The 102,464-nt window shown below is 40.0% G+C and overlaps 4 protein-coding genes across 4 annotated transcripts; 2 read left to right on the top strand and 2 right to left on the bottom strand.

Moving 5' to 3' along the window:
• Positions 1-6,635: 6,635 nt before the first annotated feature.
• LOC106084406 (glutamate receptor ionotropic, kainate 2) lies at positions 6,636-34,229 on the bottom strand. The gene is made up of 14 exons (XM_059365117.1): positions 33,861-34,229; positions 33,657-33,803; positions 28,310-28,372; positions 24,965-25,168; positions 24,681-24,892; positions 18,928-19,116; positions 18,704-18,856; positions 18,145-18,386; positions 17,885-18,074; positions 12,584-12,942; positions 11,968-12,166; positions 11,595-11,823; positions 7,506-7,774; positions 6,636-7,447 (listed from the first exon to the last, which is right to left on the bottom strand). The coding sequence occupies exons 1-14, from the start codon at positions 33,934-33,936 to the stop codon at positions 6,767-6,769; spliced, it is 3,213 nt and encodes a 1,070-aa protein (XP_059221100.1). The 5' UTR covers positions 33,937-34,229; the 3' UTR covers positions 6,636-6,766.
• A 104-nt stretch (positions 34,230-34,333) lies between these two features.
• Positions 34,334-38,390, bottom strand: LOC106084407 (cilia- and flagella-associated protein 299-like). The gene is given in 3 exon segments (XM_013248073.2): positions 34,334-34,739; positions 34,741-34,925; positions 37,974-38,390. Coding segments are annotated over 3 exon segments (690 nt in total). The 5' UTR covers positions 38,292-38,390; the 3' UTR covers positions 34,334-34,552.
• A 3,678-nt stretch (positions 38,391-42,068) lies between these two features.
• Positions 42,069-58,783, top strand: LOC106084405 (glutamate receptor ionotropic, kainate 2). The gene is made up of 13 exons (XM_013248071.2): positions 42,069-42,461; positions 44,927-45,079; positions 45,154-45,216; positions 45,283-45,492; positions 49,968-50,185; positions 50,248-50,397; positions 50,576-50,758; positions 50,822-51,093; positions 51,160-51,337; positions 52,633-52,856; positions 57,427-57,564; positions 57,640-58,336; positions 58,397-58,783. Exons 1-13 carry the CDS (start codon positions 42,359-42,361, stop codon positions 58,700-58,702), a joined length of 2,895 nt encoding a protein of 964 aa, XP_013103525.2. The 5' UTR covers positions 42,069-42,358; the 3' UTR covers positions 58,703-58,783.
• Positions 58,784-70,919: 12,136 nt separating this feature from the next.
• Positions 70,920-88,664, top strand: LOC106084377 (glutamate receptor ionotropic, kainate 2). Its single transcript, XM_059365735.1, has 12 exons — positions 70,920-71,082; positions 71,156-71,308; positions 71,710-71,772; positions 77,636-77,845; positions 77,911-78,122; positions 80,682-80,999; positions 81,062-81,535; positions 82,236-82,459; positions 82,514-82,639; positions 82,711-83,141; positions 88,127-88,386; positions 88,452-88,664. The coding sequence occupies exons 1-12, from the start codon at positions 70,998-71,000 to the stop codon at positions 88,662-88,664; spliced, it is 2,769 nt and encodes a 922-aa protein (XP_059221718.1). The 5' UTR covers positions 70,920-70,997.
• Positions 88,665-102,464: the final 13,800 nt, after the last annotated feature.

Here is a 102,464-nt window from a genome sequence, read left to right as displayed (position 1 = left end):
CGTATCTCATAACCGTCTTCCAGCTCTTATCCTCCAGCATCCTCTGGACTACTGTCTCAGACGATGGCGTCGCCAATGGCTGTTTCCAATTTCCAGTGTCTTTTAATCCAGCGTTTGCAATGATAGAATGTATGTTCCACATTGTCTACAATTTTTAGCTCCTCATAAATGCACCTGCTAGAGGTGCCCATTTGCCCATTCTATGCAGGTATTTCCGTAAGTAAACCAGGCCTGTCAACATCTGCATCACGTAATAGTTGACATCGCCGTGCTTCCTATCTCTCCGCATCCCTACATGGGGTATTAGTCGTCGCGTCCACCTAGCCTGATTCTCATTCAACCACCTTTGTTGCCAAAATTGCAAATTTTGTCCATGAGCATTCTGCTAAGGAACAGGGGCAAACTTCTCACATATCAATGACTGCAGCCCGATTCAAGTTAAAGCTCAATGATAAGGGGCCTCCTTTTTACAGCCGAGTGCGAACGGTGGGCCGCATTGCGACACCGCATTGGAGAGAAGTTTTACATGGCATAGTACCTCACAAATGTTGCCAGCATTGGAAGGGGAAAACCACCGCTGAAAAATTTTTTGATGGTCTCTCCAGGATTCGAATTTCCGATTCGTATGATCCGTTTTATCCGTTTGAATCTCAATCTGGATGTTGTATTTCGCGTAGTAGAGCTTGACGCGCTCCATGACTCCATTCCGTCTATTACAAGTACTGCGGACTCCGCCATTATCCGGTAGGATGAAATGACCCTAAGAGCCGCCATCCTCTGCACCGGCAGCAGGGATTTAGCTTGGCATGCTATCTGCAGTGTCTGGCCCCATATTTCGCTCCAATAGAGGAGGATGCTATTGCATGTCTCCATTAAAAGTCTGTGCTTGCTTGGGAGAGGCCACCTATGTTTACCATCAGTCGACTGAGTTGTGCCGTTATCCTCGCGACCTTTGTTGTCGCGCGCCGGATTTGCTCTGCATAGCTTTTTATCCAGTTGGATCCTAGATTTTTCACCGATATCTTGTTCTTCACCAGTTTGCCGTCTATGCTCGGGAGAGGCCACCTATTTTTACCATCAGTCGACTGAGTTGCGCGTGCTGGATTTACTCTGCGTAGGTCAGCTTTGTATCCAGTTGGTTTCCTAGATTTTTCTCCGATCTCTTGTTCTTCACCAGTATGTCGTCTATGCTCGGGACAGGCCACCTATGTTTGCCATCAATTGACTGAGTTGCGCCATTATCCTCTCTAACTTAGTTGTCGCGTGCTGGATTTGCTCTGCATAGGTCAGCTTTGTTTCCAGTTGGATCCCTAGATTTTTCACCGATCTCTTGTTCTTAACTAGTATGTCATCTATGCGCATATCCCCTTCCAAGGGTGTGTTTTTTCTCGTAAGGAGTAGCAACTCCGTTTCTGCATCGCAAGTTGCAAGCCGTGAGAGTACAGCCAGTACTTTGACCTAAGCATCAACTGGCTTAGTTTGCGCTCTGCACCTTCAGTGTCTCATGCCGTGGTGACTGTAGCGATGCCGTCAGCATATCCTACTAGAAAGGTTCCGTCTGGCATTTCTGTGAGTTGTATGGAGCCTTGCGCCGGCCCTGATGAGTGAGTTACTTTGCCATGCAAAAACTTCTCCCGAAACAGGTGTCGCAATAAAAAGGAGGCCCTTTATCATTGAGCTTACACTTGAATCGGACAGCACCCATTGATCTGTGAGAAGTTTGTCCCTGTTACTTCATGGGCAAATTTGCATTTTACCCTGTTGGGCAAGTCACTTCTCATTATTCTCGTCAGATACGCAGGTATATTTAAGTCCTCTCTGAGTGCTTGAAGGACGTCAAACCACCATCTGAGGCCATTAAATATGATTTTCACATCCAGTGTGGCTAAAAAGGACAATCGTCCTAGAGTAGTAGTTCCCTTGCATAGTCGTTTCCACTATCTTCACCATAAGTCCGAGAGCCCCTGCCTGGAATCCATGCTGTCTCATTGAGCATCTATCTCCCTCAATGACAAGGTCCTGGAGACGCGGTTTTATAAGTTGCTCCAAAATAAGTTTTATAAGTTGCTCCAAAATACAATCAGTGTAGGTCGGTTGGAATTGTAAATGGGCCAAATCGGTCCATGTTTTGATATAGCTGCCATATGAACCGATCTTGGGTCTTGACTTCTTGAGCTTCTAGAAGGCGCAATTCTTATCCGATTTGGCTGTAACTTTGCATGTGGTGTTTTCGTATCACTTTCAACATTTGTGCTAAGCATGGTTCAAAACGGCACATAACCTGATACAGCTGCCATATAAACCGATCTTGGGTCTTGACTTCTTGAGCTTTTAGAGGGCGCAATTCTTATCCGATTTGGCTATAATTTTGGACATGGTGTTTTGGTATCACTTCCAACATTTGTGCGAAGGATCGTCCAAATCGGTCCATAACCTGGTATAGGTGCCATTTAAACCGATCTTGGATCTTAACTTATTGAGCCGCTAGAGGGCGCAATTCTCATCCGAATTGGTTAAAATTTTGCATGATGTGTTTTGACATGACTTCCTAAAACTGTGATGAGTATGGCGCAAATTGGTACATAACCTGATATAGCTGCCATATAAACTGATCTCATCCGATTTAGCACAAATTTTGTACAACGGCTTCTCCCATGGCCTTCAACATACGTGTGCAATATGGTCTGAATCGATCTATAGCTTGATACAGCTCCCATATAAACCGATCTCCCGATTTTGCTTCTTGAGCCCCGAATCGTACTATAACCTGATATAGCTCCTCCTCCTTTTCCTTCTCCTTCGTCGTTATTCATTATTTTTTGTTTGCCTAAAAAGAGATACTGCGCAAAGAACTCGACAGATGCGATCCATGGTGGAGGGTATATAAGATTCGGCTCGGTCGAACTTAGCATGCTTTTACTTGTTTTGACTTAGTCTCTTTTCGAAGAATGCTTTTTCTTTTCTGCCCACGAATCCTCTCCACCTGCGTACATATATGCTATGACCAAATCCTCCTCAAATGAAGGGATTACGTAGTTGATGTTCACAACTCCGTCTCATCTCTATTGTGATACCTGGGTAGTTTGATGTTGGAGAGTGGGTCCGTATTTTTTCAGTAATCGTATCTGTCATGGCGACTCCTAAGGCCATCTTCCCCTTCTGTTCAGTGGATCATGTTTGGAGTTTTCAAAGTGGGGGCTAACTCGTTCGTACCGATGTTCTTGAAAGTTTAAAGCCTTTTTCGGAGGTTTGGAAGTGTTCTGCTGTTCTGCGGCGAACTGATACTCCCAGTAGCTATAACAGACATGGTACTAATTAACCCTTTAGGAACAACCTGCATTGCGGCTAGAATAATTCTAATCGATCATTATGCAAGTGGCTCTAAGTGTATTATAAAAACTTCAAAGAAACCAACAATAATTGTAATGAAAGAAAATTTGTAGAAATTTGTGTAACATAAAAACCATGTAACTATTTTGTGTACTATGAAACAAAAGAAATGATAGAAAAACATCCTATACAAAAAAAATTATGGCCTTTAGCCTATAAAGGTATTACTTAAGATTTAGCCAACTAACTACTCCACAACTTAGAGGGAGCTGCAGTGTCCTTCCCATTCATTCTCATAATGAACCATTTTTTGAATTACCTTAAACAATTCCATGACAATCCCTATGTATCCTAGCCATTCCATTTTCAGTGTGGGTTGTTACTTTTTATGTTTTTCGGGGGATTTTGGAACATTACAATTATTGAAATCGTCAATGTGTACCTTATTAAATGTAACATATAATGAATAGTGAGCAAAAAAATAAGAAAAAAATTGAATAACTTCTAATTTTAAATACTTACATATTTATGTAATGATTGATGACCTGATTAATTCTCTACTTCAGAGTTTTAATTATGTGAAAAAAAAAATTACTCGTACGTCGAAACTCATTCAATGGAAATCTTAAACAATAAAATATGGCTCATGAAGGACAAGAAAACAAAAAGAAGCAAAAAAACAAAAAATACGATGTATGATTATTCGATATCCACATACAAAAATCACATATTTAAGGACTTACAAGCATTTTAAGTTTGAAACCAAACCATACATGTTTAAGGAGTTACCTTAAATCGATATAACAATCTAAAAACGAAAGGAGTTTTTACCAACTACTTCCCGGCACGGGATAGCTGTGAGCACCACACAGGCTGATATATTGAGGTCCGATCTGTGTGGTGTTCATTGCTGTTACCAGAAGCTTAGCTGCGAGCTATCGGGCGCGTCAAAAGGTTGCGGATAGTGAAATGCACCATACGAAGTAGCTTCAATGGTAGTCGCGGACAATCATAGGTATCGAGCGAAGAGTCTCAGTGAGAGGCTGGGCGGCACCCGCTCTTGCTTGCTTGATGCTCGATATGACAAGGCTGGTTATGAGCGCCTTTAAATAGCCTGTTCCCGTCGTGATCGGTCTTTTGGACCGGAACGATCTTGCTCATCTACAGGATCTTGACTAGGATCGCCATCTCCATATGGAAATGTGGCTACAACAATAACTAACTACCTCCACCGATGTAAAAACTTTTCCCCAAAGAATGTTCTCATTTCGGCCCGCCGTTCAAACTCGGCTATAAAAAGGGGTCCCTTACAATTGAGCTAAAACTTGAATCGGATAGCACTCATTAATATGTGATAAGTTTGCCCTTAATGCAATGTTCGTTGGATAATTTGAAGTTTAACCTCAACAGAGATAACAATTTTTATGGTTCAGATCCTAAATCTAAATACGAAATTATGTATTTGAGGACTTACAAGCATTTTAAGTTTGAATTAAAATTTATTTAAATTTAGATGAGTTTATTAATTTTGATGCAATTTAGAGGGAAAGATAACTTTTGATTCGCTTTCCCTTGAGGAAGAGTAGTTTTAATACCCTTTCCTTTGAGGAAGAGCAGTTTTAATACCCTATCCCTTGAGGGAAGGTAGTTTTAACACCCTTCTCATTGGGAAGGGGAATTTTAATACCCTTCTCCTTGGGAAGGGTACTTTAAATGCTCCTCTCTTTGGGGGAGGGTACTTTTAATATCCTTCTCCTAGGAGAAGGGTACTTTTAATGCCCTTTTCCTTGGGAAAGGGTACTTTTAATACCCGTTCCCTTGGGGATGGGTAGTTTCAATACCCTTCACCTGGGGGAAGGGTACTTTTAAAGTACCCTTTTCCAAGGAAAGGGGTACTTTTAATACCCTTTGGTTTGGGAAGATAACTTTTAGTACCCTTTCCCTTGAGGAAGGGTAGTTTTGATACCCTTCTTCTTGAGGAAGGCTACTTTTAACATCCTTATCCTTGGTGACGGGTACTTTTAATACCCTTCCCCGTGAGGAAGGGTACTTTAAGTACTTTTCTCCTAGGGGGAGGGTACTTTTAATATCCTTATTCTAGGGGAAGGATATTTTTAATACCCTTCTTCTTGGGGAAGGGTGCTTTTAATACCCTTCTCCGTGGGGAAGGGTACTTGTAATACTCCTTTACCTTTAATCCCAAAGGAAAGGGTAGTTTTAATACCATTACCCTTGGGAAAGGGTACTTTAAATAATCTTCTCCTTGAGGTGGGTACTTTCAATATCCTTCTCATAGGAGATGGTAGTTTTAATACTCTTCTCCATGAGGAAGGGTACTTTTAACACCCTTTTCCATGGGAAAGGGTAGTTTAAATATTCTTCTCCGTGGGGAATGGTACTTTAAATACTCTTTTCCTTGGGGCATGGTACTATTAATATCCTTCTCCTAAAGGAAGGGTACTTTTACTTCCTTTCTCTTTGGAGAATACCGTTTCCTTTGAGGAAGGGTAGTTTTAACACCCTTCTCCTTGGGGAAGGGTACTTTTAATACCCTTCTCCGTGTAGAAGGGTACTTTAAATGCTGTTCTCCTTGGGGGAGGCTATTTTTAATATCCTTCTACTAGGGGAAGGGTAATTTTAAATACGCCTCTGTTTGGGAAGGATTATTTTAACATCCTTTTGTTTGGGAAGGGTACTTTTAATACCCTTTTGTTTGGGAAAGGGTATTTTTAATACCCCTCTCCGTAAGGAAGGGTACTTTTTATACCTTTCTCCATGGGAAAGGGTACTTTAAATACTCTTTTCCTCGTTAAATATGCTTATCCTAAGGGCAGGGTAGTTTTAATACCCTTTCCCTTGAGGAAGGGTAGTTTTAACACCCGTCTCCTTGGTGAAGGGTACTTTTAATACCCTTCTCCGTGGGAAATTGTACTTTAAGTACACATCTCCTAGGGGGAGGGTACTTTTAATATCCTTTTCCTAGGAGAAAGGTACTTTTAATACCCTTTTCTTTGGGAAAGGGTAGGTTTAATACCTTTTTCCTTGGGAAAGGGTAGTTTTAATACTTTTTTCCTTGGGAAAGGTAGTTTAAATTCCCTTTCCTTTGAGGAAGGGTACTTTTAATACCTTTCCCTTGGGGACGGATACTTTAAATACGCCTGTGTTTGGGAAGGGTTCTTTTAATACCCTTTTGTTTGGGAAGGGTACTTTTAATACTCTTTTGGTTTGGAAGTGGTTATCGATATTTAACTGAAGTCTCTAGAAATCCGAATACTGCAATCTGTTGATTTGTTTACGAGTTGAAATAAAATCAAGTTATTTTTATTGTAAAATGTTTAATTGATCTATCTTTGGGTTAGAATACGAGGTTCTTGAGAAACTTCTGTGATTGGACGAAAACCAATTGAATTATTGTAACTTCTGCTGCTTTTGTCGTTTAAACATTCAAATGACTTTTCGAGCTTATTTTGCTATCACGCTTACGATCCTTGCGATGGCGATGATGATGAGTTTTATTTTCCTTTGGTTCCTCTTGGCTCTCAGGATCGCCAGGCTCATCGTCTTGTTCCACAGCTGGATGGTTATGATGGTGATGATGATGGTGTCGGTGATGCTGATGTTGATGTGGCTCCTCTTCTTCTCTTGGCTCTTCTGATTCTGGTTCTTCCGGTTGCTTGACTTTTTCCTTTTTCATTTTGATTTGCACTGCCTTATCGACTTTGGGTACCTCCAAAGTATGCATAGTCTTTAAAGGTCTAGGCGTAGGAGGTGGTGGAGATATGTGTATAATTTGTTGATTTTGTGCCTCTTCTAGTTCCTTATCAATTTTATCCGATTTTATGGATTTCATGGAAAATATTGAACCAATTTTCTTCAATTTTTCATGTACCGAGGAACGCACTGTCTCGGGTATGGAGCTTTTTATGGATTTCATGCTTTGTGAGATAGAAAGTCCTCCCGATTTAGAAGATGAAGATGACGATGACGAAGATGAGGAGGAGGATGAAGATGACTTGGAAGTGTCAGAATCGGCTGAACTGGCATGCACTGGCTTGGTGGCTATCCAAAATTTCAGGGCAAACAGAGTTTCCACTTTGAGAGCTTCCTTTAGAGAGAGCTGCAATAAAAAAAAACTTCGTATGATAGAGTTTACATGGCTGCATTTGCTGACAAACCTTTTCATCTACCGCCACTGACTTGACATTCCACAAAAACTCCACTAGCCCTATGGAATAGGCACATACTAAACCCATTCCCAAAACCAAGAAAACACCACCCACACTTTCTATATCCAGCTCGGCAGTATCACTAGAGGCCGCCTCACCCTTGGCACATTTACCGCCACCATGCATTTCCATCCACCATTTTCGCTTTAGCTCGGTTAAGGTACCAGCTTCGCCTAGTTTCAGTACGGCACCGCTGATCTGCTTACGATAGGGGGAATCTGAAAGAAAGAGAAGGTATTATTGGGGAAGGATAGTTTTAATACCCTTTTTGTTGGTGAAGGGCACTTTTAATACCATTTCCCTTGGGAAAGGGTAAAATTACCCTTTCGCTTACAGAAGGGTAATTTTTATACCCTATTCCATGGGGAAATGTGATTTTTATACACTTCCCCTTGAGGAAGGTTACTTTTAATAACCTTTCCTTTAGGGAAGGGAAATTTTAATAGGCTTTCCTTAGGGAGGGGTACTTTTAATACCCTTAAAAACTTTTGCATTAGGAAATGGTACTTTTATTACCCTTTCCCTTGGGGAAAGGTACTTTTAATAACCCTTCCTTTGGGGAAGATTATTTAAACCACCCTTTCCCTTTGGGAAGGATAGTTTTAAAACCCTTTCCTTTGAAGGGGGGTACTAAAACTACATACCCTTAAACTACCCCTTCTCTTGGGAAAGGGTACTAAAACTATCCATTCCCTGGGGAAAATGTGCTAAAACTACCTACTCTTAAACTATTCTTTCCCATGGGAAAGGGGACTTAAACTGCTTTGGGGAATGGTACTTTTATTACCCTTTCCCATGGGGAAAGGTACTTTTATTACCCTTTCCTTTGGGGAAGGGTACTAAAACTACCCTTTCCCTTGAGATTTTCCCTTGGGAAAGCTCACTACAACTACCCTTTCTCTCGGGACAGTGTACTAAAATCATCCTTTCACTTGTGAAAGAGTACTAAAACTACCATTTTTCTTGAGAAAAAGTACTAAAACTACCTTGTCTCTTGGGAAAGGGTACTAAACCTATCCTTTCTTTTGGGAAGGGTTCTAAAACTACCCTTTCTCTTGGGAGAGGGTAATAAAGCTACCCTTTCTCTTGGGAAAGCGTACTAAAACTAATTTTTTTCTTGGGAAAGTGTACTAAAACTACCCTTTCTCTTGGAAAAAAGGGTACTAAAAGTATGCTTTCCCTTGGGAAAGCGTACTAAAACAACCCTCTCCCTTGGGAAATGATAATAAATCCACCCTTTCCCGTCGGAAGGGGTAATAAATTGACCCTTTTCCATGGGAAAGGGTACTAGACCTACCCTTTCCCTTGGGAAAGGGCAATAAATCCACCCTTTCCCTTGAAAAAGGCACTTGGACTAGCCTTTCCCTTGAGAAAATATTAGTATCTACGCTAAAACCCCCTTTCCTTTGGAAAAGGGTATTACAACTAACCTGTTTCTTGGAAAAAAGTACTAAATCTACCTTGTCTCTTAGGAAAGGGAGCTAAAGCTACCCTTTCTCTTAGGAAAGGGAGCTAAAGCTACCCTTTCTCTTAGGAAAGGGAGCTAAAGCTACCCTTTCTCTTAGGAAAGGGAGCTAAAGCTACCCTTTCTCTTGGGAAAGATATTAAAACTACCCTTTTTCTTGGTAAAAGTACTAAAACTACCTTGTCTCTTGGGAAAGGGTACTAAAGCTACCTTTTTTCTTGGGAAAGGGTAATACAACTTCCCTTTCCCTTAGGTAAGCGTACTAAAACTAATTTTTCTCTTGGGACAGTGTACTAAAACCATTCTTTCACTTGGGAAAGGGTATTAAACCACCCCTTTTCTACCCTAAAACTCCCTTTCCTTTGGGAAAGGGTATTACAACTACCCTTTTTCTTGGAAAAAAATACTAAATCTACCTTGTCTCTTGGGAAAGGGAGCTAAAGCTACCCTTTCTCTTGGGAAAGGTACTAAAACTACCCTTTTTCTTGGGAAAGTGTACTAAAACTACCTTGTCTCTTGGGAAAGGGAGCTAAAACTACCCTTTCTCTTGGGAAAGGGTGATAAAACTTCCATTTCCTTTAGGAAAGCGTACTTAAACTAATTTTTCTCTTAGAACAGTGTACTAAAATCATTCTTTCACTTGGGAAAGGTTACTAAAGCTACCTTTTTTCTTGGGAAAGGGTAATAAAACTTCCCTTTCCCTTAGGTAAGCGTACTAAAACTAGTTTTTCTCTTGGGACAGTGTATTAAAACCATTCTTTCACTTGGGAAAGGGTATTAAACCACCCCTTTTCTACCCTAAAACTCCCTTTCCTTTGGGAAAGGGTATTACAACTACCCTTTTTCTTGGAAAAAAGTACTAAATCTACCTTGTCTCTTGGGAAAGGGAGCTAAAGCTACCCTTTCTCTTGGGAAAGGTACTAAAACTACCATTTTTCTTGGGAAAAGTACTAAAACTACCTTGTCTCTTGGGAAAGGGTACTAAAACTACCCTTTCTCTTGGGAAAGGGTGATAAAACTTCCCTTTCCTTTAGGAAAGCGTACTAAAACTAATTTTTCTCTTGGAATAGTGTACTAAAATCATTCTTTCACTTGGGAAAGGGTACTAAAGCTACCTTTTTTCTTGGGAAAGGGTAATAAAACTTCCCTTTCCCTTAGGTAAGCGTACTAAAACTAGTTTTTCTCTTGGGACAGTGTATTAAAACCATTCTTTCACTTGGGAAAGGGTATTAAACCACCCCTTTTCTACCCTAAAACTCCCATTCCTTTGGGAAAGGGTATTACAACTACCCTTTTTCGTGGAAAAAAATACTAAATCTACCTTGTCTCTTGCGAAAGGGAGCTAAAGCTACCCTTTCTCTTGGGAAAGGTACTAAAACTACCCTTTTTCTTTTGAAAAGTACAAAAACTACCTTGTCTCTTGGGAAAGGGTACTAAAACTACCCTTTCTCTTGGGAAAGGGTGATAAAACTTCCCTTTCCTTTAGGAAAGCGTACTAAGACTAATTTTTCTCTTGGAACAGTGTACTAAAATCATTCTTTCACTTGGGAAAGGGTACTAAACCACCCTTTTTCTTGGGAAAAAGTACTAAAACTACCTTGTCTCTTGGGAAAGGGTACTAAACCTATACTTTCTCTTGGGAAGGGTACTAAAACTACCCTTTCTCTTGGGAGAGGGTAATAAAGCTACCCTTTCTCTTGGGAAAGTGTACTAAATCGACTCTTTCTCTTGGGAAAGTGTACTAAAACTATCCTTTCCCTTGCGAAAAGGTACTAAAACAACCCTCTGCCTTGGGGAATGATAATAAATTCACCCTTTCCCTTCGGAAGGGGTAGTAAATTGAACCATTCCCTTGGGAAAGAGTACTAGACCAACCCTTTCCATTGGGAAAGGGTACTAGACCTACCTTTCCCATTGGGAAATGGTAATAAATCCATCCTTACCTTGGGAAAAGGCACTTGGTCTACCCTTTCCCTTGAGAAATGGTATTAAAACTACCTACCTTAAAACTCCCTTTCCCTTGGGAAAGGGTTCTTAAACTAAATCCACCCTTTCCATTCGGAAAGGGTACTACAACTACCCTTTTTCTTTGGAAAAAGTACTAAAACTACCGTGTCTCTTGGAAAAGGGTACTAAAGTTACCCTTTTTCTTGGGAAGTGATACTAAAACTACCATTTATCTTAGGAAAGAATACTAAAACTACCCTTTTTCTTGGGAAAGGGTACTAAAACTACCCTTACCCTTGGGAAAGTGTACTGTTATATCCTTTACTTTGAAGAAGGGTAATTTTATTCCCTTTCCTTTAAGGAAGGGTACTTTTAATACCCTTTCCCTTAGGAAAGGAAAGTAACCTTTCCTTTACCTTCGGAAAGGGTAGTTTAAATAATCGTACCCTTGGGGAAGGCCTTCAAAAATATTTGCAAAATTTGCAAGTTGTGCCTGACCGGTTTATATCCGTAGCGAGCAAAGTCTAGATCGGACTTCATTTGATTATAACTGGAATATGGAGCGATTTCAAGATATTATTGTCTACTTTTGGGGTATTAAAAACATTCTTCGCTTCATAACTTACTGAATGGCATTGCTATGCCATAGGTCTTGTAATCCAACCATCCACCGATTTGAGTTAATTCACAATTTCTTTCCACTATATACTCCAACGATGTAGACTCCATTAGATAGGCGTACAAACGCTTGCCCTTGAGTACACGCTCAACTCCTTCATCATTGCTTTTGGTGAAGACAGACATATCGGATTCCATGGCAGCCCACATGCGTTGATATGTGGTGAAATTTGATTCCTGGAAAAAGGTGAAAATGTTTTCCCATTAAAAAAAGTTCTCGAAAGGGATTTCCAAGAGGAGAGTATGCTGCTGAGTCATATTACCAGTTTGGAATACCCGCTTCCTTGTTCTTGGATTACCCTTACATCCCCTTTTACTTACTCTGAAAAAATTCATAGTACTGCCACCGGTTACCGCACCATATTTGATCTTATTCTGAGCTGCCAAATCCTCAGCACTTTTGATGGACGAACCCATGCGAGACATGGTTAAGAAAGCTGCCAAATTGGCGGTATAGGAGTTTAACATCATCAAGGCAAAGAACCACCAAATACCAGTAACCAAGCGTGTGGAGGATGCTCTGAGTAAGATAGAGATAGAAGATAATATTGGAGGTTATTTTGAACAAGAAATGGAGAACTTTGTAGGGGAAAAAGTTATCAAAAAACTGCAAACTGGATCTAAATAAATTTTCCCTCTAAAATACCATTTGACAACAACGGGAAGACTTCTCTCACAGCAACAATTTCTCTCCGATTAAAGTTTGATCTCTTACTTACTTAGGTGGCCATTATAGAACTTCTGTTCCACTAGCCTAACGCTCTGCGCTCCTTCTCCAATCTCGTACACCCTGTTTCGAGATGTCGTTCTCCACTTGGCATTGTCATCTAAGTTTTGGTCTTCCCCTTTTGCATATTCCATTATGGTTGCCTTCAAAAGTCTTCTTAGCTGGAGCTCCTGACAATATGCCTTAGCCAACGCAACCTCTTATACTTACTTTGGCAATATATCACATCCTTGACCCATTATAGAGCCCATGGTCAACCATGTCGTATTGGTTATGGTCCACAGATTTTCATATTCCTCGGGTTCTTTGCAGGGATGGGGATTCTCCCAATCCTCTGGGGCCATGCGAGCCAACACGAAAAGTAACAATGATACTCCCAAATATCCAGTGGCCATATAGACCCAGACATCTTTGGAAAATGGCAAAAGAAATGAAAAGAGATTGGGCGGTTGAACTTCAGGTTTCATAAACAAAATGCTTATGCCCAAAGTCATGAAGGGTGGTGTGAAATCCACTGCTTTACGACGAGATGAAGTCATGGTTAGATCACAAATGCCTAAATCAGCATTCTGGAAAATAAAAAATAAAGGAAAAGGTTAAAAAAATAGATATCGTGGGGGAAGGAAACTGCACACTATAGGGTATAGACCGAAATTTTTGCATACCTCCTCAAATTGGCTATAGGAGCACACAACTGAGGTCCTATCTGGTGAAAAAGTATTTTAATATGGGTCTTAAATGAAAATCATTTGATATTAGGCCACGAATGTGCAAACACATATAAGAGTAGACCTGATCAGGATTTATGAGGTCTTGATCATCATTGGCGAATGTGCTACACATGTGCAAATAAATAAAATATGGATCTGGAAAGAATTTAGGGGATTTCGAATACTAAACTACGTCCGGTGCTATGGATCCTCATCTTACTTTAATTTACTAAAACCTCAGATATCAGAGTTGTGCCTAAAGGTTGAAGCGAAATTGTATTTGTTAAAAACATTTTTGGAGTCAAGCTATCTGGGGAAACGCCCCATCTTAAAAGCGCCCGCAAGCGGGTATGCTTACCGATAGGAACAATTTTGATATCAAATAGAAGATACTTCGAAGTAGAATGCGAATCTGATATAAAATTTTGGTCTCAAGTGTCTGGGGGCCGCCCCAAACCACCTCCTCCAAAATCGCCATGTAGGCCGATTGGCACAAAAAAGGACTTAATTGGACGAACCCTTCCCCTTACCTTAATATAAAAAACACACCAGATTTTGGATATAGGTACAACCACCGATTTATGTGACATATTTCAAGTAGCCCAAAATCAGAATGGGGTTTAGCTATCTGATGGAACGCCCCACTCAATATCCCAAATCAAAGAGGATGCTAGCCGATGGGGACAATATGGGTAGCAAATGAAAGGTATTTGGTACTAAAGGGTGATTTTTTTGAGGTTAGGATTTTCATGCATTAGTATTTGACAGATCACGTGGGATTTCAGACATGGTGTCAAAGAGAAAGATGCTCAGTATGCTTTGACATTTCATCATGAATAGACTAACTAATGAGCAACGCTTGCAAATATTTGAATTTTATTACCAAAATCAGTGTTCGGTTCGAAATGTGTTCATTCACCGTTCAGCGATGAGGCTCATTTCTGGTTGAATGGCTACGTAAATAAGCAAAATTGCCGCATTTGGAGTGAAGAGCAACCAGAAGCCGTTCAAGAACTGCCCATGCATCCCGAAAAATGCACTGTTTGGAGTGGTTTGTACGCTGGTGGAATCATTGGACCGTATTTTTTCAAAGATGCTGTTGGACGCAACGTTACGGTGAATGAACACATTTCGAACCGAACACTGATTTTGGTAATAAAATTCAATGATTTGCAAGCGTTGCTCGTTAGTAAGTCTATTCATGATGAAATGTCAAAGCATACTGAGCATCTTTCTCTTTGACACCATGTCTGAAATCCCACGTGATCTGTCAAATACTAATGCATGAAAATCCTAACCTCAAAAAAATCACCCTTTAATATACGAATCGCATATAAAACTGTGGTTGCAAATGTTTTGGGAATTGTCGCACTAAAAACTATTCCCTTAAATGGACTTGTGGCAGATCGGGATAATATAAGATCCAACAAGTAAAAGCGTGCTAAGTTCGGCAGGGCCGAATCTCATATACCCTCCACCATGGATCGCATTTGTCGAGTTCTTTTCCCGGCATCTCTTCTTAGGCAAAAAAGGATATAAGAAAAGATTTGCTCTGCTATTACAGCGATATCAAGATATAGTCCGGTTCGGACCACAATTAAATTATATGTTGGAGACCTGTGTAAAATTTCAGGCAGTTCGAATAAGAATTGCGCCCATTGGGGGCTCAAGAAGTAAAATAGAGAGAACGATTTATATGGGAGCTTTATCGGGCAATAGACCGATTCAGACCATAATAAACACGTTTGTTGATGGTCATGAGAGGATCCGTCGTACAAAATTTCAGGCATATCGGATAATAATTGCGACCTCTAGGGATCAAGAAGTCAAGATCCCAGATCGGTTTATATGACAGCTATATCAGGTTATGGACCGATTTGAACGTTATTTGACACAGTTGTTGAAAGCAAGAATAAAAAACGTCATGCAAAATTTCAGCCAAATCGGATAGGAATTGGGCCCTCTAAATGCTCAAGAAGTCAAATCCCCCGATCTGTTTATATGACAGCTATATCAGGTTATGGACCGATTTGAACCATACGTGGCACATCGTGCAAAATTTCATTTCAATCGGATAAGAATTGCGCACTCTAGAAGCTCAAGAAGTCAAGACCCAAGATCGGTTTATATGTCAGCTATATCAGGTTATAGACCGATTTGAACCATACTTGGCACAGTTGTTGGATATCATAACAAAACACGTCTTACCAAAATTCATTCAAATCGGATAAGAATTGCGCCCTCCAGAGGCTCAAGAAGTCAAGACCCAAGATCGGTTTATATGACAGCTATATCAAAACATGGACCGATATGGCCCATTTACAATACCAACCGACCTACACTAATAAGAAGTATATGTGCAAAATTTCAAGCGGCTAGCTTTACTCCTTCGGAAGTTAGCGTGCTTTCGGCAGACAGACGGACGGACGGACAGATGGATGGACAGACGGACGGACATGGCTAGATCGACATAAAATGTCACGACTATCAAGAATATATACACTTTATGGGGTCTCAGACGAATATTTCGAGTAGTTACAAACAGAATGACGAAATTAGTATACCCCCATCCAATGGTGGAGGGTATAAAAATAGCTCAAAAGCTATTTGGGGGAACGCCCCATCCTTTAACCCACTCAAGCGGGCATGCTTACCGATTGGGACAATATGGGTATCAAATGAGAGGTATATGGAAGTAGAGCACGAATTTGATACACAATTTTTTAAATAAATGCTTAGCGGCCAACAACCCCACATAAAATTACAAATGAAAATTAGGCCGTTCGGGTCAAAATGGGGCGGGCTTCCCCTTAACTTCATTTCCAAAACGCCATATATCGGATATGCGTGCAACGATTTAAGCGAAATTTGTTTGCAATATTATGGCAAGCCACAAACTCTAATTTGTACAAAAAAAAAATGGGGTTATGCAAACTTGGGGGAACGCCCACCCCTAGACCCACCCAAACAGACATGTTAACCTATTGGGATAATATGGGTATCAAATCAAAGGTATTTGGAAGTAGAGTACGAATTTGATATAAAAATTTGAAAATAAATTCCCGGTGGCCACCAACTCCATACAAAATTACAAATGAACCCTAGACCGTTTCGGTCAAAATGTGACCAAAAATGGGACGGGCTTTCCCCTTTACCTAATTTTCCAAACGCCAGGTATCTGATATGTGTGCAACGATTTAAGCGAAAATTTTTTGCAATATTGTAGTAGGCCACAAACTCAAATTTGTTAGAAAATTGGGGTCATGCAAATCTGGGGGAACGCACTAACCTAGACCCACCCAAACAGACATTTTTACCAATTGGACCAATATGGGTATAAAATCAAAAGTTTTTGGATGTAGACTACGAATCTGATGTAAAAATTTGGGCGTAAGTGCCTGGGGGCCATCAATGCCAAAAAAAAAACTTTCCTTATACGATATTTAGACCAATCCAGTCAATCTTGGTCTCAAATGAGGCGGACGATCCCCCTTAGCTAAAATTTCAAAAATGCCTGACCTTCCAGACGGTGGATTTAAGCAAAATTTCATTTGTAATCTTATGGTATGCCAAAAAAACCGATATTGAAAAAATACTGGGTTCAAATAACCTGGGGGAGCGCCCCACCCCAAAAGCCATCCTAACGAACAGGTTAACCGATTGGGACAATATGGGTATCAAATGAAAGGTATTTGGAAATAGAGCTCGATTCTTTCCTTTCCTTATTGAATATTTAGACCGATCCAGATAATCTGGGTCTCAAATGAGGCGGACGCTCCCCCTTAGCTAAACAATCAAAAATGCCTGACCTTCAAGACGGTGGATTTAAGCAAAATTTCATTTGTAATCTTATGGTATGCCAAAAAAAAACGGATATTGAGAAAAAACTGGGTTCAAATAACCTGGGGGAGCGCCCCATCCCAAAAGCCATCCTAACGAACAGGTTAACTGATTGGGACAATATGGGTATCAAATGAAAGGTATTTGAAAATAGAGCTCGATTCTTTCCTTTCCTTATTGAATATTTAGACCGATCCAGATAATCTGGTTCTCAAATGAGGCGGACGCTCCCCCTTAGCTAAAATTTCATAAATGCCTGACCTCCAAGACGGTGGATTTAAGCAAAATTTCATTTGTAATCTTATGGTATGCCAAAAAAAAACGGATATTGAGAAAAAACTGGGTTCAAATAACCTGGGGGAGCGCCCCACCCCAAAAGCCATCCTAACGAACAGGTTAACTGATTGGGACAATATGGGTATCAAATGAAAGGTATTTGGAAATAGAGTTCGATTCTCATATTGTTTCCAAGTGCCTTGGAGGTCTTCACAACTCTGTTATCAATATTTCGGTAGATGCACATTTCCTCCAAACGGAGGCCACTGTAGTGCAGAGTTTAGCATGTCCGCCTACGACGCTGGACGCTTGGGTTCAATTCCGGGCGAGAACATGAGAAAAAATTTTCAGCGGTGGTTATTCCCTCCCAATGGTGGGGCCATTTGTGAGTGACTATGCCATGCTAAAACTTCTCCCCAAAGAGGTGTTGCGTTGCGGCACGCCATTCGGACTTGGCTATAAAAAGGAGGCCCTTACCATTGAGCTTAAAATTTTAATCGGACCGCACTCAGTCATATGTGAGAAGTTTGCCCCAGTTCTTTAGTGGAATGTTCATGAGTAAATTTGCATAGCACGGAAATGTGGATGGATCAATGAAGGTCTTTGGGAGTAAAATATGAATCTAATATTCAAATTTGGGGTTATAGGTGCAGTTTCGCCTATTATCTTGTTTTCTGTTACTTACTCCATCAAGTAGCTGTTTGACAAGACCATCCCATGTTTGGGTTTTCTTATTGAAACTGCCATAACGACCATCGGGAGCCAAACGAAATTCATATTTGAAATTTAAAAGTCTGGCAATGGCATCGATTAGGTCCATAGAATAGCCTTCATAGCGTGCATTGCCTTCCAATATTTCATTATTTTCGGGTTGCCTATGGAATGGAAGAGAGAGAGAGAGAGTTATTGTTATGCTCAAATTTTTGAGATTAAAAGTCACAAAACCTCATCATTAGAAATGGTGCTCCCAAACGTGATGTGATTATAAACGTCTTATTTTGTAATTTGGCTCCTACACGCTTATCACTGTCATCATCTGCCCCTAGGGGGGTAAATCCATTCACCGGATCCCAACTGGATAAATCCAGTAAACCTGTTGGTGTTATTTCCAGACAGCGTAAAGTGAAAAAGTTTCTTTCACCATACTGATTGAAGTCAATGCGACCCGTAAAGGCTTCGTCAGAACGCTGCAGGGAAAATGGTTGGAAAATTAAAAAAAAGTGAAAAGTGAAAATTTAAAAAGATTTTCTTTGAAAAATTTAATTTTTTTGGGATTTTAAGCAGCATATTTTTAGTTGTAAGTTGAACAATAACCAGCTTAAAATTTCAAAGAGTTATCCAGAAAGTTCCATAGAACTTTCTAAAAATTTTAATTTTCTAAAAATTTTTAGAAAAATTAAATTTTTGGAAAAAGTCATGAAAATTAAATTTCGCGATTTTTTTAAAATAAAATTTGTAAGAAATTTTTTTTAAGTTCTTTCTTTCATCTCTTCAATCCCCTTACCGCTTTTATGAATTCCAATATTTTACGCCCCTGAGGCCAAGGACGATTTCTGCGACATGTTATCTCTGGAGCATTCAGCTCTTCAACTATCTCTAACTCAGCCAGACCTTTGACAAACAGCCATACAGCATCGCTGACTAAGACCATATGGGTCTTGAAGATATAGACAAAAGTGTTAATCGGGTCAGGAGGTTTGGTTTTGTTTTTTTGTTAAATTTTGTTACCTTTATTTGTGTTGGATCGACTCGATAAAAATTGCCAGCACGCTTCTCTATCTCTTCCCAGTCACGTACTAAATTTTTCAACTGAAAATCGGTGGGATCCATTAATCGAATGGTAGTGATGTTGGAACCAACTGTGTACATTTCTTGCAAGTCCAGGGTGTGCGTATCCAAAGTGGGTATAAAAATGCTCTGTATTTAAAAAAAAAAAGTTAATATGAAGAAGATCTCAAAGAATAAGATAGTTTTAGGGGCATAATTTTTGTGTTTAACTTCGCTCGAGAGAGGGGAAAATTAAAGAAAAAATAAAACTTTTTATACCCAACGCTGAAGGTTAAGTTTGAAGATGGGCTATATCAGACTATATCTTGTTATAGTTCCCATATAGACCGAACCGCCGATTTTGGGTCTTAGGCCGATAAAAGCCACATTTATTATCCGATTTAGCTGAAATTTGGGACATTGAGTTGTGTTAGGCCCTTCGACATCCTTCTTCAATTTGGCCCAGATCGCTCCAGATTTGGATATAGCTGCCATATAGGCCGATCCGCCGATTTAGGGTTTGGGGCTCATAAAAGGCGCATTTATTGTCCGATGTCGCCGAAATTTGGGATAGTGAGTTAAGTTAAGCCCCTCGACATACTTCTGCAATATGGCACAGATCGGTCCAGATTTGGATATAGCTGCCATATAGACCGATCTCTCGATTTAAGGTCGCCGAAATTTGGGATAATGTGTTGTTTTAGGCCCTTCAACCTTCTTCTTCAATAAGCATATGGTATGCATTTTTCACCAGATTTTGATGAAAGGTGGTTTACATATATACCCGAGGTGGTAGGTATCCAAAGTTCGGCCCGGTCGAACTTAACGCCTTTCTACTTGTTTTCCGAAATGGCATAGTGCCTCACAAATGTTGCCAGCATTAGGAGGGGATAACCACCGATGAAAATTCTTTTTCTGATGGTCACGCCATTCGTTGAATCCTTGATCCCAATCTAGGTTGAATCCATGCCCTGCTATGCGGTGCATCTCTACTTGCTGAAATGGGTGAGACTCTTCGCTCAGAATTGAGTCTTCCAAAAACTGAGGAATTCTATTGGACCGATTTACAATACTTGTGTTGTGGCTCCAGAAGCCCTCGTGCCACTAGCCTACTTTTGTCGCTAATCATGTAGGCAACATCGCATGGCAACCCGGCTGATATTGCGCGACGAGGAATCTACGTTTAAAGTTATGACAAATCTCGAGGCGAAGAAAGTTCCTGTAAATCTTAATCAAATTGCTCCTACTGCGGACACTTTGACACATTTTTTATACCCTCCACCATAAGATGGGGGGTATACTAATTTCGTCATTCTGTTTGTAACTACTCGAAATATTCGTCTGAGACCCCATAAAGTATATATATTCTTGATCGTCGTGAAATTTTATGTCGATCTAGCCATGTCCGTCCGTCTGTCCGTCCGTCCGTCCGTCCGTCCGTCTGTCTGTCGAAAGCACGCTAACTTCCGAAGGAGTAAAGCTAGCCGCTTGAAATTTTGCACAAATACTTCTTATTAGTGTAGGTCGGTTGGTATTGTAAATGGGCTATATCGGTCCATGTTTTGACATAGCTGCCATATAAACCGATCTTGGGTCTTGACTCCTTGAGCCTCTAGAGTGCGCAATTCTTATCCGATTGGAATGAAATTTTGCACGACGTGTTTTGTTATAATATCCAACAACTGTGCCAAGTATGGTTCAAATCGGTTCATAACCTGATATAGCTGCCATATAAACCGATCTTGGGTCTTGACTTCTTGAGCCTCTAGCGTGCGCAATTCTTATCCAATCAGAATAAAATTTTGCATGACGTGTTTTGTTATGATATCCAACAACTGTGCCAAGTATGGTTCAAATCGGTTCATAACCTGATATAGCTGCCATATAAACCGATCTTGGGTCTTGACTTCTTGAGCCTCTAGAAGGCGCAGTTCTTATGCGATTGGAATGAAATTTTGCACGACGTGTTTTGTTATGATATCCAACAACTGTGCCAAGTATGGTTCAAATCGGTCCATAACCTGATATAGCTGCCATATAAACCGATCTTGGGTCTTGACTTCTTAAGCCTCTAGAGGGCAAAATTCTTATCCGATTTGAATGAGTTTTAGCACGAAGTATTTCGCCATGATATCCAACAACTGTGCCAAATATGGTTCAAATCGGTTTATAACCTGATATAGCGGTCATATAAACAGATCTGGGGACTTGACTTCTTGAGCTTATAGAGGGCGCAATTCCTATCCGATTTGGGTGAAATTTCGCAAGACGTTTTTTATTGTTACTTTCAACAACTATGTCAAATAAAGTACAAGTCGGTTCATAATCTGATATAGCTGCCATATAAACCGATCTGGGATCTTGACTTCTTGAGCCTCTAGAGGTCGCAATTATCATACGATTTGCCTGAAATTTTGTACGACGGATTCTCTTATGACCATTAACATACGTGTTTGTTATGGTCTGAAACGGTCTATAGCCCGATACAGCTCCCATATAAATCGATCTCTCTATTTTACTTCTTGAGCCCACAAAGGGCGCAATTCTTATTCGAATTCTCCAACATATAATTTAAATGCGGTCCAAACCGGACCATATCTTGATATCGCTCTAATAGCAGAGCAAATCTTTTCTTTTATCCTCTTTTTTACCTAAGAAGAGATGCCGGAAAAAGAACTCGACAAATGCGATCCATGGTGGAGGGTATATAAGATTCGGCCCGGCCGAACTTAGCACGCTTTTACTTGTTTTTGATTTATCCAGAGCCTTAAGAGTGTTTGCATATGTATTTCGATTCTTTCATCGGATACACCACCTTAAAGCTACGCAGACGTTCTCATCATAGAGCTTAGAGAAAGGTGAAATTAACTTTGTGAAAAGACGTCTTGTGATTTTATGCCAACTTAGCCATTTTACGATATATGTTGTCTTAGAGAACGATTCGCAAATCTCTCGAATGAGCCCTTTTTGAATTTTTACCTATTCATAGATTCTAAAGGATATATGTGAATGAATGGAAGATTCGCTCGTTCTCCTACTCTTACCTATGACGAAATATTCCACAAAATGCCACCCTGTTTCGCACGATTCCCAAAATTGTACCTGGAGTTCATTCAAGGTCCATGGAGAAAACTTTTTAAAGTTTAGATTAATGAGACCAGATTTTTGGATCCCTCGGTTAAACAATCACGTTAAGACCGTGATCCATAATTGCGTGCATGTATTTGTTGCGGGCGAAAACTTACGACCAAATTATGGCCGCACTTCCCGCTGAGAGGACCACACTGTCTCGCCTTTTTATATGCACTGGAGTCGATTTCGCAGGGCCCTTTGAAGTTAAATCAACCGACTGCTTTCTGACAGCGTTTACCCAATTTTTCTCCCGCAGAGGGTGTCCCTCTAGGATATTTTTCGATAATGGAACCTCTTTTGTTCCAATGTCCTTGGTAAGGACCAAGCCCAATTTATATCGTTGATCGACATATGGGAGGCAGGTGCAAAGAGTTTAAAGACTCATCTAAGAAAGTGTCTCATGCCCAGAGATTTACCCTCGAGGAGTTCACAACTATATTAGCCAGGATGGAAGCTTGCCTAAACTCTAGGCCACTGAGTTCAATGAGTGACAATCCCAATTACCTGGCCTTTTAACCCCAGGACACTTTTAATAGGCTCAGCTCTGCTTTCCATACTGGAACCTGATTTTAATGCTCTTTTGTTTGTAATGCTTTCCTCTCCCCTTTTTCCAGAATTGCTGACTCCTAATAAACTGTGCCGTGCCCTATATTCAACCATTAACCCTGCAGCAATCGATGCTACATATGATCTGAAGAGGCTGCAGTGAACCCACCTACTTTATATGTCTTTTTATACCCACCACCGAAGGATGGGGGTATATTCATTTTGTCATTCCGTTTGCAACACATCGAAATATCCATTTCCGACCCTATAAAGTATATATATTCTTGATCAGCGTAAAAATCTAACACGATCTAGACATGTCCGTCCGTCTGTCTGTTGAAATCACGCTACAGTCTGTAAAAATAGAGATATTGAGCTGAAATTTTGCACAGGTTCTTTTTTCGTCCATAAGCACGTTAAGTTCGAAGATGGGCAATATCGGACTATATCTTCATATAGCCCCCATATTGACCGATCCGCCGATTTAGGGTCTTAGGCCCATAAAAGCCACATTTATTATCCGATTTTGCTGAAATTTGGAACCGTGAGTTGAGTTAGGCCCCTCGACAACCTTCGTAAATTTGGTTCAGATCGGTTCAGATTTGGATATAGCTGCCATATAGACCGATCCTCCGATTTAGGGTCTTAGGCCCATAAAAGGCACATTTATTATCCGATTTTGATGAAATTCGGGACAGTAAGTTGTGTTAGGCCCCTCAATATCCTTCGTCAATTTGGTTCAGATCGGTCCAGATTTGGATATAGCTGCCATATAGACAGATCCTCCGATTTAGTGTCTTAGGCCCATAAAATCCACATTTACTCTCCGATTTTGCTGAATTTTGGGACAGTGAGTTGTGTTAGGCCCTTCGACACCCTTCGTCAATTTGGCTCTGATCGGTTCAGATTGGGTATAGCTGCCATATAGACCGATCCTCCGATTTAGGGTCTTAGGCCCACATTTATTATCCGATTTTGATGAAATTCGGGACAGTGAGTTGTGTTACGCCCCTCAATATCCTTCGTCAATTTGGTTCAGATCGGTCCAGATTTGGATATAGCTGCCATATAGACCGATCCTCCGATTTAGGGTCTTAGGCCCATAAAAGCCACATTTATTATCCGATTTTGCTGATATTTGGGACAGTGAGTTGTGTTAGGCCCTTCGACACCCTTCGTCAATTTGGCCCAGATCCGTTCAGATTTGGATATAGCTGACATATAGACCGATCCTCCGATTTAGGGTCTTAGGCCCATAAAAGCCACATTTATTATCCGATTTTGCTGAAATTTGGGACAGGGAGTTGTATTAGTTAGAGTTGTGTTCTTCGTCAATTTGGCTCAGATCGGTTCAGAGTTGGATATAGCTGCCATATAGACCGATCCTCAGATTTAGGGTCTTAGGCCCATGAAAGCCACGTTTATTATCCGATTTTGCTGAAATTTGGGACAGTAAATTGTGTTAGGCCCTTTGATATCCCTCATCAATTTGGTGCAGATCGAACCAATTTTGGATATAGCTGCCATATAGACCGATCTCTCGATTTCAGGTTTTGGGCCCATAAAATGCTCATTTATTGTCCGATGTCGCCGGAATTTGGAACAGTGAGTTACATTAAGCCCCTCGACATAATCCTGCAATATGGCGCAGATCGGTTAAGATTTGGATATAGCTGTCATATAGACCGATCTCTCTTTTTAAGGTTTTGGGCCCATAAAAGGTGCATTTATTATCCGATGTCGCCGAAATTCAGGTATACAATTTTGACCGGATTTTGATGAAAGGTGGTTTACGTATATTCCCGAGGTGGTGGGCATCCAAAGTTCGGCCCGGCCGAACTTAACGCCTTTTTACTTGTTTTGACTATGCCTTGAAATGAAACCTCGATTCCACCCCCACATCAGCACCCTAAGGTAATATTTATCCCCGCTAAATTTTAAACTTGAAACCCCATTATTAATTGGCATATTATTTCCCAATCCCATTTGGTCATTATTTTTATTTTTAATTCCTGCATTTTCAAGTACCATCTTACCTGATATTCTCCCAACATATTCAATTCATTGGCTTGCCTCAAAACACTCATCACCTTGTCCAGTGAACAGTGTAAAATCATACAGTTATCGCTTGAGGTCTTGATGCCTTTTAAAAAAGGACGATAATCTGGATCTTCGGGTAATTGCATAACTGTGGTAGGATTACTGGTGGGCTCACCGATTTGTAAAATGTCCTGAAGTTGTTGTAATTCTGCAACGATAGGAAACATAAGATTGAAATAATCAGGTTTCACAAAAAAATACGGCTTTTTGGGTACTTTACCTTTTTCACCTTCATAAACGAGTGTAAAGGAACGCCAACCAAAACTTTGTACCGTCTCCGCCAGACCACGTGAGAAAAGCACATTATATGGATGTAAATTTAAGGACATGCTTCGTTGGGGTTTTTCATCTAGGGCTTCGCTGGGTGACCAATCAAAGGTGATATGTGGTATATCCAGGGTGTGACATATTGAGGCCACTATGTCTAAGGAATGAATGGTAGAATTAGACAGTTAAACTCAGAATTAGGGACATAGTTTATTAAGATCCATTATTATAGATCCTGGTCACTATTGTGGGAAATAATCAAAGTAAAAAGGCATTAACGGGCCGAACTTTGGGTTCCCATCAACTCACCAACGTTTCGACAAAATCCGGTGAAAATGAAACCTTCCGATCTGGGTCAAACACATTTTATGAGTGAAAGACCTAAAATCGGGGGATCTGTATATATGGCAGCTATGTCTCAATATATATACAGTTCCCCCTAAAATCGGGGGATCTGTATATATGGCAGCTATGTCTCAATAAGTTCCGATCTGCTCCATACTCCGCACGAATGACGAAGGGCCTAACACAGCTCAAATTGTCAAATCAGCATAATTGGGTAATAAAAGCGGCTACTATGGGCCATAGATCATAAATGGGAGATCGGTCTAAATGGTACCCCCATTTAGACCCCTTCAAGATATTGTCCGATCTGGACTAGGTTCTATACTGGACAACTCACTATGTCAAGTTTCTGCGAAAACGTTTAATAAATGCCCTTTTCTATGGGCCGAAGATCTTAAATCGGAAGATCGGTCTGTATGGGGGCTATATCAAGATATAGTCCGATGTAGCCCGTCTGAGCAAAGTTTCAGCTCATTATCTTTTTAAGACTATAGCGTGGAGAAAAAGCAAGTAAAAAGGCATTAACGGGCCGAACTTTGGGTTCCCAACAATTGGGTAATAAAAGCGGCTACTATGGGCCATAGATCATAAATGAGAGATCGGTCTAAATGGTACCCCCATTTAGACCCCATTCAAGATATTGTCCGATCTAGACCAGGTTCGATACTGGACAACTCACAACGTCAGGTTTCTGTGAAAACTGGTAATAAATGCGCCCTCTATGGGCCTATATTAAGATATAGACACATGTAGCCCGTCTGAGCAAAGTTTCAGCTCATTATCTTTTTAAGACTATAGCGTGGAGAAAAAGCAAGTAAAAAGGCATTAACGGGCCGAACTTTGGGTTCCCAACAATTGGGTAATAAAAGCGGCTACTATGGGCCATAGATCATAAATGAGAGATCGGTCTAAATGGTACCCCCATTTAGAACCCCTTCAAGATATTGTCCGATCTAGACCAGGTTCGATACTGGACAACTCACAATGTCAGGTTTCTGTGAAAACTGGTAATAAATGCGCCTTCTATGGGCCCAAGACCTTAAATCGGAAGATCGGTCTGTATAGGGGCTATATCAGGATATAGTCCGATGTAGCCCGTCTGAGCAAAGTTTCAGCTCAATATCTTTTTAAAGACTATAGCGTGGTTTCAACATATGGAATGACAGACGGACATGGCTAGGTAGTCTTAGAATTTTACGAGGGTTGTAACGACATGTTTTCCATTATTGCTGGGGTAAGGTTTGGCGGGATTTTTTATACCCACCACCGAAGGATGGGGGTTTATTCATTTTGTCATTCCGTTTGCCACACATCGAAATATCCATTTCCGACCCTATAAAGTATATATATTCTTGATCGTCGTAAAAATCTAAGACGATCTGGCCATGTCCGTCCGTCTGTCTGTTGAAATCACTCTACAGTCTTTAAAAATAGAGATATTGAGCTGAAACTTTGCGCAGATTCTTTTTTAGTTCATAAGCAGGTTAAGTTCGAAGATGGACAGACAGATCCGCCGAGTTAGGGTCTAAGGCCCACAAAGGCCATATTTATTATTCGATTTCGCTGAAATTTGGGACAGTGAGTTGTGTTAGGCCCTTCGACAACCTTCTTCAATTTGGACCAGATCGGTTCAGATTTGGATATAGCTGCCATATAGAACGATCTCTCGATTTAAGGTTTTGGGCTCATAAAAGGCCATTTATTGTCCGTTTTCTCCGAAATTTGGGTTAAGTTAAGCCCCTCGACATACTTCTGCAATTTGGCTTAGATCGGTCCAGATTTGGATATAGCTGCCATATATAGAGATCCCTCTATTTAAGGTTATGGGGTCATAAAAGGTGCATTTATTGTCCGATTTCGCCGAAATTTGGGACATGGAGTTTTGTTAGGCTTTTCGATATGGTTGCGTCGTATATGGTTCAGATCGGTTTATTTTTAGATATAGCTACTTAAAAGACCTATATTATGTTATACACAATTGAAAAATTACTTGACTTATTAGTATTTGGTCTAAATCGGAACATATTTCGATATATCTGTTATGGCGCATAAGGTATGCATTATTCACCGCATTTTGACGAAAGGTGGTTTACATATATACCTGAGCTTGTGGTATCCAAAGTTCGGCCCGGCCGAACTTAACGCCTTTTTACTTGTTTGTAAACATTTATAAAAGAGAAAACACGGAGGGTCTTTACTTTTGCTCGTTTCTGACGAGCAAGAAGTGTGAGACGAGTTTTTACTTTACGTCGGCACGACGACGCGATCGCTTTAGCGAGAGAAGAGTATTCACTCTACGCCTGCCCGACGACGCTATCGCTTTAGCGAGAATAGTGAGACGAGTATCCACCCTTAGCCTGCACGACGACGTGATCGTTTTAGCGAAGAGAGTATCCACTCTACGCCTGCACGACGAAGTGCTCACTTTAGCGAGAAGAGAAAAGTATTCACTCTACGCCTGTCCGACGACGCGATCGCTTTAGTGAGAAGAGTGAGACGAGTATCCGCGCCACGTTTGCTCGACTACGCAATCTTTTTGGCGAGAAGAGAGTGTATTCACCCTACGCCCAAACGACGACACAATCTCTTAAGTTCTGCCTACACGACCAGAATTTTTAGCCAAGGAGATATACCACAGAGCCTCTAGCGCTGACCCAACTTTAGTATATAACATACGAGCTCAAAATCCAATTAACTCCAATATATCGAAATCTGTTTTATCTTGGCGAGAGCCTCTGGGAACTAAGTCTTTAGCTTGCGGGCTCCCCCTTTATAGCCTTTAGTTGCCCCCACTTTATAAAGTCGGAAATCGTTTTTTTCGATATGTGGCAAATGGAATGACAATATACCCCCGTCCTTCGGTGGTGGGTATAAAATTTGGTGGCCAGGTTTAACATTATGCCGTTTCACTTATTGCCAAATATGTTTGATATTTCTTTCTGCTGTTACTTACCAGAGCCGCTTCCTTGCATGGGTCCAAATATGGCTATAACATTTTGAGATATCAGATTACAAGCTGAAATAATGAAGATATTGGGTTAGATGACAAAATATCAAAAAAAAAGAAATTTATGAATGATTTTTGTTTTGCTGTAAAATAAAGCTCACAAGGATCACCTTAATTAGTAAAGAGATTTTGAAGTCAAGCCCATAAGTCATGCTCATAAAGAAACCCCGTTGTGGTCGTCCCAGCTATCAAAGGTTCGAAAGATTCGCGGAAAGCTTTCAGAGTAAGTAACCAAAGCGAAGTCTGGCGGTCTTACAAGAGTAGGCTTAAAGAGTACACAGCTGGAGCAAAGAGGCAATCCTGGATTCAATTTTGTGGATTTCAAGAAAATACCAAATCAAACATTTTGGAAAGGGCAAGAAAGGCAATTCTTGCCCTATGCACCTGCAAGAGAGCCATTGGAAAAAGACATGACACTACGTGTCATGTATTGGGTATATACTGCAATTGTCAGACCTTTAATTCTATATGGTGTTGTAGTCTGGTGTACGGCGCTTCAAAAATCCATCTACTGTTCAATACTTAGCCGGATCCAAAGGATGGCTTGTTTGTGCATCACAGCCGCACTGAGGATGAGACCATCTGATGCACTAAATTAAATGCTACACCTAATGCCAAAGGACATTGTGGCTAGACAAATGGCTGCAACCACTGCCTAAGCCGGTTTTTGATAAAAAGTAATGTAACGCTCTTCCAGATAGAACCAATTGGATCTACAATAATAGATGTTACATAGACTTTCGTACGGATTATGGGGCCAAACTAGAAGACCAGGTGTGTTGTGGTGTGTACTCTAAAAAACTTGGACTGATCATATCAAAAAGATTCCCGATCACTGTCGTGTATATCAAGCCGAGATCCTTGGCTTGGCTAAGTGCTAGGTTAGGTTAGGTTGAAAAGAGGGTGCAGATATTAATCCGCCCCCTGCCATGTTTTTTTTTAATTCAAAAACCGTCCTCGACTGTTGCAGATCTCTTAACGAGATGGCTGAACAGTTCAAAATACACCTGTTGTGGGTGCTGGGCCACATAGATAATCCAGGGAATTCTAAAACGGACGAGCTTGCGAAACTAGGAACTACCTTACACATTCCAGGGGAACTGAAAGCTGTGGAAGGTTGCCAGCAACGAATTTTGCAGAAGCTGTGAGGACATCGAAAAAGAAGAGGCTATAGAACACCTTCAGTGTGTGTGTCCCGCTCTAGCAGTCAGAAGGAGTTCCAATTTAGGTTCTCATTTAGCGGATGTGAACAAGTTCTTGAGCTTTTTAAATGGATCTGGATGGTTCAATGGTAGGAACTAGATCTTAAGGTATCACAATGGACGAAAACGTCTACGTGAGTCTCATGGCAGACTGCCACTTATACCTAACCTAACCTAGGCAGTTAAAACTGTGTAGAGTGTAACGACAAGTGTATCTGTGGTTGTTGGGCACAGACATTTTTTTTTGGCGGTGGCAAAAAAATGAAAACGGCAATGGGACTTGTTTTCAATTGATCTTTATTTACGATAGCAGTTCTTAGTTCCAAACTTGTGCTAGAGTATCCGGGACGTGCTTGGAACCTAAGGGCTGTGGCTGGCTAACTGGCTCCTGTGTCTGCGGGACAAGGGCTGAATGCAGGCTAAGCTAATCACCAAGACGTGTCTCACTTAATAACGTGAAGGTGGGACTTACTGCTGTCAGGAAAGTGCGGTCAATTGCTCAGTGGTTTCTGTGAAGTGCATTAGCAGAACGCTGCCATGAACGCTGCACTAGGTCATCGGAAAGCAGAAGTAGGCGTTCACCAGGAAAGGCTCAGTGACTTCTATGTTTGAGGGATAATGGCAGAACGCTTGCTAAGCTAATCACCAAGACCTGGCTTACTCGCAGCGTGAAGGTGGCACTAGATCAACGGGACCCGGGGGTAGGCGGCTGTAACTTGCCACAAATATTGGCAGCCATAATAAAACTCCCTGCGGAATATTTACGCTGGCTGAGAATTTTTGCACTTTAAAGTTGTCAAATCGGGAGATCGACTTACATGGGAGTTATATCTAAACATGGACTGATTTGGAGACTTGCAAATTTCGAGGGGCTGGCTTTATTCCTTCGAAAGTCAGCGTGCTTTCGACAGACGGACGGACAGCGCTTTTTCATTTCATAGCCTTCACCATAGGATGGGGGTATACTAATTCCTTCATTCCATTTGTAACACATCGAAATATTGATTTGAGACCGAAAAAAATGTATTCTTGATCGTCTTGACATTCATAGCCTATTTAGCTATGTCCGTCTATCGAAAGCACGCTTCCTTTTGAAGGAATAAAGCTAGATGCTTGAAATTTTGTTCGTTACTATCAGTGTAGGTCGTTTGGAATTGTAAATGGGCTATATCGGTCCATGTTTTGATATAGCCGCCATGTAAACCAATCCTGGATCTTAACTTCTGGAGCCGCTAGAGAGTGCAACTCTTATCTGGTTTGGCTGGAATTTGGCCCAACGACGTCTATTATGACCATAAACATACGTGCCATATATGGTCTAAATCGATCCATAAACTGATATAGCTCCCATATAAACCAATCTCACATCTTGAGTTTTTGAGCCGCTAGAGGGTGCAACTCTTAACCGGTTTGGCTGAAATTTTGCCCAACGACGTCTATTATGACCTTAAACATACGTGCCATATATGGTCTCAATCAGCCCATAACCTGATATAGCTCCCACATTATCCGATCTCACATCTTGACTATTTGAGCCGCTAGAGGGCTCAAGTATTATACGATTTGGCTGAAATTTTGTACAATGACTTCTACTATTACTTTAAACATACGTGCAAAATATGGTCTAAATTGATCCATGACCTGATATAGCTCCCATATAAACCGATCTCAGATCTTTACTTCTTGAGCCGCTAGAGGGCGTAAATAGTATCCGATATAGCTGAAATTTTGCACGAAGTGTTTTGTTTTGACTTCCAATAACTATGCCAAATATGGTCTTAATCGGGGCATAGCCTGATATAGCGCCCATATAAACCCATCTTACGTTTATACTTCTTGTGCCTCTAGAGGGCGTTGTTGTTATCCTTTAGCTCCCATATAAACCGATCTCCTAAATTTACTTCTTGAAACCCTATAGGGCTCAATTCTTATCAGATTTAGCTGAAATTTTACACAATGACTTCTATTATGATCCTCAACAATCGAACCAAGTATGGTCCACATCGGTTCAAGACCTGATATAGCTCCCATATAAACCGATATAACGATTGCACTTCTTGAGCCGTTGGGGGGCTCTAATATTAACCGATTTGTCTGAAATTTTGCATGAAGTGTTATGTTTTAACTTGCAACAGCTATGCCAAATATGGTCTTAATCGCTGCATAAACTGATAAAGCGCCCTTATGAACCTATTTTCCGATTATACTGCTTGAGCCTCTAGAGGGCGTATATGGTCTTAATCGGTGCATAACCTGGTATAACGCCCATATAAACCTATATTCCGATTATACTTCTTGAGCCTCTGAGAAGGCGTTGTTGTTATCCTTTAGGTCCCATATAAACCGATCTCCTAAATTTACTTCTTGAGACCCTATAGGGCTCAATTCTTATCAGATTTAGCTGAAATTTTGCACAATGACTTCTACTATGATCCTCAACAACCAAACCAAGTATGGTCCACATCGGTTCAGGACCTGATATAACTGGCAGTTATAGCTTCCATATAAACCGATATAGCGATTGTACTTCTTGAGCCCCTAGAGGGAGAGAGTTCCTGTGTGATTTGACTGAAATTTTGCACAACGACTTTTCCTAAGACCTTCAACATAAGTAACAAATATGGTTTGAGTCTGTTCATAACCGGTTATAGCTCCCAGATAAACTGATCTCAGATCTTGACTTCTTGAGCCGCTAGAGGGCGCAAATTGTATCCGATTTAGCTTTCAATCACTATACCAAGTATGGTCTAAATCGGTTCATAACCTGATATAGCTCCCATATGAACCGATCTCTCGATTATAGATCTTAAGCCTCTAGAGGGCGCATTTTTTTATCCGATTTGACTGGAATTTTGTAGAACAACTTCTACTATGACCTTAAATATTCTTGCCAAATATGTTCTCAATCGGTAGAAAATTTTATTCAGCTTCCATATAAACAGATATAGCGATTGTACTTTTTGAGCCCCTAGAGGGCGCAGTTTTTGCCTGATTTGACTGAAATTTTGCACAACGACTTTTCCTATGACCTTTAACATAAGTAACAAATATGGTTTGAAATGGTTCTTTACCTGTTACAGCTCCCATATAAACCGATCTCAGATCTTGACTTCCTGAGCCGCTAGAGGCCGCAAATTATATCCGATATAGCTGAAATTTTGCATAAGGTGTTTGGTTTTGACTTCCAACAACTGCGGTTCAAAACCTGATATAGCTCCCATATAAACCGATCTCTCGATTATAGTTCTTGAGCCTCTAGAGGGCGCAATTTTTATCCGATTTGACTGAAGTTTTGTACGATGACTTCTATTATGACTTTAAACATACGTGCCAAATATGGTCGGAATTGGTATACAACTTAATTTAGCTTCCATGTATTTCTTGAGCCCCTAGAGGGCACAGTTCTTGTCTGATTTGACCGCTAGAGGGCGAAAATAGTATCCGATTTAGCTGAAATTCTGCATGAAATGTCTTGTCTTGGCTTTCAACAACTATGCCAAGTATGGTCTAAAACGTTTCATAACCTGATATAGCTCCCAAATAAACCGACCTCCCGATTACACCTCTAGAGGGCGCAATTATTATCCGATTTGACTGAAGTTTTGTACGACGACTTCTATTATGACTTTAAACATACGTGCCAAATATGGTCGAAATTGGTATAAAACCAGATATAGTTCCCATATAAACCGTTATCCCGATTGTATTTCTTTAGCCCCTAGAGGGCACAGTTCTTGTCCGTTTTGACTGAAATTTTGCACAACGACTTATTCTAAGACCTTAGATAAACATGCCATATATGGTCTGAATCGGTCCATTACCTGCTATAGCACCCATATAAACCGATTTGGGATCTTGACTTGTTGAACCGCTAGAGGGCGCAAGTTATGCACGAAGCATTGACTTCCAATAACTATGCCATGTATGGTCTAAATCGGTTCATAACCTGATATAGCTACCATTTTACTTCTTGGGCCTCTAGAGGGCTAAAATTTTCTCTTAATTTATTATATTATATGTCCCTGGATCTTTTCAATCGAACTTTAACTTATTTTGACCATATCACAGCAACACAATTTCCTTGAACTTACCGGCTTTTTCCATTGTAAAACTATCTTCGGCACTGGCATAGACCACCACAGGTTCCAATTCAAAGCTACGCTCATTGATATTCGACCTATCAATGGCAGAGCGAAAGGCAATTTCCAATTCATCCTTGGGGGACTCCAAAATTATGCCTTACGGGGAGGAAAAAGAGTTACAAGGAAATACTTTCAAAGTTCTAACATGCTTACCAACATTAAAATTTGGTTTGGCCTTGACCGATATAAATAATAAAAAACATAAGGGAACACGAAATAACGAAATCATTTTCTAGACAGCTTGCTTTTTATAAGATTTTATTCAATTTTTAATGGATTTTTTCTTGTATTTCCCTTTAAATTATAGATTTTCTTCATCTTTTTCAAAAAATTTCACCGATGATGTAAAACTATTGAAAAAATTTTCTTCTTCTTTGCACCACATGCAGACAATCGCAGCGTTGTATATAGAATTTGGGATATGTTGCCTCGGCTAAGGCCTAAATTTAAATGATTTTTGTGCTGCAATCATGTTTTTGTCTTGATCAAAATTAATTGGCAAAAATGCACTTGCGGCGATTGCATTCGAACGACCATAAGTATCAAAGCATAAGGCAAATCAACAACACCAAAAGGAAAAAGAAATCAAAACAAACACAATCGAGAAACAATGACCCAGAATCTCCTAAATGGCGGTGACACTCTTATTCAGACCCTTTGTTGTGATCAGCATATTCTAAACATAGGTGGCGGGACCCCACCAACAAAGTCTGTTCATGTTTGGATGGAAGCCAAAAAAAAAATCCAACGTCTCCACCACACCCCAACCCACTAGCATGTAAACAAAAACATCTTATTGGGAAACTAAAAAAAAAGAAAACATCTGCCTGCCTTGATGGATGCTCTCAAATCTTCTTGCGCATCACATGGTCATAGAAGGTAACCAGTCCATAACGCTGCGAGTACTGCATACTCTTGCCCACATTCTCACTACACAATTTCTTGTCATCCATACAGATTTTCTTGCGATCACCCTTGTGCATGAAGATTAGACCATTCTTGAGATCATGCAGTACTATGTAATTTCTGTTTCTTGAGCCAATCGTAGTAACTTAAATCGCTGCGTTTAGGCTTCAATTTGATACGTTCCCCAAATACTGCAGACCAGTCGGTGCATCCTTCAGCTTGCTGATTTGCCAAATGGAGACTATCTTCATAGTCTATGTAGCCGGAAACCATGAAACCATTTTTAAGGCGATGTTCAAGAAAAATTATGGTCTGGGAAAGTGGAAGAAGAAGAACATCAATTATAAGAAGAAATGTTAACTATAGGGTAGCGGTATGAAGGAAGGGTAGCTTTAATACCTTTTATCTTGGGGAAGGGTAATTTTAATACCCTTTCCCTTGGGTAAGAGTAGTTTTAATACCCTATCCCTTAAGTAAGGGTGGTTTTAATACGTTTTCGCTTGGGTAAGGGTAGTTTTGTAACCCTTTCCCTTGGGGAAGGGTAGTTTTATTACCCATTTCCATTTCTCTTGGGGAAGGGTAGATTTAAAACCGTTTCCTTTGGGAAAGGGTAGTTAAATACCTTTTCTCTTAAGATAGAATAGTTTTCATACTCTTTGCATTGGGGAAAGGTATTTATAATACCCTTTCCCTTGGGAAAGGGTACTTTTAATACTCTTTAACTTGGTAAAGGGCAGTATTTACCCTTTTCCTTGGGGGAAAGGGTATACTTCCCTTGGGGAAGGGAAGTTTTCATACCCCTTTTCTTGGGGAAGGTTAGTTTTAATATTCTTTACCTTAGGGAAGGGTAGTTTTAATACACTTTCTCTTGGGGAAGAGTAGTTTTAATACCCTTTCCCTTAAGGAAGGGTAGTTTTAATACCCTCTCCCTTGGAGAAGGGTACTTTTAATACCCTTTCCCTTGAGGAAGGGTAGTTTAAGTTCCCATTACCTTGGGATAGTGTAGTTTTAATACCCTTTAACTTGAGGAAGGGTATTATTTATACCCTTTCCCTTGGGGAAGGGCACTTTTAAAACCTTTTGTCTTGGGGAACGGTAGTTTTAATACCCCTTCTCTTGCGGAAGGGTAATTTTAATACTCTCTCTCTTTGAGAAGGGTAGTTTTAATGCCCTTTCCTTTGAGGAAGGGTAGTTTCAATTCCCTTTCCCTTGGGGAAGGGTAGTTTTAATACCCTTTCTCTTGGTGAAGGGTAGTTTTAATACCTTTTCCCTTGGGGAAGGGTAGTTTTAATACCCTTTCCCTTAGGTAAGGGTAGTTTTAATACCCCATCCCTAAAGTAAGGGTGGTTTTAAAACGTTTTTGCTTGGGTAAGGGTAGTTTTGATACCCTTTTCCTTGGGCAAGGGGAATTTGATTACCCATTTCCTTGAGGAAGGGTACTTTTAAATCCATTTCCCTTGGGGAAGGGTAGATTTAAAACCCTTTCCATTGGGAAAGGGTAGTTAAATACCCTTTCTCTTAGGAAAGAGTAGTTTTAATACCCTTTGCCTTGGGATAGGGTATTTATAATACCCCTTCGCTTGGGATAGGGTAGTTTTAATTCTCTTTAACTTGGGAAAGGGTAGTATTTATACCCTTTCCCTTGGGGAAGGATAATTTTAAACTCTTTCTTTAGAGGAAGAGAAGTTTTCATACCCCTTCCCTTGGGGAAGGGTAGTTTAAATTCCCTTTGCATTGGGGAAGGATAGTTTTAATACCCTTTCTTTTGCGGAAGGGTTGTTTTAATACCCTCTCCCTTGGAGAAGGGTACTTTTAATACCCTTTCCCTTCAGGAAGTGTAATTTTAATTCCCTTTCCCTTGGGATAGTGTAGTTTTAATACCCTTTAACTTGGGGAAGGGTAGTATTTATACCCTTTCCCTTGGGGAATGGTAGTTATAAAACCCTTTCCCTTGGGAAGGGTAGTTTTAATACCCTTGGTGTTGGGGAACGGTAGTTTTAATACCCCTTCTCTTGCGGAAGGGTAGTTTTAATTCCCTCTCCCTTTGAGAAGGGTAGTTTAAATGCCCCCTTCCTCGGAGAAGGATAGTTTTAATACCCTTTCCCTTGAGGCGGGGTAGTTTTAATTCCCTTTCCCTTGGGGAATGGTAGTTTAAATACTCTTTCCCTTGGGGAAGGGTACTTTTAAAACCCATTCCCTTGAGCAAGGGTATTTATAATACCCTTTCCCTTGAGGAAGGGTATTTATAATACCCTTTCCCTTGGGATAGGGTAGTTGTAATATCCTTTGAATTGGGGAAGGGTAGTATTTATACCCTTTCCCTTGGGGAAGGATAGTTTTTATACATTTTTCCTTGGGAGAGGGTAGTTTTTATACCCTTTAATACTCTTTATCTTGGGAAAGGGTAGTTTTAATACCATTTCCATTGGGCAAGGATAGTTTTAATGGCCTTTCTTTTGCGGAAGGGTAGTTTTAATGCACCTTTTCTTGCGGAAGGGTAGTTTTAATATCCTTTCTCTTGGAGAAGCGTACTTTTAAAACCCTTTCCTTTGGGGAAGGGTATTTATATTACCGATTCTCTTGGGATATGGTAGTTTTAATACCCTTTATATTAGGGAAGGGTAGTATTAATACCCTTTCCCTTGGAAAAGGGTAGTTTTTATATCCTTTCCCTTGGGGAGGGGTACTTTTAAAACCCTTTCCCTTGGGGAAGTATAATTTTAATATCCTTTCCCTTGGAGAAGAGTATTTATAAAACCCTTCCCCTTGGGGAAGGGTATTTATAATACCATTTTCCTTGGGATAGTGTACTTTTAATATCCTTTCCCTTGGAGAAGAGTATTTATAAAACCCTTCCCCTTGGGGAAAGGTATTTATAATACCCTTTTCCTTGGGATAGTGTACTTTTAATACCCTTTGCCTTGGAATAAGGTAGTTTTAAGAACCTTTAACTTGAGAAGGGTAGTAGTTATACCCTTTCCCTTGGGGACGGATATTTTTTATATCCTTTTCCTTGCGGAAGGGTAGTTTTTATACGCTTTACCTTGGGGATGGCTAGTTTTAATTCCCTTTGCCTTGGGTAATGATAGTTTTAATACCTTTTCCCTTGGGGAAGGGTAGTTTTAGCACCCTTTCTCTTGGGGAAGTATAATTTAAATACCCTTTCCCTTGAGGAAGTGTACTTTTGGATTTTTAAAACCCTTTCCCTTAAGAAGGGTATTTTTAATATCTTTTCTCTTGGGAAAGTGCGCTTTTATTACTCTTTCCCTTGGGGAAGGGTAGTTTTTGTACCATTTCCCTTGGGAAAGGGTAGTTTTATTAGTTTTGTTACCATTACAGGAAACCAAAAATATTTCTTACCGATATCATTTTCTGCACATTCGGCCGTTCGCGTGCTGCCATTTCGATAAGAACAGCATCTGTCGATTTCATGCCATCGCTAAAAATTTTAGGCGCCTTTTTAATGGGCCACAATGATTCCTCCACCGCAGCCTTATGTTGCTGAAATTCTTCACGGCTATAAATTTCTGTTTTTGAGCGGTAACCCATATCTACCAGCATACGGCAGACGCGTATGTTGCGTATAAATCGCTGATCGTCCAAAGTTATGAAGGTATCCAAATAATCCTCATATGTTGGGCAATCCAGCAGGAACATATCCTGATTTATGGTGTTCATGATGGCGATTGGGGATAGAAATAGAATGCAGCAGGAGAGGATTGAAATGAAAAAATAAAGGTAATCAAATAAAAATTAGAATGTGTCAAAAGGAATGTCAAAATGAGGTAAAGAATAAAAAAAAAAATAATGTGAAACAAGGGATTATAGAGTGTTGAAGAATTTATACCAAAAACAATATGATGAATAAAATCAATTAATGAAATCCAGTGATCACAAATTAACCTTACTTTTGCTCTACGAGGTTTAGTTAAGGAGATATGGCCATTTTAAGTTTTCTTAGGGAGAATTAATTTTTTGGCCGATTTTCATAATTTTTTGAATTTTTGGAAGTGATCAAGAATTGACCTTACTTTTGCTCTACAAGGCTTAGTTATGGAGATATGGCCGTTTAAGTTTTCTTAGGAAAAAACTAAATTTTTGGCCGATATTCATAAATTTTTCGAATTTTTGGAAGTGATCACGAATTAACCTTACTTTTGCTCTACGATGCTTAGTTAAGGAGATATGGCCATTTCAAGTTTTCTTATGCAAAAATTAATTTTTTGGTCGATTTTCATAAATTTTTCGAATTTTTGGAAGTGATCACGAATTATCCTTACTTTTGCTCTACGATGCTTAATTAAGGAGATATGGCCATTTTAAGTTTTCTTAGGGAAAAAAAAAATTTGGCGGATTTTCATAATTTTTCGAATTTTTGGAGTGATCACGAATTAACCTCACTTTTGCTCTACGATGCTTAGTTAAGGAGATATGGCTATTTCAAGTTTTCCTAGGAAAAAAAATTAATTTTTTAGCCGATTTTCCTTAATTTTTGGAATTTTGGAAGTGATCACGAATTGACCTTACTTTGGCTCTACGATGCTTAGTTAAGGAGATATGGCCATTTCAAGTTTTTCCAAGAAAAAATTAATTTTTTGATCGATTTTCATCAAGTTTTCGAATTTTTGGAAGTGATCACGAATTAACCTTGCTTTTGCTCTACGATGCTTAGTTAAGGAGATATGGCCATTTTATGTTTTCTTAGGGAAAAATAAATTTTTTGGCCGATTTTCATAAATTTTTCGAATTAACCTTACTTTTGCTCTTCGATGCTTAGTTCAGTTATGTTATGGAGATATGGCCGTTTAAGTTTTCTTAGGAAAAAATTAATTTTTTGGCCGATTTTAATAAATTTTTCGAATTTTCGGAAGTGATCACAAATTAACCTTACTTTTGCTCTACGATGCTTAGTTAAGGAGATATGGCCATTTTAAGTTTTCTTAGGGAGAATTTAATTTTTTGGCCGATTTTCATAATTTTTTGAATTTTTGGAAGTTATCAAGAATTGACCTTACTTTTGCTCTACAAGGCTTAGTTATGGAGATATGGCCGTTTAAATTTTTTTTAGGGAAAAATTAATTTTTTGGCCGATTTTAATTAATTTTTCGAATTTTTGGAAGTGATCACGAATAAACCTTACTTTTGCTCTACGATGCTTAGTTAAGGAGATATGGCCATTTTAGGGAAAAATATTTTTTTTGGCCGATTTTCATAAATTTTTCGAAGTTTTAGAAGTGATCACGAATTAACCTTGCTTTTGCTCTATGATGCTTAGTTAAGGAGATATGGCCATTTTAAGTTTTCTTAGGGAAAAATAAATTTTTTGGTGGATTTTCATAAATTTTTCGAATTTTTGAAAGTGATCACGAATTAACCTTACTTTTGCTCTACGATGCTTAGTTAAGGAGATATGGCCATTTCAAGTTTTCTTGTGCAAAAATTAATTTTTTGGTCGATTTTCATAAATTTTTCGAATTTTTGGAAGTGATCACGAATTATCCTTACTTTTGCTCTACGATGCTTAGTTAAGGAGATATGGCCATTTTAAGTTTTCTTAGGGAAAAAAAAATTTGGGGGATTTTCATAATTTTTCGAATTTTTGGAGTGATCACGAATTAACCTTACTTTTGCTCTTCGATGCTTAGTTCAGGAGATATGGCCATTTTAAGTTTTCCTAGGAAAAAAAATTAATTTTTTAGCCGATTTTCCCTAATTTTTGGAATTTTGGAAGTGATCACGAATTGATCTTACTTTGGCTCTACGATGCTTAGTTAAGGAGATATGGCCATTTCAAGTTTTCCCAGGAAAAAATTAATTTTTTGATCGATTTTCATCAAGTTTTCGAGTTTTTGGAAGTGATCACGAATTAATCTTACTTTTGCTCTACGATGCTTAGTTAAGGAGATATGGCCATTTTATGTTTTCTTAGGGAAAAATAAATTTTTTGGCCGATTTTCATAAATTTTTCGAATTTTTGGAAGTGATCACGAATTAACCTTACTTTTGCTCTCCGATGCTTAGTTAGGGAGATATGGCCATTTTAAGTTTTCTTGGGGAAAAATTAATTTTTTAGCCGATTTTCATCAATTTTTCGAATTTTTGGAAGTGATCACGAATTAACCTTACTTTTGCTCTAGGGGCTTAGTTAAGGAGATATAGCCATTTTAAGTTTTCCTTGGGAAAAATTAATTTTTTGCATTTTTTGAAACTTTTTATCTGAAAAACTTTGAATGGCCATTTCCCGATGTATTTGACCACTAATTTTACCCCTGCCATTAATGAGTAGTCATTCATGCATACTTTATTTGTTTATACAACGAACATTTTATGATTGTTTTTCAATCAATGTTCCGTAAAATCGTTTACACATGTTTTACGATGTTGAGATGAGATGATGAGAGTGTTGATACTTAGTCCAATTAGCCAAAACTGTTGAAATAAAATTTCAAACTAAACCAAACAAACTAATGGGAAGACAAGCAAGAAAAGACCACATGGGGGCAAGGACGAACTTTTGATATGCTACAATAGGGTATAATATTTGCAGATTTTTTACGGAGCTAAAAGAGCCAAATTTTGTGAAGATAAAAAACGACAGACAGATAATCAAACAAATAAACTGACAGACAGATAGACAGACATAGCGACAGAGGTGAACAGACATATGGACAGACAGACAGACATAACTAAATCGAATTTGCCACCAAGTATATCACAACATGGATTGGAATCGACTATGTTATGATTGATCCAATATTTTAAAGTGTGATCGTAATGAGGTGGCAACAACTATTTGGGTCATTATAAAGTGCCTGTCGTGTGTTGCAAATCAACTAACAAAGCTACTATCCTTATCTGGCCTTAGTACATTATGGTGGATATAAAACCAAAGTTTATGGATTTTTCTTTCATGATTCGTTGCTTGTATTTTGCACATCGATGAAGCGCCACACTAAAGTGTGTCTATGGATGTAATTTGCTTCCTCCAAAAAATGTTTTCTGCTTTTTCACCGGCTTTTGCAATAAACGAAGTTTTTTTTAAAATACACAAAATTCTTACATATAGCCCACACAGCAATCTATGAATGAAAAATAAAAACATGTGGTCTCCTATGGTCCATATATTGCTTCTGAGGGTGAGTACGTAGAAGAAAAACACAAGTTTTCTAAAACATGAAAACAAAGCGACATATTTTTAAAATTTTCCAATTTTTGTTTGCTGTTATGAATGCCATCCATGTCTCTGATCATTGACTATTCATAACTAGTACTCATCTAGACAGACAGACACACTCACCAAACCCCAAGCACTTTAGCATTTTTCGAGCTAAGAATTTATGACGAAAAGTTCAGAAGAACAAGAAAAAGTAGAGAAAACAAAAATAAAAATGGAAAAATTTTTGTTTTTAATGGACAAAGTAGGAGGAAAATATGCGGAAAATACTTTGAACACAAATCAGTTGCCTCGATATACGCGACAAGTCTGGACGGTCTCTTATTCGTTAGTCAAATACGAAGCGACAACAGTGCGATTTGTTAACAAAAAAAAATATATAAAAAGAGAGAAAAGCCAAATGAAATGGAAAATTCATATCTCCTAAGAGCAATGGAAAAATATTTGTGAAAAAAAAAAATATTTTTGAAAATCTTTTATTTTTACGTAATTAATTTAGACTTTTACATCTGGAAACTAAAGCCATGATTTTTTGTTAATACGAAAAAAATATGAATAATTCGTCACGACAATGTCATCTAACATAATTTGGTTCTATTTGTGTCTGCTATTAATTTTCAATGTTATATATATAACACATGAGTTGGGAGAAACGAGAACGACAGTGAAAGTGGGTAAGACCAATGTCCCGAGAAATTAAAGAGCTTTGAAAAAATATCAAAAATAGGTTAAAAATTCAAAGAAAAGAGATGTAAAGACCTTTAAATTAAATTTTCATCGGAACAATGAGAATTTTAACAATAAAAAGGCTTCAAGTTCGCCCTGGCCGAACTTTGGATACCCACCACCTCGGGTATATATGCAAACCACCTTTCGTCAGAATCCCGCTAAAAATGCATACCTTATGCCCCTATAGCAGCTATATCGAATATGTTCCGATTTAGACCAAATATTAATTTTGGCGAAATTGGACAATAAGTGCGCCTTTTATGGTCCCAAAACCTTAAATCGAGAGATCGAGGTATATGGCAGCTATATCCAAATCTTGACCGATCTAAGCCAAAATGAAGAAGAATATCGACAAATACTAATTTCAGCGAAATCAGACGATGAATGCGCCTTTTATAGTCCCAAAACTTCAAATCGAGAGATCGGTCTTTATTGCAGCTATATCCAAATCTTGACCGATCTAAGCCAAAATGAAGAAGAATGTCGAAGGGCCCAACACAACTCACTGTCCCAAATTTTGGCAAAATCGGGAAATAAATGCGCCTTTTATGGCCCCAAAACCTTGAAACAAGAGATCGGTCTATATGGCAGCTATATCCAAATCCGGACCGATCTGGGCCAAATTGAAGAAGGATGTTGAAGGGCCTAACACAACTCAAGGTCCCTAATTTTGGCAAAATCGGGCAATAAATGCGCCTTTTATGGGCGCAAGACCTTAAATCGAGAGATTGGTCTATATGACAGCTATATCCAAATCTAAACGGATCTAGACCAAATTGAAGAAGGATGCCGAAGGGTCTAACACAACTCACTGTCCCAAATTTTGGAAAATTCGGACAATAAATGCGCCTTTTATGGGCCCAAAACCTTAAATCGAGAGATTGGTCTATATGACAGCTATATCCAAATCTAAACGGATCTAGACCAAATTGAAGAAGGATGCCGAAGGGTCTAACACAACTCACTGTCCCAAACTTTGGAAAATTCGGACAATAAATGCAACTTTTATGGGCTTAAGACCCTAAATCGGCGGATCGGTCTATATGACAGCTATATCCAAATCTGAACCGATCTAGGCCTAATTGAAGATAGATGCAGAGTGGCATAACGAAACTTACTGTCTCAAATTTCAGCAAAATCGGATAAAAAATGTGGCTTTTATGGGCTTAAGACCCTAAATCGGCGGATCGGTCTATATGACAGCTATATCCAAATCTGAACCGATCTGAGCCAAATTGCAGAAAGATGTCGAGTGGCCTAACACAACTCACTGTCCCAAATTTTTGGCAAAATTGGATAATATGTGTGGCTTTTATGGGCCTAAGACCCTAAATTGGCTGATCGGTCTACATGACAGCTGAATCCAAATCTGGACCGATCTGGGCCAAATTGAAGAAGTGTGTCGAAGAGCCCAACGCAACTTACCGTCCCAAATTTCAGCAAAATCGTATAGTAAATGTCGCTTTTATGGGCTTAAGACCCTAAATCGGCGGATCGGTCTATATGGGGGCTATAGCAAAATATAGTCCGATATAGCCCATCTTCGAACTTAAAGTCGTTGTAAGTTCAATGACTCATGAACCGTTAGAGATATACTTGACATATCCGAATGATTATACCCTACACCACCACTGTGGTAAAGGGTTTTGTGGGCCCAAAACCTTAAATCGAGAGATCGGGTTATATGGCAGCTATATCCACATCTGGACCGATCTTGGCCAAATTGAAGAAGGGTGTCGAAGGGCCTCGCTGTCCCAAATTTCGGTGAAATTGGGCAATAAATGTTCCTTTTATAGGCCCAACTCTAAGAAGGAGAAGAGCTAGACCCATTGATAAGTATACCGATCAACTCAGAACCACTTTCAGAATCGATTTAGCCAAATCCGTCGGTGAGTCCATGTATTCTTGTAATCAAGGTACAGGTCGTATTTGTTGTCCAATCTTCACGAAATTTTACATATGTCACTTTTATGGCCGTAGTAACTTAAATTTTCCACCGATCTGAACAAAATTTGGCACGGAGTGGTTTTTTGATGAACTTAACATATCTGCAAGATTTCATCAAAATCGGTTCAGATTTAGATATAGCTCCCATATATATGTATCGCCCGATTTGCACTTGAATGGCCGTAGTAGCTACAGTTTTCAGCCGATCTGCACAAAATTTGGCACAGATGGTTTTGTTTTAGATCTTAACATCTGTTAGATTTCATCAAAATCGGTTCAGATTTGGATATAGCTTCCATATATATGTATCGACCGATCTCCACTTAAATATGGTGGTGAAGATATTTGATGGGGCGGTTCAACCGCAAACGAATAAGTTCTAAAGGGTTCACCTAGACACCGCATTGAAGTTCATCATGAATTTTTACTGATCTTGATTAACTTCTTTATCCTCTTTCCTTAGGTGCCCTTTTCTTCAGCGGCGAAGATGCCCAAGAATTGGCCTTTGACGAAGCCATTCGCCAATTGAATAATCAAAAATTATTCGAACTACAATTCGAAACAATTAAACGATATGTCCCAAATGACGATGATAGCTATGTGCTGCAGCAATTAAGTAAGTTGAGAATGTAATTTAAAACTTTACAAATTTGATTTAAGGTAACAAATATTTTTTTTTGTATTTTTTAGCCTGTGAATTATTGGCCGAGGAGGTAATTGCTTTATTTGGACCATCATCAAAGACCACTTCTGGTAAGCTAATATACTGTGTTGTTTGAGTTGTTTTGATATTTTATAAAGAAAAAAATTATTTTCCAGATATTGTGGCTTTAATTGCCAATAATGCTGGCATACCTCATATACAATATGATTGGAATATCGAAATCGATTTGGAGCAACGTAAACTCAATCATCAAATGTCTGTTAGTGTAGCACCTTCATTACAGACCATGTCGCGCGCTTATATGGATATTATACGTAAAGATTTTAAATGGAAAAAATTTATGCTGCTCTATGAGACGCCACAAGGTGAGTTCAGTTTGGAGGGATAACAATACGAAAATCAATGGGGAAATGGAGAAAAAAATGGACATTAAAAGGCGCATTTATTAGCCGATTCGCTGAATATATTCCGATTTTTTGAACAGACAGTGGCGGATCGAGAACACCGCCCTGTAGATGTTTGCATGTCCGCCTATGACGTCGAACGCCAGGGTTCACATCCCGGCGGGAATCTTAGAAACATTTTCGGAGGTGGTTATCTCCTTACTAATGCTGGCTATATTTGGGTGGTATGCTGCCATGTTAAAACTGCTCTTTCAAGTGGTGTCACTATGCGGCACACCATTCGGACTAGGCGTAACAAAAGAGGCTCCTTATCATTGAGCTCAAAGTTTGCCCCCTGTTCCTTAATGGAATGTTCATGGGTAGACACGGGTATTTACCCGGTAAATTGGGTATTTACCCGGTAAATTGGTTAAATACCCGAGTATTTACCCATTTATACCCAAAAGCTGGGTATTTATAATTCTGCAGATATCTTGGGTATAAAAACAATCTTCAAAAAATGTTTGACGATTTCGTGTTCTTTGTATATAAACCTGACCCTCTGATCTCATAAAATCGGATTTTAGTTATATATATAGTCGCTATATAGACCGATCTCCAGACTTTAAGTCTTGAGGCAATAAATTTGTAATTTTCATCCGATTTCGATGAAATATGGCACAGTGAGTTCTGGTAGACTCCTATTCATTTCTGTGAAGTGCGGTTCAGGTCAGAGTATATTTGGATATACCTGCCCCTTAGACCGATCACCCGATCTGTGCGTTCTAAATACTAAACAAGTAAAAGCGTGCTAAGTTCGGCCGGGCCGAATCTTATATACCTTCCACCATGGATCGCATTTGTCGAGCTCTTTTCCCGGCATCTCTTCTTAGGCAAAATAAGGATAAAAGAAAAGATTTGCTCTGTTATTAGAGCGATATCAAGATATGGTCCAGTTTGGACCACAATTAAATTATATGTTGGAGACCTGTGTCAAATGTCAGCCAATTCAAATAAGAATTGCGCCCTTTGTGGTCTCAAGAAGTAAAATAGAGAGATCGATTTATATGGGAGCTGTATCGGGCTATAGACCGATGCAGACCATAATAAACAGGTATGCTGATGAGAGGATCCGTCGTACAAAATTTCAGGCAAATCTGATAATAATTGCGACCTCTAGAGGCTCAAGAAGTCAAGATCCCAGATCGGTTTATATGGCAGCTACATCAGGTTATGAACCGATTTGAACCTTATTTGACACAGTTGTTGGATATCATAACAAAGTACTTCGTGCAAAAATTCATTCAAATCGGATAGGAATTGCGCCCTCTAGAAGCTCAAGAAGTCAAGTCCCCAGATCTGTTTATATAATAGCTATATCAGGTTATGAACTGATTTGAACCATACTTGACACAGTTGTTGGATATCATAACAAAACACGTCGTGCAAAATTTCATTCCAATCGGATAAGAATTCCGCACTCTAGAGGCTCAAGAAGTCAAGACCCAAGATCGGTTTACATGGCAGCTATATCATGTTATGAACCGATTTAAACCATACTTGACACAGTTGTTGAATATTAAAGCAAAACACGTCGTGCAAAATTTCATTCCAATCGGATAAGAATTGCGCCCTCAAGAGGCTCAAGAAGTCAAGACCCAAGATCGGTTTACATGGCAGCTATATAAGGTTATAGACCGATTTGAACCATACTTGGCACAGTTGTTGGATATCATAACAAAACACGTCGTGCACACTTTCATCCCAATCGGATAAGAATTGCGCACTCTAGAGGCTCAAGAAGTCAAGACCCAAGATCGGTTTATATGGCAGCTATATCAAAACATGGACCGATATGGCCCATTTACAATACCAACTGACCTACACTGATAAGAAGTATTTGTGCAAAATTTCAAGCGGCTAGCTTTACTCTTTTGGATGTTAGCGTGCTTTCGACAGACAGACGGACGGACGGACGGACATGGCTAGATCGACATAAAATGTCGCGACGATCAAGAATATACTTTATGGGGTCTCAGACGAATATTTCGAGTTGTAACAAACAGAATGACGAAATTAGTATTACTCGCCATCCTATGGTGTAGGGTATAAAAGTAACATCGAAAAAGATAATTTAAGTCTGGAATTCCGTGCTGCTTACAAAATCCCTAATTGCTTTCCATACCACTCCCCTTAGTTGGGTTATGTCTGGTATTGTGTCCCCACCTAAGTGCCGGTGTCTATTAGCCGCGAAAGCCGGGCAATGACGTAGGAAATGCTCCAGCGTTGCATCATCTTCCCCACATGCCCTTCACATGCTATCGCTTGCCGCACCGATTACTGGCTTAGGTGCCTGTCCATAGTGGCATGGGGGATTAATATATGAACCCTCTTTTCAACATAACCTAACCTAACCTAACCGTGCTGTTGAATGACTCCGAGGAAGGGGTACTTGCGAAAGCAGACGAGATAATACTTGGAGTGTTTGAGAGAAAAATCCTTCGTAATCCAGTTTGTTTTAATGGAGAATATAGGCGTCGCATTAGCCACGAGCTGTATGACGAAGGCCAGGTTAGGTTAGATTAGATTATATTAGGGTGGGTGAGGTTAGGTTAGATACGGTTAGATAGGGTTAGGTCAGATTAGGTTGAAAAGAGGGTGCGAATATTAATTCGCCCCATGCCACTATGGACATACACCTAAGCCAGTAATCGCCTTCTTGGGCGCTTTTAATAGTGTAGTTAAACGCATCAAAATACAACGGTTGCGTTGGCTAGGTCATGTTGTCAGAATGGATGGATGTACCACCGTACACACAAAACGGGACGAACAAAAGTCCAATAGAAAAATCAATTGGTGGGAGACCCCTCGAACTTGGTGACAGAGATTTAAGAAGGAGCGCAGAAAATCGAGGCGCTTGGAACGCTAATCTGCGTTCGGCTAGTGGAACAATTGTTCTGTCATAGCCAAGTAAGTCTGGTCAAAATGAGGTCAGCATATAAAATAAGGTAACCCGACTGAAGAATAACAAAGCAGCAGAAGCCCATGGCTTGCCAGCTTAAACTATTTAAGACCATAGACGATACGATAAAGCGTATAAATTAGCTTGACTGCGCAATCTGGCCAGAAATTTTCCATGAATTGTTTTGTTGTGAATTTTAACAACTGTACTAAGTATGGTTTAAATCGGTCGCTAACCTGATATAGCTGTCATATAAAACGATCTGGGATCTTGATTTATTGAGCCTCTAGAGGGCACAATTCTTATCCGATTTAGCTGAAATTTTCCATGAATTGTTTTGTTGTGATTTTTAACAACTGTACTAAGTATGGTGTAAATCGGTCGGTAACCTGATATAGCTGTCATATAATACGAACTGGGGTCTTGACTTCTAGAGCCACTAGAGAGCGCAATTCTTATCCGCTTTAACTGAAATTATGCATGACGCGTTATGTTGTGACTTTCAAAACAAATTCGGTTCATAACCTGATATAGCTGCCATATATACCGATCTGGGATCTTGATTTCTTAAGCCTCTAGAGGTCGCAATTATTATCCGATTTGGCTGAGATTTTGGGTGAGGTGTTTTGTTATGACTTCCAACAACTTTGCCAAATATGGTTTAATTCGGTTCATAACCTGATATAGTTGCCATGTAAACCGATCTGGGATCTTGACTTCTTGAGCCTCTAGAGGGCGTATTTCCCATCCGATGTGGCTGAAATTTTTATGAGGCGTTTTTTTATGACTTCCAACAACTGCGCCAAGTTTAGTTGACATTGGTTCATTACCTGATATAGCTGCCATATAAACCGATCTTAAATCTTAACTTCTTGAGCCACTAGAGGGCGCAATTCCTTTCTGATTTGGCTGAGATTCGGCTGAGATTCGGCTGAGATTTGGCTTGAGGTGTTTTGTTAACACTTCAAATAACTGTGCTTAGTAAGGTTGAAATCGGTTCATAACTTGATATAGCTGCCATGTAAACCAATCTGGATTATTATTGCGCCCTCTATAGGCTAAAGAAGTCAAGATTAGCCACTAGGGGGCGCAATTCTTATCCGATTTGGCTGAAATTTTGTACAACGGCCTCTCCCATGACCTTCAGTATACGTGTCAAATATGGTCTGAAGCGGTCTATAGCCTGATACAACCCCCATATAAACCGATCTCCCTATTTTACTTCTTGAGCCTCTTAAGGGGGCAATTATTATTCAAATTGGCTGAAATTTGAAACAATGACTTCTACTATGGTCTTCAATTGAATTATGGTCCAAATCGGAACATTACTTGATATATTCTTTTCTTTTATCCTTTATTTACCCAAAAAAGAGATACAGGGAAAAGAACTCGACAAATCCGATCTATGTTGAAGGGTACATAAGATTCGGCTCGGCCGAACTTGGCACACTTTTACTTTTTCTTTCTACTCAACTTCTGTTTCGTCTTCTTTCAGGCCTAGCTCGCATACAGGACCTTATGAACTTGGCTACGGTAGAAAGAGATTTTATTAAAATACGAAATATAGCCGATTATCAAGATGATGTACGTGTGCTATGGAAGGAAGTCGAAGAAGATTTTCATGAACAACGACTTATAATGGATTGTGAACCGGCATCGTTGGTGCCTCTTTTGAATCAGGCCAAGGAATTTAGGCTATTGGGGCCATTTAGGGTAAGTTTTTTTTTTTATATTTTACTGAAATAAAGCATTTTTGAAAATTCTTGTTTTTTTAGAATTGGTTTTTAACCAATTTGGATACCCATAGCTCAGGTTTGCAAATGGCCAATAATCCAGATTTCACTTCCAACATAACCTCGGTACGACTAAAAGTGGTGAATCCCAATCCCTTTGAGAGGAAAAAGACTAGAATAACGGAAATTGATGTAAGTTCAAGAAAATATTTGAAAGACCTCCCATAAGGGATGGTCCAGTTATTAAGCACAAGGTTGATTGAAGTCATTACCTAGGGCCTAGGGGAGGCTGGGAGCATATGACTTGGGGCATTATAGATGGACCCTCCTTTTGTTGGATTTTTTTTATGAATTTTGTTTTTGTTTTTAGCAAATTTTGGGTAATCAAACCATGTTACCCATCTTAATGTTTGATGCTGTCATACTTTTTGCCAATGCTGCTCGCAATATAATAGCCTCAGATCGTGAGTATATAGCCCCTAGTGGCAGATGTGATGCAGAGGATTCGTTTCCTTGGGTCTTAGGCAAATATATAGTGGGAGAAATGAAAACGGTATGTAGCAAAAACCAAAAAAATATCTATGACTAAACTCAGGCAACCTTTTATTCCCGTTAGATATCCGAAGATGATGTGGAGCCACCCTTCAAAACGGAAAACATGAAAATCGATGAATATGGCCTAAGATCCGATTTCAATTTGGAAATCTATAAGCCTACCATCAATGAACCTTTAGCCAGCTGGAGTCCCGATGGTGAGATACTATCGGCAAAACGTGATCCCATCGGTACAACATCATCTGCAGCTGCTGCTGCTGTGCAGGATTTTGCCCAGACTACCAGGACTTTTAAAGTTGTCACCCATATTGAAGAGCCTTATTTTATGTTGAAGTGGGTGAGAAATGTTTTCATATGCGTCTGATAAGAGGGCTAATAAATTTTTCTGCTCTTTTACAGACCAGATGCCGAAAATTTACGTGGTGATGATAAATATCATGGTTATGCCGTTGATTTGATACAAAAACTTTCCGAAATGATGGAATTCGATTATGAATTTGTTATAGTCAAAACTAATGGAAAATTTAATCCGGTAACCAAGGAATGGGATGGCATTATGAGAGCCTTGATAGATCATGTGAGTAGAAAAGGAACTAGGAAGTATTAGGAATTATGATGCAAATTCTATAAAAGGATCGCCATACACAGTTTTAAAGTGGTTTTTACTTTTTTTAATTTAATTAATTGGGACACTTATTACTGTGCAGTAATCCTTAATGAGATATTTCATCATAAGAAAGACGATGGCGTTAGGTTACAGTATGCGCGCAATACTACTAAACATGAGATCATGAGTTCAATCCTCTGCGACGTCAAATTTATTAAAATTTGTTTTTAAGGGTAAAAGTAAATAGAGACAGAGAACAAGTAAAAGCGTACAAAGTCCGGCCCTGCCGAATCTAAGAAACCCACCATCAAGGATTTAGCTAAAAATGTATACAAAATAAATAAAATTTTAGGGCATAATTTTATTCTACTTACCAAACTTCTGTAGGAACCGTGCAAGGATGATCGAGAGACCGGTTAATACGGGAGCTATATCAGGTTAAAGACCGATTTGGACCGCACTTTACACAGTCATTGGAAGTCGTATCAGAACACCACGTGCAAAATTTCAGCAAAATCGGACAAAAATTGCGGCTTCCAGGGGCTCAAGGAGTCAAATCAGAAGATCGGTTTATATGGGAGCTATATGTAAATCTGAACCGATTTGGCCTATTTGCAATCTCCGAAGACCTGTACCAATATTAGGTATCTGCGTAAAATTTCAAGCGACTAGCTTTACACGTTCGACCGCTATCGTGATTTTAGCAGACAGACTACCGGTCGGACGGACATGGCTAGATCGACTCAGAATGTCAAGACGATCAAGACTTCATGGGGTTTTAGACCAATATTTCGAGGAGTTACAAACGAAATGACTAGAATAGTATACACCCATCCTATGGTGGTGGGTATAAAAACCCTAGAGCAGCAGTAAAACAAACGAGACAAGCAGCGCGAGCCGAACATATAAAGTAAAAACACCCACTACACCGAAACTGTGCGTCCAGCAAAGCACATGTGGTGGGTGGTTAAATTGTTTTTTTTATCTTGCTTATGACTATTATTGTTGTTATTGTTCTATGTTGGCTTGCCAAGAGTGCCTTTATACAACAATTTTATACTTTCGGTCGATGTGAATCAAAATAAATTGTTGCAGGAAAATTGACAAATTTCGTCGTCGTTTTTTCGACCAAAGTTGTTGTTTTTCGAAATTTTTATTATCTGTGCAGCTTTCGCTGCCGATCCTTACCGTCTTCTCTTTAATTTGATATATCTATCTAATTAATTTTTCATAAATTAAATTTAATTTTCTTTTTATTTTCATAGCGCGCCCAAATTGGTATTTGTGATTTGACCATCACTCAGCTGCGTCGTAAATATGTGGACTTCACCGTGCCTTTTATGCAATTGGGCATTAGTATTTTGTATTATAAACCCGAACCGGAGGTCAAGGATATGTTTGCCTTCTTGCAACCTTTTGCCAATGAAGTTTGGATGTATGTCATTTTGACGCAGTTGGTGATGACATTGGCTTTTGTTTTTATGGCCAGGTAAGTGTAAAAGAGCAAATGATCTATAAAAAACCTAAAGCGTACGTGCCTAAAGCCAAGTGGGAATCAGTGGATACCGTAGACAAGACCAAATAATAGCACTGATAAGCTTCATAGGTGAGCAAACTCCTTCCGGTCCATAGCTCAGTCCAATCGCTGCGGGAACGTTATGGCTATTGGTTATTTAAAGGTACCTTCCTTTACTGAAAGGCAGCCCCAAAAAATCTCACAAGCAATCCACCAATGTAGATCCTTACGGACAATAGCGAAAGCTATTTCTGAATGGAGCACAGATATGTCAACCAAATTTAGAGTCAGGAGTCTATGGGGCCAAATCATCTCCCAGAATTCTCCGAACGAACAACTAGAACGATTCCGATAGAAAAGTATTTGGAAGATAGTTCCAATCCGGCATTGAATTTCGGGGACAAGCGTCTTGGGTCAAGTGTTCCGGCAGGGGAAAGGCCACTCCTCCTTGAATTTGAGGAGCCAGGGTGCTTCAAACGCTATAGGACTAAGTATATATTTTCGGCGAACAATACTCTTATTAAGTGACCCAAGTTGAAACCGAAATGCAATGTCAATGATGAAGGCTGTATTCGTGTAGCCATTGTGGGCGAGTCAAGGCCGGACAAAAGGATCAGCTGGTGGAGAATAAGCTCTAGTTCGCGGTGTCAGAGTGCATTAGGATAGGCCCCAAGGATGCTCCACGGTAACATCACCAATAGACGGGACTACAAGATACACGCTTGCAAATCAGGCTAGACTTTTGCGTCGGAAATATGAGTTTGTGAGATGGAGCCATGCTTAGACACATTCCATAGGAGGAGCTTCTTAAAAATGCAAGACAACCGGTTTTTATCATGGGCCCAATCTTGCCAAAGGTAATTTTGGAAGCGATACTCAGAGCCAGTACTGCAAAAATTATCCATAATCGGACGGTTAAAGACGAGACCGTCCTTAGATTGGAGAGGAATGTGTATCGAATTTGTGTTGGTATTACTAGTTCGATTACCAGGTCGATATCGGTCACGTAGGATCGGGTTAGGAGCATTATAAACTTATCCCCACTTTAAAAAGGCAGAATATAGACGTAGCTGGCTCGGGAGCCATGGGCCAACGGAGACCGGATCAAGGGGCTCGATGGTATAATTTGATTTTCAACAAATAAAGGATGATGTTTTAAGAGCTATAGGAAAGTTTTTCAAAAAAAAAAAAAAAACGCAAAAGATTCAGAAAAATGCATGAAATCTTTATTTGAATCAATAGTACGATCCATATAATTTAATGTTTGAAGATTACTTCACGCAAATGTTGACCGTGACTGCAACTCAAATGGTCCATCCGCTTAGTCCAATTTGGCATACATCACGAACTAATGCTTCAATGTTGTTTTCCAATGCGATAATTGAAGTGGGCTTGTTTATATAGACATGAGATTTAACATAGCCCCACAAAAATAGTCTGAAGTCTTTAAATCACACGATCTACGCTGCCAATTGACCGAACCCGAACGTGAAATAAAATAAGTCCATTGTTACGTGTGCTGTGTGGCATGTGGCACCGTCTTGTTGAAACCACATGTTATACAAGTCAAGCTCTTGCATTTTGGGCAAAAAAAAGTTGGATATCATCTCACGGTAACGCTCGCCATTCGTAACTGTGAATGCATCATCTTTGAAGAAGTACGGTCCAATGATGCTACTAGCCCATAAACCGCACCAAACTGTGACTTTCTGGATGTATTGCTAGCTCTTGCTAGCTCCAATGAACCAAAAATGAGCATCGTCGCTGAAGAAGAAGAAGCGCGCTATGAACTTTCTTTACAGGGCACGCATTTTGATAATAAAATTCAATAATTTGCAAGCGTTGTTCGTTTGTAAGACGATTCATGGTTAAATTATAGACCAAACTGAAGATGTTTGGCAGTGAAACAAAACACGAAACGTGCGTGAGCTGCGTGCTAAGTTCCGCCGAGCCGAATCTTATATACCCTCCACCATGGATCGTATTTGTCAAGTTCTTTGGCGGATATCTCTTTATAGGCAACCAAAGGAAAATGGATAAAAATTGCTATGCCATTTAAGCTATACCAAATTATGAAACGATTGGAGCCATACTTGGTTTGCCTGTTGGAGACTAAAGTGGCATTCAACCAATTCGGATAAGAATTGCTCCCTTTAGAGGCTCAAGAAGTATAATCGGGAGATCGACTTAATGGGAGCTATATCAAGTAATAAACCGATTTAAACCATTCTTGGCACAGTTATTGGAAGTCAAAACAATTCATGCAAAATTTCAGCCGAATCGGTTTATAATTGCGGCCTCTAGCGGCTTAAGAAGTGAAGCTGCTAGATTGGTTTATAGGGGAGCTATATGAGGTTATGAACCGATTTCGACCATACATGGCACCGTTGTTGATGGTCAAACAAAACACTTCATGCAAAATTTCAGCCAAATCGTTTAATAAATGCGCCCTCTAGATGTTCAAGAAATGAAGATCCGAGTTCGACTTGTATGGATGCTATATCAGGTTATTAACCAATTTCAATCATACTTGGCACAGTTGTTGATGGTCAAACCAAAACACTTCATGCCAAATTTCATCCAAATCGGATAAAAATGGCGCCCTCTAGCGGCTCAAGAAGTCAAGAACCGAGTTCGTTTTATGTGGGAGCTTTACCAGGTTATGAGCCGATTTCGACCTTACTTGGCACAGTTGTTGATGGTCAACCAAAACACTTCATACAATATTTCAACCAAATCGGATAATAATGGCGCCCTCTAGAGGCTCAAAAAATTAAGATTCGAAATTGGTTAATATGGGAGCTATATGAAGTTATGAACCGATTTCGACCATATATGGCACCGTTGTTGATGGTCAAACAAAACACTTAATGCACAAATTCAGCCAAATCGTTTAATAATTGCGCCCTCTAGAGGCTCAATAAGTCAAGATCCGAGTTCGGTTTATATGGGAGCTATACCAGGTAATGAACCGATTTCGACTTAGTTGCTGATGATCAAACCAAAACACGTGTCATGCAAAATTTCAGCCAAATCGGATAAGAATTGCGCCCTCTGGCAGCTCAAGAAGTCAAGTCGCAAGATCGGTTAATATGGCAACTGTATTAAAACATGGATCGATTTGGCCCATTTACAATCCCAACCGACCTACACTAAAAAGATGTATTTGTGCAAAATTTCCAGTGCCTAGGTTTACTCCTTCGAATGTTAGCGTGCTTTCGACAGTCAGACGGACGGACATAGCTAGATCGACTTGAAATATTCGGCCCAGTTATCAGCTTACTCTCTCTTGGTCTTACTTTAAAGTCTGCTGCTTTGTTTCCTGAATACCTTCAGCTCCGATGTCCATCTGATTGGTCTGACGCGATGCCTCACTAGTCCCCTCCAATTTTTCACAAAATTTTGCCTTTACCTTTTCCTCGGATTTACTCGTCTTTTTCTTAAAACTGTCCAGGTTAGCATATTCGCCTATGATGCTTAAAGCCTGGGTTCCTGGAATCCTAGCGAGAACATCGCCAACATTACGAGGTGGTTATCTCCTCTTAATGTTGGCGATATTTGTGAGGTTCCTTGTCATGTAAATACTTCTCCCTTAAGAGGTGTTACACTACGGCACGCCATTCGTATTCGGCTACAAAAGGGAGGTGCTTTATAATTGGCCTTAAACTTGAAACGGACAGCAGTCATTGATAAGTGAGAAGTTTTCCCCTGTTCCCTAGTGGAATGCTCATGGAATATCCCCAGGACTTCGGGATATTCGTTTCAGACCTCTGCCGTGCTTTCTCTCTCTCTCTCTTTGCCCTATTAAAACCCCTCTTGTTTTACTTCCTGAATATCTTCAGTTTCGATGTCCACCATGACTAGAAGGTCCTTCGCAGGAGTACCTCTTCCGGACATGGCTTCAGAAAATTTTTATTCAGTTACTCCATGACAAGATTCACATAGGAATCTAGTTTCCTAGCGATATAGGACCCCGTGCTCCTGCATTTGTTTCCAGAACTTCTGTCTCTTTGACTTTCCCAAGGTGGGATGGGGAAGGCCCCCCATCCCACCTTCAGCCCAATTTGAAATCATAGTCTAAGTGGTCCGAAAAGGAGTAAGGGTTCACCATAAGCGTTTTCTTTTTAACCAGTTCCTTGATCCGGTTTAGAACTTTAGGGTATTCCCCCTGTCCGTGGATAAAATGTAATCAAAAAGTGACTCACCCTGATTTTTCGAATCTTTGCTACCCCATTGACTGTGGCATCATTCTCCAAATATAAGTTCGTGACTTTTGCTTTCATAGCTTCTGAACATAGCCTTAATCATGCCTCTCAGAAGTTTGTCTTTTTTAGGTATGCGGAGGTACCTGGAGGATTATTACTAAAATACTTCGATTAAGGAAAAAATCTTTAGTTTTTAGTAAACTTTTCTTTAGTGTTAAAACATGGATCCGTGGTTGAGGCCCTGGTCCATAACTAGTTATCACTTTATATGAGGAGTTCAAGTTTTGTTCCAACCTTTTTTCATCCTTTAAATTTGTATTTTTCCAATCACTCCATAGAATATCCCAACATGAATGGTCGAATCCCAATCCTTTGGAAGAAGACCCCTCAGAACTGGAAAATGTTTGGAGAACACGTAATGCGGGCTGGCTAATGATTGGTTCAATTATGCAGCAAGGTTGTGATATATTGCCAAGGTGAGTTGAATGTCTTTTTTGATCCTAGTGTAATAGATTTTAATTTTTAATGCTATCGATTCCCTATTTCAACAGGGGTGCTCCCATGCGCATACTCACCGGCATGTGGTGGTTTTTCTCTTTGATGATGTTGAATTCCTATACCGCCAATTTGGCTGCCGTCTTGACCAGTAACAAAGTTAAACCCTCCATAGAGAGCCTGGATGATCTTATCGGACAGAATGAAATAAAATTTGGCACTTTGGAGGGGGGCAGTACCTCCCTGTTCTTTTCCGAGTCTAATGAAACCAATTACCATAAGGCTTGGAATCAAATGAAGTCTTTTGAACCTTCGGCCTTTACCAAGTCCAATAAGGAGGGTGTGGATCGGGTCATCAAAGGTGAAGGCAACTATGCCTTTCTCATGGAGACCACAAGTTTGACCTACAACACTGAGCGTCATTGTGAATTGCAACAGATTGGTGAACAAATTGGTGAGAAACATTATGGCTTGGCGGTACCTTTGGGTTCGGACTATCGCACTAATTTGAGTGTGTCCATTCTGAAACTGAGCGAAACTAATGTGCTGTACGAGATGAGGGATAGATGGTGGAAGCGGCACAATGTTTCCTGCGGAGATGATGAGGCAGATGTTGTAGTGGATGGCGATGAATTGTCGCTGATGGAGTTGGGTGGTGTATTTTTGGTGTTGGTGGGAGGCATACTGGCGGCCATTATCATAGGACTAATAGAGTTTTTATGGAATGTTCAACAGGTGGCTGTTACCGAAAAGGTTAGTCTTTATACAATCACAGACATAATGCTTCTGCTCACATTTTGCTTTTTTTATTAGGTCACTCCTGGAGAAGCTTTTAAGGCAGAACTTATATTTGCCTTGAAATTTTGGATAACCAAGAAACCCAATCGCATTTCCACCATTACCACCAACAATGGTGATAATGCCTCTCGTGTTTCACGCTCTACATCTCGTCGCTCTTCCTCACAGTCCAAACAATCAAAACAATCGAAACAGTCTAAACAATCTAAGCATTCGAAACATTCAAAATTATCGAAACGCTCAAAACGCTCTAAGCGTTCTCGTTCACGTTCACGTTCGCACAGCAAAAGTCGCAGCAAGAAATATTCCACCGAATGTTAAGGCTTAATCTGAGATAATCAAGCTTTGGCAGTTGAAAGTTGGTTTAAATTTTTCTAATATTTGAAGTTTTGATGATTTTTAATAATAAATTATTAATATTATGAAAATAACGATAGTAAAAATTCAGTTTTTTACTATGGTGCCATAATCTTGGGAGTATGGTAAGTCTAAACAAGTAAAAGCGTGCTAAGTTCGGCCGGGCCGAATCTTATAAACCCTCCACCATGAATCGCATTTGTCGAGTTCTTTTCCCGGCATCTCTTCTTAGGCAAAACAGGATAGCGATATCAAGATATGGTCCGGTTTGGACCACAATTAAATTATATGTTGGAGACCTGTGTAAAATGTCAGCCAATTCGAATAAGAATTGCGCCCTTTGGGGGCTCAAGAAGTAAAATAGAGAGATCGATTTATATGGGAGCTGTATCGGGCTATAGACCGATTCAGACCATAATAAACACGTATGTTGTTGATCATGAGAGAATCCGTCGTACAAAATTTCAGGCAAATCGGATAATAATTGCGACCTCTAGAGGCTCAAGAAGTCAAGATCCCAGATCGGTTTATATGGCAGCTATATCAGGTTATGAACCGATTTGAACCATACTTGGCACAGTTGTTAGGTATCATAACAAAACACGTCTTGCCAAAATTCATTCAAATCGGATAAGAATTGCGCCCTCTAGAGGCTCAAGAAGTCAAGACCCAAGATCGGTTTATATGGCAGTTATATCAGGTTATGAACCGATTTGAGCCATACTTGGCACAGTTGTTGGATATTATAAAAAACGTCGTGCGAAATTTCATTCCAATCAGATAAGAATTGCGTACTCTATAGGCTCAAGAAGTCAAGACCCAAGATCGGTTTATATGACAGCTATATCAGGTTATGGACCGATTTAAATCATACTTGGCATAGTCGTTGGATATCATAACAAAACACGTCGTGCAAAATTTCATTCCAAGCAGATAAGAATTGCGCCCTCTAGAGGCTCAAGAAGTCAAGACCCAAGATCGGTTTATATGGCAGCTATATCAGGTTATGAACCGATTTGAACCATACTTGGCACAGTTGTTGGATATCATAACAAAACACATCGTGCAAAATTTCATTCCAATCAGATAAGAATTGCGTACTCTATAGGCTCAAGAAGTCAAGACCCAAGATCTGTTTATATGGCAGCTGTATCAAAACATGGACCGATATGGCCCATTAACAATACCAACTGACATACACTAATAAGAAGTATTTGTGCAAAATTTCAAGCGGCTAGCTTTACTCCTTCAGAAGTTAGCGTGTTTTCGACAGACAGACGGACGGACGGACAGACGGACGGACATGGCTAGATCGACATAAAATGTCACGACGATCAAGAATATATATACATTATGGGGTCTCAGACGAATATTTCGAGTAGTTACAAACAGAATGACGAAATTAGTATACCCTCCATCCTATGGTGGAGGGTATAAAAACTACCAAGATTGTAGGTTAAGTTGAATGGGAAATCCACCACGAGGTGAGTTCACTATTTAGAGCTTATTTGGGACGCAATCATGAGGGAGAAGAGATAAAGACAAAGAGACGGGGACGGGAAGAATAAGTAGCAGTTCCTGAGTGAAATTCTGCAATAAATTTTAATACTCTAGGGAAGTATATTGGATGCGTAATGTGTTCTCTAAGCATACGAACACGTCAAATTCCCTGAGTAGGAAGGACAGGTTTCGCATCGAGAGCACCAGAAGGATTGGAAAGAGTCAATGAGGCATGCAGGTTGCCCAATGCCAAGTTCACATAAGAGGGACCGCGGGACATACACTAAGAGCAACCAGCAGATGATTTAACTACAGTTGCAAAATGCATTTTCTAGGCTGCCAGAAGGACGTAGAACACAAAATGCTATTGTTGACATCGTCGATGAGGAGAAGATTGTGAAGCCTTTTAAATCGGCCGAATAGGACCGAATCATCTTAGCATTACTCTAAGAATCCGTTGAATTACCATGTAAGGGAATGAGAGAAAGTTAGAGAAAGAGTGGAAGAGAGTGTGTAAGAGAGATAGAGAGAGAGTAAGAAAGTGAGGGAGATTAAGAGAGAGATAGTAAGAGAGAGAGATAGTAAGAGAGGGAGAGTAAGTAAGAGAGGGAGAGTAAGTAAGATAGAGATAGTAAGAGAGAGAGAGAGTTAGAGTGAGAAAGAGTAAGAGAGAGGGAGAGTAAGAGAGGGTATAAGAGAGGGAGAGTAATAGAGAGGGAGAGTAATAGAAAGGGAAAGTAAGAGAGACAGAGTAAAGGAGAGAGAGAGTACTATAGAATGAGAGAGGGAGAGAGAGAGAGAGTAAGATAGAATGAGAGAAAAGGAAAGAGAGAGAGAGTTAGAGACAGAATCCTGGGTTCAAATCCTGTCGAGATCATCAGAAAAAATATTTTTCCAATGCTGGCGACATTTTTATGGTACTATGCCATGTAAAAACTTCTCCCCAAAAAGGTTGTGCACTGCCGCACGTCGTTCAGATTCGGCTATAAAAAGAAGGAGTCCTCTTATCATTGAGCTTTAATCTTGAATCGGACTGGAATGTGGAATGTTCATGGGCAAATTTGCATTTGGAGAGTTACACATCGACGCAGAGCTATACATCGATGTCTCTCTTCCAGAGATCTGCAGCTGTATATCGCAATTGCGGTGCACCGCATAAATACTTATCTTTTTGAATCAACGCAGCCATTTAAATCAAATCAACGCAAACGTCACATACAAAAATAGACACCGGAATCTTGGAATAATGACGTTGATCGAAGGTTTACAATAACGGAATTTATGGTGAAGGAATCCTTGAGGAGCTTCAAACCATTTAAGTCAACCGGACCTGATGGGATATTCCCGGTGTTACTACAGAAAGAGGCAGACTATCTGGCGCCTCGTCTGGCCAAAATTTTCACAGCGTGCCTAGGACTTTTATATACTCCGAAAGCCTGGCAGGAGGCAAGGGTGGTGTTGATACCTAAGCCCGGCAAGGAAAGTTATGCGACACCAAAGGGGCCTACAGACCCATAAACCTTACGTACTTTCTACTCAAAACCATGGAACCTATTGTGAACTGCTCAAATACAAACAGCATGCCTATGTCAAGGGAAGGTCGGTGGAGACTGCCCTGCACGAGGTTATGCATAAAATAAAAGAATCGTTCGATGCAAAAACGTACACACTGGCGGTATGCATTCATATCGAGGGGGCTTTTAACAGCGACACACTGATCCAATCCTTAGACCAGTACCGGGTGGACCCGGTCCTTAGAGATTGGATAAACCATATGCTAAGGAACAGGTGGATAAATTGTGTGTCCAATGGCATAAATATAAGGGAGAAAGTGGCACAGGGCACGCCACAGGGGGGCATTTTATCGCCACTCCTATGGGTGACCACCATAAATGACCTATAACGGATGCTGACTGAGGAGGGATTTGAACCCGCATGCTACGCATACCTTCTAAGAGGTAAGGACCCAAACGAGCTATGCAGAAGGGCCGAAAGGGTCTTGCATATGGCATATGACTGGGCTAGACCCAGAGGTCTCAATGTTAACCCAGAGAAGATTGAAATATGCGTGTTCACGAGGAAGACGAAGGTGGGCGAATTTAACGCACTACGTTCCTTAATAAGACGATTTCGATATCCGGCAAGGTCAAATACTTAGGTGTGATCTTGGACAGGAAACAGAATTGGAAGATCTTGGACAGGAAACAGAATTGGAAGTGTCACATTCAGGAGCGTACTGAGAAGGCTCACTGATGTTGGGCACTATGTAGACGGGCCGTAGGCTCGAAATATGGCCTGAGTCCTAGGATAGTCCACTGGCTCTACAGGAGTGTGATTAGACCAATACTTACTTACGCCTCCATGGTTTGGTGGACTGCTATGGAGCAAAAGTGCAACATAAGGACCACGCAACAGATTCAGAGAACATGTTGTCTTGGCATAGGCGGAGCGATGAGGACCACGCCCACTAGGGCACTGGAGACTATTCCAGTTATTCGACCCATTGACATACAGGTTAAGTGTGAGATGAACCTTGAAGTCGAGTGCGAGGCACTGCTGCCATCGGCATAGTCTTGGATTGACGGAACTCTGGTATTGCCATCTGGAAAATCATGTTACACGGATGGATCAAAGCTAGAGGACAGAGTGGGCCTGGGGGTTTACATTGAAAACTCAGGGACTGACATCTGTTTTAGACTGTCTGACCATAATACGGTCCTGCAGGCGGAGATCCGGGCGATCACGGATTAAGTGAAGTGGTGTAGTACTTAACCAAGGGCGTGGAGTGTGAACATCTTTACGGACAGTAAAATTGCCGTAAGGGCAATAACAACCAGGACGGTAAGGTCACGAACAGAAGGTGATTAACGCCTTCTCTGAGGATGACAAAATCCGAATCGTTTGGGTGCTGGGCCATAACGGAGTAAGGGGAAATAAAAGGGCAGACGATTTGGCTTTGAAGGCCAGAGGACTGCTGTCAATAAACTTGGTTAACCCGAAGCCTTTCGGGTCGACGCAGTCCGAGTTAAAGGAGTGGAACAGCGAAACGGTCGGTAGGACGGCGATAATCCTATGGGGGGATCCAGATCGTTAGAAGACAATGGCATAAATATAAGGGAGAAAGTGGCACAGGGCACGCCACAAGGGGGCATTTTATCGCCACTCCTATGGATGACCACCATAAATGATTTGAACCCGTATGCTACGCAGACGATGTTATAATACTTCTAAAAGGTAAGGACTGCTGTCAATAAACTTGGTTAACCCGAAGCCTTTCGGGTCGACGCAGTCCGAGTTAAAGGAGTGGAACAGCGAAACGGTCGGTAGGACGGCGATAATCCTATGGGGGGATCCAGATCGTTAGAAGACTTGCCTATTACTGAAAGAAAGCAAGAAGGAGGTCAGTATAGCTATTGGTATCATGACTGGACACATAGGACTACGAGCTCACTTATGTCAAATCGATGCGGCAAGTGATAGCATGTGTAGGGCATGCGGGGAAGATGTTGAGACGTTGGATCATTTCCTTTGTCATTGCCCGGCTTTCGCGTCTAACAGATACCGGCACTTCGGTGGGGACACAATACCGGACATGAACCAACTTAGGGGAGTGGTATTGAAAACAATTAAGGATTTTGTAAGCAGCAAGGAATTCCTAACTTAGATTTTCTTTTTCGAGGTTACTTTTTAGTTTTTAAACCGCACAACAAGCCGATTACTGGCTTAGGTGTATGTCCATAGTGGCATGGGGCGGATTAATAACTGCACCCTCTTTTCAACCTAACCTACAGTTGTCTGCTCTGTAGCATCTTCCAGGCAAGGGTTTTTGCGATAAGAGATACTCAAGCGGTGGTAAGTGCATTTAAGGGTATGAGCATGGGATCCAAAGCTTTATGTTGCTCACAGGTATATCAGAGGTGGCTGCACAAACAACATAAGTTGAACAAATGTTGGTTTCCACAGATAGGCTTCAAAAATGGCGCTGGTGTCATGAAAGCGACGCCGTGGAAAGTTGTTAACACTTGCTCTGCCAATGTCTGGCCTTAATTCATTGTAGGAAGAAGATACTAGGATCTCTTTTTTTTAAGGTATTGGATGAGTTAAGAGGATGCAATCCATAAGCAGGTCACGTCATACTCTCTGTCCCACAACTCGCATCTTGACTGATGTCAAGCGATTAAAGATTCGTGAAACCCATGAGACAGTGCAGATGAGGCAGTGCTTGGAGTATTTGAGAGAAAGATTCTTCGTAAAATATATGGACCAGTTTGCGTTAACGGAGATTATGGGCGACGTATGAACCAAGAGCTGTATAAGCTGTATGACGACGATAGCATAGTTACACGCATCAAAATACAACGGCTGCGTTGGCTAGGTCATGTTGTCAGAATGGATGAAGAAGCTCCAGCAAAGAAGTCTTTTGAAGGCAAACACGGTGGTACACGCAATCCAGGAAGACCAAAGGCCCGATGGAAAGATCAAGTTGTGGGAAACACCTCGAAGATCGAGGCGCTTGGAACGCTATTCTTCGTTCGGCTAGTGGAACAAATATTCTGTCATAGCCAATTAAAGTAAGTAAGTAAACCCACTTCTTCTCATTACCTTGCCATATGTTTACCCCATCAAAACTCATTGGATGTTTTTATTATTTAATGCTACCCATCTTTCAATTGATGGTTCGTCTTTTGACAGATTACCTTGTGTTCTATTAAATAATACATATTGGCTGGAAATCTAAAATATAGATCGTTGACGTTTTTCTGGGTATTTTTAGTTTTATGAGTGTGGCATTCTAGATCAAAGAAATCAAATTTATTTTTGAAACATATTGGATATTTTCATGAATACATATTGAGATATGAGATATTCAATGGTAGCGAAGAAAAGGTTGAAAGATAACCATTGGTCTTAGATCAATGTTTTTAGTTGTTACAAACAAAGTAATGAAGTTCATAATTGGATGAAAATTACCTTACGGATACATTACTCGGTACAGACGTAGGAGAGGTTTGTATAACCCAGTGCCTTTTAACCATAGAAAGGCACCTAAACACATAACCGGACATAAATTCCTATACCCGCGGGCATAGGAAAAACGAACAGAGCACACGGGCAGTGTAAGCAAGTTGTTTGCCTTCGTTCGGTCGACGCATTGTTGTTATTTTGCACTTGTTTGATTGGTCGGGATTTACTATCCCTTATATAAACACATTTTATTATGTTTTTATGTGTATGTGTGCCCATCACTGCTTTAAAACCATGGATATCAAATTTAAAATACCTCTTTTGTGCTCACAAAAAGTGGATATTCAATTTTGGGTACCACCAGGGCGTATGACTGTTATTAATTATTGTCACCAGGTGACGTATAAGTATTAAAATTTATCATACGCACACCATTCCCTTTTGGAACATCTCATATGGGCTAATAATTTATAAATGCTATAGGAGTGAAAAAAAAAACTCAATGCGACGAATGATGCCATTAGATGGACGCCAAAAGACAAAACATGACAGGCCTCTCCAAAAAAAAAAAACTATTCAGACATGTTTTCCAAACACACTGCTTGCCTTTTCTCCCTCTTCCTTCAGAAAAATCTATAATGAAATTATCGGCAATATTTTCAATGTGAATGACGGGCAAAGAAAAAAAAACTAAACGAAGGCATAAAATCTATAAACACAACAATACTCACGCAGCCTATCTATTAGCCAAGTGAGAGAAAATACTTTTTTTCCTTCCACCATTTGGCTCTGTATAAAATTCCAAAATTGTTGTTGACCCAAGAAAAAAGTGTTTAAGCAACACCAGACATCATCAAACCATCAATGCTGAGTAGGACGAGTGTAATGAGCATATGGGTCTTTTTTTATTATGTTTCACTATGCGGAGCGTTTATATTGTCTATGATTATGATTTGGATGCTCTGTCAAGCAGAAGCAACACGGTGTAGAATGCCAGACACACTAAGTGGCTCAGTTAACGCTCGGAACCGGATGATGGTGGATCACCTAAAAACATAACGGTCGGACAAAAAGTGTGTTGTTTTTATAAAAAACTGATAATTTTTATGGTGTGAGAGGAAATTTTGGAAATTTATGGCCAATATTCATTCAAGGGTGTGTGTTTGAGTGTTCATAGTAATTTTAGTGGTGTGACGTGGAAAATCTTTGAAAAAAAAATTAAAATTTTATAAAATCAGAGTTTTGTAAGATAAAGAAATTATGAAAAATAAGAGCAATGAAAACAAAAAAAAAATCTTAAAAATTACAAAAAATGTATTTGAATTAAAATATTGAAACAATTTAAGAAATTTCCAAAAAAAAAATAAAAATCAAATTCCAATACAATAATTAAAAGAAAAATGTTTCATATGTCTTAAAAAATTTATATGGTGTTTAGTGCTTTGGAAAATTGCTGTGAATTTGTGAACATTTCAAATATTATTGTGCAATTTGAGCGAATTTAAGCGATCATAAAAAAGGCGTAAACATTAGAAAATGTGTGTTCGTTTTCGGTCAACGGTCAAAACGCTTATACGTATAGAAATTCCATTTGTGCTATGAAATATGATAGAGAGGATATATTCGACTGTTCTTATGTTTAAATTTAAGTGCCTACAACATCTTTTGCTTTGAATGTTTTCCCACTAAGATCTTTTGGAGCTTAGGCTAGCAAATCCTTAGGATCACATTGCGTGAATGCTGCAAAGATGTTGTGGACAAGTTAAAGGCATAATTCCATATATTTTTCAATATAATAAATAAAGTGATTAAAGCGGAATTAATTTACCTACGTCAATGAAAATTAAATAAATAATTGAATTAGACAAATTAAAACAAAGCAAATAAAAATGAATTATAATAAAAATGCAAAAATAAAAAGTGGATAACAAAAATTAAATTATAACAAGTAAAAGCGTGCTAAGTTTGGCGAATCTTATATACCCTCCACCCTGGATCCGATTGTCGAGTTCTTTCCCGGTATCTCCTTTCAGGCAAACAAAGAATAAAATTTCTATGCTATTGGAGCTATCTCATGTTATAGTCCGATTCGCACCATAATTGAGTTGAATGTCGGAGACCATAGTAAAAGTAAATGTGTAAAATTTCAGCCAATTCGAATAAAAATTGCGTCCTTTAGGGGCTCAAGAAGTAAAACAGGGAGATCGTTTTATATGGAAGCTGTATCAAGCTACTGATCGATTTAGACCACATTCGACACATATGTTGAAGGTCATGGGAGAAGCTGTTCAATTTTTCAGACATATCGGATAATAAGTACGCCCTCTAGAGGCTCAAGAAATTAAGATCCCAGATCGGTTGATATGACAGCTATATCAGGTTAAGGACCGATGTGAACCATACTAAGCACGGTGGTTGTAAGTCATAACAAAACACTTCATGCAAAATTGCAGCCATATCGGGTAGGAATTGCGCCCTCTAGAGGCTCAAGAAGTCAAGACCCCAGATCGGTTTATATGACAGCTATATCAGGTTATGAACCGATTTGAATCATACTTAACGCAGTTGTTGGAAGTCATAACGAAACTCGTCATGCCAAATTTCAGCCGAATCGGGTAAGAAGATTCAAGATCGGTTTATATGGCAACTATATCAGGTTATGAACCGATTTTAACCATATTTATCCCAGTTGTTTGAAGTCATAGCGAAACAAGTCGTACCAAAATTTAGCCGAATCAGATAGGAAATGCGCCCTCTAGAGGCGCTTTCATATAAACCGACCCCAGATCGATTTATATGATAGCTATATTAGGTAATGGACCGATTCCATACATAGCACGATTGGTTGGTTGTTACAACAGATGTGTTCTAAAAAAAAGTAAAAAGTCACTAAGTTCGGCCGAGCAGAACTTTGGATACCCACCATCTCGGGTATATATGTAAACCACCTTTCGTTATTATCCGGTGGAAAAATGTATAATTTATGCACCCATAGCAGCTATTTCGAAATATGCCTCGGTATGGACTATATTCGGCACGAACATCGAGTGGTCCAATACAAGTCACTGTTCAGTTTTGCAGAATAAAATAATGGACTTTTTGACAGCTATATTCAAATACAGACTGAACCATACGGACACGGATGTAGAAAAGCCTAACATAAGTCATTGTGTCAAATTTCAGTGAAATCGGATTATAAATGGGCCTTTTATGGGGCCAAGACCTTCAATCGAGAGATCGGTGTATATGGCAAATCTGGACCGATCTGATCCAAATTGAAGAAGGATATCGAAGAGCTTAACACAACTCACTGACCCAAATTTCGGCGTTATCGGACAATAAATGCGCCTTTTATGGGCCCAAAACCTCAACTCGAGAGATCGGTCTATATGACAGCTATATTCAAATCTGAACCGATCTAAGACAAATTGAAGATGAATGTCGAAGGGCGCAACAGAACTCACTGTCCCAAATTTCGGCAATATCGGACAATAAATGCGCATTTTATGGGCCCAAAACCTTAAATCGAGAGATCGATCTATATGGCAGCTATATCCAAATCTGAACCGATCTGGGCCAAATTGAAGAAGGAAGTCCAAGGGCCTAACACAACTCACTGTCCCAAATTTCACCAAAATCGGATAATGAATGTAGATTTTATGGGCCTAAGACCTTAAATCGGAGGATCGGTCTATATGGCAGCTATATCCAAATCTGAACCGATCTAAGCCAAATTGACAAATGATGTCGAAAGGCCCGACTCAACTCACTATCTCAAATTTCAGCGATATCGGACAATAAATGCGCATTTTATGGCCCCAAAACCTAAAACCGAGAGATCGGTCTATATGGCAGCTATATCCATATCTGGACCGATCTAGGCCAAATTGACGAAGGATGTCGAAGTGCTTAACAGAACTCACTTTCCCAAATTTCTGCACAATCGGATAGTAAATGTGGCTTTTATGGGCCTAAGACCCGAAATCGAAGGATCGGTCTATATGGCAGCTATATCCAAATCTGAACCGATCTGGGTCAAATTGATGGACGATGTCGAAGGGCCTAACACAACTCACCGTCCCAAATTTCAGCGATATCGGACAATTAATGCACCTCTTTTGGGCCCAAAACCTCAAATCGAGAGATCGGTCTATATGGCAGCTATATCCAAAACTCGACCGATCTAGGCCAAATTAAAGAGGGATGTTGAAGGGCCTTCCATAACTCACTGTCCCAAATTTCAGTGAAATCGGTTAATAAATGTGGCATTTATGGGCCTTAGATCCTTAATCAACGGATCGGTCTATCTGGCAGCTATATCCAAATCTGGACCGATCTGAGCCAAATTTAAGAAAAAAGTCGAAGTGCCTAACACAACTCACTTTCCCAAATTTCAGCATAATCGGATAATAAATGTGGCTTTTATTGGCCTAAGACCCTAAATCGGCGGATCGGTCTATATGGGGGCTATATCTAGATATAGTCCGATATAGCCCATCTTCGAACTTAACCTGCTTATGGATAAAAAAGAATCTGTGCAAAGTTTCAGCTCAATATCTCTATTTTTAAAGACTGTAGCGTGATTTTAACAGACAGACGGAAGGACATGTCTAGATCGTCTTAGATTTTTACGTTGATCAAGAATATATATACTTTATAGGGTTGGAAATGGACATTTCGATGTGTTGCAAACGGAATGACAAAATGAATATACCCCCATCCTTCGGTGGTGGGTATAACAAGTAAGAGCGTGCTAATTTGGGCCGGGCCGAATCTTATATACCCTCCACCATGGATCGCATCTGTCGAGTTCTTTGCGCAGTATCTCTTTTTAGGCAAACAAAGAATAATGCATACGGACGGGGGAGGATGTGGAGCTATATCAAGTTATAGTCCGATTCGGGGCTCAAGAAGCAAAATCGGGAGATTGGTTTATATGGGAACTGTAGATCGATTCAGACGATATTTGGGTTGCCCAAAAAGTAATTGCGGATTTTTCATATAGTCGGCGTTGACAAATTTTTTCACAGCTTGTGACTCTGTAATTGCATTATTTCTTCTGTCAGTTATCAGCTGTTATTTTTAGCTTGCTTTAGAAAAAAAGTGTTAAAAAAGTATATTTGATTAAAGTTCATTCTAAGTTTTATTAAAAATGCATTTACTTTCTTTTAAAACCTATAATAAACCGCTATATAAACCGATCTGGGATCTTAAATTCTTGTGCCTCTAGAGGGCGCAATTATTATATGATTTGTATGATATTTTGTACAACGGCTTATCCCATGACCTTAAATATACGTGTCAAATGTGGTCTGAATCGGTCTATAGCCTGATACATCTCCCATATAAACCGTTGTCTTTTTTTTCTTCATGAGCCCCTAAGGGGCGTAATTCTTATTCGATTTGGCTGAAATTTTACACAATGACTTCTACAAACATTCTCAGTCTCAAACATTTAATTCAATTATGGTCAAAATCGGACCATAACTTGATATATTAGATCCATTAGCATAGCAATTTTTTTTAACCTTTCTTTGCCTAAAAAAAGATACCGGGAAAAGAACTCGACAAATGCGATCCAGGGTGGAGGGTATATAAGATTCGGCCCGGCCGAACTTAGCAAGCTTTTACTTGTTATATTTTCAGATTTTTTGTTTAATTTTTACCTTATTTTATCTTTAAACAAAATCAAGAACTAAAATAAATAAACTATACAAAATAATGCCTTTATGACCGTCAATGCCAATCAAAAACGGAAAACGTAATGTGAACGTTCAAAAACCTGAATTCAAAAATGAAATTATTATTTCACATCATCATCTACACCATAATCATCAGAGCGTTATACGCAAATGTTGAAAAGCAGATCTTGAATATAGGTAATGTTAACAAGTCTCCCATGACCCCCCAAATGTATAGCAATATGCAAAATAAAACACACAAATATTACAGGTGCTATATTCTTTAAAGATGAAACTGATTTGGAGGCGGCATTCGATACGGCCGTTCAGGATATAAATTACCTGAATCAGGAATACCAATTGGAATTTAATCCCATCAAACATTATCTAAGTGAAGATGACAGTGTCATCTTGCAAGAAATAGGTAATTATGAATATTTTGTTGTGCAAAATGACACTTCTTAACCTAAATTAGAAGTGGTGCTTCATGAAGGACATTAGGTTGTATCGAAATAATATTTTTGAAAAAAAGAAATTGAAAAAATAAAATGGATACCAAATATGATTACGTTTAAATATGGAAATGATCGGAGAAGCGAACTTGAATTCGCCAAACTGAAGGTCAGAAATGCAAAGTTCAAAGAAAACTGATGGCAACGGCTAAATCCATGCAACTGATCCAATTGCTTAAAAAAACGTTTTTTTTTATTAGATATTTAACATTCAGCTCATTAAAATTTTTCCTATTTTTTTCTATTTCAATACAACCTAATGTCCATAAGAAAACTCTTAAAAACTAAAGTATATTGTTTTGGTAATTTTTAGCTTGTGATTTGCTGCAAAATAGTGTTGCCGCCATTATTGGCCCAAGTTCGGCGACAAAAAGTGGTAAGTGTTTATTTTTAAACAGGACGCCTAGGGGAGACGGAGATTGGAGGTATGAGAGAAAAAAACATAAAAGAAACAAACAAATTAATCATAATGGAATAAATAAAATAAACTATTTTAATGTTTGTCGTCACAAGAATTTTTATGACGTCTGCCTTGTCTTTTGGCCACATTAACGCCGTCAACTTTTCATTTTCATGTTGAACGGTGTGTATGGTAAACTTTTTGTTTATGATTTTTTTAACCACAAGGTTGTCTTCTTTGTTTACCTAAAGACCGCAATTTCATAAATTTTCGCATGGGGGAATTTAATTGCAAATTTTGGAAAATTTGGAGAAATCGGTTTATATGGAAACTATATCAGGTTATAGACCGATTTAGATCGTACTTGACACAGTTGTTGAAAGTCGTAACACCACATGCAAAAATTCAGCCAAATCGAACAAAAATTTAGGCTTCCAAGGGTTCAAGAAGTCAAATCGGGAGATCGGTTTATATGGGAGCTATATCAGGTTATAAATCGATTCGAACCGTACTTGATACAGTTGTTGGAAACCTTAACAGAACATAGCACACACAATTTATGGCTTCCAGGGGCTCAAGAAGTAAACTCTGTAGATCGGTTGATGTGGGACGATTTGAGCCGAATTTGGCACAGTTATTGCCGTATAAGTCGTAACCGAACACCACGTGCAAAATTTCAGCCAAATCGGACGACAATTGAGGCTTTCAGGGGCTCAAGAAGTCAAATTGGTAGATCGATTTATATGGGAGCTATATCGGTTTATTAATCGATTCGGACTGCACTTGGCACAGTTGGTTGAAGTCAATACAGAACACCACATGCAAAATTTCAGCCAAATCAGACAAAAAATGCGGCATACAGAGGCTCAGGAAGTCACATCGGGAGATCGGTTTATATGGGAGCTAAAGGGTGATTTTTTTGAGGTTAGGATTTTCATGCATTAGTATTTGACAGATCACGTGGGATTTCAGACATGGTGTCAAAGAGAAAGATGCTCAGTATGCTTTGACATTTCATCATGAATAGACTTACTAACGAGCAACGCTTGCAAATCATTGAATTTTATTACCAAAATCAGTGTTCGGTTCGAAATGTGTTCATTCACCGTTCAGCGATGAGGCTCATTTCTGGTTGAATGGCTACGTAAATAAGCAAAATTGCCGCATTTGGAGTGAAGAGCAACCAGAAGCCGTTCAAGAACTGCCCATGCATCCCGAAAAATGCACTGTTTGGTGTGGTTTGTACGCTGGTGGAATCATTGGACCGTATTTTTTCAAAGATGCTGTTGGACGCAACGTTACGGTGAATGAACACATTTCGAACCGAACACTGATTTTGGTAATAAAATTCAATGATTTGCAAGCGTTGCTCGTTAGTAAGTCTATTCATGATGAAATGTCAAAGCATACTGAGCATCTTTCTCTTTGACACCATGTCTGAAATCCCACGTGATCTGTCAAATACTAATGCATGAAAATCCTAACCTCAAAAAAATCACCCTTTATATCCAAATCTGAGATGGCCCACTTCCAATCCCCAAAGACCTACATCAATTTTAGGTATATGTGCATAATTTCAAGCTACTAGATTTGATGAGAAATTTTGTCACAATAGCCCGAATAACTGCTTCAGTGGTTCGATTAAACTGACCATAAAATGAAAGAAGCGCTCCATGAACATTCTTAACAGACCACGCATTTTGATAATAAAATTCAATAATTTGCAAGTGCTGTTCGTTTGTAAGACGATACATGGTTAAATTATAGACCAAACTGGAGACGTTTGACAGTGATACAAAACACGAAATGTGCGTGAGCTGTGTAAACCAGTGCTGCCAAAAAGATAACAGCTTAAAAATCACCCTTTATTTAGAGCGCAAAACAAGCCGATTACTGGCTTAGGTGTTTGTCCATAGTGGCATGGGACGGATTAATATCCGAAACCTCTTTTCAACTAAACCTAACCTAACGTTAGTGTGTGGGTGGCCACCCCACCCTACATATCCCTCAAACTGCACATATTTGTGGACTATGGCAAAAAGCGGCTCAAATCTGATTTATGGCCAAGTGCTTAAGGGATGCCTCACCTCATGAAATCCCCCTAAACCACATATATAAGCCGCCTTTAGCAATATGTAGCTCAAATGTGGTTTTTGGGAGTAAAGTATGAATGTGATATCCACTTTGGTTCCTCCAAACCACCACCAAAACCTAGAGAATGAAGTAGATCTAGCATCCAAACTTTAATGGGCGGACCCACCCCTTACCCTATTTTCAAAAACGCCAGATCTCGGAGATGAATGGGTCTATTTGAGCGAAATTTGGTTTGTCCGATATGGGGACATTTTTGGGGTGAGATGGGCCCCCACTCATCAAATTCCTTCTCTAGTCTCAAATATTTTTCATTTGAGCCCCTTATTGTAGTTATTGGTCAATATTTCCATTTGGCGGGCTTTGGAGGCGTGGTGGCCCCCCTAGATATCCCACCCTATACCTAACCTAGCATACCAAATTTATAATAAACCACCCACCCTAGCATACCTAATTTATAAAAAACCGAAAACTGAAATTAGGTATCCTAAGTTAGGGTGGGATATCTAGGGGGGGCGCCTCCAAAGCCAGACAAATGGAAATATTGACCAATAACGCCAATATGGGGCTCAAATTAAAGATGTTTGAGACTAGAATAGGAAATTGAAGTTTGGGGGCGGGCGCGCCTCACCCCAAAAATACCCCCATACTAGAAAACCAAATTTCGGTCAAATCGCCCCATCTATCTACGAGATCTAATGTATTTGAAAATAGGGTAAGGGGAGGGTCGGCCCATTAAAGTTTGAATGTTATATCTACTTTATTCTCTTGGTTTTGGAGGTGGATTGTAGAAGCCCGCCTCACCCCGAAAATAATAAAATATCCGAAATATCTGAATGGCTTTACCAGCACCCCCAAACCGCACTTACTTCATGACCAGTATTGGAGGTGGCAAATTATCGATGGTACTACCGATATTTAAATTTTTGACAGAATGTCGATTGATATCTTTCCGATGGATTTTATTGCAAAGGTTCAATTTTTTGCAGAACTAAACAAAAATAAGCAATCCGACACTGAATGTAACTTTTAAGATAGATTGCGCCTATAGAGGGCGCAATATTCATCCGATTAGGCCAACATTGTTTACAGTGATTTCTCTAATGACTTCCCACTGACTTTACTAACCTTCATTTTATTTGATCTGTGCATAGATACTGCTTCTATGTAAATCGATCTTCTGATTTTTATACCCTCCACCATAGAATGGGGGCATACTAATTTCGTCATTATGTTTGTAACACCTGGAAATATGCGTCTAAGAACCCATAACGTATATATATATTCTTGATCGTCATGACATTTAAAGTCGAACTAGCCATGTTCGTCCGCATGCCTGTCGAAAGCACGCTAACTTTTGAAGGAGTAAAGCTAGGCCCCTACAAATTTCGCACAAAAACTTTTTATTAGTGTAGGTAGGTTGGGATTGTAAATGGGCCAAATCGGTTCATGTTTTAATATAGCTGCCATATAAACCGATCATTCACTTCTTGAGCCTCTAGAGGGCGCAATTATCGTCCAATTTGATTGAAATTTTGAATGTGGTGTTTTGGTATTACTTGCAACATCTGTGCCCAGTATGGTTCAAATCGTTTCTTAACCTTATATAGCTGCCATATAAACCGATCTTGGGTCTTGAGCTTCTTGAGCCTCTAGAGGGCGCAATTCTCTTCCAATGTGACTGAAATTTTGCCTTAGTTGTTTTTTTATGAATTCCTACAACTGCGATAAGTATGGTCTAAATCGGTTCATAACCTGATAAGCTGCCATATAAACCGATCTCCCGATTAGGCTTCTTGAGCTTAAAGAGGGCGCAATTCTTATCCAATTTGATTGAAATTTTGCATAGGTCATTTTGGTATCATTTTCAACAACTGTACCAAGTATGGTCGAAATCTGTCTTTAATTTGATATAGCCGCTATATAAACCGATCTCCCGATTAGACTTCTTGAGCTTCTAGAGGGTGCAATTCTCAACCGATTGGTCTGAAATTCTGCATGAGGTGTTTTGTTATTACTTCCAACAACTGTGCCAAGTATGGTCTAAATCGGTTCATTACCTGATGTAGCTGCTTTATAAACCGACCTCCTAATTTGACGTTGCGGCATGACAAGTCCATATCGGTGAATAACTTGATATAGCTCATAAATGTTTAAAAAAGGACTTGACAAATGCGATCCATGGTGGAGGGTATATAATATTCGATCCAGCCGAATTTAGCACGCTTTTACTTGTTGTTATCCTGCAAACATTTTTGATCGCCAAATAATCTTCCGCGAATCTTCCAGATGAAGGTTATGATCTAGGACGAGCTGGTCGAAGATTCGTAGACGATTCTACCATCGTGAGGAGTTGTGTCCTTAAAACTATTCTTCTGGAAGAGTATTCCGCGAATCTATTATATGAGTTGCTTACGACTAATTCAGAAGAGTCTGGGAAGATCTATGAAGTTAGTTTTGTAGAGGGTTAATAAAATACTCTTCTAGAAGAGTTGAGCATTATTTGCCAGCACGAGTCAAAAATGAGTGTTTTTTTATGTTTATTACATATTATTGGGTTGCCCAAAAAGTAATTGCGGATTTTTTAAAAGAAAGTAAGTGCATTTTTAATAAAACTTAGAATGAACTTTAATCAAATATACTTTTTCTACACTTTTTTTCTAAAGCAAGCTAAAAGTAACAGCTGATAACTGACAGAAGAAAGAATGCAATTACAGAGTCACAAGCTGTGAAAAAATTTGTCAAAATTGTCAAGTGGGTCTGACGGCAGGCAGACTGCCAGATAAACCTAACCTAACCTAAGAGAAGAGTTGCTGAAACTTCCGCACATGCAAATTATTGCCCAATGATATCCCTGAAGAGTGTTTCGCGACTCATCCGGTAGAACAATTGCGTAAAAACCTTTAAGAAGATTGTTTTATTCATCGCGGGGACGCATGCTCTTCCAAAATGATTAAAAATGTTTGCAGGGTAGTCGTATATTACTATGTATTCACCAGGAATGTATACCGGGCGGCATATTCACCACAGTCGAATCGTAAATATTTATTTCCGTCCACTTTATGGCCACTCTTCTAAACACAACAATTAATTTTTCTATTTGCACCCGTTCGATGATCCTAGAAAATGACAAATGGCAAAGAGCTGTATGAAACAAACGAAAATGACAATTCGTATTATTGACCTACATATGAGATGCAAAGAAAGAGAGAGCGAGAGAGAGAAAGAGGGTGAGAGAGAGTGAGAGATAGAGGGTGAGAGAGAGAGGAGGAGAGAGAGTGGGTGAGAGAGAGAGGATGAGAGAGTTAGGGTGCGAGAGTTAGGGTGAGAGAGTTAGGGTGAGAGAGTTAGGGTGAGAGAGAGAGAGAGAGAGGTTGAGAGAGCGAGAGATAGGTGGAAACCTGCATAGGAATAGGACTCTTTGCAACTTTATGAACGATTTCTCTCTCGCGATCTGTTTGGCAACAGATTAGAAGAGTGTCTCTTTGTTAAAAGAAAAACCAATATTGCTCTCCTTCTGAGATGGTGAATATATTAGTTGATCTATTTTGAATGCTATTTCTCCCTATCGCTCTTAATTAAAGAAAAAACCACTTTGTTCTCCTGCTGCTAATAATATGCCCTCTTTTTTGATACTTTTTTGCTAGATTCTATAAAAATAAGTGTTTATTTTTATAGTTTATTGTTTTGTTTTTATTTTCCGTTTTATGCTTTTATTTTGTCTACTTTTTTATGCTCACGTGCCTAGACATCGTCAATGTTTTGTGCAATATGACGGGGATACCCCATCTACAGTTCGATTGGCATGGTGAAGAAACGGATGCGGTGCTAAGCAAATATTTGTACACCATCAATGTGGCGCCATCGGTTCATGTCTTGTCTCAGGCCCTAATGGATATTGTACAAAATGAACCCCTGAATTGGAAGACATTCACAATAGCCTATGAAACATCATCGGGTGAGTATGAGAGAAAATTTCGAATAGCATTTTTTTGTATTAATCTCTTCTTGGTATTCTTTAAGATTTATCTCGCATGCAACACCTGTTGGCATGGAAGCAATTTCATAAAACGGGCATTAAGTTGATACCATTTCATCGAGATGATGATTATCGTGTTCTCTGGAAAGTTATTAAAAATTCTCGTGAGAGAAATGTGCTCATCGATTGCCCATCGGATATAATTGTGGAATTGATGAGGGAGTCGATTAATTTCAATATGACGACATCATTTAATGTAAGTAGTACTTCTGTTATAAGGAAATGTTTTGTTTTTGAAAATATACAGTAAAGAAATTTATAGGAATAATGTTAGGGTTGCCCAAAAAGTAATTGCGGATTTTTTTTTCACAGCTTGTGACTCTGTAATTGCATTCTTTCTTCTGTCAGTTATCAGCTGTTAATTTTAGCTTGCTTTAGAAAAAAAGTGTAAAAAAAGTATATTTGATTAAAGTTCATTCTTTTTATTAAAAATGCATTTACTTTCTTTTAAAAAATCCGCAATTACTTTTTGGGCAACCCAATAGTTATAGAACTCGATTTGAAGCATATATGGAAAAGAAAGACGAAAATGTATCGAACAATAATTTCCCACATATTTCAATAGGGTCACACTGTCACTGTAAACAGAGGCAGACTACCTAGTTAAAGAACTCGCTTTGAAGCATATGTGAAAAAGAAAGACAAGAAAAGCCGTACTTAGCCTTACTACCACTCCTGCAGACGGATGTTCTTAAGGAAAAGATGTACTTGGTCCAATGATAGTTTGCAAAATAAAGGAAGTATTGAAGGAAGAAAGAAGAGACTGGTCATTGTCAGAATAAGGGAATCGTTGCTGCCTACACAACAGGCTGGCTTGAAAAAGTATTCTGAAAATAAACCATATTTGGAACTAGTTTTGAACTTTGGAAAGAGTATTTAGTATTAAAACCACCCTTTCTTTAGGGAAAGGGTGGTTTTAATACCTTTTCCCAAAAGAAAGCGTAGTATTAGTGCCCTTTCCCTAAAAGGAGAGGGAGTTCTAATACCCTTTCCTTAAAGAAAGGGTTGTTTTAGTACTCTTTCCCTAATGAGGGTACCATAGCGCAGAGGTAAGTATGTCCGCCTATGACTCTGAACGCCTAGGTTCAAATTCTGTCGATACCATCAGAAAAAAATTTTCAGGGGTGTTTTTCCCCTCCTAATGCTGGCAACATTTGTGAGGTACTATGCCATGTAAAAACTTCTCTGCAAAGTGGTGTCGCACTGCGGCACGACGTTCGGACTCGGCTATAAAAACGAGGCCCCTTATCATTGATCTCAAACTTGAATCGGACTGCACTCATTGATATGTGAGAAGTTTGCCCGTGTTCCTTAGTGGAATGCTCATGGGCAAAATTTGCATTTTTGATACCCTCCACCATAGACTGGAGGTTTACTTATTTCGTCATTCCGTTTGTAAGTCCTCGAAATATTCGTCAAAGACCCCGTAAAGTATATATATTCTTGATCGTCATGACATTTCATCCGTCCGTCCATCCGTCCGTCCATCCGTCCGTCCATCCGTCCGTCCATCCGTCCGTCCATCCGTCCGTCCATCCGTCCGTCCATCCGTCCGTCCATCCGTCCGTCCATCCGTCCGTCCGTCCATCCGTCCGTCCATCCGTCCGTCCATCCGTCCGTCCATCCGTCCGTCCACCCGTCCGTCCATCCGTCCGTCCATCCGTCCGTCCACCCGTCCGTCCATCCGTCCGTCCATCCGTCCGTCCATCCGTCCGTCCATCCGTCCGTCCATCCGTCCGTCCATCCGTCCGTCCATCCGTCCGTCCGTCCATCCGTCCGTCCATCCGTCCGTCCATCCGTCCGTCCATCCGTCCGTCCATCCGTCCGTCCGTCCATCCGTCCATCCGTCCATCCGTCCGTCCATCCGTCCGTCCATCCGTCCGTCCATCCGTCCGTCCGTCCATCCGTCCGTCCGTCCGTCCATCCGTCCGTCCGTCCGTCCGTCCATCCGTCCCTCCGTCCATCTGTCCGTCTGTCCATCTGTCCGTCCGTCCATCTGTCCGTCCGTCTATCTGTCCGTCCGTCCATCTGTCCGTCCTTCCATCTGTCCGTCCGTCCATCTGTCCGTCCGTCCATCTGTCCGTCCGTCCATCTGTCCGTCCGTCCATCTGTCCGTCCGTCCATCTGTCCGTCCGTTAATCTGTCCGTCTGTCGGAAGCTCGCTAACATTCGAAGGAGTAAAGCTAGTCATAAATTCTAGGCATATATCTTCTCATTAGAGTAGGTCGGTTGGGATTGTAAATGAGCCATGTCGGTCCATGGTTTGCTATAGCTGCCATATAAAGCGGTCCTGAATCTTAACTTCTTGAGCCACTAGAGGGCGCAATTCTTATCCAATTTGGCTGAAAATTTTCATGAGGTGTTTTGTTAAAATTTCCAACGTCTGTGCATTAAGTGTAAGGCAGTAAGATGAGTGGGTGGAAACGGGAAAGGGGAGGGGGAAACGAATTGGCCGTAAGGACCAAGAGGATAGCCATGGGTAAACTTGGTAAATGCGAAGCTTTTCGGAGCGACGCAGTTCGAGTTTAGGTCCTGGTCGACCTTCGAGTTTAGGTGTTATACCAATCGTTGGGAGGACGACGAAAATCCTATGGGGAAATCCGGTTCGTCTGTAGAAGAGGCTATTACTGAGAGAAAGTAGGAAGCTGATGGAGTATCATTTCCAACCTATGGCTCTTCTAGCTTCGCAGGACCTTTTATTTTTCATTAATATCGGTTTAAACTTGGCTTAACCATCTCTGTTTTCTTTTTTCAGAGCTTTTTCCTCACTAATTTGGATACTCATACCAGTGGCATAGATAAACTATTATCCGATATATTTCTATCAAATGTTACCAGCGTAAGACTGCGCTCCTATATACCACCGCCAGTGCACAGTGAAACAGATGTCTTTGATCCGGGAGAGAAAGACAGTGTACAGACATTGAATCAACAAAATATCTACGATGCTTTAGTGCTGCTATACAATGCCCTACAGCAGACTTTTCAGCCTGATCCCATACCAGTACCAGAGGTCTCATGTGAGGGTGGTTTTTGGGAATCGGGTAATGATTTGATAGATAAAATGAAAAAGGTTTGTCATCTCAGATTGTTTTTCAGGAAAAAGAATCTAATTCTGTTTTTCCTATATTCCAGTTGGATCAAAAACATCTGGAGCCGCATTATAAAACCCAAAAACTCACAGTCAACTCTTTTGGCATACGCGATGATTTTAATTTGGAGATATACGATGTTATGGTCGACGACACTCTCAATGTCTGGAACAAACAGCATGGTTTGGTGGTCTATGATAATCTTATATCGAATTTTACCCGCAAAGTCTTTAAGCCCAAAAAGAAAGGCGATCATGTTGACTATCAAAAGAAGAAAATTAAATACACCGTGGCAACTAGAATTGGAGAACCCTATTTTATGATACGTGAAGAACCCGAAGGTGTGCACTTTGAGGGCAATGATCGTTTTAAGGGTTATGTTGTGGACTTACTGTTCGAGTTGGCCAAGAATTTACATTTCGATTTTGTCTTCGAACCAGTGCCGGATAATAAATATGGAGCTTATGACCCGAATACCAATGAATGGGATGGCATTGTAAGGCAGCTGATGGACAATGTAAGTATTGGGGGTAGAAGTATAGGGGAGAAAAGTTATTTCAAAGGCCATCCATTACAAGAGATTGGCATAACACACCATTCCATTGTAACTGCCCCGCCTTCGGTTTGAACCCTACCCTCACACTCCACCAAGATAAGGGTACATAGGAGTATCTAAAGCCAGTCAGCCAAACAATCAAAACTCTCCCCTGTACCAGGGGACTCATTAGAGTGCAATGGTTTGTGAACGTTACGTCTTGAGTCATCAAATCTACCGTTGATATGTCCATCTCAGTGTCTGCAAATTTTGCCCATGAACATTCCACCAAGGAAAAGGGGCAAACTTCTCACATATCAATGAGTGCAGTCCGATTCAATTTTAGCTCAATGATAAGGGGCCTCCTTTTTATAGCCGAGTTCGAACGGTGTGCCGCTGTGCGACACCTCTTTGGAGAGAAGTTTTATATGGCATAGCACCTAAAAAATGTTGCCAGCATTACGAGGGCAAAACCACCGCTGAAAATTTTTTTCCCATGATCTCGCCTGGATTCGAACCCAGGCGTTCAGGGTCATAGTCGGACATGCTGCGCTACGGTGGCCATCTCAGTGTCTACTTCAGTCAAAAATTACCTCTTCTTATGATACCTCTGAATAGTGTGAGGGTTAAAAATTGACCTCATCCATGTTTAACTCCTGTTTCATTTCTTTTTCCTTTTCAGCAAGCCCAGATGGGCATCTGTGATCTAACCATAACCCAAGAGCGTCGCACAGTGGTTGATTTTACAGTGCCCTTCATGCAATTGGGAGTGCAGATTCTCTACTCCAAACCACCACCACCGAAAAAGGAGCTTTTTCAGTTTCTGGAACCCTTCTCAGTGGCTGTATGGCTGTGTTTACTCATTGCCTTATTCTTGATGTCCTTGGTGTATGTGGTATTAGCCAGGTAGGTCTAAACCAAAAGCTATGCGTCTTCCTCAAGGTCAATTTTTCTTGCCAGATTCACCCCAGACGAATGGAAGACTCAGAAAGATCCCAATACAGTGGAACTTACCTGGACCCTAAGGAATTCATTTTATTTGCATATAAACTCAATTTTGCAAGTGGGATGTGATATTTTGCCAACGTAAGGCTAGCCTTAGATTTTTAAAAAGATGCTCAAAAGTTGACTTTTTACTCTCTTCTCTTATTTTCCAGTGCTGGCCCCATGCGTCTCTTTACCACCTTTTGGTGGATATTTGCTTTGTTGATGGCCCAAACCTATTTGGCCAAGATGACTTCGTTCATAACCGCCTCCAAAATGGATGGTACCATACAAAATCTTCATGATCTGGTGCAACAGGATAAAATACAATTTGGCACTGTCAAGGGAGGTTCCACATCACTCTTTTTCTCCCAGTCCAGTGAAACTGATTATCGTTTGGCTTGGAATAAAATGAAATCCTTTAAACCTGAGGCTCTCACCAAAGATAATAAGGAAGGCGTGGATCGGGTCAAGCATAGCAAAGGTCGTTATGCCTATCTATTGGAGACTCCCATATTGCAATATTATGCGAAAAAGAATTGTGACCTAATGCCAATAGGAGATCCTTTTGGAGAGAAGTTTTATGGCATAGCAGTGCCGTTGAGTAAGTACTTTGAGTCAAAATACACTGACAAAAAAAATTTAAAAAAAATTTTTGAACCTTTGACAAAATGTTTGCTAAAACTAAGATTTTGGCAACATATTCTTCAAAATTTTCACACATGGTATAGTTTGGCCCCCCCGGTAAAAATAGGGTACTTCATTTTGTGATATCCCCTGGGGGGGGGGGGGCGGACCCTCCCCCTAACCCCAATTTTCAAAAACGCTAGATCTCGGAGATGGGTGTATCGATTTAAGCGAAGTTTTGTATGCCCCCTTATGGTAACCAAAAACACAAAATTGGTATTAAACTTTGGGGTCAAATAACCGGGGGGTGGGCGCCCTATCCTAAAACCCACCCAAAACGGACATGTTTACCAATTCAGACAATATGGGTATCAAATGAAAGGTATTTAAGAATAGTGTACGAACTTGATATAAAAATTAAACCTTACGTTTCGTGGGACATGACCCACCCTCCAAAACCACCCAAAAATGAAATTTACCGATAGGGCAATGTGGTATCAAATGAAAGATAATTGGATGTAGAAGACGAATCTTATATAAAAATTTGGGTCAAGTCCCAGGGGGCCCACCCCACCCGAAAAATAACATCCAAACGGACATGTAGACTGATGTGACAATATGAGGTTAAAACGAAAGGTTATTGAGAGTAAAATACGAAACTTATATAAGCGTTTTGGCATCTATTCCCAGGCAGGTCGCTCCAAGCCAAAAATGTTCAACCAAATGGACACGTATACCGAACGGGACAAGTTGTTTGTGAATTAAATATGTATATAAATATTCTTCAAATTTGGTCCATGGCAAAAGGGGGCGGCAAACACGTATGGGTGTAGTGGAGCACACCGGGCCATATTCGTACTCTACTCTCGAATATCTTCATTGGAGTCCCATATTGTCCCGATCAGTCCACTTTGATCTTGGGCGCTCCTTTTGGGGCGGCACGGCTCTCTAGATACTTGGATCCAGTTTCTAATATCTTATTCATACTCTGCTCACGAATATCTTTCATTGGAGTCCTATATTAACCCGATAGGTCCACTTTTTAATTTTGGCCGGTACTCTTGGGGCGGCGCCCAGCTAGTTGGATTAAATTTTTGACATCATATTCGTATTTTACTCTCGAATACCTTCCATTTGAATCCCATATTGTCCCTATCGGTCCCCTTTGATTTTGGGCGGTACTTTTGAGGAGGTTTTTGGCTTGGGGCGGGTCCCTAGATACTTGGATCCCATTTCTATGTCATATTTATACTCTACTCCCGAATATCATTCTTTGGAATTCTATATGGTCCCCATCGGTAAATTTTTTTTTTTAGGCGGTACTCTTGGGGCGACACCCTTCGCATTTGGATCAAATTTTTGATATCTTATTCGTATTCTACTCCCATATTTGAGTCGGTCCACTTGGATTTTTGGCGGTACTTTTGAGCCGGTTTTGGACTTGCGACGGCTCCCTGGGTGCTGGGATCAAATTTTTAATGTCGTATTCATACTCTACTTCCAAATAAAAATTATTTGAGTACCAATCGGTCCACTTTTGATTTTGGGTGCTACTTTGGGGCGGTTTTGGGTCTGGGGCGGCCTCTTAGGTACTTGGACCCAATTTTGATTACCATATTCGTAATTAACTCCCAAATACCAGTTGAGTCCCATATTGTGCCATTCGGTAAATATGTCCTGCTGGGCGGTTTTGGAATAATATATTGGGTTGCCCAAAAAGTAATTGCGGATTTTTTAAAAGAAAGTAAATGCATTTTTGATAAAACTTAGAATGAACTTTGATCAAATATACTTTTTTTACACTTTTTTCTAAAGCAAGCTAAAAGTAACAGCTGATAACTGACAGAAGAAAGAATGCAATTACAGAGTCACAAGCTGTGAAAAAATTTGTCAACGCCAACTATATGAAAAATCCGCAATTACTTTTTGGACAAGCCAATATATGTCAGATTTGTACTCAACTTTTATATACCTTTCACTTGATAACCATATTGCCCAAAGCGGTAAAAGTGTCCTGTTTGGTGGTGTTTTTGGGGGTGGGGGCCACCCCAACACTTAGGATGACATTTTTATGCCAAGTTCGAATTCTATTTTTTGAGCGAGGGACGGTTTTGGGCTTGGAACGGCTCCCTGGGTACTTGGATCAAATTTTAAATATCATATCCATAATCCACTTTCAAATACCTTTCATTTGATACCCATATTGCCCCAATTGGTAAATATGTCCGTTCGAGCGGGTTTTGGGATAGGGCGTCCCCCCAGGTTATTTGACCCCAAAATGTTATACTAATTTCGTGTTTTTGGTGCACCATAAGATGGCATTGAAAATTTCGCTTAAATCGGTGCACCCATTTGCTAGATCTGGTGTTTTTGAAATTGGGGGTAAGGGGAGGTTCCGTCACTCTACGGATATCAAAAATTGTATTACGTTTTTGTCACCGGGGGCTCAAACTCTACCATCTGTGAAAATGCCATGAAACACGGTTCAGCCGTTTTTGAGCCTATACGGAACAAACAAATTAACAAACCTATGCCACCACTGTGGTACAGAGTTTTATGACGTAGTGGATTGGTGTGTAACACCCAGAAGGAAGAGAGATAGACAGACCCATTGACAAGTATACCGATCGACTCAGAATCACTTTCTGGATCGATTTAGCTATGTCCGCCTTTCCATGTGTCCATTTGTGTATAAAGTAAAGGTCGCAGTTTTCTTCCGATCGCCTTAAAATTTGGTATAGGAATGTTTTTTCGGCCTAGAGACGAAGCCTGTTGAAATTGGAAAAAATCGGTTCAGATTTGGATATAGCTCCCATATATGTGTACGTCCGATTTGGACCAATATTGTTATAATGTGGTCATTGGTTACCTGATTCTATCGAAATTTGGCAGGAAGGATTTTCTCTTGACTCTTCACATTACTGATGAATTTCTTAGAAATCGGTTCAGATAGATATACATCTCACATATATATATCGTCCGATTTTCACTCCTAGAGCCACTGCAAGCGCATTTTTTGACCAATCTTGCCAAAATTTTGTACAACGCTTTCTTTGACGACTTTCTCAATGTATGTAAAGTTTGCTCAAAATCGGTTCAGATTTAGATATAGCTCCCATATATATGTTCGTCCGATTTTGAGAAATACTGAAATAAAGTGCTGATATGTTAACCGATTCTCTTGAAATTTGGCAGGAAGGAATTTCTTATGACTGTCAATATTACAGGTGAATGTCATAGAAATCGGTTCAGATAGATATACATCTCTCATATATATATCGTCCGATTTTCACTCCTAGAGCCACTGCAAGCGCATTTTTGTCCAATCTCGCCAACGCTTTCTTTGACGACTTTCTCAATGTATGTAAAGTTTGCTCAAAATCGGTTCAGATTTAGATAAAGCTCCCATATATATGTTCGTCCGATTATGAGAAATAATGCAATAAAGTGCTCATATGTTAACCGATTCTCTTGATATTTGGCAGGGAGGATTTTCTCTTGACTCTTGAAACTACTGGTGAATTTCATAGAAATCGGTTCAGATATAGATATAGCTGCCATATATTTATGTCGCCCGATTTTCACTTCTAGAGTCACTGCAAGCGCATTTATTTGCCAATCTTCCCAAAACTTTGTACAACGCTTTCCTTTACGGCTTCCTTAATGTCTGTAAAGTTTGCCCGAAATCGATTCCGATTTAGATATAGCTCCCATATATATATGTTCGTCCGATTATGAGAAATAATGCAATAAAGTGCTCATTTGTTAACCAATTCTCTCGAAATTTAGCTGGAAGGATTTTCTTATGACTGTCAATATTACTGGTGAATTTCATAGAAATCGGTTCAGATTTAGATATAGCTGTCATATATGTATTTCGCCCGATTTTCACTTCTAGAGCCACTACGATGTGCATTATACACCAAAATTGCCAAATTTTTGCACAACCCCTTCCTCGGCTACTACCACAATATCTGAGAAGTTTGGTCAACATAGATTTATATATAGATGTAGCTCCCATATATATGTTCATCAGATTTTGTGTAATGTGCAATAATGTTGTCATTTGTCAACCGCATTCATTAGAGTTTAAGCATATTTGCTCGAAACTTGATAGGAATTGATTAAAAAACTCATCTAAACACATCAGACGAGGTCCATCCAAATTGGTTCGGAATTGGATATAGCTTCCACTTTGTACTTATATGGTAGGTGTAGGGTATTATTCAGTCGGCACCGCCCCACGTATTGCCTTTCCTTAAAAACCCTACCTACTTTCTTACTGCGCTATAAGTAAAGGTTAAATGACAAAGCCCAGCGTTTCATTCGTGCACTGCTCACTAATTGGTGAGTGGGTGGAAGCATGTAACCTTTTGGTGGCATTGCAAGCTGATGAGGCCTCTGGAAAAGGCCGAAATCGCGACTATTGCCTTTCCTTAGAAACCCTACTGGTTTCTTACTGCGCTATAAATAAAGGTTAAATGACAAAGCCCAGCGTTTCATTCGTGCATTGCTCACTAATTGGTGAGTGGGTGGAAGCATGTTACCTTTTGGTGGCATTGCAAGCTGATGAGGCCTCTGGCAGAGGCTGAAATCGCGAGTATTGCCTTTCCTTAGAAACCATACTGGTTTCTTACTGCGCTATAAGTAAAGGTTAAATGACAAAGCCCAGCGTTTCATTCGTGCACTGCTCACTATTTAGTGAGTGGGTGGAGGCTTGTAACCTTTTGGTGGCATTGCAAGCTGATGAGGCCTCTGGAAAAGACCGAAATCGCGATCCCTGCAGCCCGACCCAAATACATTCTCTCTCCAATGGAGACTCTTTAAAGGGGGTTTGGTTGTCTTAGCTGGTTAATCCAACAACAAAATGACAAAATTTTTTAAATACATTCTTTTTAAATAAAATTTTTACAAATTTCTTTAAATAAATCCTTGTAATCCTTTTCTTTTAATTCATTTCAGATGCTCCCTATCGTTCCGAGTTAAATGTGGGAATTTTAAAGCTCAGTGAGCAAGGTTTCCTATACAAATTAAAAAGGGAATGGATTTTTCACAACAACACAGTACTATGTGAAGATGCACCCTCAACAGATGGTACCCAAATGGATATGCAGACATTGCGGGGTGTGTTTCTGGTTCTGCAATTGGGCATAGGTGTTGGCATTATTATAGGCATAGCTGAGTTCTTTTGGTATATCAATAAAATGGCAGTAAGAGAAAAGGTAGGAGGCTTGAAATTACGTTGCTCAAGACTATTTGTAAAATTTTTTTTTAAATTTATTTTCAGATATCTCCTAAATTGGCTTTGGCCAGAGACTTTAAATTTTTCGTAAATTTTTGGAAACAAATCAAGCCTTTGTCAATTTATAAATGTCCTGAGGCGGGTTCCCAATCTCGTGGCTCCCTAATGCCTTCTACAGCAACAGAAACTAACAGTTCTGAGAAACATAAGAGAAAAGTGAAAAGAAGGAAAAAACCTGAAAAGGATGCCAAAGTTTGAAGCCTGTTAGTTGTTATAAAAAAATATGATAAAATATATTTATAAGTTTTGTAAATAGAGATTATTTTAAGAAAAAAAAAGAATAAATTGTTGATGATTAATGTTAGATTTATGACGAAGATGTGAACGGTTTGAATGTTGATACATCAATGATTAAATTTATTTCAAATTTCTTTACATTCGACTTTGACAAATATTACTAGACTGGTTATCTCATAAAGGGATGCCTATTCAACATTATAAACCATACATTGTTTATGGCAGCCATAAAATATCATAAATTTTCACTTAACCTAAACAAATAAACCATAAATCCATTAGACTGTAAATATTCCTAATCACTAAGGGATATCATTACTGTAACAATAGCCTTAAAGTCGTTATCCAGCTAACGAAATATCCTGTTCCAATGAATTTTGAATAATCAACCCTTTAAAAGGAAGAATAAAGCTCTCCATAAGGTATTGATTTTATTTTTTTTATATCCCATTCCCCTATTAAACAATAAAAAATGGGCCATATAAGTCCCATTCGTCCTCAAAGGGTTAACGAATTAAAGTGTTAATTCCACCGTATCTCAGAGTTGCCCTGTGTACCTACGCCACTTAATGACTGTGTTCCATTCCTGACTAGAACCATAAACGACACGGATGTCGAAAAGCCTAACATTCGTCACTGTGTCAAATTTCAGTGAAATCGGATTATAAAAGCGCCTTTGATTTGGCCAAGGCTTTTCATCGAGATATCGGTCTATATGGCAGCTATATCCAAATCTGGACCGATTTCGACCAAGTTGCAGATACATGTCGAAGAGCCTAACACAACTCACTGTCCCAAATTTCGGCGAAATCGGACAATCAATGCGCCTTTTATGGCCCCAAAACCTTAAATCAAGAGATCGGTCTATATGGCAGCTATATCCAAATCTGGACCGATCTGAGCCAAATTGAAAAACAATATCGAAAGTTTTATCACAACTCAATGTCCCAAATTTCGGCGACATCGGACAATAAATGCGCCTTTTATGAGCTCAAAACCTTAAATCGAGAGATCGGTCTATATGGCAGCTATATCCAAATCTGAACCGATCTGAGGCAAATTGACAAAATATGTTGAAGGGCCTAAGACAATTCACAGTCCCAAATTTCAGCAAAATCGGGACAACTCACTGTCCCAAATTTCGGCAAAATCGGACAATAAATGCGCCTTTTATGGCCCCAAAACCCTAATTCAAGAGATCGGTCTATATTGCAGCTATATCCAAATCTGGACCGATCTAAGCCAAATTGAAAAATAATATCGAAAGTTTTATCACAACTCAATGTCCCAAATTTCGGCGACATCGGACAATAAATGCGCCTTCTATGGGCTCAAAACCTTAAATCGAGAAATCGGTCTATATGGCAGCTATATCCAAATCTGAACCGATGGGTCTAAGACCCTAAATCGGAGGATCGGTCTATATGGCAGCTATATCCAAAAAATTGGCGAAGGATGTCGAAGGGCCTTAAACAACTCACTGTCCCAAATTTCAGCAAAATCGGATGATAAATGTGGCTTTTATGGGTCTGGAACCCTAAAGCCCACCTGGCCGTATAGAAGTCTATGTAATTTCTATCACCATCAATATCCTTGTTCAAATCGGTTCTATAAGGAATAGTGGTACAGTACTTGTTATCAAAAAAAGGCTTAGGGAGGGTATAATCCACACTGCCTGGAACATTGGATATTGTATCAAGGATAATATAGTGTCCGTAGCCGCCACATGACCAAAGAGAAAGCTCCCTTATCCTCACGCCAGTGATCACAGCAATTTTCCTAGCCACAATGTCCAGAGGCATTAGATGTAGCGTTAAATTCAGTGCATCAAATGGTATAGTCCTCAGTGCGGCTGTGATACGCAAACAAGTCATCCTTTGGATCCGGTTGAGTATTGAACAGGAGGTGGACTTTTGAAGCGCCGTCCACCAGACTACAATACCATATAGCAGTATAGGTCTGACAACTGCAGTATATACCCAATGTATGACACGCGGTCTAAGCCCCCAACTATTGCCAATGGGGTCTCTTGCAGGTGTATGGGCCAAGAGTTGCCTTTCTTGTCCTTTCCAAAATGTTGGATTTGAAGTTCAATTTCCTGACCAGCAATTATTTTGCGCTTTCTGTAAATGGACCATTCTCTCCTCTCAAGGAGATAGCTGCCACTGTAGTCTACTACTATTGGAAGATTTTTACTTTCAGATGATTGTTTTATTCATAGCCGGGACGAACACTCATTCAAAATTATGAAAAATGTTTGTAGGGATTTCTCCCGTATGTGTTTTGAACACGTAGTCTACACTTTCCTTTGTCTGTGCTTGTATGTGTTTCCTATATCAACACTCACTGTGATGTAGACACATCTCATGTAAGCTTTGAACTAGGAATACCTCTGTTGGCATTGTTTGGTATTGCCGATGGTTTATGTCTTTGCTATAACCTTAAACTCTCCAAACAAATATTCAACATGAATGGGTGGTGCAAGTTTACTTGTCTATGTTCTCCAAGGACAATGATTCGTTTTAAATAAGCTCCAGAAAACCCAATTGGAATCGCTGCACTAAGGGCCGAAACAGAACGATTTCCGCGAGCCCAGGGGAAATGTCGGTGTGTATGGCTGCCATGAGAGGGGCGCCTCAAGTGGCTAGCATTTCACCGCTCTTATGGATCATGGTGGTAGACAGGATTCTTGTGGAACTTGGGACAAAAGTAGTCAAAAAGTGCGCTTACACATATGACCTAGTTATTCTTTTCGCGTTGCTTGTGCAACGGGCAAATTTGGGTCTACTGTGTCGGAGGTGCTAGACAGAGCCCTTGGATATACGTCTTTCTGGGCTGAAGAATGTGGAGCGTGAACGCCAGGAAGACCGAGCTGATATTTTTCACACGGAGAAGGACAGCTCCCGAGTTTAGACTTCCCTCGCTGCACGGTGTGGCACTGGAGCTGTCAGAAACAGAACAGTAGAGTAGAGTAGAGTAGAGTAGAGTAGAGTAGAGTAGAGTAGAGTAGAGTAGAGTAGAGTAGAGTAGAGTAGAGTAGAGTAGAGTAGAGTAGAGTAGAGTAGAGTAGAGTAGAGTAGAGTAGAGTAGAGTAGAGTAGAGTAGAGTAGAGTAGAGTAGAGTAGAGTAGAGTAGAGTAGAGTAGAGTAGAGTAGAGTAGAGTAGAGTAGAGTAGAGTAGAGTAGAGTAGAGTAGAGTAGAGTAGAGTAGAGTAGAGTAGAGTAGAGTAGAGTAGAGTAGAGTAGAGTAGAGTAGAGTAGAGTAGAGTAGAGTAGAGTAGAGTAGAGTAGAGTAGAGTAGAGTAGAGTAGAGTAGAGTAGAGTAGAGTAGAGTAGAGTAGAGTAGAGTAGAGTAGAGTAGAGTAGAGTAGAGTAGAGTAGAGTAGAGTAGAGTAGAGTAGAGTAGAGTAGAGTAGAGTAGAGTAGAGTAGAGTAGAGTAGAGTAGAGTAGAGTAGAGTAGAGTAGAGTAGAGTAGAGTAGAGTAGAGTAGAGTAGAGTAGAGTAGAGTAGAGTAGAGTAGAGTAGAGTAGAGTAGAGTAGAGTAGAGTAGAGTAGAGTAGAGTAGAGTAGAGTAGAGTAGAGTAGAGTAGAGTAGAGTAGAGTAGAGTAGAGTAGAGTAGAGTAGAGTAGAGTAGAGTAGAGTAGAGTAGAGTAGAGTAGAGTAGAGTAGAGTAGAGTAGAGTAGAGTAGAGTAGAGTAGAGTAGAGTAGAGTAGAGTAGAGTAGAGTAGAGTAGAGTAGAGTAGAGTAGAGTAGAGTAGAGTAGAGTAGAGTAGAGTAGAGTAGAGTAGAGTAGAGTAGAGTAGAGTAGAGTAGAGTAGAGTAGAGTAGAGTAGAGTAGAGTAGAGTAGAGTAGAGTAGAGTAGAGTAGAGTAGAGTAGAGTAGAGTAGAGTAGAGTAGAGTAGAGTAGAGTAGAGTAGAGTAGAGTAGAGTAGAGTAGAGTAGAGTAGAGTAGAGTAGAGTAGAGTAGAGTAGAGTAGAGTAGAGTAGAGTAGAGTAGAGTAGAGTAGAGTAGAGTAGAGTAGAGTAGAGTAGAGTAGAGTAGAGTAGAGTAGAGTAGAGTAGAGTAGAGTAGAGTAGAGTAGAGTAGAGTAGAGTAGAGTAGAGTAGAGTAGAGTAGAGTAGAGTAGAGTAGAGTAGAGTAGAGTAGAGTAGAGTAGAGTAGAGTAGAGTAGAGTAGAGTAGAGTAGAGTAGAGTAGAGTAGAGTAGAGTAGAGTAGAGTAGAGTAGAGTAGAGTAGAGTAGAGTAGAGTAGAGTAGAGTAGAGTAGAGTAGAGTAGAGTAGAGTAGAGTAGAGTAGAGTAGAGTAGAGTAGAGTAGAGTAGAGTAGAGTAGAGTAGAGTAGAGTAGAGTAGAGTAGAGTAGAGTAGAGTAGAGTAGAGTAGAGTAGAGTAGAGTAGAGTAGAGTAGAGTAGAGTAGAGTAGAGTAGAGTAGAGTAGAGTAGAGTAGAGTAGAGTAGAGTAGAGTAGAGTAGAGTAGAGTAGAGTAGAGTAGAGTAGAGTAGAGTAGAGTAGAGTAGAGTAGAGTAGAGTAGAGTAGAGTAGAGTAGAGTAGAGTAGAGTAGAGTAGAGTAGAGTAGAGTAGAGTAGAGTAGAGTAGAGTAGAGTAGAGTAGAGTAGAGTAGAGTAGAGTAGAGTAGAGTAGAGTAGAGTAGAGTAGAGTAGAGTAGAGTAGAGTAGAGTAGAGTAGAGTAGAGTAGAGTAGAGTAGAGTAGAGTAGAGTAGAGTAGAGTAGAGTAGAGTAGAGTAGAGTAGAGTAGAGTAGAGTAGAGTAGAGTAGAGTAGAGTAGAGTAGAGTAGAGTAGAGTAGAGTAGAGTAGAGTAGAGTAGAGTAGAGTAGAGTAGAGTAGAGTAGAGTAGAGTAGAGTAGAGTAGAGTAGAGTAGAGTAGAGTAGAGTAGAGTAGAGTAGAGTAGAGTAGAGTAGAGTAGAGTAGAGTAGAGTAGAGTAGAGTAGAGTAGAGTAGAGTAGAGTAGAGTAGAGTAGAGTAGAGTAGAGTAGAGTAGAGTAGAGTAGAGTAGAGTAGAGTAGAGTAGAGTAGAGTAGAGTAGAGTAGAGTAGAGTAGAGTAGAGTAGAGTAGAGTAGAGTAGAGTAGAGTAGAGTAGAGTAGAGTAGAGTAGAGTAGAGTAGAGTAGAGTAGAGTAGAGTAGAGTAGAGTAGAGTAGAGTAGAGTAGAGTAGAGTAGAGTAGAGTAGAGTAGAGTAGAGTAGAGTAGAGTAGAGTAGAGTAGAGTAGAGTAGAGTAGAGTAGAGTAGAGTAGAGTAGAGTAGAGTAGAGTAGAGTAGAGTAGAGTAGAGTAGAGTAGAGTAGAGTAGAGTAGAGTAGAGTAGAGTAGAGTAGAGTAGAGTAGAGTAGAGTAGAGTAGAGTAGAGTAGAGTAGAGTAGAGTAGAGTAGAGTAGAGTAGAGTAGAGTAGAGTAGAGTAGAGTAGAGTAGAGTAGAGTAGAGTAGAGTAGAGTAGAGTAGAGTAGAGTAGAGTAGAGTAGAGTAGAGTAGAGTAGAGTAGAGTAGAGTAGAGTAGAGTAGAGTAGAGTAGAGTAGAGTAGAGTAGAGTAGAGTAGAGTAGAGTAGAGTAGAGTAGAGTAGAGTAGAGTAGAGTAGAGTAGAGTAGAGTCGAGTAGAGTAGAGTAGAGTAGAGTAGAGTAGAGTAGAGTAGAGTAGAGTAGAGTAGAGTAGAGTAGAGTAGAGTAGAGTAGAGTAGAGTAGAGGTAGAGTAGTGTAGTATTGAACTTCGGAATTTCGATATCATGGAAAAAGCTTCGGAATTTGGTATCGGAAAATGGAGATACTGAAATTATAGCTTCTGTTAGAGGTAGAGTAGAGGTAGAGTAGAGGTAGAGTAGAGGTAGAGTAGAGGTAGAGTAGAGGTAGAGTAGAGGTAGAGTAGAGGTAGAGTAGAGGTAGAGTAGAGGTAGAGTAGAGGTAGAGTAGTGGTAGAGTAGAGTTAGAGGTAGAGTAGAACTTAGGAATTTCGATACAAATATCATGGAAAAGGCTTCGGAATTTGGTATCGAAAAACGGATATAATGAAATTATAGCTTCTTTTTGCCATCTTACAAGATGAAGAATCCTTCGGAGAAGATTTAGATTCCTATTTTTTATGAAATTGCTAAGCAAATGGAACCCCAATATGGCTTTAAAGTCTTTAAAACTTATTTAGAAAAATTTACTGAAGTCTCTTCTATTCCTCTTTTAGGGACTCTACTGATGATTTGGGTACAATAATCCCTCCACAAATAAGCCGCATAAATTGTTTCTCTTAAAAACAACCGATAAAAAAGGAGGAAGAAAAAACCCCAAACCCAAAAAAACACCGAATAGACATAAAAAGAACGCAAAACATAATTGTTAACCTATGACGATGATGTCCCGTAAAACCAAAGCTCAGTGTTAATGTCCTGCAATGAAATGGAAGCTATAAAAAAAACCTCTAACAGCAATTCGTAACGTTTTTATTTCAATTCAATTTTTGGGTAACTGTTTGCGTTTGAGTTGGTTTAAGCATAGAATTTTCAGTTTGTCCGCTTGGTAAAGGAAGGAGAGGGTGAACTGGCGAAAAGGTCAAGTGTCTGAGTAAATTGACCACTGTGACCGTAGTGATATTGGGATTATGCAAGTTAAGCTGCTTGACTTAGGGGGGGTTAAGACCAAAAAAAACCCAAACCAAACCAAACTGAAGCCGGTAAAAAAATCCTGATTTTTACAGTTTCCCCCTAACACAAAGAGAATGAAAGCATAAAAGAGAGCAAGGAAGCTAGGTCTAGGGGTTAAACTCCATGTGTCATATGCTTTGTGTGCGTCTGAGCATTTGATTGTATGTTTGTATTGGTAACCGGATGTGTCTGGTTTTATGATGATGGCTATATGCTAGGAATAAGTGTTTCCCTTTCCTCTTTAGCATTTTGTTTTGCTCCGTTTTTAGGGAGATACTTTAGAGCACTGGTTTGCCATAGCCTAATAAAGTAAAGCAAAGAAATGACAATTGATTTTGATTTGAGGTCTGGTGAAAAGAATGGCTCTATCAAGTGATGGTTATAAAAAAATCTTAGAATTTAATTTGCTTAAATTCTTTACCTTTCTGTCTTAAATCTTGACATTCTTAGTGGTTTTGATTTGAATCTTTGCAATTAGCCCAGAAAAAATCTTAGCTTGTATTAGGCCTTATAACTTTAGAAGGGTATTACACAGGATTTTTAGGATTGTGTTTTTTTTGTTCGTTAATTACTTGGGCAAATATTGGCTAAAGCAATCGAATGAAGTTCTTAGATGTCAAAGATGAAAAGCCGATTAGAGCTGGCTTATACGAGTGTGTGTGCAATAATTTTAAATAAAACTATGATTGTTATGCTTAGGAATTTATAGTGGAATTATAATTGTTTCAAATGTAGGGCAAGTAAGGAGGTAGCTTTCGAAGTTTTGGAAGGGAAAAAATAAATGGAGAAAACGAAAACTAAACACAAGCCTTACTCATAAAATGCAAAATCCATGAGTACTTCATTGTTTTTATACCCACCACTATAGGATGGGGGTATACTAATCGATTTTATTCGTCTAAGACCCCATAATATATATATTATTGATCGTCCGACGTTCTGAGTCGATCTAGCTATGTTCGTTCGTCCGTCTGTGGAAATCACGATAACGGTCGAACGCGTAAAGCTAGCCGCTTGAAATTTTGCACAGATACTTAACATCGATATTGAAGTCATTCAAATAAGCTTCCGCAATAAGTTGAAAACCAACTGAACAAAATTCGGAAGGCTACTCAGAAGAAGACTTAGGCAGGATAATTTAGATTGTCCTAGCATAGAAGACATTGACGAAAATGCGAACAGGATTATGACTGCATTGGTGGGGTCTTTCGAAGATAGTTGTCCTCTTGGGGAAAGGAAATCAGCCCAAGAAAAACCCTGGATGACCGGGGAAATTCGCAATATTGGGAAAGAGGTCCGCAAACTTTTTAACAGAACACGTCGTAAAACAGGAATACAATACGAAAAAAAGACCTAACATAAGTCACTGTGTCAAATTTCAGTTAAATCGGATTATAAATGCGCCTTTTATGGGGCCAAGACTTTAAATTGAGATATCGGTCTACATCGCAGCTTTATCCAAATCTGGACCGATGTGGGCCAAATTGAAGAAGGACGTCGAAGAGCCAAAACAACACACTGTCCCAAATTTCAGCGACATCGGACAATAAATGCGCCTTTTATGGCCCCAAAACATAAAACCGAGAGATCGGTCTATATGGCAGCTATATCCAAATCTGAATCGATCTGTGCCGTATTGCACAAGAATGTGAAGGGGCTTAACTTAACTCACTGTCCCAAATTTCGGCGACATCGGGCAATAAATGCGCCTTTTATGGGCCCAAAACCTTAAATCGAGAGATCGGTCTATATGACAGTTATATCCAAATCTGAACCGATCTGTGCCGTATTGCAGAAGTATGTCAAGGGGCTTAACTTAACTCACTGTCCCAAGTTTCGGCAACATCGCACAATAAATGCGCCTTTTATGGGCCCAAACGCCTAAATCGGAAGATCGGCCTATATGGCAGCTAAATCCAAATCTGGACCAATCGGGGCCAAATTGACGAAGGATGTCGAAAAGCCTAACATAACTCACTGTGCCAAATTTCAGCAAAATCGGATAATAAATGTGGCTTTTATGGGCCTAAGACCCTAAATCTTAGGATCGGTCTATATGGCAGCTATATCCAAATCTAGACCGATCGGGGCTAAATTGACGAACGATGTCGAAGGGCCTAACATAACTCACTGTACCAAATTTCAGCAAAATAGGACAATAAATGTGGCTTTTATGGGCCTAAGACCCTAAATCGGAGGATCGGTCTATATGGTAGCTATATCCAATTCTGAACCGATCTGGGCCAAATTGACGAAGGATATCAAAGAGGCTAACACAACTCAGTGTCTCAAATTTCAGCAAAATCGGATAATGAATGTGGCTTTTAGGGCCCAAGACCCTAAATCGTAGGATCGGTCTATATGGCAGCTATATCCAAATCTGGACCGATCGGGGCCAAATTGACGAAAGATGTCGAAAGGCCTAACATAACTCACTGTCCCAAATTTCAGCAAAATCGTATAATATGTGTGGCTTTTATGGCCCTGGGACCCTAAATCGGAGGATCGGTCTATATGACAGCTCTATCCAAATCTGGACCGATCGGGGCTAAATTGACGAAGAATGTCGAAGGGCCTAACACAACTCACTGTCCCAAATTTCAGCAAAATCGGATAATAAATGTGGCTTTTAGGGGCCCAAGACCCTAAATAGGCCGATCGGTCTATATGGCAGCTATATCCAAATCTTTGACGATCGGGGCCAAATTAACGAAGGATGTCGAAGGGCCTAACGCAACTCATTGTCCCAAATTTCAGCAAAATCGGATAATAAATGTGGCTTTTATGCGCCTAAGACCCTAAATCGGCCGATCGGTCTATATGGGGGCTATATCAAGATATAGTCTGAATATACAAAATGAATATACCCCCATCCTTCGGTGGTGGGTATAACAAGTTTCTCTCAAAAACCCAAGTCCAAACTGAAACTGTAGTAAACGACATGGGAGTGAGAGCAGAGACAACGGAGGACATGTTGAGGCTTTTGATGAAAACCCATTTTCCACAGGATACGAAGGGACTCTCGGAGACACCGGAATCTTGGAATAATAACGTTAATCGAAGGTTTATAATTGCGGAATTTATGGTGAAGTAATCCTTGAGGAGCTTCAAACCATTTAAGTCACCCGGATCTGATGAAATATATACGGCGTTACTACAGAAAGAGGCAGACTATCTGGCGCCTTATCTGGGCAAAATTTTCACAGTGTGCCTAGGACTTGCATACACTCCGAAAGTCTTGGCAGGAGGCCCAAACCCGGAAAGGCAAGTTATGCGACACCAAAGGCCTACAGGCCCATAAGCCTTACGACCTTTCTTCTCAAAACCATGGAACGTATTGTGGACACCATGATAAAGAGTAGGACATCCAGCGAACTGCTCGAAAACAAACAGCATGCCTACGTCAAGGGAAGTTCGATGCCAAACGTACACACTGGCGGTATGCATTGATATCGAGGGAGCTCTTAACAATATGTGGAGCAACACACTGATCCAATCCTTAGACCAGTACAGGGGGGACTCGGTCCTTAGAGACTGGATAATCCATATGCTAAGGAACAGGTGAATAAATGGGCACGCAACAGGGGGCATTTTATTGCCACTCTTATGGCTGACTGAGGAGGGATTTGAACACGTCTGCTACGCAGCCGATGTTATAATATTTCTAACGGATAAGAATCCGAACGAACTATGCAGAAGGGCCGAAAGGGTCTTTCATATGGCACATGACTGGGCTAGACCCAAAGGTCTCAATGTTAACCCAGAGAAGACTGAAATACGTCTGTTTACGAGGAAGACGAAGGTGAGCCAATTTAACGCACCACGTTTTCTCAATAAGACGATTTCGATATCTGACAAGGTCAAATACTTAGGTGTGATCTTGGAGAGGAAACTGAATAGGAAGTGTCACATTCAGGAGCGTACTGAGAAGGCTAACAGATGTTGGACAGTTTGTAGACGGGCCATAGGCTCTAAATGGGGCCTGAGTCCGATGATAGTCCACTGGCTCTACAGGAGCGTGATTAGACCAATACTTACTTACGCCTCTGTAGTTTGGTGGACTGCTATGGTGAAAAATTGCAACATAAGGACCATACAACAGGTTCAGAGAACATGTTGTTTTGGCATAGGCGGAGCGATGAGGACCACGCCCACTAGGGCACTGGAGATAATCGAGGCGTCAATAGGAAACCTGAAAGGAAGGGAAGAGGTTTCCGATTGTATACCTGAGATGAACCTTGAAGTCGAGTGCGAGGCACTGCTGCCGTCGCACAGTCTTGGATTGACGGAACCCTAGTATTGCCATCTGGAAGATGATGTTACACGGATGGATCAAAGCTTGAGTGCAGAGTGGGCCTGGGGGTCTGCATTGAGAACCAAGGGACTGAGATCTGTTTTAGACTGCCTGACCCTAGTACGGTAATGCAGGCGGAGATCCGGGCGATCACGGAATGCGTGAAGTGGTGTTGTGCTAACGCGAGGACGTCGAGTGTGAACTTCTTTACCGACATAAAAATTGCCATAAGGGCAATAACAACCATGACGGTAAGGTCACGAACAATCTTGCAGTGTAAGAAGGAGATTAACGCCTAGTCTGAGGATGGCAAAATCCGTATCTTTTGGGTGCCGGGCCATAACGGAGTAAGGGGAAATGAAAAGGCAGACGATTTGGCGGTGAAGGCCAGAGGAAACTTGGTTTACCCGAAGCCTTTTGGGTCGATGCAGTCGGAATTAAGGGAATAAGCAGACATGGAATTGGTGACGAATGCGCATGCAACATTGTGGAACAGCGAAACGGTCGGTAGGACGGCGAAAATCCCATGGGGGGATTCAGATCGTGAGAAGAATAGGCTATTACTGAAATGAAGCAAGAAGGAGGTCAGTATAGCTATTGGTATCATGGCGGGACACATAGGACTACCAGCTCAATTATGTAAAATCGGTGCGGCAAGAGATAGCATGTTTAGGGCATGAGGGGAAGATGATGAGACTTTGAAGCATTTCCTTTGTCATTGCCCGGCTTTCGCGTCTAACAGATACCGGCACTTAGGTGGAGACACAATACCAGACATGGACCAACTTAGGGGAGTGGTATTGAAAACAATTAAGAGTTTTGTAAGTAGCACGAACTTCCTCACTTAAAATTTTCTTTTTAGAGGTTACTTTACAGTTCTTAGAGAGCACAACAAGCCGATTACTGGCTAAGGTGTATGTCCATAGTGGCATAGGCGGATTAATATCTGTACCCACTTTTGAACCTAACCTAATATCGATGTAGGTCGTTGGAGATTGCAAATGGGCAACATTGGTTCAGATTTACATATAGCTCCCATATAAACCGATCTGCCGATTTGAATTCTTAAGCCCCTGGAAGCCGTAATGTTTGACCGATTTGGCTGAATGTTGTATGTGGTGTTCTGTTATGAATTCCAACTACTGGGTCAATCGGTCTATAACCTGATATAGCTCCCATATAAACCGATCTCCCGATTTTACTTCTTGAGGCCCTGGAAGCCGCAATTTTAGTCCGATTTTGCTGATATTTTACATGTGATGTTCAGTTATGACTTCCAACAACTGCGTCAAGTACGGTTCAAATCGGTTTATAATCTGATGTAGCTACCATATAAACCGATTGCCCGATTTGATTTCTTGAGCTTTTACAAGCTAAAATTTTTGTCCGATATGGCTGAAATTTTGCAGGTGGTGTTCCGTTAAGACTTCTAAAAACTGTGAAAAGTACGGTCTAAATCGGTTAATATCCTGATATAGCTCCCATATAAACCGATCTCCCGTTTTGATTTCTTGAGCCGCTGGAAGCCGCAATGCTTGTCCGATTTGGCTGAAATTTTGCATGTAGTGTTTTGCTACAACTTCCAACAACTGTGCCAAGTACGATCCAAATCGGTCTATAACCTGATATAGCTCCCATATAAACCGATCTCCCGTTTTGATTTCTTGAGCCCTTGGAAGTCGCAATTTTTGACCGATTTGGCTGAAATTTTGCATGTTATGTTCGGTTATGACTTCCAACAACTGTGCCTAATACGGATCAAATCGGTCCATAACCTTATATAGCTACCATACAAACCGATCTCCCGATTTGACTTCTTGAGCCTCTGGCAGCCATAATTTTTATCCGATTTTGCTGATATCTTACATTTGATGTTCAGTTATGACTTTTAACAACTGCGCCACGTACGGTTCAAATCAGTCCATAACTTGATATTGCTCCCATATAAACCGATCGCGCTATTTGACTTCTTAAGCCCTTACAAGCCACAATTTTTGTACGATTTGGCTGAAATTTTGCATGTAGTGCTTTGTTATGGCTTCCAACAATTGCGCCAAGTACGGTCCAAATCAGTCAAGAACCTTATATACGTCCCATAAAAACAGATCGCCCGATTTGACTCCTCGAGTCCTTATAAACCGCAATTTTTGTCCGATTTAGATTAAATTTTGCAAGTAACGTTCTGTTATGACTTCCATAACAGGCTCCGGCGTAGGTAGGTCCGTGCTTGCATAGGGAAGGATGGTTCTTCACCTCTTGCTCGGGTTTCTCCACTCCTCCTGACTTTTTCTTTTATTCGTGTATAACCTCTAGTACGAGGTCTCACATTTTCCTTTTTCTTCCCTTTCTATCTCTAGGGTAACACAATAGGCCAAACTGGCCTCCGAGTGAACTCAGCTTTGGTGGGCGACCCATTCAACCTTACCTAATTTATTTTGTATACAATTCTAGCAGAATCCATGGTGGTGGGTTCCCGGCTGAAGTTAGCATGCTTTACTTGTTTTTGTTGTTGTAGAAAAAAATTTGTCCCACAATTTTTTACAAAAATTCCCACAACATTTTTGCCAAATTTTTCTTTATCCTCATATACTTCTATAGCCTTGCCTCTTATTAAATAATTTTTTCACATGCATATATACATATTTATATACATTTAAACAATACTTTTCAAACTCATTGAAACTAAGCACCTAGATTTCTGCTTTAGCTTATAAATCAATACAGAATTTCTTAAATAGAAATTTTGTTTAAAAGTTGATTATTTTTAATTTGTTTTACAACTTTTTATTGCCTGTCTTAAACTGCCAATCATAAC

Source organism: Stomoxys calcitrans, chromosome 3 (assembly GCF_963082655.1).
Source record: "Stomoxys calcitrans chromosome 3, idStoCalc2.1, whole genome shotgun sequence".
NCBI lineage: Eukaryota > Metazoa > Arthropoda > Insecta > Diptera > Muscidae > Stomoxys > Stomoxys calcitrans.
This window is presented reverse-complemented; position numbering and strand designations above follow the sequence as displayed.

Excerpts from the sequence above, each read along its gene's own strand:
- LOC106084405 (XM_013248071.2), top strand. The coding sequence starts at position 42,359 with ATGTCATCTAACATAATTTGGTTCTATTTGTGTCTGCTATTAATTTTC. Across the intron at positions 50,398-50,575 it reads CTAGAATAACGGAAATTGAT|CAAATTTTGGGTAATCAAAC; the intron begins GTAAGTTCAAGA and ends TTTTGTTTTTAG. Across the intron at positions 51,338-52,632 it reads TGAGAGCCTTGATAGATCAT|CGCGCCCAAATTGGTATTTG; the intron begins GTGAGTAGAAAA and ends TTATTTTCATAG.
- LOC106084406 (XM_059365117.1), bottom strand. The coding sequence starts at position 33,936 with ATGATTTCGTTATTTCGTGTTCCCTTATGTTTTTTATTATTTATATCG. Across the intron at positions 18,387-18,703 it reads TATTGGAATTCATAAAAGCG|CGTTCTGACGAAGCCTTTAC; the intron begins GTAAGGGGATTG and ends TTTTCCCTGCAG. Across the intron at positions 7,775-11,594 it reads TGGCATAGCAATGCCATTCA|ATTCCCCCTATCGTAAGCAG; the intron begins GTAAGTTATGAA and ends TCTTTCTTTCAG.
- LOC106084377 (XM_059365735.1), top strand. The coding sequence starts at position 70,998 with ATGAAATTATTATTTCACATCATCATCTACACCATAATCATCAGAGCG. Across the intron at positions 81,000-81,061 it reads TGATAGATAAAATGAAAAAG|TTGGATCAAAAACATCTGGA; the intron begins GTTTGTCATCTC and ends CCTATATTCCAG. Across the intron at positions 83,142-88,126 it reads TGGCATAGCAGTGCCGTTGA|ATGCTCCCTATCGTTCCGAG; the intron begins GTAAGTACTTTG and ends AATTCATTTCAG.